Here is a 134,121-nt window from a genome sequence, read left to right as displayed (position 1 = left end):
CTGAACCCAGGATTCAAGGTGTATTGATTATTCTGCAGATAAATAGACCCCATTTATTTCTCTTGCTGTTCCTGGATGATAAGAGCTCTCTTGCCTGACTGTGGTGGTTACAAACAAGATTTCAAGAGCTTCAAATTAATTGCACAGCGAGTGAAATGACCCATTCAAAGAGCAAAGCTACTTGGGTTCTTTTCACATCTACTCTGCTCTTGCCAAAGATTGGTGTTGAATGTCAGCATTTTGTTAATTTTGAAAGCCAGTGCTTGCTCAAGGTTTTGCTTTAAATAAAGGACTTGGCTTGCTCCAAAGAAAATGGGAGAGCATTAGAGATGAGTGAAGGTGTTTCTGATGCCATTCAGAGCTACAGCTGCCTGACAGCACATCACAGCCCACACTAACTGAGCAGATAACAAGGAAAACCAGGATAACAAGGGCTTTTTTTCATTCCCAGCCCTCCTTTGTGTCCTTTAAAGCATCCCCTCCTTTGAAGTAGCATATAAAATACAAGAACCAGGATGCCACTCATTTTCTCCGCCTCTAGAAGAAGTGTAAGACAACAAACCTTCAAATGTCAATGGTCTCTTCTCCCCTGAGCAGGCACCCAGCAAATCCCCATGACTGGTGTAAGCTCACGCTGCCCACAGCTGTGCTCTGCAAACGTGGGCACTTCACCATGACCCCTCACCTGGGAAAGATGCTAAATATTTATAAACAGCTGGCAAAACATTTATAAACAGCTGACATCTTTGCTGGGTGTCTCGTGATGTGAAGCCTTGAGGATGCAGAAGTGCCAGTAGTGCTCTGGGGGTCTCCTTTCAGGGTGGTGACTGAATCAGCAGGAGCACGCGAGGTACTGGTCCTAAATATCCTGGAGCCAGAAGGCTCACAGACATGTTTTTCCTAAAACATTTGGCTTCCATGTCATGCTGGAAGGATTTCCACCCCATTTCTTCATCAGCAAGTTTGTTTTTTAAGGCTTCTTGGCTGAAATCCATAGGGTTTTCCAGCTGTTGGCTAAAAAGCTCACCCTAAACATGAGAGTAAAGCTTTGATGGATGAAGACTTTAATTCCTCTGTCTTTTCACATGATTTAAAAGAGATAAATTTGTGGACTACTCACTAGGTCCCTGAGGAAGTCACAAAAGCTGATGAAAGGCCTTGCTTGGATTTTTCTGTTCACCAGTCAGTTGGTCCTCTGTAGATGGATAAAACCACTTTGAAAGTGTGAGTGTTTCTACCTTCCAAAAATGACTTCATTATCCTTATTAAGTAGACCTGTACACTTTAAAAAAATAGAAATCTTGTTTATTTTTTCTCAAGTGAAGGAGAGTAAATGATTCTTGAGGAGGGTGATAGAGAGGATCAGAGGGATTAAACCAAACTGTATCTAAAAGAAGAAGCAACAGCTGCCCCGTGCCAAAGGAAGCTGGTCTTTCAAGCACAGGCTTAGGATTTCAGTGTGAGGTTACTGTTTTCCTTGGTCCAGGGGAGTGAGTGGTGCTTCTCTCCTAGGATGTATTTTTACTATGTGGAGGATGTATTCAAGAAGCAATGCAAGGAGGAAGGAAATGTTCTCTACACTAGAAGGCAAAGCATGACAATAGGACACAGCGTTTATCTGGATGATTATGATTAGATTTATTGCTAATACACTACCTTAATATTGCCAATGTAGTGTCTAAATAACTACTCTATGATCTATACAGTTTAGATTATAGATTATTTCATTTTATAGAGATTATTTTGGGTTATAGTAAAGTTGGGTTATGGTCCCTTCTGTTGAGTCACGAGCTTCAGTGAGATCCCTTTGCTGTCTGAACTTCTCAGAGAAGTCCAGGTGCAACTTGGCCACAGTCTCAGATTTGGTCAGCAGTCTGTGTCTAAAGGATTATAATATCAGCAGGTTTACTATCTCTGGCCCTTCAGAACTCACAATTACAAAGCAATGCGGTGCCTATGGAGCTATTTTAGGATCTTCCCTCTGTATTTGATAAGACTGTAGTGCTTTTTACTAACCATTAAAAAGGGAGCATTCCCTGTCTTGGAGCTTGACGTGCCCTGCAGGCATCCCTGCCAGGTGTGGGATCCACCCAGAAGCTGCCTGCAACATTATCACAACGGTTTTTCTGGCTGGCCCAGTCTCCAGCAGCATTTTATCCCATTTTTCACCAAAGTCAAGCACAAACAGTTCATCTTCCCCATTTCTGGAACTGCATTATTTATAGGAGCAGCCAGACAGCTCCTTCTGCAGTATTCACTTGCTGTTCATAGAATCATAAAACAGTTTGGGTTGGGTTAGGGTTGTTCCACCCTTCTGCCACAGACAGGGACAGCTTCCACTATCCCAGGGTGCTCCAAGCCCTGTCCAACCTGGCCTTGGACACTTCCAGGAATTTTCTCTAGGCAAGCTGTGCCAGGGCCTCACCACACTCACAGTGAAGAATTTGTTCCTAATACCTAATCTAAACTTAGTCATTTCTGTTTAAAGCCAAAATGTTCTTATCTTAGGACAAACCACCTTGGCCATCAGAGGGTGCGGAAAGGGAGAACAGGAGGTGTTTGTGTGGGTGTACACAAAGATGCAATTGTCATCACCATCACACAGGGCAGCCCTGGGCATTCAGTTAGACATTTATCAGCAGCTTTCCCACAGCTGTTCACAGCCCTCAGGGCTCGGGGCACACTGGGCTTCCCCCAGCCCTGCACCCTGTGACACGGCAGGTCAGAGGAGGCACAACACCTCCTTGGCCTCCTGGTGAGGAAATTCACACCTGCCTCTTCCCTTTAGTCTCCACTGACAAATCCCAGAGAGGAGTGGGGTGGGTAAGAGGTGGGGGAAGAAGGGAACCAGCACATCAGGGTTTGGTCCTTCAGGGACCTGCTGACAGCGGGATTTACTTGGCAATAGTGCAGGGCTGCCTGAGCCAGGTTTCCCAGGTAGCATGCAGAAACCAAATCAGGCAGGCCTGGGGTGTGATTCATCTCAGCCTAAGGCAGATGTCTAAATTAGAGCAGATGATTCATGGCCTTGAAATTCCTTCACTGAATATAAGCTTCTCTCACGACCAGGGAGCCTGCCACTGCTGCAGGGATTTGAAAGCAAAGGCTTCCCCTTCTTGGAAATGCCAATTCCCTTCAGGCAGGGAAACTGAGGCACCAGCACAGGGCAGGCTCATGACCAGGCTCTACTTTATGATCTGGACTTGGAAGACACCTGCCAGTCCCAGGGGTACCTCTCTGGTTCCCTCTCAGTGGGATGTGGGGACTGAAACACATCAGATTACAAGTAGCACTCACTACTCGAGCAGCTACCATTTCATTGCACGTGATTATTGGCAGGCAGGACCTACGGGGTTTGTTGAGGAGGAAGGATGAGGACAGGAGAGTGAGAGCACTGACCAGCAGCTGTTGTGTTAGAAAGGCCCTGGGAAGGCTGCTCTGTTACACAGCAGAGCTGTGCTGCCTTACACCAACCTCTGAGAGGTTGCTGTGCTGCTGACGTGCTGTTCAACCTTGGGCGTGTCATTCAGGCATTTCCAGCTGGGGTTTTGGGGGTTTATTTTTATGTTCTCCTGTAATGGGATTGTTGTTTTGGGAAAGAAAGTTGCAACCAGAGTGAAGAGAGTGGGACTCAGGGGATGAAAGGGTGATAGGTGCAGGGGCAGGTACTGAGGTCCTTGTAACATCCCCATTTCCTGCTCACCAGGGTAGGGCAAGGAGGGGTTTCTGGTTTGAGGGCATCAGTCATAATCCTTCCTTTTCCTTCCTGACAGAGGGGGAGGGAGTCACCAGCCCTGACTGCAGCTCTCCCCAGGAAAACAAACCCAAACAACTGACCCTTCGGGAACAAAAAGCCCTTTGCTTGTAGGACACAAAAGCAGATGGGTCACTCTGATCTGCCCAGGTTGAAATCAGTGCTGAGGCCACTTGTGCTTAAACCAGTTTTTCATTTAAAGCTCTTATCAGATGAATATGGTGGATGTGGAAGAAGCCACAGACACTGCAGTTGTTTTCATGGCAGCAGGAGGGGAAACCGTGGGCTTGGGCTGCACAACGAAGCTGTAGGAGATGTGGGCCAAAAAAAGAAAAGCTTGCCTTGCTAATCAGAAGCTCTAAAGCAATTAAACAAAAGCAGAGAGTTTGGAATAGCATAGAAAATTAGTTGTCATTTTGAACACTTTATTCTCTTGTATCACATTTTCCTTGCTGTGAGAGCTGTTTCCTAAATTAATAAAAACAATCTGCAGAGTAACAGCCTCATCTGGCACCTATCATATTTGCAAATCTCAGGAACAATCCTGGACTCACCTGAACAAATAACTGGGCTCCCTGCTGCCTTATCTCTCCACACTGAACTGTCCATCCCTCCTGCCTTGTGTGTACCCAGCACAACAACCCACCTCTCACCCTCAAGCCTCCTGACGTGATTAACTGTGGCATCTTTAATAAAACCTGAGGCAATAATTCCTTCTAAAGCAGAGTGAAGATTTCGTTTACCCGTCCTCCTTTATTTTGCCAAATTCCATTTTTCTTTCACTGAATAATTAATCAGGCACTGGAGCATATGACAGCTTGGCTTAAATTTAGTTCTCACTTCTCCTCTGCAGCCCTCTCGGATACAGAGTTGGGTTTGTCTGAAAAAGCAACACAGAAGGTGCCAATCCCGATCAGATCTTTACCCCATCAAGTCTAACATCTTGTCTCCAGTGGCAGCCAGCATCAGGCACTCAGGAGAGTGAGAGGTGCACCAGATTTTGGAGGAGAAATCAGCACCAACACGCAACCTGCCCAAAAGGGAAGGTGATCCCAACCCTGGGGGTTCTCTGCCATGAGAGGGAGGACACAAACACACACTCCTGCTGAAGCCTGGGTAGCTGCTGAGCTTTGTGCTCACTCTGACTGCCTGTGGGACAGTCCAAGACACTTGGAGCTAGCCCAGCCAGGTGAAAATAATGGTGTGTGCAAAGCCTGGCGGCTGCTCAAAGGCTCAGACCCTGCGAAAATGTGAGAGGGTAACACGGGACAGGTTATTTTCTGCAAAGTGCAGAACTCCAGGCACTGTAAGACAGAATGTGAGATCATTTCAGTCCTATACAGATCTCTACACCAGGGAAGTGCAGCACAGGGATTAATGCTGCACAGGGCTGTGGGATTTGTTTAATTTTTACCCACTCTCCATGGAGGGTTTCTTTTATCGTTTGATTCATTTCACCTTCCCACCAAACATCTGCAAGTTATAGGCACTTCTGCACTAAACTGCTAAATTGATACCCTTCCCAGCTCTGTGCAGGTCTGTTCCTCCAGGCTATTATTCCCAGAGCTGGATAAGCTGGACCTACATCTTGCCTTTTGGTGATGTGCTGTGAGGAATCATCTCCCAAAAGAGGGCAGGGCTTGGATATGCCATGCCAACACCTGGATGTTTCTTGAAATGACTGTCCATGTCAGGACATCAGGTCATGATGAGGTGGGTTGGGGATTTGGCAGGTTTGGGGATTGGAGTGTCTGAGAGGAAGGGGGATGAGGAAAGGAGGTTGGGGGTGTGATCGTGGTCTGGGGGCACACTGGGAAATAGTTCTCATTTAAATAATAGCAAACAACAGCAAATAGATAATAAATATTTGAGAAACAGAGAAAGAAATGGAGAAACAGAGAGAGGATGTGAACAAAACACATTCACATATATTCATACAAGTTGCCTAACTGTAAGGAGACTTTATTAGATCAAAAGTGAAGGACTACTTTTAAAAAAAAACCCAAACGCAAAAACCCCACAATATAACAAAGCAAATTGCCCAAAGTGTGAGGTTTTCTAAGCAGGACAACCAGGAAGAGCTTTCACTGGCATCTAGTGGTGCATTGCAGAGGCAGCTGATGGCACAGCTGCGCTTCCAATGTGGGTTTCCCTGGGATAGCAGAGACTGTTCAGGCCTGGGGGCTACCACTTCCAAACTGGGCTTAGGAAGAGGCATTTTTGGACACAGCCTAACTCTGCCCTGACAGCTTTGTCCACGAAGCCCTTTTGGGGATGAACATAAGGTGCTCTGAGTCTGGTTTTGACCACATGAGCAAAACCTTGGGATCATATCAGGGAATATTTTATCTCACTTTTCTTGGATTTTGGGGCTTGGCATGGGCCTGAGGGGACATCAGGCAGGTGTGGCTTGTTTGAAGGAGAGGACGAGCTGGGAAAATGCAGATGTCAAGGGAGAGAAACAGGAGCTCTGAGGGCACAAGTCAACTGCCCTGGTAGAGGTGCCCACTTTGGAGTAAGGTAAGTTGTGCCCAAGTGGATGAATGGACACTGACACAGATGGAGTGGTAGGATCCTGACCCCTCCTCCAGAACTTTCTGGCAGCAAAGGAGTCACACAAACATGCCCCTCTCAGCTGTTCCATGTCAGCCCCTCATCCGTGTCCTGTCCCAACCTCTCACCCTCCATGGAGCCACACATCCAGATGAGCTGGTTGATGGGGCTGCTGACTGGAATTGAGCAGGACTCTGGGAAGGTGTTATGGAAACAGGAAGGATGGAAAGCGGGGCATGTTGCCCTAAGGAGTCCTGAACATGACTTGGGGTCTGCTGTGGTCTCTCCTGCCTGCCAGGGACCTGCTGTGGCACTTGTGCCTCAAAGCTGACCACCTTCAGTAAGGCAAACTGAATGAGGCTTGTGTGTCTTCTCTGTGCATGTGCTGGTGTAAAGATGGTTGAATTTTCATGACTTCTTTCCTCTCTGGTCTGGGATACAAGCTGGAATGTAGGTGCACCTTCAAACTGGTGCTGCTGCCTCCTACTGCTGGTTTGTACTGGGGTAGGAAACACATCAGGAGACTTTAGCCCAGGCATGTACAGAGTGTAGAGTAAATCTGAACTCCAGGAAGCCAGACACCTCACCATCTCCTGCCTCAGTTTCCCTGAGTCAGAGAGGAGGAGAACAGCATGTTTGCAGCCTTGTGTCATATTTAGGACAGGACTGGAGGTGCTGGTGGATGCAGGAATGAGTGTTATTGTCCTTCCTCAGAGACATAGGACAGCACCTAGTGACTGCCCCAGGGAAGAGTCATGCTGCAGCAGCTTTTCATCATTCCCATGCTCCTAAAACCCTCACAGGGAACCATCCTGGGCTTAGAGCTTCCTGCTGATCCTCTGAGCCTCATTGTGCAGGGCAGATTCAGGAAGGTTTGGGTGCATCCCATGAGGTCCTGCTGAGGCTCAGCCTCTCCCAGGCTGTGCTCATCCCTCTGCTAAATCTACTCCACGTGCCTCAGCACCTACCCTTGTCAAACCCACTCACTCCTTCCGTGCTGTCACTGAGCATTTAAGGGATCCTTTTCTGGAAAATAGGAACAAGCCTCGATGACTGCCACCCCTCCAAGGGAGATTGCAAACTGCTACAGACACAGGAATACTCCCTGGAATGCATCTTTCCTCGCCTGACACTTCCTGGAGTAAGTCCCAGACAATGAGCCCGGGAGGGAAGAAGGATGCTTGCAGTGCCTCAGGATGTTTTCCTTCCCACGACAACAACAACAAAAAGGAACACTCTCATCTGGGGAAGAGGGAAATGTCCCGATGCTGACCCGGGGGCCAAAGCAGGGAGGGTGGGATGGGGACCAGAGATGTAGAGCGGGAACTACAATTCCCAGAAGGCAGCGCAAGCCGGGGACCCTTCCAGCTTCCCACCAACATAGCGGTGCAGAAGAAAGATTCATTAGGGAGAAATTCCCCTCCGCTCCCTCCCAGCGCTCCCGCCAGCACCTTGGCGGTGGCGTGGAAATCCCTCCGGGCGTTGCGAGCTGAGAGCATCTTCCCTGTCCCCCTCCATGCTCCGCCAACCTTTGCTCTTCGGCTTTGTTTGGCTTCACCCTTCCTCCGGTAGCTCTCTCTGCTCTGGCCACAGACTTCCTTTAAGCTCTGTTCTCCACACAGCTTCCAGTGCGGTCACACGGCTGTGCCGCCGAGGATGCTCCGGAGGAGGGAGGTGCCCGCCCGAACCTGAGGCACCGCTCAGGTAAGAGGCGTTCGTTCGTCCCTGTAGCCCCCAAAAGGAAAGCAAGCAGACAGGAGATTCTTCTTTTACCCTTTTTAAAGGATCTGTTGGGTTTTGCCAAAAATCCGGGCAGCTGAAACGCTGCTGGTGGCGAGAGGTGCCCGTAAAGGGGCCGGCGAGGGCATCCGTGGCGAGGACACCGCAGTGAGCCACCGGCATCTGCGGCCGACCGTGTTCGCCCCATCACCCACACCCCACCGGACGGTCCTTGGTGCCGGGAGGCCTCAATCCACCGCCCACTCAGGGGTTCGTGACCTTCCTTAATAAAAACACAGTGCTGAACTTTTCTGAGTCCTCTTTCCAGCCTGGCTGCTGCCGAGGCTTTGTCTGCGTTCAAATAAAACCTGTTGAATTGTCACACAGCTGCTCCCCCACCTATGGAGAAGTCCTGGCCCCTCCCCTCCAACAGCAAATGCTTAACCCCGTTCCTGCTCCAAGTGGGTGTGTTTTGTCTCTCCTGGCTCAGTATAACTTTTCAGGTAGTTGATTTTTTTGTTGGTTTTATTATTACTGTTATTATCATCATCATCATTATCGTTATTATCATCATCATCACCATCATAATTATCATCAATTTTGCTTTCCTGTGGTTCCTCTGTACCAACATGGAACACTCAACTCGGACAGGAGCACCCTTGTGTTCTGGTCATAGCTCCCCAGTGTCAGTGGGGATCCAGATGGATCAGCTGGAGGGGAAACGTGACTGAATCTGAAGTAATCTTCCCCATTATAATTGAAATCTTCATTGACTGCTCTGAGCCCTCTCCTCCGAGGGCCATGTAGCTGCAAACTCTGCACCACAGTTGTGCCTGGATGTTTATACTCCACATCTCCCACCACTTGCCCCCTGACCCATGGCATCCCCACTCCCCACCCCTGCACTTCAGTGACAAGCTCCCCAGCGACTCATCTTCTCAGCCACAGCATCCCAGACCTCCAGGGAGGAGGTGACATTGGCAGCATGTGTCCTTGCTGGCCTCCTGCCCCATAACTGGAGATTTTGGGAGCCTCACCTTCAGCCATCAGTACCATCAGTGAAATGCTGCCCAGCCACTCATGCTCTTGTTGACAGGCATCTCCAGCACCGCTGGTCTTCCTCCCCTCAGCCTTTCTGGCTCCTTTCCCTGCTAGCAGTTCACACTCCTGACAGGAGAGTTATTTTCTAATGGAAATACTTAGGAATAAGACCTTTCTGCCAGTTGAACCCCTTTGAGGAGGACAAAGGCCTTTCAACTTTCCATGTCTCCCTTCTCCAGCTGCCCACTGAGGACACCACTGACTAGTCCTCCCCTGTGCATGGAGATCTGCCTGCCCAAAGCAGGACACCCCAGTTTTGCAAGAGATGCCAAGTTTGGGTTTTCTTCTGAGTTCAGGGGATTTCAGTTGCTGCAGAGTCACTCCCCAAAAATGAGTTTAATTGAAATGCAAAGTACATTACTTAATTAACTTATTAACTTACATATCTCCTTGCTCAAAGGACAGAGGGCTGTTCTAAGAGTAAATCACTAGTGCAGCAATAGAAGACCCAAAACCTCTGTGTCATTATAGCAGTCAGTGCATCACAGGTTCCCCATTGCCAAGGGAAATCATCCTGTTCCTTCTCTCTCTGCTGCTGTCCAGCTGGGGCTGTGGCTTCACAGATCTCGGATGTCACCTGTTGTGTTGACACAGTGAACACAGGAGGTGGAGAAGAAATAATAACCTAATTATTTCCGCTTTATTTTTTCAGTCTGGCAATTCAAGTCTCCGGGAATACCAGAGATACCTTTCCAGGAATGCCAGAGAAGCCTGTCCAGATGAGAGGAGGCAGGAGATGGAGTTACAAACATTGAGTCTGCAAGGATGAGGAATGAGGAAGAAGACCACACAGTCCGTGTTGGCCCAGAGCTGGCATACAGCATGGCATACACCCTTATCCTACCGGGAATAAAGTGCATCCATTGAAGTACACTTTGATGTGTGTGTCCTGATGGTTTTTGTATCCCCACAGACGGTCCATGCCCATAACTCCGTGGCTCTGTTGTACCCACCAGCTGCTTGGCAGCCCCACGGGGTGCAGGGTACTGGGGCACCGCTGCCATGAAGGGCGTGGTTAAGCACAGGGTGCCAAGGACCCACCCGTGTCAGGAGTGTGGGAAATCCTTCAGCAAGAAGGGGAACCTGAAGAGACACCAGCGGATCCACGCGGCCGAGGAGCTCTTCACCACCCGGGGCCACCTCAGCGCCCACCAGAGCGTCCACACGGCAGAGAGACCCTTCTGCTGTGGGGAGTGTGGGCGCTGCTTCCAGCTGGAGGTGTGCCTGGCTGCCCACCAGAGGACACACGCCAAGGGGGGCCCCTTCCCCTGCGCCCGCTGCGGGAAGAGCCCGAGCACCAGGATCTACTTCAGCATCCACATGCGCACCCACAGGGAGAGGAGACCGTTCGCCTGCGCGGAGTGCGGGAAGGGCTTTGTGAAGAGGGCCACCCTCGCCACCCACAGGGAGATCCACAGGAGGGAGAAGCCCTTCAAATGCCCCGAGTGCGGCAGGTGCTTTGGGCAAAGGGCCACGCTGGTGGCTCACCAGAAGATCCACCTCCAGGGGGGACCTTTCATCTGCACGGAGTGCGGGAAGAGCTTGAGCACCAAGAGGTATTTCGATGTCCACCAGAGGAATCACGCTAAGCAGAAGGGGCACGTCAACAGTGTGTCTCTCCGGGTCATCCAGGTTAAAGAGGAGCCTGAGTTTGCTCTCAGGTCAGAGGAGAGTGTGTTGGAGAATATGGCCCGTGAGGGAGATGTAGCCCAGGGGTGTAGCATACCTAGAAACCCATCTAATCCAAAAACCCTTCCTTGGAAAATCCAGGTGAAGGAGGAGCCGGAACCACCCACTGATGACACAGCAAGCACTGCTGCAGTAGCCTGCCAGAAACTTTACATCAAGGAAGAGCCACCAGAAGACCCAGACTATGGAAAGCTCTTTCATCCAAAGATCCCACTACTGGCTTTACAGGGGAGACAGCCTAAAAAGGAAGAAGATGCTGATGGGCAGCATGAGTGGGAAGTCCCTATAACCAGTAACCATGTGCTCCATGTGAAGGAAGAACCAGAGGAAAGCACTGACTTTGGGATGCATTACGGACAGAAACCAAACCTCAGTGCTATCCAAAGGATCCAGATTAAAGAGGAACCTGTTGTGGAGGCCAACCACCAGGAGAGCCAGAGCCCAGAGAGGAAGCAGAAGGAATGCTGCCAGTCCGCCAAAGAGGGGATGCTGGAGGACCAGGAGAAATCCACGTCCAAGAAAGATCCCTCGGCAAAAGGAGCTCCCAGGGGTGAGCGGGCGTTTCCCTGCCCCGAGTGCGGGAAGAGTTTCAACCAGAAGTCGAACCTGACCAGGCACAGGAAGATCCACACGAGCGAGGGGCCCTACAAGTGCGGGCAGTGCGGGGAGAGCTTCCGCATGAGCCGCAAGCTGGCGCGGCACCAGCGCGCCCACCTGAGCGAGCCCTTCAAGTGCCCCGAGTGCGGGAAGAGCTTCACCCAGCGCTCCAACCTGGTGCGGCACCAGAGGATCCACACCAAGGAGGAGCCCTACCAGTGCCCCGAGTGCGGGAAGACCTTCAACCAGAAGGCCAACCTCTTCCGCCACCAGTCGATCCACGCCCGCATGGGGCCTTGCAAGTGCACCAAGTGCGGGAAGTGCTTCCCGCACAGGCGCCTCCTGATCAAACACCAGCTGCTCCACTCCCGAGGGGGAGCCTACAAGTGTGGGGCCTGCGGGAAGCGCTACCGGCTGAAGAAGTACCTGAGGAGGCACCAGAAAATCCACGCGCGAGAGGGAAACGCTCCCTGCTCGGATCTTGGGGAGACCGCAGGGACTGGGCCCCACCATGCTGAACCGTCCCCCTTGAAGAGCGAAGAGGAGAGCTGAGCAGTGGGATGCCTGCTCCTGTGGGAATGTCCTTTGGGAAAGGGAGGAGATGGAGACAAACTGCTCGCCTTATGGTTGTGTGTGGGGGGGGGGCAGGTCAACCTGAAGGTTCAGTGGGGTCAAGAGGCAGAGGACGGCTGGAAAACAGTCCCCTGGCACTTTTCTGAGGACAGCCCTCAGGGGTTCACAGCTGTGGGATGGGGCTGGGGACCCAAGCACGTGGAGGCTGAGGGATAAGAGCTTGGCATCCTTTGTAATGGGGTGTGTGTGTGCTGCTAAAGGCTGCCAAAGTTGTGCATGCCGAAATTACCTTGTGTGGACAACATGTAGCCAGGAGGAGCAGGCAGGATTTCTTTTTGTTACGTTACTGTGTTTCTGGGAAAGATGAAGGGAACCTCTCCCATCTAGGCAAGGGTTTAAAGCAAGGGCCAGGTCTCTCCCCTCATGTATCTCTGATCCAAACCTTAATTCTGCTGGGCTGATGGACCCTTGTTCACTGGGAGAAACATCTGCCAGCCAGACCAGGGTTCTAAGCCCTGAGTCCCTCCAAACCAGGCTCCCAGATTGGCTTAAGCCAGGTCACTGTACTGGGCATGATTTAGCGAGTTCAAACCAAGGAATAGCAGGAATAATTGAAAAAGTCTTCAGGCTTTATGGACTAGAGAACTGTAAATGATTTCCCTATTGGGATGTTTTCCCTTCCCTGTGTAAAGGAGACTGTGCAGCTGCTCAAAAGCATGGACAGTTCAGCAGTTGTTACCACTCACTGCTGATGGTTTGTTTGAGTGTTCCCTGGTCAGATGAATCTTTGTGTTTTGAAAGCCGCTGGTGAAGTGGAGGTGTGGATGAAATCCACAATTCCCTGAGCCACTCCCCGAGGTTTCTTTGCAGCACTTCTATGTGGCCACCTGGCAATGCCACATTTTGGGGTTCCTCATGTTGCTGTAGTACACAGAGTCCCAGAAGCAAGCCTACCTCAGTCCCCTGAACCTGTAAACTGCAGATAAACTGATTCCTATGAAGTTTCCCCTCAAATCCCTCTGATCTGGTGGAGATTCATTTTTGGGACAGAGAAGGCAGACATACAGGGGAAAACAACAAGTTTAGGATGTTCCAGGGGAGAACACCCTTGTTAGAAAAATGGATCTGGGTAGAAATCTCTTTGCAGGGCTGGGAAACCACGTTTTTGGGGACAATAGGGCTGAGCCGAACCAGCCAAACAAAACAGCCTCTTTTGGCTTGAGGAGGGGCAGGGGTACAGCAGAGAATGCCAGCGAAAGAAAATGCTCACCAGATGGATGGTATTTATTTCCTTTTCGTTAGCTGAGCGTAGTCAGGCTGTAGAGACTTTTACCAGGAAGAGGAACTGGTGTGAGAGGTTTGCCAGCTGAATTATTGTGTCCCTGCAATAAGTCAGTGCCAGTAGTTTTCCTAGACATCACCGGATCTTCCATCACTGTGGGTGTCCCAGCTTTTGGGGAAGATGAGAGCTGTTAGTTTGTAATGCCTTTTCAATAAACAAGTATTTAAAGAAAAAAAGGAACAAAGTGGGTGTGTTTTTTGTTGTTGATTTTGGGGTTTTTTTATAAACTATAAGTGACAGAACAGCACTATATATTCTCCATGCAGTGCAACAGGTGAGCAATGGCAGAGCCAGATGGCTACCAGTGGTAGCCAGATGGGTTTATCTGGGGATTGTCATAGAATCACAGAATGGTTTGGGTTGGAAGAGACCTTAAGGGTCATCGACTTCCATCCCCCCTGCCATGGGCAGGGACACCAGGACTGAACAAAGCCAAATCCTCACAGTAGCAAAGCAGCCTTCAACCTTTTCTCCCTAAACCCATTAAAAGGGCTCCAAGAAAATAATAATAATAAAATGCTTAAAATCTAAATAATTGCCTCATTTTTTACTGCATAGGTTTTATGCAGAAACCCACATGTGTCAGCATTCCCTGAGTGGTCTCTGTCACCAAGTGAAAAGGATGCCCACACGGTCTGCTTTTGCCCTGAAGTCTGTACAGTAAATTCAGGATCTCAGTGGAGTTAAGCCAATGTAAATGTTATATTAATGAAGAGAGATCCAAGCTCTGATGACTTTTTTAGAAAGAAATCTGGTCTTCCACCGTAGGTCAGGTAAGGCTTGTCTGGAGACAACTGCTGTCCTATTTCTAGCCATGCACTTTGTTTCCATGGATTTCAGGAGGAATTTGGCTGAGGATCGCCTCGTTGACTCTTGACTATCCGTGTGTATGACCTCAGTTCTGTCTCCAGCACTCAGCATGGCCTGTCTGGATGGAGATGGAGGCAGGCTGTGGTGGGGAGCACTTGAACAAGAGAGCACATTTCGTGCTTCCCTGGGACACCAAATGGTGCTTGCTGTGTTGTGGTGTGGTGGGAATGAGAGGGTCCCTGGCTCCAGAGCAATTGAAGTGCCCTGGGATGTTTACTTGTCCTTTGAGAACATGTCAGTTCCCATGAGAACTTCTTGGAGAATCCCAGGCTGCAGGGAGCTGGTGTCCCCACAGATGGGGAGGGAGGAAAGGAAAAACACCGGGGTGAAAACTGGGTGAGCAACAGGATACTCAGTATCCCATACTTCTACACATGTTTTACCTGTTCACTTTTGACTTTCAGCCTTAGTGGGGAAGGAGTATTTACTTACCTACCACCTCTTATCCCATCCAGAGCCAAAGGGATGCAGCCAGGGAGCACCACGTGGGACCAGGTTATCGAGCTGAACTGCCTGAAACCAAGGCACACTTGGTTCCTCTCCACAAAGGCCACTGCCTCCATCTCCTGACCCAAAGCACAGGCCCTCCCTTCAAAGGGATTTCTTGTGGTGGAACAGAGCAAAGGTGAGAGATCTCCATCAGAACACCAGAGCTTCAGACTGGTCACCACCTGAACAAAGCCATAGAAAAATCTGTGATCTCACTAAGCTTTAAGGTCCCTTCCAACCCAGACCATTGCTTGATTCTATGATATCATCCCCAAAAAATGTACCTGGTGCAACAGCACGAGGTCACAGATACCAGGGAATCTCACTACTCTTTTGCCCAAGGCTTCTCTTCAACTATACAGCTGTTTCAATATGCAGGTTTCACCTTACATCCTTATTTAAAAAAAACAAAACAAGAACAAAACAAAATAAAGAGCATGAAAACACCCCATTTTCTCCTGGGGTTTGTCCTTTATTTTGTAACTGGGGAAAGAGAACCAAAGAGAATGTCAATGTCATTCCTTTTTGTGGCCACTTGGCAAGTTCTTTCTGAGCCAGGAGTGTGACAGGGAACAATCCAGAGTGTACCTTCCTACCCAAAAAGGTCAAGAGAAACTGGAACTGTGTTTCCTAAGGTGTAGTAACATTTCTGTCTCCCGAGCACACTAAATTCCTGTAAAAGACAGGTATAATAGTTACAGTATTTCAGCCTAATTTTAGAGATGGGGAAACTGAGGCAAAATTTGGATCTGAACAAAATCCCACAAACAATGTCAGGTGCACATCCTCATCCTCCTGTTCCCCCATGTCATGCTTTGAAACAGTTATGGGCTCATTTAATCTGAATAAAGATGTCAGGAGAAATTTGTTCGACTTCTAAGTGACACGTATTTGAAATCAGAAACCACGAGGAGCACAAAATATGTAATGCCCAACAGAGACTAAACTCCTTTTTTACTGTTTGGTTCTTTTCTTTTCTTTTTTTTTTTTTAATCACTGTTTTCTTTTAAACCTCCTGAGAGTGTCCTCCCAACATTTAACCTTGGCTGCCAGAGCTGCTGTCTGCAAGGTGCTACTGATGAACAGCCAGGCAAAGTGGCTGTGTCTGTGTGAGTAATTCAACCAGGCCAAGGACACTTCTCCAGCCCTGAGGGCACCCAGCTGGCTTGCATCCATACAGCTAAACTTCATTCAGGGTGGCATCATCCAGCTCTGCCCTGGAACTCATCCTTGGCTCCAGCTCTGGCTCAGGCTAAAAGTTTCAGCATGAGAGTTGAGAAATTTGTGCTCCTCTGTGCAGGAACATCGTGGGGTTTTCTTCAGTGACATGGCTTGGGGTACCTTTTGTCCTGAATTAGCACATGTTCAGCCATCACCAAATGATCTAGAACTTGCTCTGTGACCCAGGCTGGCAGGGCCATGGATTTACTGTGGGCTTCTGAGGGCGCCAGCACTGCTTGTCATAGCCACAGACCAATCCAGGCAGGCTGTAACTGCTACAAATCACCCAGGAACAGGCTTCCCTGGGAGCTGGAGACTCACAAGGAGATTCAGATCACATGGAGGAAACAATTGTCTTGGATTCACTGGGTTGAGACCTCTTCCACCATGTCTGGTAGAGGATCAGACCTGGGCTCTCCCACAGTCTCATCAAACATCCTCTTCCAAGTCACCTCATTTTTGCAAAGTGTTTTGAGATCCACAGACAGAAAGGTCATGGAAGAGGAGAGCAGGATGGCTTATGATGTGATTCTTGGGGTTGTCCTGTGCAGGGCCAGGAGCTGGACTCGATGAGCCTTGTGGGTCCCTTCCAGCTCAGGAGATTCCATCATTCCATGATTCTTTCCTTGCTTGCACAGCTCTAAGTGGGGATCAGCCACGTGAACAGAGTGAAAGAATCCACACAGACAGCTTGGAGGTACCTACTGGAGATTTCTAATGCAAAGCAGTTCAGTCCAACTGCCTAAAAATAGCAATTGAAAAAATGAAAATTTTCTGTTGTAAATGAAAAGCTATTTCCAGCCTGCTGCAGTGTGAGCACTGCAATTTCCCTAAAACAGCACCTGGACACCAAACTTTGGCACCCTGCAAGCAGCATTCCCACCAAGGACTGCAGCTCCCAGGAACCTGCAGCCCTGGCAGGTGGGGACCAGGCACTGTGTAGCCAGGCAGGGAGGCTGGGGATCCCCCCACTCATGCCCAAGAGGGTTTGGGGCTGTTGTTTCCTACCCCCCAAGCCCCTTCTCTCCCTGTCCCAGCTCCTCTTCCTCTGTCTCTCCTCCCCTGGTGGTTTTTACACCACTGACACAGAATTCCCATGAGTCAGCACAAGCAGACATGAGTGAAGTAGCTGGAGGACAAAAAAGAGCTCAAAGTGGGGCAAAATAAGAAAATCTGGCCTATGACACTTGGATACATCCAGAGCTGTTGCTGCTGAGGGAGATGGGAGAAAGGTCAGTAAAAGGCTGAGCTGGGATGCTCAGGGCCAGGATGGGATGCTCAGGGCTGAACCCTCTGAGGTGTCTGCATGTGTCCCCCAGCACCCCAGGGCAGCAGTGGGACACCCCTGCAAGTTGGGGTCACCAGTGTGTAGCCAAAGTGTTTGTCAAGGTTGGCTGTGGTGGAGCAAACTGCCCTGGCTGGGGTTAATCACCTTGCTTGTCTTTCTCAGGATGAATCCTGTGTGAGACATCTCACTGCTGCCCTGCCTCTGTGTGTGTGTGTGAGCTGGTGTGGGTCTTCACAGAAAGTAGAAATCTTTATACACCATATTTATACGAAAACATGACTTTTCCCATTTTAAAATAACCTCATGCATAGGATAATCCATGGGCACATTATCTGTGGAGCTGAGGGTGTTCATTGCAGAGCCACAACTTCAGAGCAGAATTTGGGAGTTCACCAGACCTGTTTCTTGCACCACAAGCTCAGCTGCAGTGCCAAGACGTGTCTCTCAAACCTGAAGACCACTGGTCTGGGGCATGTAAAGCCACACTGAGGTAGGGAAAAATCCTCTACAGTGTCCTCAGCGTCACACATTTGCAGTGGCACCACAGTGTGTGTGCAATTGCTCTGCCAAGAAAGGATGTTGGGTTTCTCCTGGATGTGACAGCACAAGGGGTAATGGCTTTAAGCAGAAAGATGGTGTATTTAGGTTAGACATAGGGAAGGAATTCCTCCCTGTGAGGGTGGGGAGGCCCTGGCACAGGCTGCCCAGAGAAGCTGTGGCTGCCCCATCCCTGGAAGAGTCCAAAGCCAGGTTGGATGGGGCTTGGAGAAACCTGGGCTAGTGGGCCCAGGCAGGGGGTGGAACTGGATGATATTAAAGCTCCCTTCAACCCAAACCATTCTATGAGTCTCTGATCCTGCAGTGTTACTGCCAGATTCAATTCAGAAAGAGCAAGAAGGGGGTTCAACACTCTCTTCACAGAGCTGAGGGCTCCCCGTGGCCAGAGCAACACCCTCCACCCTCCCACTCCCTCTTTAGCTGCCAAATTTTGCCTTTGAGATTGCACAAAGGTGGTGAGACACAACACTAATTTTCAGTACCTTCCCGTGCCTTTGGAGCTCAAGCAGCACCAATCCCCAGTAAAATCACCTGGTGTGAAGTTATTCCATTCATTCCCCCCCAGTGCTTTCAGTAGCTGGATTCTGCTTGTGCCCTGTGCTCCATCCCCCCCTGCAGTCCCTGCTGCTCAACATCCTGTCCATTAAATTAGTATTTTGCCATTAACTACAGCAAAGAGCTCTGATGCCATGAAGGCAGGATTAATACACCACTATTACCTTGCAAAAACTCTGCCAGCTTGCACACGTGGTCACCAGATGAGCCAAATGGATAGTTACACAAAATTAAGGACCATTTCCATTTTATCCTTTCCTCCTCCCAAGTAGATCTGTGTGATTTTGAAAATTTCCTTCAGCGTTCCTGTTGTTTTAATCGACCCTTTTCTTCCCTGCATTTGTTTCCTGGCGGTAAATTCGTCAGCCCTAAACAGGCAGAACGATAACAGACAGTGATAACAGTGCAGGAAACTGTCGCATGAAAAGCAGGGAATTAACTCATTCACTGGAAAACAGGCCGTGGTGGAAGCCTGCTGCTTCCTGAAAGCTTTGTATCCTTTTAAGCTTGCTTTTTTCCTCTCACTGTGTGTGTGTGTGTGCAAGATGTTCTTGCTCCAGTAATCTTTGCACAGCTCTGCCCCATTTCTGCGAGCTACAGAGACAGCGTGTGGGCTCAGCCCTCACCTCGTCCCTTGTTCGGGGGATTTTTCTTTCAGGAATTACCTGACAGCGAGGAATAAATTATCCAGCACCCCTTTTCTAACTGGTTTCTTTAACTCACACTATGTCTTTGCTAATAATCCCCACTGCACATAAACAAGCCGGGGCTGGGGCGGTCAGGAGGCAGCTACGGACATCGTGTGGCACAACTCCTGCCCTGACGAGGTGACTGCTTTTCTAGCCAGGGGATTAGGAGAGATGAGTAACAGAGCGTGTCACTGGAGCATGGACACAAGAAGAAAAGGCTTTCCCAGAGCATCTTCCAAAATGAGACCCCAGAGGACAATTAACAGAGTGTGAGCTGGACACTGCTTTGGGGGAGAGAAGCAGCTCCGTGTTTATGAGCTGTGGTTGGGCAGCTTTCCATGGGCTTTCTAGAAAAGTTTGACAGTCTTGGGGTGAATGAAGACAAATTCTTATAACAAAGTCTCTCTCACCTGCAAATCTTCCCAATATCAAGTGAGGAAATAAAACGAATTTGGAATATATTTGGTTTTTTCTCTATCTCAGTGGCTGTGGGTCCACATGGTGAGATTTTTGGGGTTGCCCTGGGCAGGGCCAAGAGATGGCCTTGGTCATCCTTCCAACCACCCTTCCAACCCTTCCAACTCAGAATATTCCATGATTCTGTGGTTCTATACCCTGGGGCTGGCTTTGTCTCACCTGAATTCCTGTCTCTACAGCGCAGATGTAAACATCTGAGCTCATCACCCCCTGTTTAAAACAAGCAAAGAAACAAAAAAAAAAACACAAACAAACAAACAAACAAACAAACAAAAAAATAAAGAAAAAGAAGGAAATATATGGAGAAAGTAATTTTTCTGCTCTATTTAAATTACAACTCTGGGATTAGACTCCAGGACTGTTTCTGGCTACATCCCCACGAGCAGCAAAGGGGAGCCAGACTCGGAGCGAGACATCCCCATCAGCCCACGGTGTTTTTAGCCTACAGATCCAATCTATTTGGGAAGAGAGGAAGGGCTGCAGGGACACGGGCTGCACAGCCAGCAGTTATTGGACACAACTGGTGCATGGAGTCAGCACTGCAGATGCCTGTGATGGAAACACATCCCAGCCCTTCCCGGTGTGTTGGCTGTGCTGGGTTGTGCTGATGGAGCTCTGCCTGCAGACAGTCTCTGTCTGTGGCTCCCCAAGGGAAGCTGCTGGTGCAGATCAGTGGAAAGGCCATTGTAACCCACAATATTTCCCAGTTATATTTTTTATGACTTTGTTTTCGGTTTTTTTGGTAGGCAGAAGGTAGCTGGGCAGGACATGGAGCAACTAGCAGGAGATGTGAATACCCACTGAAATATTAATATATGATCCAGTGTTATTGGCTGATTTTGCCTGTATCTCTTTTTACAAAGCAAAATAAATTACATTTTGCAATTATCCTTTTTATCATTATCATATCCCAGCATAGTTTTGCTCAGTAGGATCTTCCAGCTATGAGATTCACTCTTTCCCTTAGATTTTGCCCTCTGATTTGCAGATAACTTGCCTCTGTTTTTCTAATAAAAAGCTGTACCAAAGAAAGCTGCGCTTCAGTGCTGTTGGATCCAAGTCATCCCAAATGGGATGGAAGTGGGGGAGGTGAAACCTTGGGATGGGAGCATCCACTTGGGATCAGGACACCAGCATCCTCATCTCAAATCAACCCTTCATCCCACGGCAAGTCTGAAGGGGGGATTGTGTGAGACTGAGGTTTTGCTGCAGGAATCACTGAGAAGGAACTTAACTTTCCAAGCCTCTCCATAAACATCTGGCAAAGTACAGGCAAGGTCCTCACTCACCTTGGTGTAAATCAGTCTGAAAAAATAAAAAATCTGTCATAAAGAGAGGCACCTGGGCTACACCCTTTGGGACCTCTCTGAGCCAGACCTGTGTCACAGGACACTTGGTGACACAATGGTCGAGAGAGCAGCCTTTTTCCTTCCCTCCCACGGAGGGACACTTGTTATTCAGAGCAAAATATTGCATTGCCGTGTTATTTAATCAAGTCAAAATTCATGGGCAGCATCTGTGCAGAAGATAAAGTGTTTTGGGACAGTTTAGTCCTTTTCTTATCTGAGTGATTACTGTTATGTAAAGTCTTTTCTCTCAAACACGGAGATGGAGTTTCATAAGCGAGGGACCAAAATAGTGCCAAGTAACCAACCATCTCCCCTTGATCACACAGGATTAGTACAATTAATCTGTAGGTATTAGTGACCAGCAGGCTTTTGCCTGCAGGATATAATTTATATTTATTATTTCATATCTGATTTTCCCCTCCCCCCAAGGACAGAAAATTCAATCAAGGGCTTTTCATTGTGTCGTTATATTTTTGCAAATGGCCTCGCAGGATTTGGAAAATTACTGAGGGGCTCCTTGCTCAGAGGCAAAGAAAGCTCAGAAACATTGAATTATAATGGGAGGTGATTCTCCCCCTCCACTCCACTCTCATGAGACCCCACCTGCAGTGCTGCCTCCACCTCTAGGGCCCCCAACATGAGGGACATGGAGCTGCTGGAGCGAGTCCAGAGGAGACCATGGAGATGCTCCAAGGGCTGGAGCTCTGGAGACAGGCTGGGAGAGCTGGGGGTGTTTAGGCTGGAAAAAAAGGACCTTATCACTCTCTGCAAGCCCCCCTGAAAGGAGGTTGTAGGCAGGTGGGGTTGGTCTTTTCTCCCAGGTAACAAGTTGAGAGGTTGAGAGGTCATGGCCTCAAGTTGCACCAGGGGAGATTTAGTTCAGATATTAGAAAAAAATTTCATCACCAAAAGGGCCATCAAGCATTGGAACAGGCTGCCCATGGAAGTGGTAGAAGCACCATCCCTGGAAGTGTTCAAGGGGTGTGTAGATGTGGTAGATGTGGTGTTTGGAGGCATGGTTTAGTGGTGGACTTGGCAGTGTTGCGGTCGGACTTGATGAGCTGTCATTTCCAACCTAACGGTTCTATGATAACTTAGAACAGACCAATGGGCTTGGCCAGCACTTTTCATTTTTTTTTGGCTTGATGAAATGAATGAGCAAACGTTCTCCCACCCCTTGCAGGGAGATGGCTGGAGATTACAGCAGAAAGGGGAGTGTTACACGATCAGCTTGGGCAGGAACATGGAAATGAGCATGGCAGAGCGATGAGGAGTTGGACTGAGGTTCAGCAGCCCCTGCTAATAAATACTAAGCTCTGCCTGTGTGGTGCAGAGGGTGAATTGCAGGTCACAGCAAAGATAAGGGATCAAAAAGGTTTAAGCTGAGTTTCCAAAGTACATCTGTTGGAGCTGTCTTTGTTAGGACAAGCCCGTCACCTTCAGCATTTATTTATCAGGGAGATTTTTGCAACACCCCAGCGAGGGAAGGTTCATGTCACCACCTTCAGACATTGGCTGTGCTCCCCTCCACAGCATCCCAGAGCAAAACCAGAGGTTTCATGACACTTGTTTGCAAAGCCCTCTTGAGATTGAGACAAACCACAGCCCAGACTGCTGATCACAGAAGCTGCACCAGAGGCTACAACCACCCACACTTTGGAGGGTTAAATGGGGCTCTGGGCAACCTGGATTAGTGGAAGGTGTCCCTGCCCATGGCTTGAGAGAGGTTGGAATGAGATGATCTTTAAGGCCCCTCCCAACCCAAATCATTCCATGATTCATTCTAGGCACCAGCCTGTGCAGCCCCTCTGAAGATGAACTATTATGAACTACATTTCTAAGACTATCATGGGCTCCTGGTCTCACCTGCATTAAAACCCAGCCTGCAACAGCATTTTCAGCCACTGAACTAACAAAGAGCATCAGAGCAGCACGGTGCTGGAGGTTCAGGGCTGCAGCACAACTGAAACACCCACTGGAGTTAAAAATAAAACAGTTTCAGAGCCTAAATACCTTTCCTCCACTTGCTATTTTCTGCCTGACAGCACCCTCTTCTGGGAAGAGGGAGGTGCTGGCTGAAGGGTGCACCCTGCTCAGCTCCCATCAGCTCCTCAGTGCCTGAGCACCAGGAACAAAGGGCAGAGCCCTCCCAGGGTGAGTTTAGGCAGAGTGGCATCGGAGAACCTGTTCTGAACTATTTTTTGCACTTATCTTTGAAGGAGTTTGAAGGTTGCTGCATGACTGAGTGCTGGTCAAAGGCACAGCACCCAGTTATTCTGTACCCACGAGCTGAGGGGTGCAGGTCCCAGCAGCCAGCACAGACACAGGTAAAAAGCCTGGAATGCTGCTGCTTTGGAGTGCTGGAGCAGCAGGCAAAATCTGCACTGGCCTAGGGAGGACTGCACTAAAACGTTTAATTATGTCCTCAGACATGGCCCAGCCTGTTCATTTGTTTGAAACACAGGTGAGCAATCGACTTTTTGGAAATTATTAGTGCAGATTAGAACATGTGTGTTCAGCTGGATACATCCCATATCAACATGGTATGGAGCAGCTCAGCTGCCCACGGATGGTGGGCAGGGCAGGGCTCCACCATCCAAAATCCTCCTCATCCCTTGCCCTCCACAACAGCAGGAGCACCTCACTTGTGGCCAGCGTTGGTCTGGTCTCCACTTGAACAAATTTAACATCATGCAGCTGGTTCCAGGGCTTGTTTTATATTTTAAATAACAAGGTTTTTAACTACAAACCCCTCGCAGGGCTTACCTGCATCCTGGGCTAACGCTCCTCTTTGAAGGCCGAGTGGTGAAGCCGATTCACAATTTGCTGTCTAATTAGTTCCCTGGTGATGGTTTCCCACTCACTGTGAACTTTCCCAGTCACTGCAAAGTTTTCTGTGTTCTTGCATGAAGGATATGGTACTGCTGCATCTGCTGGCAGTGTGGGAGTGTTTAAACCTGGGTTTTCAAGGGTTTTCAAGCCTGGACATCAGCAGGGGCTGAGAGATGGATGAAGAGGAGTTGACCTGACTCTCCAAAAAGGTGGGTAGCGGGAGCATCTGAGAGTGAGCAGGTCTGACACCTGCTTGGAGGCGGGAAGGTCCTTTGGTACAGCTCAAAACCCATATAATTTCAGGGACCCCTCAAAAGCAGGGACACCCCAAAGCACTGATGGATTTGGAAAGCCCTGTCTGCCCTTCCATGCTCCTCTCCCTGCCCTGAGCCACTGGCTGGGTTTGTGCACAGGCACTGTGGCTTGTCCAGTCTGTGCTTCACTCAAATTAATAACCAGGCCCGATTTATTACATTAGCTCTGTCCACCCTGGGGTATTTGCCAAGATCATGACCCTCACTCACCCCCAGCACAAGAGAAACTGGGGCTGCAAAAGGCCCTGGCAGGGATCCACAGGTGTTCCATCTCCATGGCTCACACACCACTGCTCCTTGGAGCAGCTCCAGGCTGAAGAAACACCCTGGTGCACTTGCCTTGCTGCAGGTCAGGCACCTCTTTGGAGCACAAGACAGACTCATAAAACAGCAGTTAATTCCAGGATGCAGTTTGAGGAGGAAAAGGATGACAGAAAGCAGTGACCACATGCCTGCTGTCACCACCTGGAGGAATTCATGCACCCAAGCCCAGCAAAACAAAACCAAACCAGCAGCACAGGGATTCAGGTGAACCCCCCATCCTCTGTGCCTCTGCCTGCCCCTCCCTCTCCAGTGACCCTGATCCATCAAGTTTGGCTAAAATTAAAGGAAATTACTCAGAAACAGTCACTAATTGCTGTTTGCCTGCCAGTCTGGAGAAGGCACCAGCCTCTAGCACAGAGAAAGCAGCTTCCAGTCACACAAATCCGTTGATGTTTTCAAGCACCCTCTTTTGTCTCCTTTTTTAAAGCCCTTCCTTTCTGAGCATCAAACTCACCTATTCAAGGGGCTAACACAGCTAATGCTTCCCAGAGGGGATGAATGCACCTGCAGCTGACAGAGCCAGAGGCCTGATTTACACCAGGGGTGAGGAAAGGTCGAGATCCATCCTCAGTTATCCGGGACCGACAGGTAAGGGCTGGCAGGTGAATTACAAAGCCTTAAGGATCCTGGGCTGCCTCAAAAGCAGCGTGGCCAGCAGGTCAAGGAAGGGGATTCTGCTCCTCTACTCTGCCCTTGTCAGGCCCCACCTGGAGTGCTGCACCCAGCACTGGAGCCCCTAACACAGGAGGGATGTGGAGCAGCTCCAGTGAGTCCAGAGGCCACCAAGATGCTCCGAGGGCTGCAGCCACCCTGCTCTGGAGACAGGCAGGGAGAGCTGGGGGTGTTCAGCCTGGAGAAGAGAAGGCTCTGGGAACACCTCAGAGCCCCTTCCAGTGCCTAAAAGGGCTCCAAGAGAGCCAGAAAGGGACTTTGGACAAGGACATGGACTGACAGGACAAGGGGGAATGGCTTCAAATTGAAGGAGAGTAGATTTAAATTAGATATTAGGAAGAAATTGTTTACTGTGAGGGTGCTGAGGCACTGGAACACATTGCCCAGAGAAGCTGGGGTTGCCCCATCCCTGGAAGTGTTCAAGACCGGGTTGGACAGGGCTTGGAGCAACCTGGGACAGTGGAAGGTGTCCCTGCCCATGGCAGGGGTGAAACTGGATGGTCTTTAAGGTCTCTTTCAACCCAAAACCATTCTAGCATTCACATTTTCTAATCTGTCTTTAAAGGAGTGTTTACACCCAAGCAAAAGCTTGCAGAACACTTCCCTGCCCTCTGAAGAAGCTTCTAGACCAGGGATAGAAATCCCTGTGGTGGCAGGACCAGCACCCTGCCCAAGGGCTGGAGGGCATCTGAGAAGGCTGAAATGACATGGAAGGAGAGAAGACCTTGTTTATCCACTTCTCAGTGGGATGAGAGCCTGAAAGATGTGAGGCCTCTCCTACCTGGTCCAGGCCAGGCAGGGTTTAGTGGTCCCCAAACACCAAGGTGCCATTTTTGGCTGCAGCAATCTGACAGCACACAGGTTTGAATTCCCCCAGTGCTCAGGGAAGTCAAAGGGTACCTGGCTCTCTTCCCACCCGCTCAGGGCAGTCTCTGGTTTCAGTCCTTGCTGCCAAAAGACATTTAATGAAAAAAATTACCTGGCCAGCTCCCTCAGCCAAACAAACCAACCGTGGCAAGCAGGAGCAAGAACCAGAAGAGGATTTTCCATCCCCTCTCCACTCTCCCACATACAAATGCTCCCAAATTCTGCAGAAACAGTTATCAAACACCTGCAGCCAAAAGAAAGCACTGAACCCAACCCTGAAGGTGGCTGCTTGAAGCACAGTGATGTGGTGAAAGAAGGACTGACACCAGATCAAACCCTTCACAGACACGAGGCCAAGCAACCGGTACCATCTTGCACAAGAGTCCGAAGTGATCTGAATCCAGATGAAACCCTGTGTGATCCTGGCTTCTTGAGGGGCTGTAATGAGCCTATAACAATCCCAGCCCTAAGCTGAAGGGCAAAAAAAGAGGAGGAAAAAAGTAATTTCTGAAGAAAGCACAAGGCTGCAGGAACACAGAGAAGCAGGCATAGATAATGGCGTTTTTATTCATAACACCTTCAACTCAGACTGCAATTATTTCAGTTTTTAAAGTTAAATCCGGGCAGCAATCGAGGAAAAGAAAAAGCCCAGACAGTCCCTGTGTGCACAAACAATGCAGCTTTGAATAATACACAGTAAGTTTATTTCATTATTAACATGAACAGTAAAAAGAGGACATTTGACAGGATTTTACTTCAGGTCCTTTTCTTTATTCCTCTATTGTGTCCTTTTTGCCAGTCTCTTGTCCCTCAAACTGTGGATACTTTGCCTCAACGTCAGCCCAGGTGAGATAACCATTGGCCAGGTCACGGATGACGGCAGGGAGTTCAGAGATCTGCAGGCAAAGCCACAAAGACACAGGAAACACAAAGTCAACAAAGTCAAGCTGCTCTGGTTGGGTATTTGGAGAACGTGGGTAGTTTTTACATCAGCGACAGAAGAGGTACAAGGCATCTGCTGGGGGATCATTTTTGGGGAGGAAACCATTAATTAAAACATCTTAAATGATGGTGTCATCTCAGTTATCAGGGTGATCCATGGATTTTTTTTTATTCCACCCAGAAATGCAACTGTCTCTGTGGTGGACCACAGCAAGGTTCATCCCTGGTAATGTTGTGCTACAGTTCTGGAAGGGAAAAAAAAAAGCCCATACACACAACCAGAAGTTGCTGTAAGCCAGGATTTATCCAAGCCTTATTTACTGTAAGACCAGCACAGAAGAAGCTGCCAATCTTTTCTTCGCTCCCCACAGCCCACTGTGCAAAGTATCGACCAGAAACTAGAAAATTTGCAGGAATTGAAGGAAAACAAAGTCTCATCTCTGGTGCTGGGCAGTGAGAGCTCACCCAGGTGGATACAGAGAGAGGTGGGTGCCCTGAGGAACCAGCACTGAGCCAAACCCCCTGCCAGCCCAGCAGCCCCAGGTGCTTCTATAGAGAGCAAAGCTACAGCTCAGCCTCACACGTGAGCACCATCTCCTCCTCCTCCAGGAACCAAACTGTTCCTGGGGCGGGGGCCAGGGAGAGAAGAAAAACACCAAAACCCTCAAGCCTGCCCACCCACAGCTCTGAGCAGTTCTGCTCACAGGCAGAGACCAGCACAGGGAGGTTTGCCATTCCAGCACTGTGGCCATACCAGCACAGCACACTTAGGGCAGGTGTGGCTTTTGGGGAATGGTTCATCAGCTTCTCTGATGCTGCACGGGCAACACCAGCAAGAAGGCAGTTGTAAGGCAAAAAGCAAGCAAAGATCTGCCTTGTGGTGCCTGTGGATTCAGAGGAGCCCTGCCTTTGAAAGCCAGACACAACCCAGCTAATGCTTTTACTCAGCAGCCTTCACTCATTAAGAGCCACCCTAAAGAGTAGTGCAATCAGCACAAGCACAGCTTTCAGGTAAGATCAACACTTCTGCATTCAAGAAAAACAAAAGCTTCTCCCCATTTCATCAGCAGGGCCTGTATCTTTCTGTCTGACCGGTATCTTTCCCCCGGGGATTTCTCAGAACAGCTAAATCGCCTGCTGAGCTGGAGGCAGCTCCCCCAGAGCACCACTGCAGGATCAGAAACAGCAGGGAATGCCCTTCCCCAAACCCATCAGGAACACAGCCGGCTCTGCCAGCAGCCAGACCTGCCCCCCTGCCCCTCACCTCGGCGCGGATCTGGCGCATGGAGTCGCGGTCGCGCAGGGTGGCCGTGTGAGGCGTCCGGTTCACGGTGTCGAAGTCGATGGTGATCCCGAAGGCCACTCCGATCTCGTCAGTCCTGGCGTAGCGCCGGCCGATGGAGCCCGAGGAGTCGTCCACCTTGTGAGAGATGCCGTTCCTGGTGAGGGCTTCAGCTGCAGGGAAGGCAAGGGGGATCACCAGGACTCGTTACATGCTCAGCAGGCAACACAACCCTACAAGGGGCCTCCTGTATCCTCACGGATACCTGAAGGGAGGGCTCCTCGTGTCTCGGTTCCAAACAGCACCACAGACCCTCAATTTTACTTTGATAGAATATCCAGTGTCTCAGTCTCTGTCAAGACTGCAGTCCCACAACTCTGCTTTAACTCCAAACCACACCAGCCTCATGTGTGCTGGGACAGATTCAATAAACTAGCTGGCCAGTAAAAGCAAAGAAAACCTTAATAACAAACCAACATTTAAAACCTCCCCCCGCACACTGCTCCAGACAGCTTCTCCCAAGCAGGGGGAAGGGTGTATTTTTGACATAGCAGGAAAAAAAACAAACATCTTTTACACTGCAAACCAACACAGGAAAAGTCATGGTGTTGAGTGTTTTGAGGGAAGATGAAGAGTTTGATGGATACCCAAAGCCATCTCAGCTGGTTGTAAACAACACTCCCTTTGCATGTGTAAGAGCTATGGGATCCCAATGCTATTTTCTCCCTGTATTTTCTCCCAATGCTATTTTCTCTCTCTCTTCCCATTGCACATCCCCATCAGACCCACAGTGCATAACACACTTACATAATTCCTTGACAAAAGGCATGAATTCCTGATTCTGGCTCAGAGGAAGAACGGAGCACTTGAACGGTGCTACAACAGCTGGGAAGCTGAAGTACTAAGGAAAAAAAAAAGAAAAAGCACAAATAAATACAAGTTCAGTGGTTAGGTCAGACTCTCAGGAGGTGAGAATAAGCTCTGACTTAGGCTGGAGGTAGGGTGACTGTTCCAGGGGAGTCACTGGCCTTCTCTTAGACATCAGCATTCAGGGCCCAGTAGCAGCACCTCACACCACTGAAGGACTGGTTTTCTCCAGCTGTCCTCCACCCCTCCTTATCTCCTGAAGCTAAATGTTACTTCCCACCAAAAGAGGTCTACCAGAGCCCTCCTGAAGAAATTTAACCTCATCTGAATTACAGAAAAATGAAGGGTCAAGGGGGTCTTTCCAGGAGATTTATTCTTAGGCACAGCCTAAACCAAACACCCTGTTTGAGAGACTCCACACACGTGAAGCATGTGCAGCTCAAATGCTTTTAGCACCCTACACAGACACCCTCAGAAAATAAAAATGTGCCAAAAGTGAGGGAAAATAATAAAACTTTTCCTGGCAATCAGCAAGGCCTAAAAGGGACAGAAGTTTTGCATGTGAGAGGTACCAGAATACAGAGCAGCCTACACTACACAGAAAGTAAAATGGGTACTAGAAGGGCAGTTAAGCCTAATTCATTTCATGAGCATTTTGGGATTGAAAGTCAACTGCGTCCCAGCTCTGGGCTCCTGAACCTTGTTTCCCCCACTCATAACTGTATCACATCCTGTAGCACCTGAAGGAGCACTGTTACAGTTCTTTACCACAGTCTAGGGGGCAGAAACAATGAAAAACAACCAGCGTGGAATTTCCAGCCAGCTTCCCATGAGCCACCAGCAAGGGCACAGAGCACCACATTTGGGCACTGGCTGGAAGAGGCTGGTGCTCTGGATGTAACACACACTGGCCCCTGCTACAGCAAAGCTTCAGGCCAAGGTTTTAGGGTTGCTCAGAATCACAGAAGGTTGAATTTCACAGGGGACTGAGGAAACAGTTAGTCCATTGTCCGTCCTGCTGCATGGAACAGCGATTCCAGGAAAAGCAGCAGAAAGAAAGGAAATTAAACACTGAAGAGATGCCTTTCTCTGAGCAATGGGACACTGCCAAGTGTGAATCCAGAAGGAGGAATTTCTCACCCCCTTGGCAGCAGCACAGCAGGAGCCTCAATGCACACCCGGCCCCAGAACGCTCTGAGGGCGCATGTAAAAATGACACGTACGCTGGCAAAAACAGCAGCCCTGCAGCCCACCTGGGCTCTCCCAGCTCCACTGGGTGTTGTGCCCTCTTATTTTAGCCCTTTCCTTGGACGCCAGGGAAAGGCAAGTGCTTGCAGGTGGTTTCAGCTGAGGCCCAGCCTCGGGAAAGCTCACCGTTCTCTGCTCGTCTCCTTCCCGGATGCGGAATGTGTGTTCAAACACTGTGTACATGATCCTTCCAATTCCAAACGAGGGTTCAATTACATTTGGGACGATTTCTTCCACTGGAACACAGAATAACACATGTCATCACTAAACATGGATTTATACACAGAAAAAGATGTGGTTACTGATGCTGTCTTCCTGCTCAGAAGTTCTGATTACATGTATCTGAGCATGGAAATAAAAGGTTAAACATTTCTGCTCTACATACAAATACCTGAAATAGAGATTTGGACTTAGTCCACGTATAGAATGTATTTAGGCTGTAAAAAAACAACTCAGGGCCCCATCTCTGGCCCCAAGGGCAAATAACACTGCACAACTTCCATCCATGCAGATAAACCTTCTTCCACTCCACAACAGCAAAGCCTCATCCAAACTGTTCACTGGGAATAGTCCCTGCTCCACACCAAGCCATAAACCACGTACAGGCATTGTCTGGGGGTGCTGTTTGGCATGGACATGTCACTGAGCAACGCTGGTGTGATTATCAGCTACCAGAGGAACTGACTGGACCTGTGAGCTGGCAGAGTCTGGTCAGGAGGGCAGCCTGGAGGGCTGGCAGATTCCAGGGGACCTGGTTCCAGGCAGCAGAGTGACAAAGAGGAGCTCTGAGCACAGAGGTCTGCAGGGAGCCCTTCCAGCAGCCTGTCACAACCCATCTGCTGCACTGCAATGGACACCGAGCTGAAAGCTCCCAAACCTTCCCAGCTCCTCCACCGCTGCAGCAGCTGGTTCCCAGCACCACACGGGACCTCACAAATCCTGGAATATGCAGCTGTGGCACTGTGACTGTAACACCTCACTCCAAGTCTACTAATGGGTGACCAGACCAGGCAACAAGCTGGCAAACTGGCCCACATCAATGGTCACTGAACTCCCACTGCTGTGTGAAAGCCTTCCAACTCAAACAACAGTCAAATTTCAAGGAAATTACACTTGGCATTTTTCCTGTGCTGTGATACAATATTAACAGGACAATCCCACTATTAAAGTGTATCACATTCAAAGTGTATCCTGATCTGCCTTCTTATTGTTGAGGAACAAACAACAAAGATACAAATTTACCATGTAATGTTTTCTGAAATCTCTTCACAGTAACCATGTCCTTTGTTAATTTAAAAGTTTTCCCTTCAGTTTCAACAGTGAATTCCCTGCAAAGGAAAAGAGAGATCACTTAAAAGCTACAACAATAAACAAACAAGTTGTATTTCCTTAATTGCATCAGTTGGTTGACTGTAAGAGTGGGATGACAGAAGCCAGGGCAAACCCTAGAGATGAAAGAAACATGTAGCACACCCATTAAAAGAAATTTGCATTAATAATAAAATTACTACATGTACATTAAAAGCAACCATTTTCATAATCACAGTGAACTTAGTTGTGGTTAACAGCCTGAAGCAAACTCAATTAGGAAATGGAAAACTCTCAGGATGAAGCACATACACTAAAGAGAAAAAGGAACACACAGCAGGCACTGGCTGCAGACTTTACTATCAATAAAACCAGGATACTGCTTGTAACTCATCTATTGAATCATTTCAGTGAGATTCTGGATGGACTAAATTCACTTTCTCCTGGGTTTGATGTGTGTACACCATATCCTGCAATCCTCTGCTACTTTTTCTACACTTCCACACTCACAGAGATGTAAATGAAATCAATCTTAGGGAAAAAAAGAAAAATGTAAATGTTACCATTCTGGAGTGCATTCATTAATCCTACACCCTGTACCTTTTCAGGCAGAAAATGAAGTTTATTTTGTTATTACTGCACCATGAGCTTTCTCATAACATATACAGCTGTTGACCTGCTTCAGCCAAATTTGAAAACTGTAGAGACCTCTTATATTTTCAGTTCTGCATGTGTTAGGAATGCAGGCAGCCAGGTCAAGGAAAAAGACACCAATTCCTGCCTCAGTAAGTCAAAGGTTGCAAGAGGTCCTAAAGCAGCTCAGTGAACACTGGAGCATACTCACACAAGTTCTGGTTCTCATTTAAGTATTTTCCATTAACTGTGTTCCACTAGTCACAGAATTATTTTATTAATTTTAAAATTTAAGTTTTAAACCATCCAGCAGTTCTGGTCAACCCTCAAACCAGAGCAGGGAAGCTGGTGAACACTTGCCATTTCACGGAATCTCTCTCTCTTCTGGGATGATCCTGCTAAAGCTCATTTCCACACAAACAAACAAATATTTGATTTATGGGCACACACCACGATATATGTTGATGGATGACCAGCAATGACTGGTGGAAGGGACAGCACCAAAACATTTCAGATGATGCACACAGCCTGCTCTCACGAGGAAGCTGTTTTCAGGTGGCTCAAATAAATCCAGCAGCACCAGAGGTGTCAGAGGAAGGCACCACTCACACACAGCCAGCTCACCCTTTCTCGTTGAGCAGCTGCTCCATCTCGGTGATGTAACACTCGTCACACATGGAAAGGTATTCCATCACCGCCTTTGCATCCTTCTTATAAGCTTTGCCAATGGCTCCCTTATTTGCCTCAAACTGAACAATGTTGACTGTTCTGTACAAGGCAGTTAAGGAGTTTGGGAGGACAGAAAGTAGGGCCTGGTTCTTTCATTATGTCAAAGCTAATTGCTGCACAACACAAACAAGTCTCCTCCACCTCTGGATTAAGGAATTTCCCTCCAAGAGAGGAAAGGAACGACAAGAAATATCCACAAGCTCAAATCTTTGCAGGTTACTTCCCAAAGTGATGCTGCTCTGTAGTTCTAGGTTTCCTTGCTAAAGTTACAGGCGTAACTTTAATTAGAGCTGTGCAGTTCCCCAAAACATCAAATCACTTCTCACTTCAGGAGGATTTGGTTTATTCTGAAAGGATATAGGTTCTTTGAGAGGCTTCTCAGCTATAAGAGGGACTTTGGTGGCGCGGGCATGGCAGGAAAGGTCATAGCAGGAGCGATCAGCACAGCCAACGATCTCAATCCAACCCTGGAAAAACAAAAGTGGAGGCTTTCACCAACTCATTCTTTTGCGCACTTAACCATCAAATATGTTTATTCACCCCTAAGCCCTCCCTGCTCCCATGACTGTTTTTTCTACATAATTAGCTCTGTTACAACAAGCAGCCCTCACTCACTAGCTGTCCCTTCATTTGAGTAATTCCATTTGTTTCCAGAGGAAACAATCAGTCATGTAACCAGTGCCTGTGTTCAGGGCCAGGTTTTCCACATGGTTTGGCTGAGCACAGCCCTGTGCCAACAGCTCGGGGCTGGGGCTAGAGCACACAGCCCTGTCACTCACATGCCACGGGCACACAGACATCATGGCCCCAGGGTGTTCACAGAACAGACAGCAGGAAACCAGCCACATCAGTGGCCAAATGCCTGGCTTTACAAGCTGGTAGGACACAGAGCACATGCAAGGGAAGCTCTTCTTTCAACATTTCAGCGTGTCTGGCAAGGAGGAAACTCATCACCGTTCACACAGAACTGATGAAGCTTTTTTAATAATTGCAGCAAATACGACCTCGCTCTGGATTTTATAAAAGACAATCCTGCATAAGAAAAGGCTCCTCAGCTGCTTCCCATTCACACTGTCACATCAGTGTGGACATACAGGCAGCCAGATGCTGTGTGGCTTTCCAGACTGCAGTGACATAGCAGGGTGTCGGGAAGGGTATGTGAACAAGAAGAAATCCCTGTGATTGAAAACCAGCATGTTCCAGAACATGCTGAGGAATTTTTACACAAATTAAACCACTAGGTTACTACAGGTACTTCTGAGAAAACACAAAATACAGGTTTATGTGGTTGTCCAGCCTGGAGAAGGGAAGAAGGCTCTGGGAGACCTTAGAATCCCTTCCACTGCCTAATGGGGCTACAAAAGAGCTGAAGAGGGACTTTTGACAGGGCCATGGAGTGATGGGACAAGGGGGAATGGCTTCAGACTGACAGAGGGCAGGGTTAGATCAGATATTAGGAAGAAACTCTTTCTTGTGAGGGTGGGGAGGCCCTGGCACAGGTTGCCCAGAGAAGCTGTGGCTGCCCCATCCCTGGAAGTGTTCAAGGCCAGGTCGGACAGGGCTTGGAGCAACCTGGGCTAGTGGAAGGTGTCCCTGCCCATGAAACAGGCATTGGATCTTTTAAGATCCTTTAACCCAAAAATTCAATGCAGAAACTTTATAGAATGAATTTTAAGCTACTCAGAGCAGTTCACTTCTTAATAGTGAGTAGCTGCAAGTTGGTATAAACATTTTTGGTAGAGTTAAGTGACAAACCAAAGTGGGGTCCACCTCATAAGGTGATTTTGTCATGCTCCTGGGATTGCTGTGCTCACTTCTGGGTTGGGACCCACTGCTCTGTGAGGGTTGTCCTGATCCATGACAAGGTTTGTAAAGTTTAATAATCTTATCTAAATGGTGTGGCCCACACATGTTCAGTTTTGGGCAGGCTGGGAAGAGAGCCTGTGAACTTAGAGCAGGTATGGACATTCAGAGGAAACAGGAACCTGTTTCTACAGGTCTTTTCCACATGAAGGAAAATCACCCATCTGAGATGCAGGAGGTTTTTTTCTAACCTTAAGTTTGGCAGAACTTCACTGGCTGCTATTCCTCTAAACAGCTGTAACAAAACATCCCTAGTAATAAGTCTAAATCCAACAAACAATACAAGAGAATAAGCACTCAACAAGGCCTGAACCAAAAAGCTCTTAATGACTCAGCAGGAAGATGATAAAAAAAATCTTTGGGAATTTTTCTCCCAGTACTAGCTGTCTGAACTGGCAGGATTCAACTCATTTCTCACAGTCTGGAAGAGGGAAAGGAAGAGCAAGCATTCAGGCAGGAAGAAATCTGCCCTGGAGTAATGCCTCCAGCAAAACAAATCCTTCCCCGCTGCTGCTACAGGGGTTTGAGTCTTTGGAAAGCACTAGGACTCTGTTTCTCTTAATTCCAGACGGATTTCAACCAGTGAAACGTCCCCAGGCTACTTCAGGCTCCAGCAAAGGAGTCTGGACCTACAAAAGCAGCATGAACAGTTCCTAAACTTAGTGCAAGTGCACTGCAGGGAGCCGACCAGCCCCCTTAGCCCCGGATTCAGAATATTTCCACTGCACTGAGTGTGCTCAGGCCAACGTGGGACTGATTTCTAAGAAGCAAGAAATAAACCAGATCTGACAGGGGGAGCCGTTTTCCCTTTGCCACTTACATAGGAGGTTTTGGACTCCGCATCCCAGCAGTCACAGGCGTAATGAGCCATCTCATTCTCCATGTGCTGCCGGAAGCGCAGCTTCTCCGGGGACACACCGACCTTTGTAAGGAAGAGGTAGATTCTGCCGATGAAGTAACCGAGAACGGAGTTGTTGATCACACCCTGGAGAGGGAAGAAGCGGGAAGAAAAGACTCACATTCATTCCCAAGGAAGCAGTGCCATGATTTGTTGTGCCTCTGCAGACGACCTGACACGTTACAGACAGAATTTCTTGCCCCTGCCTGTGGCGAAGTACTGTGTGTCCCCTGAAACTCTTACACCTTTTCAAGTTCACCTCGTGCCACTGGCACCATCTGAACAAATGGTAAGTTATTGTTCTTTTTTTGTTGTTTTGGGTTTGTTTAGGGGTTTGGGGGGCAGTGTTTCGGTGCATTTTTTATTTGGCTTTTTTTTTTTTTAATTGGGGTTTTGGGGAGCTGGGGCAGAGGGGTTGGAAAACCTACCCATTCATAATTGGATGAATCAGGCAGTGAAACCTCAATGTGCAAGCCAAGTACTGTTTGGGGTCAGCAGCTGAGTATTGAGATTCCTAGTTAGTGCTGGTATTAATATTCTTAGCCATAAGCTAAGAGTGGAGTTTAACCTCTAACCACTATCCCAGCACCACCTGCATCCTTTTTTTACTGGCTCCAAGGGCCAGGCTTGGATCTCAGTGACACTGATTCCCTGAAGAGAACCTGCTCTTAAATCTGGGAGCAAACCCCAGATGGCACCAACACAACAGCCTGTAACTTATGCTTGGGAGCAATATTCCAAAGCTCCAGGTGCTGGCAAGAGGAAGGTTACCTGTTGGACAGCATCTCCCAGCCGCATCACGTGGGCAGACTGCCCGCTGACCTGGGCCTTGGACGAGTACAGCAGGATGTTGAGATCTGCCACATTCTGAAACTTGGGGTGGTTTTTCTCACTGGGATCCACAAAGTGCTCAATTTCTGCCATGGTGAATTCCCTGTGAAAACAAACAAATGTGTAGTAAATATTTTAGCATTAGCCACAGCCCCTATATTAAGTTATTGTGCTTCAGCCTCTCACAAGCAAGTCAGTAGTGTAAAAGCTTACACAAACCCAGAGCCAAGACATTGTACGGACTGGAACATGAACCAGTCTCATCCCCCTGGATTTACTTTCATCTTCAAATTCCTAATAAAACTTTCTACAAATTCATTTAGATCTCTCTAGGCCGTGGTCAACACCAGGGTGAATCAGAGAAGGGAATACCACCTTGGGAAGTACTTCCAGAAGTTCTCTGGAGTCTTTTTCCTGACTGCTGTGATGCCCATAGTGCAAGTGTTTGTTCCCTACAAGGTCAATGAAGACTAATCCACTGATTAATTCAGCAGCCTTAACTCATGTCAGAGGTGCCAAAAATAACCAGGTGAGGTGATAATTTCTTGAAGGTAATGGAACTACTACACTCAGCAATGGTGTGCAATCTGTTTTAAGAACTTGTCTTTAACACATCTATACCCATAGATTGATTCTGAGCCTTCTTGCTTGAAATCACTTTCCATTGAATTAGTTCATTATCAAGAACCTTTAAAAAAGCTCTAGGTAATTATTAACTGTAAATCACAGCCATCAGGACGTAATTTGCTGTGATTGCATAATAACAGTCTCCAATAAATGTGCCACAAGAGTATAATTTATATTTGACTGAAAATGGTTTCAATGATAAAAGTTCTCATTTCCAGATGTGCAAAAGAGAACAGGAGGACTGAGAAAATTCCAAAGACTTCCCTTCGTGTTAACAATGCCACTGCCTCTCAGTGACATTTGTGGCACCACATTAATCAATCACCAGGTTTACAACACGTACTGCCTGTGCATGGGAGCTCTTGTTCCAAACTATATGGAAGGGATTTGCAATCAGAATAGTTCAGTTAAAACAGAGATATTGTCCTTAATGAAATGCAACAATCACTTTTATCCAGAGATAGAACTGAAAGGAATTCTCAATAACCCTGAGCCTTCCTGCTCCACTGACCCTGTGACACAAACACACGTCCTGATTCAGGTTATCTCACAAAAATGCAATAAAACTGCTCTCTGTAATAAACTGTAGAACTGTAGAATCTGCAGGACCGAGACAAGGAAATATTGCTGCAAGGTCAACCACGTTTTGATTTCAGTTCTAAAGTATATTGCATGAACATAACTAAACAAGCAAAGTCTTGCAGAGAAACACAGCTACCTTTAACATGACTCGTTCAGACTATGATGGAGGCCAAATTCTGTCACTCAAACTGAGTTTATTTCTAATACAACAACTATTTCAGATTTTACTTCTCACAAGCCATTGAGATAGAATTCTGTACTTAAAACCTTATCTAGGAGTTCCTCTGTGAACCCTGAGACTCACTAGGTACATAATTGGGATTCTTCTGGGAGAAAGCACTAAAGTGAAACAATCCTGTGCCAACACTGGAACAAAAGGGAGGTGCCACCTGCTCCCTGGTACCCTTCTTTTGCAAGAGGAAGATTGCAGTACCTCACTCTGATAAGGCCGGAGCGGGGTGAGATTTCGTTTCGGAAGGAATTTCCAATCTGGGCAGCAGCAAAAGGCAGTTTGCCTTGGTTAAACTCCAGGAGACGTTTGAAGTTGAGGAATATTCCCTGTGCAGTTTCGGGCCTCAGATAGCTGAAAGGAAATGGGGGAGAGGAAAAAATCAGGAAGGTAAAAGGGCGGGGAAAGCAGGGATTACAGAAATACACAGTTACTGCCAAACTTAAAGGTGGTAATTTTTCTCTTGAGTTGTAACTTCAGACATGAAACAATGGAGCAACAGACTGAAGGGGAAAAAAACAGCATCAGCTGTAGCCCAAACACTGCACTCCTCAGTTACTCTCAAAAGTAAACTGGATGACTTGGCTGGCTTTGAGATGCAACCATGGAATGGAAAAAGGGGCTTTGAATGAAATACAGTGGCCAGTGACATCAAGGAGGTCACAGGGAATGCAGCTTCCCTGCCTTTCCTATGTATGCCTCTGCTGCACCAGCCTTCTTATAAGCATAGATTTTGGAGGTAAACCATGAATACAGCACTGAGGGGCTTTAGTGTAAGGCCCCTACAACCCCTACAGTGATTTGTGACTTCCTCAGAGAATACAACCTACATGAACTATTTCTCATACTACACTGGAGAACACATAGAGAGCTTTTATCCCATTCCAGAGCATAGGCAGCAAGAATTATATTCTCTGCTCTTCAGTGAAGGTTTTGGTTTTAGTTTCAGAGATCCCAGCTCAGGACAACCACCCCTGCATTCTTACACGTGTAAATTATGCTACCCCTGGATCACCCTGCTGAGTAACCTCACCCTCAAACAGGTACCCTCCAGTAGGTTTTCTACACTGCCAGAGAAGGCTGGGGCCGAAAGGCAGGGGAAGGTTGCTCAAGAGACTTCATTTTTATTCCAAGTGATCTATAAAGCAGGGAGAGAATGATCAGAAGGAAATTAGTACCCACCCAGGCATGTTTCCTCCAGGCCCAATGGAGGTCTTGAACATCAGATTGAAAGAAACAGGAGGGGACAGGTCATTCCCAGTGACAGGTGACTTCACATTGTAGTTCACAAAGAGATCCGCGAGTTCTTGCTGGCCATAATTGTCCAACTAATAGCAAAACACAAGGCAATAATTTTAATTACTAGACAAGATAACAGGAATCAATAATGTCCCCTTCATCTTTTACTGTGCATGATCCACAGCTCTGAATCACCTGCTCAAAATATGCCCACTTAACATAAATTTTCAAGCAAGCTAAAGCTTGAGACAGTGATAGAAGAATACTTTGCACATTTGCAAACCCATTTTAGTAATAGAGGTCCAGGATTCAGTCAAAGCACAGGAAGTCTGAGCACAAGAGTGGGTGTAAAGCAGAAGAAAAGTCACTGGGACTGCACCACCACCCACCAGAAGCTTCTTTTGAACAGTTTCAGCTAAAACATGGGGAGCTCTGAGCTGGGAACAAAAAAATAGAGCAATGAGGGAGAAGAAAGCTAAAATTTCTGCAGGGTTTTGTTTGCATTCATTTCTCTTTCTTCTGCTGCGTGAAACACAATATTCAAGCTACGCATTAGATGCTCTTTTAGAGCTCCTCTGAATTTTAGCTAAATAGAGCTAGTCTGCAGCTCAAGGCTTCTTGGTGAGAGATTTTCCATCTGCTCTAAAAATAACTTTTTAATGACCACAAGTGGGATAACACCAGCCCCTTCAAGGAACCTACTTTCCCTTTTCTCTGGAAATCAAGCAGTAGTAGAACCATTGATCTAATTGCAACCTGACTGCACAAGAGTATGATTTCTGGCATTGTTTTGTGCATTTATGTACCAGCCTTTTGCATATGTATCTTTAAATGTAGTTCCAGTACTGTAAAGTGTCTATACTAAACAGTGCAGCAATAATTTAACATTCAAGTTTAAAATCAAATGAGCTCAAAAAAATTGTCATGATACTTCACGTATCAGAGAAACAGAATGTAAAAAGAGTTTATTAACAGAGAGATTTCCCTAAAGGATGGTCAAAGTTCAGCTTGTAGTATGGAAATCCTAATGGCAGCTGCTCAGTGATGCAAACCAGTGGCAAAAAAAGTTTCTCTTTCTGGAAGAAAACATTCATTCTGTGCATAGCTCTGGAAGCAATTCTCCTAGAAGTCATGAGAACAAACATTTAAAAGAAAGAAAGAAAAACAAATGGAAAAAAAGAAAGGCAAATGCCTGTACAGTTGCTCTGGAATGTCAGCCTGAGCACCAACTATTCTCATAGTAAACACAGGAAAGATCTGTGCAGGGTGACAGAGACAGAGGAACAAATCTCAAGGGCTTCAAAAGCTGAGACAACTTCAAAACACACCAATTCAGTGCTAAGCTGGTTCAGAAAACCCTGACAAAACTTCTCACCCATCTCTGTTGCTTTGTATAACAATCCAGCAGTGAGAGATTGACAAAGGTAAAGGCTTTTTGCCAGGGTGTGAAGTGGAACAGAGCAGGCCAGCTCCAAAGGCTGAGCTTCAGCCCTACCAATCCAACACTCAAAGACTAATATAATAGCAAAACTCTGCAAAACAGTGGGAAGGAGACGGGATTAACCAGCAAGCTCACAGTGTTCATTAACAAGTAATTGTTCAGGATTTGTGAGAATGTAAAGCCCAACATGTATCTCTGAGGTCAACACTTCCAAGCATCCTCAGGAACAGAAAAGGGACACTGTCTCTAGACTCGGAGCACTGCACTTCCCCTACCACACACACCTCCCTGAAGCACCCACCTCCCCGTGCTGGCACCTACCTGTGTTAGAACATTTTCCATTTCTGCTTTTTTCTCTGCTGTGCACTTCTTGTCAGACATCAGCTTTTGCAGGTGAGCTGTAACAAAAGCAGGTCGTGAGTTTATATTGAAACTCCACCACTGACCCCACTCTAAAGCCTGACAAATCAGGAGGATCCTCCAGCACAGGTGTATGCCCACCACTTCTCTTGACATTGTCCATCAGGGCAATTCCACTCATGTCATCAGGGCAATGGTGGTCCACAGTTCAACTGTATTGATGTACCAGAGGGAAAACAACAGGTCCTGATCTAGTTTCTTTCCAGTATTATTTCCTTAAACCCCAGCAATGGCTTTGCATCCCTTTCTCCTTGTTTCCTTTCCAATACAGACAGAAATGAAAGGCAATGTGTGATCCTGAGCCAGCAAGGCTAATTTCATCCCAATGCACAGAGGCACGTAGGGAGTTGGTGCAGCGGGGTCAGACTGTGTTCCACTGCACAGCACAACATCCTCTGGGAGACACAAAGGCAGGCAGTGATGCCAAGCCTTCCCACTCCCGTTTGAAAAAAGCAGTGTGACTTTTCAGTCAGCAACAGTTCAGTTTGGCAGTAACAGCAGGTGGCTGTTCAGCAGGGATGGGCTGCAGAACAGACAGGGACACGCTTGTTTATGAGGCTGTTCAGCAAAGGAGGCAGAGGTCTGATGGGTTCCTTTTGAGTTTTTTTTTAACTAAAAAAAAAAAATAAATTATAAATGAGTATTATGAAAACTGCTTTCATGCCAATACAGCTTGTTCCACATGCTTAACTTCCAAGGAAAAGGCTCAAAAACTAGAGAGCACAAACTACTTAAACAGAGAGCGGAACAATCCTTCCTTTCACAATGGAGCTGTACGTGAAAAAGTTTTCAAATAGGTTTCTTATTTCTAAGACTGGTGTCATTTTTTTGTTGGTTTTTTTTTTTTTTTTTTACATTTTCATCAATAATTAGAAAGAAGTGTTAGAGGAGTCTGCAGATCTGAGAAATGCCTGAAGTCCATTTCTAAGGTACACACATTAGTCAGCAACTGCCATGTAATTAACCTTTGCATGGGAAAAACATGCTCTGACTCCTTATGTCATCGTTTAATATAATTTCTGAGTACTGAATGAAAAGCAACTGAAACTCAAGAAAACCAGGACCAGAATACAGTAGAGAACAGTAATCGTGTTATACAGCTTGAGTAATCTTTTAGGGCCTGATGACATGGGATTTTATAAAAGGGACACAGCTATGTTTTCACTAGAGATCCTGGACCCTGTTTAAGACACTCACAGAACTTATGGGACCTTCAGCGTGGTATGATCATCTAACTACAAACACAAGTATGAAAGACTGGCTACACCAACAGGCCTTCCTTGAGGAGGATTCTCCTTCCCAGTGTTTGTACCACCAGAGGCCCAGCCTTGGAACAAAGTCAAACCTTTCAAGAGATGATCAGCACGAAAACATTCCCCATTTTTCACATCTTTCACCATGAAGTCAGCAAACTTGTCTACGTGGCCAGAAGTCCTAGAAGAGATGACACAGAAGGAAAAAAAAAAAGGAACATGACAGCTGCCACCAGACAGCACCAGGTACTGTGTGATCCCAGTGGAGAGACCATTATCCTTCAAACTACATGCTCAAACTGCAGGCTCACTCCTGCTTCAGATTAAAGAGTCACGTTAAACAGCCCCACCCTGCAGAAAATCTGACTTGTGAGAAGCATCAGTTCACCTAAATCTTAAATTTTAAGATGACACTTAGTGCCTTTAGGACATTGTGATCGAAACAAGACAGAGCTGCAGTTGTGAGGAGCAAGCAGTAATTCAGGTGGACAGATTCCCAGGATTTTAAACCAGGGATCCATGAAAGCTTCTGCCTGTTACACCACAACCCACACAAAGCAACACAATTGACTCAGGTCAGGTCTCAGTACTGCTGTTTCCCCTGATTTATAGAACAACAGCTTCTCACACTGCCCTGTGCACTGGGATCTAATTATTTTGCACTGCAGCAAGGTATGAAATTGGGTGACCCAGTCTCAAGATTCCTGTGGGTAATTTTACTGAAGTCTACATATTAAAAAGCAACTATGACCAGAAATGACGTGCTGCAACAAAAAAAAGACACGTATTTACTTCAGAACTGGCTCTGGTGTGAGCATGGTGCAGTCGATCTCCAGGATCTGCTCCTCCTGAATGAAGTGGTGTCTCCATGCTTGGATGATGTTGTTCTTCAAAGCACACCCAACAGGCCCAAAGTCATAGAGACCACTGACACCTGCAAAGAGAAAAAGGGAAAAAAAGGGTGGTTGGTGCAAGTCTGTATGAAGCACCCATAGACCACCCTGTACACAAACCAGCCCAGTTCAGCTGCAGAGCACTGGGGTGGCAGAAGCTGCAGCTGATAAATATCTGCAACCAACAACTCCAAAATCCACACTCCCTCCACCAGTGGATTACGTTTTGTGAAGAGTTTTGTGGGAGCAAGCTCTCTGAAGGAGGAATCTGAATACAGAAGAAGTGATCATGCACAAGCCAAAGCAATATGTTATTGCCAGTAATAACACATATCTGCCAATCAGCAGTTTAGTCATGAAAGGGGAAAAAAAAGCCAATAAAACAACCCAGAGTGTTTATTTTAGTATCTTAGGTGAAAGAGCAATAACCATACAGTCGTTGTGCTGCCTCCTGAGATGCTCCTATCAGCCATCTGAAGAGATTTAACAGCCACAATTGTTCACCTGTGCCATAAAGTTCATTGACAAAGTTCACTAGGGTAACAGGTTCTAAAGTTCACAGTGGATTTGAGCATTATTGATCCCCGTGTGGGCCATTTAGAGCTTGATGAGCCTTGTGGGTCCCTTCCAACTCAGGATATTCTGAGAATCTGTGATTATCTTGCCAGGAAAAGCTCAAACAGAGATGAATGTTTGAGGAAATAAGCTGGCTGCCCCCTTAAATGCCAAAACACCCTATCCCTCTGCAAAGATATCACCTTCTACAATGAAATGCTCAGAACATGCATCCTGAAATCCGCTCATTTACATTCAGAAAGGAAAAGACAAAATTTCAGCTCAAAGACTTCAGAAAGGGGGAACTTTTGAAAGGCTTACAGACTCAAACAAGAAAGTTAAAAGCAAACTCTAAAAAAAAAAAATTCTTTTATGTTGCATTAATACAACATTTCAGGGGTACAGCATTTCACCCAGCCAGAAAGACCAGAACATCGGCCTAGAGGGAATAAAATGTAAAATTCTTCAAACTCATACCTCCATAAATAGAAAAGGCTTGATCATAGAAAAACCTCCTTTTCAGAGTGTCTTCCATCTTAACTCTGTCCACGATGTCATCTTTGGGCTGTAAGGCCAGTTCCTGTAAGTCAAGCGAACCAAAATCGGTGAATAGCTCCTGTTTCTGGCAGGACAAACTCTCTGGAAATCCTCTCCACCATCCACTGTGAGTCAAAAGTCTGCAAAGACCATTTTGAAGCGAAGGTATCCTGCCAACACGCTCATTTTTCCAAGGAGGAATGGTCCCACTGGGATTCAAGTGCTCAGTTATGAACATCATTGTCTGAATGCAGCACTTCAGACACTGGAGGTGGACTCATGACCTAACTTTCAGACAACTAACCCCGGGCTAGTTATCCTCAGCTTTCTTCACAGTCACTGCAAAGAAATGCCAATTTCCAAAGCAATTCTTCTGACCTATTTCCCGCTCCTGCCTATAAGAAGAGCTTTAAGTGACCAGCTCAGGCTACACACATCTAACTCTTGGTATATATGAACCTTTTAATGAAGTGCTCCTCACATGAAAGAATTTTGACTGTGAAGATTACAAGCACCATCATCGTTGTGCTCTGACAAAGGGGTGTATTTAGGTACCTGTACAGGGAATATCTATTTGCAAAATGTAAATATATTTCATAAATACACCCCCCCCCCCGCACTCAGAAAATTTAGTTACAGAGTGCTTTAAAGCCCTAACTAGATACTCTGAAAATGTTTTACAGCAAACCCTCTGTTTTATCTGGAAAACCATGATTTTTGCCAATTTATGAGTGAGGTCAACAAACCTGAAAGATTTTCTTCAAGAAAGATGTTTTGAGAATTAAAGCAGAGTTAAGCCAAGAAGTTGAATAAATTCAGATCACCTTAAGTGTCTCACAACATCATTTTGAACAGCTCTTTGGTAACTAAAGGTATTGTATGCTCATTTATTTCAAGCTTTTCCTTTTTTTACCATCTTTAAAGACAAATAAGCGTGGTCTAATTTTAAAAGCACTGTACCTCTGCTGCTCCCGTGGATTAGCAGAAACCAAGGAACAACTTTGCATAAGAGACAGAAAGAGTCAGAGACAAGACAGAGAACACACATGACAACAGCAAGTACCAGAACAGGACTTGGATGGGAATCCACCTGGCAGGCTCTGCCTAAAAACAGAGAATGCCATTTGGGTGACCAGGGTTTCCTAACACACAGGATGGCTTTTGCCCAGAGAGGGACAGGAGGAGAGCAGCAGTGGCACAGCCCAGTTCTGAAATGCCAGGGAGGAATGGTAGCAGCACAGCAGGAACTGCAGCAGGTATGGAGTTTTGCAGACTCCCTCTACTACCTAGAGAGAACAGTTCCTGAACTGTGCAGATGTCAGAGAGGCAGATGTTTATAAACACAAATGTATTTATAAATAGAAGGCAGAAGTGCCTGTGTTAGCCTTCAAGGGGAAGAAAGACCCTGTAAAGGAGCGGAATCATCTACTGACTTATGGTTTGAGGACATAAACCAAGGAATTTTAAACACTCAACTGCCCCGCCCTGCTCAAAGAGTCAGATTCAGAGCTGTTCTGCTGTCTTTAAGTAGGAATCACAGGGGCTGAAAACCACCAGTAGCTGCTAAAGCAAACCCTCACATTGCTGCCTGCCCCAAAAGGTGCAAGTGACTGTGCTGCCTTGCTGGGAATGCCACCAGGAGGGACGCACTCCCATCCTGGAGCGCGGCACTCACAAGGGCAGATGCTGCCTTTGCAAGGTCACTCCTGCACTGCCAGCCCACACAGGTTGTGTAAGTGCTGAGCACACCTCCACACTGCATCCTACAGGCCCTCTCCCAGCACAAAGGTGGGGCTCTCAGGGATCCCAGGACTCCTAACCTGCCTGGCTGCATCTCTCCAGGTTCTGAGGGTTGGGAAACAAAACTGGGAAAACACTTCGATGCTGTTCACTCCAGGATGACCTGGACGTCAGCGCAATGGCTTCAGAGCACAGCTCTACGATGAACACTAAGTAAAAATGACATTAACTTAGCTTAAATGTGTGCAAACAGGCAGCCACAAGCCCAGACCTGGCAGAGAGCAGCACCTGTTCCTCTCACATGACCCTGTAGGGCAAACAGGGCCAAAGGGTTTCACTTCAGGTGCACTCACGAGCTCACAGTGAGGCAGCTGCAAGCAGCGGTGCATTGATTCATTAATTCATTCATTTTTAGGAGTGCCACCAAAGCACAGTTACAATCATTTTGATACGAAATACGAATCAGAAAGAACCTCACAGTTTACCAGGTGAATCCGCACACCTGATTGTTTTGCAGCTTCAAGAGTTTCTTTTTGTTGTTTTAGTCTGGAAAGAGAAGGAAAGCTCACAGGATAAAGAAGTGTATTTTACTTCTTTCTCAAGAAGGGGACACAATTTCAACCCATCCCTCTTTTTAAGGCTGAGGAAAGACATAGGCTATTTGAAATGCCTCCAAAAACTTTGTTTAAACTGCAGCAAAGGAAATTATTTCTAAATAAACATGTTCCACGCCAGTCTGGGAATTTCAGTGCTGCACTAAGAATCTGAAGAGGAAACTCTTCAGAGTGAGAGCATGTGCTCTCACTGTGCACAAAAAAAAGATCTATACATTAAACAAAGATTAGTGACATATACACTCAAGTTCAGCTTTAATTACAGACCACCTCAATTTGAACTCATATTTGTTTGCACACTGATTTAATGCTGAAAGAAATTAGTGTAACACATACAGAATGAAATTGCCACAAAGTGGGAAACCTGCAAACTACTTCAGAAGTGATTTAAACAGTCTACCCTGCTGTGACTGCTTAGCCCAAACCAATACTGCAAAAAAAAAACTAAGTAGAGATTTCAAGGGTTTTCAGGCAAGGCTGGGGGACTCAAAATTTCATTTCCAGACTCACCTTTGCTTCTAGAACCCTCTTCCGAGCTTTGAGCTCCGCTACAGCTCTGTCTATATCCACCTGGGGAGCTTTCTCTTCCTTCAGCTTCCTTACCAGCTCTCCCTAGAAAGAGACAAAGGACAATGTACAGATTCATTCTTTGAGGACCTCTCCTTCTTCCAGCTCCCCTGGTAATCCAAAAGGAGGGTTTTGTCCGGCCTCCCCGCTCTCCACACAGGTCTCCAGAGGCTGCAAGTGAGAAACACTTATGCATTTGAGAGTTAGCAGAAGTAAACATCATTAGAGAAATTCAACCACCCCACACTATTGTGAAACCCCAGACCTGCTATTAAACCTCAGAGTGTAAATCTAGTCCTCTGTGTACAGCCGATTTCCACAAATTCCTGGTTTATGTCTTTGAGGATGCACTAAGTGGATTCTCAGACGGTGTGCACAGACTTTGTGCTCTCCCACTCAGTAACGAGGCATCTCTTCCTTCTACCCCTTCCTTTTCCTTCAAAACTTATGACTATTTCAGACTTCTTTTTCTCTGTCCCGTCTGATGGAAACGGAGCAGTAAGGACACAAATTTTCAGAGGAAGGTCTCCCAGAAGACAGACACTCTTTGCCTACTGTCTGAGCATGATCTGTAAAAACTGTTATTATTTTTAAAACTCGTTCAGTAACTTTAAGAAAAAACGAAGTCAACAAAAAGTAAAAACACCTTTGGAAAAAAAAAAAAAAAAGAAAAGAAAACCTAAATATTTCAGAGCAGCAAATCCCCGCAGGGGGCTTACACCAAGATCTTGACCTGAGTCAAACCACCATCACCTTGTTACAGTTCCACAAAGGTCTCTCTGCCCTGTGGGGATGATTCTCCCCTTTCATCCCAGGGAAGTGCTCAACCCCTACACACCCAACACCATTCTTTTCTGAGCATGATCCTCAGCAGTCATGCCCAGTTTGTCACTGAACCACGAGATAAATGAATTAAAAGTGTTCCTTTGAGTCCACTCTTCGTCACCAAAACCAAGATCTATCTTGAGTTACTGGGAAGGACAAAGGAGCTGGAGGAAAAGAGGAAAAGAGATGTCAAGTGGGATGTTCTAAAAATGGGATGCTCCAAGTTCAGCATTTTTCTTGCATTTTGCACTTCTCCATTGAACAAAAAGGAAAAAGGGAAAAAAACAACCCCACTATCCATAGTGATTACATTATTCCCATAACACCAGCTTCTTCCTAAATTCTGAGCTTTCCTGACATTGATATTACAGGTAACTTACTTAGAAAGCAGAGAGAAGAGAATACACTAATTGCCATTCTGTAATCAGATTAGAGAAACTAAAAGTACTTCAGAGACCGAGGGGTTCGAAGGCTAATTTTATTAATAAAAGAAGGAAGTCTCCAAGCACTGCATTAAAACAAACACACTCGAAGAGAAGGAAAAATAAGAATCCTGTCAGGCTCCTTAACCCCGTGGGCTACAAGAACAGAACAAATCTGCTGTTTCCTTCCTGTTAACTGCTTATACCCAAACGTGAAAGTTTCACTTTGGGGTTTAGAACTCCAACTGCCATTCCTGGGTAACGTGGCAGAGGGAGGGATCTGATCTGGGGTTTTGGTTTGGTGTTTTGTGTTGGTTTTTTTTTTTTCCTTTTAAAGTAGTAAGTCCAAATTGCCTTTGTCGAGCCAGGGGGTCGGCAGCAGGAAAACATCAAGGCAGCAGCAAAGCAGCTACTGCTGAGTCAACAGAGCCCTCACACCCTGCTCACTGCTGAGCATCCAAAAGCAGCACACAGCAACTCTTTGTCCTGACCTATAAGTAAGACACACTCAGACATACGCAAGGAGGAGGGGAAGAAAAAAAAAAAAAACACAACTGAGGCAAATAATTACGTTTGCTGACAGGACTCGGTCTAATTAAAGCTCCGATCCCGAGCCCAGCCCAGAGGAGGAGTGCACAGCAGCACTCGATGTGGCAAATTTTGCTGCAGCTTTGTCCCACAGACCAGCAAGGCAGAGAAGGGATCCACCCCTGGATCACGGCAGCTTATTGCATCAGGCACTGCTGCAGGAAGATACGCTGCTCACTCTCCATAGGCTGAGAGTCCCTCAGGTTTAATCAAACTCCTTCTCCTGGAGCTGACAGACACAGCCTCCCGCATGGAGAGGTATCAACTACCCCAATCTTTGTTACTCCCCCTCCCTTCCCTCTTGGGCAAACATCTCCGGGAATTACTACAGTCACTTGTACAACACGATATGGGCAGCCCCAGCTACACAAATTCACCCACAAGCCTTCCCTTGGCACCCCACACTCCAGTTTCAATCCCAGAGAAGAAGGGGTGCCTTGATACTTTAAAAGGCAAACGACAGCACCCAGGATTTTAAACTAAATAAATTGGCTGGTTCTAGAGATCATTGCTTTATTTACAAGCAGCTCCCTTGCCAAGGCATTATGCTGTACAATGATTCATAATAAAAACTCACTGAAGTGCTGGCATAATTAGAGGGCCATAAATCCACTCATTTAATGGGAAAACACACGCACAAATCCACGGATACAAGGGACACACACGCAGCTATGCGTGCAGCTAAGGAGAATAATATGGATTGAGCCACTTAAAGGAGGCACATGGGGAACACCCGGGCACAGGTAAAGAACGGGGGAAGGGGAACTCCACAAGCTCCACTGCCATTCGTGTCACAGCAAGGGTACCAAGATTTACTCAGGAAATTAAAAGACGACCAAATCCTTCACAGGTAAGAAGGATGCTAAAGATGGGAGACGGGAAGAGGACGTGATGCAGCCCCAGCTAAAAGGAGACAGCACCTACCTAGACAAACGAGAATGATGAAATGGAAAATATGCAAAGGAATTAACCTCCCTTACTGCATCGGGCAGACACGCAACTCTAAAGAACGTCATTTACCTCCGAAAACCCGGCGGAAACTCAGCTCTAAGGGGAGGGACACCGCCGTGTGACCCCCAAGGGGATGCGGACACATCGACAGAGAGAAGGGCTGCAAACCAGGGCACGGCGAGCGCTGCTGGCTCGGGCACAGCCAGCCCGGGAGGGGACACCCAGGTGGGCTGGGCACAGACCCAGCTCAGCCAGGCGGACCCAGCGCTGCGGGGACGGGAAAGGACCGGCCCGGGAGGGCGACCCAAACACGACACCCCCGACCCCTAGGGCTGAGCGGGGACCCCTCACCCACGACAGAGACCCTGGGGACACCCCCTGGACAGAGAGCCCGCGAACACCCCTGGGGACCGCCCATGGCCCCGCAGTGCCCGGTGTGTGTGTCTGTGTCTGGGGGGGGGGGGAGCTCAGGGATGCGCCGCGACCCCTGGGCAAGGTGGGCAAACCCCGGGGTGCGGGGGGACACACGGGGGCACCTCCCACGGCCCCGCCCGGCCCCGCTCGGCCGGGCCGCCTTACCTGCTGCCGCACCGCGGTCCGGAGCGGCGCCAGCAGCGCCTCGGCCTGCGGGCCGTCCATGGCGGGGGCGGCGGAGCGGAGCGAGCGGGCGAGGCGGCGCAGCAGGGCGGGCAGGACGCTACGGGGAAGCGGCATGAGCGGGAGGAGGGGGCGGGGGAGGAGGAGGAGGAGGAGGAGACGGGGCGGCGGCGCCCGCCCCCCGCATGATGAAATCGGGGCCGGGGTAAAGCGAGGCCGGGCTCCCGCCGCGGCACTTTCCGCACGGGCCGCGCCCGCAGATTCGGCACGGGAAGGGAAAGGGTGGGAAGGAAGGGAAGGAAGGAAGGAAGGAAGGGAGGGCGGCAGGGGGAGCGCGCACACGGCGGAGCGGGGGCGCGCACACCGAGGGGCGGGAGCGCGCACGGGAGCCCCCGGGAGCGCTGCGCCCCCGCGCGGCGGGAGCGGGGAACGGCGGGAGCTGCTCCATCCTCACCCCCCTCTCCCCTCAGGGGGGCAACGCGGCACCCCCAAAAAGTGTGGCTGTACCCGAGGGAGGGGGGAAGCACCCCGTTGTCCCACGGTGAGCATTCCCCCCGACCGACACAAGGATTCGTGCGTGGGGCAGGGCGGTGCCTGTCATCCCTCCCCCCCCCCAGGTGACATATGGCACCCCCACACGTGTCACTGTACCCGAGGTGAGGGACACCCCACTGCCCCGAGCACCCTCCCCAGCCCACAGATGGGTTTGGGTGTGATGGGGAGCACTGCACATCCCCGAGCCTTGCGTGGGGCAGGGCGGTACCTGTCCCCTCCCCTCCTTCAGGTGGCACCCCCAGGAGTGTGGCTGTCCCTGGGGGACAACACCCTATTGCACCTGAGCACCCCTGCCAAGTGCCACCAGCCTCCCCCCGGCCACCTGGGCACGGTGTCCCCTTGTCCCAGAGCCAGGTCCCCAGCACATGCCCCCAGCCCTGGGGCAGGCACATGCTGGGCGCCGAGGGGATAAACGAGGCGCTGAGAGGGGGGATGTGTGGTTTTTCAATCAGCTGCAGCGTTTGAGCTCCAAAGGCTTTGTAGCTTTTGGGCTCGGCCGTGTTTTGCTTTTGGCTGATCCGCGGTCTTCCCTCGCTGCCCGGGGGGCTGTGCCGGGTGGGCATCACCCGCTGCCGGACCCTCTGGGAGGCTTTAGGGCAGCAGGCAGGAGGCCAAGTCCTGCTTTCCCCCCGTGTGGTGGTTCTTCCCCGGGAGCCAGCCCAATCCCATGTGCCACGGGGGAGCTTCCCATCCCTGGGGAGTTAAAGCCCTCCGCGGGGGAGAATCCAAACGCCGGTTACATAAAACAAAATTTAAGACCAGTTTTTAAAAAATACGTTCCCCACTGCTTCCCTCCTCCTCCTCCTCCTCCCCATCTCCCCTTCACCGCCTCCTGGAGCCGGGAGCGTCGGCACTGATGTGAGGTTGGCGTAATTGGAGTATTCCAGCTGCTATTTTGTACCTGTCTGTTTATTTGAGAGACAGCCTCAACCTCCTAATGAACGCGCCTGAATATTTATCTGCTGCTGCTGAATGGTGCATTTGTGTTTCAAATGCTTAACTGTTATTTTTATTTAGCTGCAAATTGCTGTTTTTATTTCGCTGGCAGTACCTGCTTGGAAATTGCTCTAGAGCGAGGTTAATGCCAGGCTTTTTTCTATTCCTGATTATTTTTTTTTTGTTAATTAATCCAGTGCTGATAAAAATGTAGGGACTCTGCAGCCCCCTTCTAGCTTGTCACAGAGATAAGAGGTGAAGATTGTGGAATCAGCCTCAGAAGAAACCGGCTCATGTGGAGGAATGAGGAATCCCAAGCAGCTGGGATGGGCAAGGAAACACAGGCAGAATCCTCAGAGATGAGAAATCCCAGTGACCAGGAGCAGCTCCATTCTACTGTGCTGTACCTGGAGTTGTACTAGGTAGCAGCACTTTTCCAAAATCTCTTTTTTTTCCCCACTCCTAGAAGATATCCTCAGTGGCAGAGAACAACTGGTCCCCAGGGCAGCACCTGCAGCCCTCCACCAGGAGGATGGAGATGGGCTGGACTGGTGCCTTGAGCCTTTTTCCCTGCATAAAATCCTGCCTTGCACACTCTGCTGGCTCCAGCATTGTCTCTCCTTGAAAACAAAATGTGCCTGGGATCAGTTCCCAGTGGTATCACTTATTGGTATGGGACACCCTCAACACAAGGGCCCAAAAGACCTTCTCCCTGCCCATTCCCAACTAACTGTGGGTACAGCTCCTCTCCCAAAGGACTTTAAAAAGCATCTGGTCTGGGCTTCCACAAAGGACCTGACTGCACAGAAAACTTGAACTTTAAAGTTTTGCTGTTTCTTTTTTAGGTAAGGGAACAAAGCAACAAAAGAAGAAAAAGTGGAAGAAAAAGCAGGATGGGCACATTTCTGGAACAAGGTGGGTGGGTAGGGAGTGCACAAGGAAACCCTGACTGTCCCTTTGCAATGGCGCTGCTGAAGACTGGGAGCATGATTTGGAATCCTCAGACCCAGGGCACACTGCTGGATCCTTGTGAGGTTGTGCAGGATGGGAGGAAAATTAGGCAGGATTTTGCACCAAAATGAGAGACTGTGGGCAAACTGGGCCCCCAGAACTGGGTCACATCTGGGCTTGGCTGGACCCCATCTCCAAGCCAGTTTCAATGGGAAGGGCTAAATATTTCTGGGATTCATCAAGAGGCCAGTATCAGAGCTGAAAAAAAAAGCTGTACATCAAAATGGGGCTGTGTGGAAGGACTCTGTACATCCTCTGCTGATGGAGGGTCTTTGGGCTGGGGCACAGACCCATAAGGTGCGTGTACCACCTCCCTCATCCCCTTGGGCCCCAGGGTGCTGCCAAACTGCCTCAACCCTCTCCAGCACAGAGGATTTTAGTTGACCTGATGCTGCAGAGAGCCCCTGTGCCTGGTGCTGGTTTGCAAGGAGGACCCAGCACTGGCATCATTTTTACACCCCCTGTGTGCTGGTGAACCACCAGAGCTCTCGGGCACACCATCACCCCTGGTTAACATCTCACAGCTGCCCAGAGCCCAGATTTTCCCCTCCTTTTAAATCTGATTCCAGCTCCGTGCCTCTTTGCACTTGATAAGCATCTCTGGGAGCTGTTTGTTGGTTCTCTGCTCTGGAGCCCCCCCTCAAAAGCACCCCAAGGGGCAAGATGGGATTGTAGGGAGCATGTTACTCCATCCTCTTCTGGGGTGGCCTTTGAAAAGCTGTCTCCATTTTCCTTCCCTGGATATGAGGTTGTGCTGTGGGGATGAAATGGGACATGTCACCCCCACGGTAAAGGGGAGCTCCCAGCACAACAGGGGAGATTTATAAGGGAATTTGTAAGAGATTGTGTAAGTGAATTTGCAGGAAGACACAAAGCAAGATGGGGTTTAAGCATCCCCCTGTCTTCAGCTTATGGGTGCAGAAACAGGGGTATCAGCACCCCTGAAAGATCTGGGGGGGGAAGGGGAGTGTTAAAACGATACAAGAAGGGAGAGAAGAAATTTGGCTGTGTGTCCTTCCTGCTCCTTCTCTCCGAGTCCCCGTGGGGGGCAGTGGCAGGAGAGGGAGCAGCGAGGCCACAAAATGGGAGGGAAGAGGGATCTGCAGTGGAGGAGAAGGCACGGAGAGGACTGGAGAGCCCTGCTCCTGCCACGAGGGATTTCTGTTAAGGGAGGGAGAGGAGGAAAAACCCTCCGCAGAGGTGTAAGGAAGGGGAAAGGTCCACAGGCAGGAGTACACGGCTCCTCCGTTCACAAATACATTCACGCTCCACCGCACGTTCGTCTCAGCGCATTTTCCTGGCAGGTGCTCAAGCCCCCGCTGGCAGAAACCGCTCGGAAACCCCCAACCCCGAACCCATGAATAGCGTGAATAGGGATGGTGGGGAGGAAGGGGTGTCGGAGGGGTCTGGGTTGTGTTTTGGCGGGGTTTTCTAAGCCGGGGCTGGCAGGGGACTGTGTCCCAGTGCCACTAGATGGCAGCGGCCCCGCGCCGCTCGCCCCACGGCCCCGCTGCATCCCGGCCCCGGCGCGGGGCCTCCCGGCTCCACAGCATCCCCGCTGCGCTCTGGGAGGAGCGGCCTGGGACAGGCTTGCCGTGCCGGGATGCCTTGCAAAACCGAGGGGCACCCGAGCCCAAGCTAAAGGTTCTTTCGCAATGCGGGGCGACGGCGGGGACGGTCCTCGGAGGCTCCGACGCCTCCCCGAGACAAAATCTTCCCTTTTCCTTCCCTCCTGCTTCTGATTTCTTTCTGGTTTTCTTTCCTTTTTTTTTTTTTTTTTTTTTTCCTCCCTCTCCCTCTCCAAAGTGCCTGCTTTTCCCTAGCTCGTTTCAATCTTCAGCGTCGCAAAATCAAGCAGATGCACCCCCCACAAAACACAAGCCGAGATGCGGCAATGTGCATACACGGTCCAAGCTGATTTCCCAGCACCGGGGGATTTTTAGGCTGGCAGTAAACCAAACAGGGCCTGAGGCAAGCTAATAAATACCTTAACCTGGCTTTCCTCTATAGGACTGCATTTTTTTAGCCTTCGAAACAGGCTGCATCCAGCCTGCTCCTAGGGCACAGCCCCCAGCTCCTGGTTTGCCCCAAGGCAAAATGAGGGGAGAAATACCTGGCCCTCATGCAGACCCATGGCACAGGGCATGCATATAACCATGGGATACATTCCCAGCCCCCGTCTCTGGGGGTAAAGAGATGCAACTCTCTTTAGCTGCAACAACCACCTCTGCTCCTTTTGGCATATCCCTCCTCCTTTGAACCATTCCAAGGCTGATGCTGCTCTGTCCCTGGATGCCACCCTGCAGGGAGGGATGTTCTGAGGGTCCATCTGCTCGCGGAGCTTCCACTTGTTTTACTGTCATCACCCTTCTTCTGGACACAAAGTGTTGGGCTATCTGGATGTTACTGAAACTCACCCCCTCCTGGGACAGGGCTTTTTTTAGACTGAAATAGGAAGCACAAACCTCACCCTGAGCTTCCTCTAGGGTTTGGTTCTTCCTAGAGGTTTCTCCTTACTGGAAATTTCTTTTCTGCACCTCTGGCCCTGATCCAGCCCAATGCTGAAGCACACGATTAGCTTCAAACCATCCGTTCCCCACATTCCCACAGCGCTTTCTGGGATGGGTCCCCTCATCCCTTCTCACCTTGGGAATGCTCCTGCCTCTCCCTGCTCCTGCTGTGAGATGACGGCTCTTCTCGCTGCCGGCAGCAGGAGGCAGGAGTATCGGCTTGCTTTGCTCTGCTCCAGCCACAAGACTAACCCCGTAGCTATGCAGGGAGTTTATCAAATCTATTTTGTGTGCTGTGAGGGCGTGTGAATGCTGCATGTGAAGATCTGGGGTCCCCAGGCATGAGCACCTGCAGCCCTGAGAGCTCATGTCTACATCTCAGCCCATCCTCATCCTCTCTGCTCTCTCCCAGGGGATGGTCAGGTAATGCTTAAATTGCCAGAAGTGCCTGTGGGTGTTTGACACTGATTGAGATGGCCAAGCAAAATCCCTGTTGCTGTCACCAACAGGGACTCTAAAAACTTACCCCCATGTCAGTGATGTGCCGCAATACCCATTTTCCTGAGAGAAGAGCCACCAATTCATTTTGGCACACGCCACCAAAATAGTCTGATGCATTTGGTCACACCCTCCCAACAGCTTGGATCCCGATGATGATCACCCAGGCTTGGTTGTGCAAGAGCTCTGATGGAAATTCATGACGATTTCCCAACCCTACCCCTGCTGTGAATTTAAAATACTAAAACCCTAATGCAAGGAATTGAAATGCATATTGATTAAGGGCCTTCTATGGATGAGTTGCAGAGCATATTAATAATTATTTAAAACTTGTGTTCCAGTTTAATGACTCCTGTCAGCAGCACTTTGCAGTGATTCAGTCTTGACTTTTAATTGAAATGCTTTAGTTAAGACAAATTGCTTCAGCCAGAGAAGGTGAAGTGCTCCTCCAGGTGTGTGCCATGGTGGGGGGGATTTCAGCCTCAAGGTTCCCAAATTCCCAGGTGGCTGTGAGACTCTGGAGAGGAGTCTCTGTCCTTCAAGTGAGTGTGTGTGGGTGGCTTGTCTTGGGAGAAGCCACTTCTTTGGACTTCCCCTCTGAGCACTGCAGAACAAGTGTTTTGCTGCTCTGACACTCAAGGCAAGGCCATGGGAAAGATTTAATAACCTCTCCCAACAGGGCAGCCACTGCTCCCATGTGCAGACATGAGCCAGACAAATCTGAGCCAACTCCTGCTGTCACCAGGTTGAACACCTCGTGCCTCCTTAGGCATGCTTTCTTCTTCCTCCACCTGTGATCCCAAGTAGCTTCTTCCCAGCCTTGAAGCTCATTCTGAAAGGGCACCTGGGCTTGGAAACATCCCTGGGTATTTTGTAGAAGCAAGAAATGGCACCTTGAGGCTGCCAGGATGAAGGTGGTCCAGCTTGATGGAGTCAGGAAATCATTTAATATTTGCTGGCCAACATAGCAGACAGGGGTCTGCATTGTGGTGTGGTGGAGAAGACAAGATCTTGCATGTTGTGCCAGCCTTTTTTCAGTGTTATCTTCCTGTTCAATGACTGGAGACCTGAAAATGGGATAGGAGGGGGTTTGTCTTTGCATTCCCTTTGCCTCTCCAAGGAGACATAAGCCCACAATAAGAGCATCTGTGAATCTGCCTCCTCTGAAAGGAAATCAATATTTTGCCATCCACCTTCTGGTGGGACAGGATGTTGAAGAGCAATCAGTGCCTTCACTTCCATGCATGGGCCTGGAGCCAGCGGAATTCCAAGACCACAGGGATGTCCAGGTCACACTGCATGAGCAGAGGATAGGAGAGTCCCCCCCCTGGATCAGAGGGGACCTCTGACCGTGAGAACAGAGATTAGTACCTCCCATGGCATGTTACAGTTCTGGTTTAAAAACCCCTGACTCCATCTGCTGATGGTGTGCTAAATGTTTGTTTGATTTTTTTTTATGGCTGCCTGTAAAACATGAAGCTGGGATTCAAAGTGCTCCTCTCCACCACGAGTGGCTTTCCTATAAGTCACTGGGCATTTCCCCAGGGACTGAGTTGTCTTTCCAGGCCATCACATGTGCAGTACAGCTGTGCTTCTCGTATATGAGGGAGCTGGAACTGGATGTTCTTTATGGTCCCTGCCAGCCCAAACCATTCTGTGACTCTGTGATTTACATCCTGAGAGGAGTCACAACCACCAGGGCAATTCAGGTGATGAGTAACCATTACCCCCTGGAAGGATACAAAGCGAAAATATTTTGCCAGATGCTGCGTTTTTTCCTTTAAATTTTCATTTTGTTCCTTCTCTGTTTTTGGCTTCTTGGTCCCTTCCTTTTCATACCCATCACAAAGACAGCCCTTCATCCTGTCAACTAAAAATCAGTTCCTTTACAATAGCTGGAGGAGTGCCCACCTTCACTGTCTTGCTTCCCACAGGGGCTCTCCTGGGGTGATACAAACCCATTGCTCCCTTGATGGACCCAACCTGACTTAGCAAAGAAACCCTACAAAGGAAGTGTTTGGCCCTGTGATGTCGAGGAGCTAAAAATCATGAGCTAAACCTCCAAATCCCAAGCTGAGGCATCCTCCAGATCCAGTGTCCACATATTGGCCTAATTTGCTCACATTTATAACCAACAGTAAGAGCTGTTGGGGAGGCAAGAGGGCATTCACCTCTGCCTTGACTACTTAAGAAGTGTGTGTGGTGCTGAAATGTGGGTGTATGAATAGGGCTCTTGCCAAAGGTCACCCAGACTCCCCAAATTGTGGTGCTTTCTGTGCATGGATAGGCCTAAATGTAGCCCTCGTGAAAGAGTCCCTCCAATAACCAACACATCCCATCCTCTTCTCCTCCCCAGTCTCCAGTACCCACAGATGACAATGGCACTACCGTGGGACTTCCAGAGGGCAGGAATTTATTATTAAAATGGTGGTTATTTATAATAAAATGAGCCTTCACATGGAAAAGCCCAGGGAATTCCCCTAGCTGTGCCTGGCTGTGTGCTTAGGGATACCCTCCCCTCGCTGTGGGACCACAGCACTGCACATCATCTTCCAGAGTGGCTTCAAAATGCAGTGACTTCAGTTTGCTTTTGCCTGGAGTCAGGAGTTCAAGAGTTTTGTTGTTCAAGGAGAAAGCAAGATTCTGTCCTCCTCCCACCCACCCACCCACCCCTTTCTTTTTTTTTTTTCATGTGATGTTGGAGTTTCTTTTCTTCAAACAAAATGAGGACGCTGCTGGTAACCTCTGCAGAGAAGGTACAGGTTATGTCCTGCCTGTCTGTGCCCTCATGCCTCTCCCAGTTCAGAAACACACACCCACAGGCTGGGATGCTGCTCTCCTTATCCCTCAGATTCTCAGCATCAGAAGGTGGTAGGTGGGATGGAAAAGACCTGCAGGTGAAGGAAGAGCTGGAGGATCCCATGGCTAAAGCTTAAGAACACCCACACAACAACATGTGATTCTTTCATCCCAGTGACTCTGAGATTGATTTTTTGGGTTTTTTTTACAAAGTCTGGTGAGTTTCCTGAGTGGAGATAGAGCTGCACTGCTGTAATATCAGGCTTCTTCAGAACTGAGATCTACACACAGGTCCACGTTTGCTGAAGGGTCTCGCCTTCCCAATGACCCACGTGGAAGTACTCGACCCAGACACTCCTCACCACTCAGGGCAACTCAGAAGCAAGAAGAAAAGTGTCATAGCTTGAGCTCATCTTTAATTATCTGAGATTTTTTCACACTAAATCAGAGTGAAATGTCCTACCAGCATGGTCCATAATTCACGACTGTGTTGATTTCTCTCCCAGGCTGCAGTGACATCAGTAAATAACAAAAGACTGGATCCTGTCAAAGAAATCAAGGAGGAGATATCAGAGGTACTGGGTGAATGCTTTCCAAGGGATGTAAAAACCACAGCAGCCTGTGAAAAACACATGACATTTAACTCATTAAAAATGTGAATTTAATGCAGATTTGTGTTTCTATATTGCAGCATCTGGAGTTTCCAATGAGTGTGACCACATCCTCCTTGAATTCAGCAAGTCTTTAAAAGAGAACCACAAAGGAAGCACAGAAATTACTTATTTAGAGAGAAAGAAAAGCTTTTGTCTTCTGTTATTTCACCATTCTGACACAACCCTGCTTCTTCTGGGACCTGTGTTATGGAAGCAGATCCTCCTTGTCCCAAAGGACATATCCCAGTCTTCCATCTCTAAGACACATCCCACTCTCCTGCCTTTAAGACAAGGTAATAATATTTTCCTAGCACAACAATATTGCATTATTATACTTCTAGAGCATCTAAATAACGTGCCAGAGTAAGGAAACCAAATCTCACCTGCTTTTTTCTCTTCAAGCTAGTGACAGACCATGTCAGGGCATCCTTGATTTTCCATCTCTCAGCCTCCAGCAGCACCTGTCAGCAGCCCATCTGTTGGAGAGAAAATCCATTTGGCTCTGCTCTGTAGTTATTTAAGGACAGGGACAACAAATGCTTACATCATCCAGGAGTCTGGGACCCGTGGGAAGCCATCAGGTTTTGATTGTTAACACACACCAAACTTGAGAATGGCCTGGTGGGACAAAGCTGGTGGGATATAAATGTGTTCCCATGATCCCAGGGCCATGGGTTTTTTGACAAAGCACACACTGCAGTATCCATGGTGACTGGCAGCCTGTCCATCCCACCAGACAGCACAGCCACATTCCCAGGCACACCAGGACACGTGAGTGCTCGTGCCTCGTGGAGAGGTTTGTAGAAGGCACTGCTTTGAGGATGTGCAGATGTTCCTGGGTTGCTAACTTAGCAAAAACCTCTCAAAACCCAAGAGACAGGATGCAATTGCATTGCCAGGGCATAACACAGCACCATTTCCACTTCCCAGATGCCACCTTCATCAGTGCCATGTAGGAACAGTGAACACCCAGACGTGGCCTTTCCCCTGGAGATGGGGTGGTGCAGATGAACACCAAGCCTTTGTGCTGGGGCTGGCTGTCAGGAACAGCAGATGGTGCAAGAGGAAGCATGGCCAGCAGGATCAGCCAGCTTTTTTCCTAGAGGATGATGAATCAAAGCCAGCAAGCTCCTGGCTCCTGCCCTGCGTGGTGTCCAGTCCAGGAGAAGAGAGGGAACTGGTGGCGGATGGGTTGGGCCATGAATGTGGGAAGATCTCTGAAGGAGGGAGAGTCCTGAAAGCAGGAAAGTGAAGCTCAAAGGGTTGTGCTGAACTCGCTCTAGACTGGGTGGGGCAGAAGACCAAAACATGAATCAGCTACTGAGCACTGACATGAGGCTGGTCTTGGCCATTTGGAGTTGGCTGCCACTGCCTCTCCTCATCCCCAGTCAGTTCAGCACAGGCTGGACAGGATACACCTGGCAAAGGGCCTGCTGAAGTGGATGAAATCACCATGTTATTGCAGCCTGAAACTTCCTACAGCCCTTTCTGGAGTGGTAGCACCACTGATTGTTTCCCAGGTATGCCTTCTCGTCTCCCAGGTATCTACCCTCCTGGGAAGTGCTGGGCAGCTGAAGGGGGTGCTTGGTTAGTGTGAATGAACACAAACCATTATATTGGTTGTTGCTTCTGTACTGGAACCACTTCTGTTCTTCCCTGAAGGATATAAGAGCAAGAAGGGCCGGAGCAATGAACCACAGCTGAGGAGAACCAAAACCACCAAGGGCTTCTGTGGCTCTCTCCCTGCTCCATGGGAACCAGAAAGGATGAATCATGAGGCATGACAATCCTCTTGGTCATGGGACTGTGAGATAGCAGATGGCCCTGAATAAAGCAGTGTTCCAGGGAATCCCTGGCTATCCTCTGGAACAATACATCTAGCCTAACGTCATGCTCCAGAGACCTCTCTGTGGTAGGGACAGGGCATCCCACTGGTGCCACCATGACTCCCAGTGCCCTTGGCCTTCAGACCTGGCTATATATTCCCCCAAATCTCTAGGTCTGCCCTGGAATACATGGGTAGAGGTGGAGCAGCAGCCTCTTGTTTCTAGTCTCACCAGAGACCAGGGGAGAGGTGGCCAAGAGGGACAGACAGCTGAATTCATGCAAGCCAGGTAGCTCTGCCTGCTCCTAATGGGAACTTGGAGAACACCAAGGAACAAGATCTCCCTGCAAGTCCTGTCCTATTTCTCCACAGGGGCTGACCTGGGCCCCTCACTCAGACTTGCCAGCTCTACCTCATTTTTCTTTGTGTAGGTGAGTTGAGTTGCTCAGAAGTCCAAGTGTGTGGGATGCTCTTCCAGTGAGTTTCATAGGAAGGAGCAGCAGTCCTGCCCTGAACATGAGTAGAGAACTTTATCATGGCTGGTGGTTACAAGGAGTGGGGAAATATGGCAGTAGGTCAGGAAAGATTGGGTGAATATCCAGCAGAAAGGGGCAAACCCCAGCCAGTTTGCATGCAATGACAGTTATCTAGAGATTTTGGGGTACAGGGAGCTGAAAGGTAGGTGGAGGGCTTGGGGGAGATGAGCCTGGATGAGCTGCAGGGTGTCCCAGCAGGGAGCTGAGCAGAGCAGCTGAGAGATCTTATGGTAGAAAATCTTTCAAACAATGCAAAATCTTTAGAAACAATAAAACAGTCACTTTATATCAGGTTAAATATCTGGTTCTTGTAGCCCTGGTGTTTATATCTGGCCCTAAAACTCAAATTACTCCTCTGTTTAATGATGATGGTTTTCAGTGTCTTGAAAATCTCCCGTATATGCTCCAGTATAATTGGTCTAAAACAAGTTTACCTTGTTTTTCTGGTGCCAACATCAGTCAGAGCTCTTAGGTTTTGTAGCCTGCTTGTTTACATTGCTTCAAGCAAATCGGAGTCAGGCCCCTGGATGTTGTGGTGCCTTTCACCACATTCTTCCTTCTGCCTTTTTTTTCCCGCCTTTTCCACCCCATCCCTGACAGGGGAAGCACTGTTCTTTCCGTGCTCCTTGGTTCTGTTTGAGGCAGTCATAGAAAAAGTGACAATTAGGAAATAAAGAACCCACAGTATCTGCTTTGGCAGGCACAGCACATCCCACTGCTGTGCTGCTCCGAGTCAAACCAGCAGCTGCCTGCCTGGGTCACACGGAGATATTGCTGCCTTACATTCTGGGATCTGCCTGAGATATCCTGGGGCACTGCCACGCTGCAGAGGGAGGGATAACCCATCATTAAAGTCAAGCAATACACATTTGTAGCAGTCCTGAGAAAAGCAGGACTTGATGATCTTTATTATTATTTTTCACTGTGAGGGTGGTGAAACCCCGGCACAGAACCCAGAGAAGCTGTGGATGCCCCATCCCTGGAAGTGTTGAAGGACATGTTGGATGGGGCTTGGAGCAACCTGGGATAGTGGAAGGTGTCCCTGCTTATAGCAGGGGGTTTTTGGAATGGGATGATCCCTAAGGCCCCTTCCAACCCAAACCATTCTGTGATCCCTCTGGATCCCTTCTAACTTGAGATATTCTGTGATTTCAGGATGCTCGATTCCAGTTCAGAAAATAATGGTGATTAGAAGCAAATGACAAGGTCAGATAACTTATTATTTGGGAGATCAAGTAACTACCTGGGGCAGGGTAAGAGGACATAGACTTCAGCCTTCCCAGACTATTGTGCTCCACCAAAATGATTAAAGGTTGCTAAGCAATGTAAGTGTATTCCCCCCAGACTGGAGGAGCGTAACAGAAGCGAATGAGTTCACTGCAGTTGAACCGAACTTATATCAAGTCTAAATATGTATAATTATTGCTAATGATGAATTCTGATCCTTAAAGCATTCCAGGCAGCTGAAAGATCTAATGAAAGCCAAGATCCTTATTTCATGTCATTCATAGTGCAGAAGCCTTCTGGATCAGCCAAGGTGGATGCAATCCCTTTTCTGGGTCTTGTCTAGCCCTGATTTTTTGTCCAGGGCTGTTACTAAATGCTGCCTGAAGACCCCTTTTCCTTCCTTTCCAAATCCAGGGAAAACGAAACCAAATCTCCACACTAAATGATAAAACAGAAAATCTTATCAAAGCACAACTTTATGAAAGGCAAGGAAGATGAAGAGAGAGGGAAGAAAGAGAATAACATCTTCAACCATTAAATAAACCTCATTTTCCCAAGGATCCCACACCATAACTTCTCCCTCCTTATTTTCACGAGGCAGCAACCAGCCCTTTCCTGTCAACACATCACCTTTGCCTTTTGAGGGACCCTCCATCCCCTTGCCCATGGGAGGGTGCTGGGTCTGAGGGTCCCCCTGGAGCTCTCTGCTAGTCCCTTCTGTCCCTGCTGGTCACCTCTCTCATCTCCACAGGACGCTCTCTGGTGCCTCCATAGCACCACAAGTCTAGAGAGGACCCAAGATCAGCATTTGCCATGAAAGGGAGAATTTCCCAGACAGATTTTTGGGACTACGGTAGAGTGCCCAAAGAAGTCTGGAACGGCTCATGAAGGTGACATAACAAACAGGAAGAGGAGAAGTTGGAGGATAAGAGATGAGGAGCTGAAATTGTCCCCTGTCACATCTCACAGGGACACAAAAAGGAGACTGAGGTGGACAGCAGAAAACTGCCAGGAGCACAGGAACCAGCAGGGTTTGCTGGAGGTTCACCTGCCTCCACCAGGGGAGGAGCAGCCAGCACTGGAGGCACTGAATAACACAGGGCTGCTGCAGCCAGCTCTGTGCAGTTCATCCCTCCAGATTTCCCAGTATTTGTTCTCCTGCTCTGGGAAGAGCTGAGAGCTGCAAGAGGCCCAGCTCACGGGGATGTTTAGAGAAAGGAAAGTCCATTGTGTGAAAGACTTTGGTATTTCAGGGTTTGTTTTCTTTTTTTTTCCTGACACAGAACAAAACACCACCATGTCAAAACCCTGGGTAAGGCAAAACAGAGGAAAAAAAAAACCACAAACCAAACAACAAACAATCAAAAAAACCCACAACAAACAGTGGTGTTCAGTTTGCACATGGTCTATGGAAGCATTTTCTCTTCACTTTTGGGCTTTTCAGTCTAAAATCTGAAGATACGTTCTATTGTAGCTAATTCAGGAAAAGAAAAAAAAAAAAGGGAAAAAAAAAAAAAGAAAAAAAAAAAAAAAAAAAAAAAAGGCAGCAAAATCCACACCAGAGCAGAAAGGGGGAGCCTTTCCCTGCGCCAGGGTCTGACCCTGCTGCAGTGGGTTTTCTCTGCAGTGGCACCAGGATCAAAGCGGCTCCCCTCCTCCTACCCTAGATGGGATGAGTAGCTGCAAAGGAGCCTTCGAGTTTTAAGCCGGACAACCAGGGAAAGTGCAGCGCAGCAACCTCGTACTACACCAGCAGAGCTGCTTTGCACCAGCTTTGCTCGAGCAGAGGGACTCGGGCAAAGCAGCCCAGAAATTTTAGAAAGATTGGACGTAAGGGTTTGGCTCCCAGCAATGAAACTGGGGGGAAAGTCACTGCTCTGGGCGGTGTTTTTTGGGTCAGACCCTGCGAACTGCTTCCACATCCCAGCCCGGCTCTCCCTGGCCGGGCTCGTGTCCCTCCTCAAGCTTCCAGCCCCTGGGAGCCTGGTGGGTGCTGGTGCTCGGAGGAGTTTTCCCCGCGGGGCAATCCCGGGTGCCGATGCCTTCACGGGCGGCAGGGAGCAGCTCCGCACCAGTTCTCCCTCGGTGAGCACTCTCCGAGCGCTTGGCATCGAGCCCGGCCGCCTTTCACTGTACGCCTTTTCATTCGCCTTTAATTCACTGCGTTTCCTTTCTTGCTCCTTGCGGGGAACAGAGGGGGAGCTTGTTCCAGCAGACGGGCCCCATCCGCTCCACCCGGCTCTCGCTGGAGCGAGGGCTGGAAAAGCGGGATGGAGGCGAAGGGGGTATCTCCCACCCCTCCGGGGCCCCGCGCGCCGCCTGCGCGCTGCTTCCCGGCAAATACGGTAAGCGCTCGGCCTAAAAATGTGAGTCTGATCTCATGACACAGGGTGGCCCTGCATTCCTCACCTCTGACATAACCCGCTGGGAGTGCGCTCCGCGGAAAAACACAAACAAGATGTACTGGCGGGCCGGCGGCGCGGGGGCCGGGCAGCTGGCAGATGTTCCGCAGAGCCCCCGCGCAGCCCCCCGGGTGCCACGGCGCTGCTCCAGCACGGCCTGTACCCTCCCGGGGAGGGAGGGAGGGAGGGCAGAGCCGTCCCTGGCCTCCTCCGTGGGTGGATGGGCGGGTGAGTGGGTGCCCCAGCCTCCCCCAGCCCTGTGCCCCGGGAAGGTGACGTGCCGTGGTTCAGCATCACCCAGGGAGGCAGCTGGATTTGTTCCAGCATCTCCCCTGGGATTTTTTGCCCGGCGAATGCCTGAGGGCACTTTGCGGTGCTTTTGCAGGCGGTTGGTGGTTGTTTTGTTTGTGGTTTTTGTTTGTTTTTGTTTGGTTTTTTTCCTTGTTTTTTGTTTCTTTCCGCATCTGAGTCCTCCTGGGATTGGCTCTGCCCTGGCTCTGCCATGGCCATGGCTGGTGTGGCTGCTCCAGCACCAGCTCCTCATTCCCATGAGCCTCCCACTCCTAAGCAGCTCCACGGCGATCCCAAGGCCACGTTTGCTCCGAGTGCCTCATGCCCAGGTGCAAGCTGTGCCCCCACAGAGCTTGGCACCCAAAGCCTTGGGTGTCATGGGGAGGCGATTCCTCCCTCCCAGAGCGCTGGGATTAAATGATTTGTCAGGGATCACGTGGAGAATCCGAGTCCCGCTGTCGTAAACACGAGGCTGACTTTCCTCCCAGCCAAACCCTCCTGCAAGCACAGCCTTGTCTTTGAGCAGGGGCAGATCCTGCTCGGTGCAGAGCTGCTCTCCCATCTTGGCCACGCCGGGCCACTTGTTTACTTTCTTCTGCAGATGCCCTAAACCTTGACAACGACCTATTTTCCCTTCTGTTACGCAAAGCTCCTTTCCTAGAAAGAGGCTTTGTAATGCTCGGTCCAACCAGCCCAGCTCTCCTCCATGTGTGTAAAAGCAAACTGCAAGTGCCTGGCAGGTTCAGTTCAGCTCCAGCACATCCAAAACCCACACGCAGATGAGTCAGGAGGCTCAGCAGACGCCACCTGAAACCATCCTGCAAGACAGCTGGCCCGGTTTGCAGAGGAATCAGATAAGCAATAAGTCAGCCTTCGAGTCCACTCCTCAAACTTTCTTTTCATTAGTGCTTTTCATCCGTCTCCTCCTTCTCCAGTATTCAACAAAGCTGGGAGACAGCTTTTCTCCAGGCATTTCTCCTCTGTTTCTGTCCATACCTTTCCCCGGCAGTGAAAACATCTGATTATTTTTTTTTTTAATTTTCACATTTTGAAAAAGGAAATTTTAAGCAAGTAATTCTCCTCCTTCTTCCACAATACTTCCCAGTTTTCAAGGTTGCTACTCGTCTGGCAGAGGATGGTTTGCAAGAGAAAACAAGACAAACAATGGTAATGAGAAACAACAGTAACAAGAGAGGGAAAAAAAAAATGTTTCAAATTTGCTTCTTCAGAGCACACAACGTTTGATCCCAGAGCAGAAGGAGAGAGACTTTGCTCATGGGTCCAAGCCTTCTTTCAGCCACCCCTTCACCCTGGGGCTCTCCATCCTTTCCTTTTTCTCAGGGAGGTGCCCTGGGCCACCAGCTCAAGCTGTTGGCAGCACAGAGTTATCTCCTCCTCCCCACACTGGTGGTCACACACAGCTCCTTCCACAGTTTGTCCTCCATCTCTAATCCACAGCCCAGGTTTTTAAGCCAACACAAAGTCAGTGATGGTTTATTTTAACATGCCAGGCTGTAACCTGAAGCTAGAGAGACAAATTCAGCCTAACAAGTTTCCCTTGGCCAGCTAAGACCACAGGTTAGAGATTAATCCAACAGCAGCAGATGGCCTGGGCTGGACCCTTGCTGCTTCCCATGGCTGCTCCTTCCCGTCCCCTGGGTACCTGCAGCCTGGTTTGGCATCTATCCGTGCTCTTGCCTGGACAGACAAGCTGCTCTACAGAAAAACAAATGCAGGATTTGATGCCTGATGTGCTGGGGACAGGGTCTGGTTGTGAATGGCTCGTGCTCCCACCAACACCTACCTGTGCACACACACACGTTTGCCATCAGTTGGAATTGTCAGACTTCAGATCACTACCTGTGGCTCCTTATGTCTCTGTTGTCTTATCCATGCAGGGCAAGGATGATGGTGAGGACTCACTTTAATCCAGAGAGGTTCTTCTGTGGGTTTTATCCCCAGTTCAAACCAGCTTGAGATGATACAGCGAGTGCAGATACTGGGGCAGGTAACAGACCCCTTTGCTCTTTGGGAAGCCATAGGACTGGTGTTTAGAGGAGGGAGTGATCCCATAAATGACCTGGCTCTTCCCTGGATGTAAGACTTCAGGTTGAACCCTTGGATGGGTGTGGACCTGGAGAAGATTTAATATCCTCTTGCCTGGCTGAGCAGAGCTGCTCCTGTCCCCCAACCCCTCACCAAGGCAGGGGGTCTCACACATGACTGCAGGAGATTTAATATCCTTGGAGGAGGGAGCAGCCTAGAAAATGGGTTTGTAGGAATTTTTTCACCTATTCCAGCTGACTCATTTGGGGTGGGATGGACTGTACCCCAAAAGGGCCATCCCTGGCTGTAAAGGAAGCACAGGGAGACTAACCCTGGCACTGCAGTTGTGACCTGATGAGGCATCAGACAGCACATGGCAGCACCCCTGAGCATCAGCCACTTCTGCAAGCTTCAAAGAGCTGACAGAGTCAGCATCCACCATTTTTCCTACCTGAAATTCTCTCCTGAAAAATAACATGGTCCCTGTGTCAACTGCATATGCCCTGCCTGGAAAGCCCATGGAATAAAGGTCTCCTGACTGGAGCTGTTCTTTGAGCTTTGGTGTCCCTGCAAATAATTTTTCCAGGTTTTCAGGCAGGTTCTGAATGTGGCATAAGGCTGGGATGATCTGAAATGCAAGTGGTCTTCAAGAGAGCGTTATCTAGTCATGGTATTGTATTTTTAGCCTGCTGCTAAATGCACACTGGATGCAAACAAGTAGGGAGCTGGCTGGTGGGCTGATGTCTGTGCTTGCTTATACAGGGATTATTGGGCACCTGGGATTTTCAGTGGCACTGCATTGTTAGGGGTAACAGATACTGAGTGTCTTCGGGGATCTTGGCTGTGAGCAGAATCAAGCCCCTGATCCCCAGGCATGGACTTGCTTCAGTGTTCCCATCACATGCTGAAACAAAGCACCTCCACAGCCAGCCAGCTGTGCCTCAGCAGGCTCTGTTTTCTGTAGCTGGTGTGCTGAGTTCGGTACTTTGGCCCATAACGATGAATAGTCAGTCCCAGCATCCTCTCTGCAGAGGCAGAAGATGAAGGTTGGACGCTCTGAACAGAGCAAGGCTGGGATGTTGGCAGGTACCTTCACCACGGAGGCAGCACTGATATATTTCCAGCTTCATTAGTTTTCCTCCATTTTAAAACTGACACCCTTGGAATCAGCAACTAGGGGAACTCCAATGTCAGAATTTAAAATAAAATTCACACAAACCAAACAAAAGACAAGAAAAAAGCTGCTTTAGAGCACCCAGAAGGCACAGCAACCATGGAAAAATAAACTGTGTCCCAGAGTTATTACCTGGCTGTAATTCCGTGCACAGCTACAGGATAAATAGCCTATTCCTGGAAGTGCTCTTTCCATGGTTGCAACTGTGGGCTTAGATTTAATGTCAGATTACCTGATTTAGCAAACTGAAGACTGTCAGCTGGTCCACAGTAACCACCCAAGTTCATGCAGGAGTGGTGCTGTGCCTCCCAACCTTCCCTGTCAGTGTCTGAAACCATCTCCCCTAAACCAGTAATTCCCAAACCCCAGTGTCTGGGCTGTGATTCAGCAAGGTAAGGAGCATCCCCAAAAGACAGCCCCTAAAATATTCAGGCATAAGCTAAAAGCTATGCTTGGTGTCCACACATGAAAATTCCTTTTTCAAGGCTTTCAAAATTTCAGCACTTGAAATTTCCTTTCACATTCACTTCTGACTAAAGGGTGGAAGGAAGAAAACACAGCCCTGTCTGTAGTCACTGCTGGGCAGAAAAGTCCCACTACTGTCTCCTCCTTCAGACAGGAAGGACCTTCAGAGTGATGTTGGAAGGTCACATATTTCATTGCTATCTTGTTTTCCATGGAACTGCAGGCTGCTGCTTCCCAAGGCGGAGGACCCAGCCCCTCTGGGCTCACTTAAGAAATGTCACTGACTTGCTGCCATCCTCCAGTTTCTCAGATGAGGAGAAGTCCATTGCCAAGATGCTGGTCCTCAATTCCACTGGTGTGTTTGGGAATCTGTTCAGCTTTCCTCTAGATCCAGCAGGGCTTCATGAGCCCTAGGAGGAAAATACTGGCACAGCAAAAGTCTGCCATTTTTAATTCTTCACTCTGATTTCCTCTTTCTAAACCCAAATGTGCCCACAATTGGGTTTTCTTTTCCCTGTTTTTCTTCTCCCCGAGTTTCTCGGAGCCGTAGGCATACAGCAGTGCGTGTGGGATTTAATGAGGTCTGTGCTGTTAGTTGATCCAGGAAAGGGCTGATGTGGATAGCAAAGCAATTTCCAAGATCTGCAGGAAGAATTGTATGGCCCAGTATCATTGTGTTCAAATAGTAATTTGGTTTCTAATACCTTTACAGAGTGCTAAAACACTGCCCCAGCCATTGGAAGAACAGGGGTTTTGTGACGTGGAGGAGGAAACCTGGAGCCAGTAACACCAAGATCCTCGGCTGGATTGTGCTAGATGTGACACAGGAGGCTGGAAAACCTCAGGCAAGCACTTGGACCACATTCAACCAACTTCCAGTGGAATCTGATAAAGCCTTAAACACCAGTGGGGCTGGGAACGGGTGTGAGCGCTGTCATCCAGAACAGCGACGGACTCTGGGGTGCTCTGCAGCCGGTGGGGAGCTGCAGGACCCCCTCAAACCACCCTTAGATGGTGCTTTTATTTATTCCCACTGATGAGGTACAGAACTAGGGGTCTGGCAGCCCTGGAACTGCAAAACTCCTGACGTGACCGTGGTTTTCATGATAACAGCAGGTGCCGAGCCTGTAACAAGCTCCATCGATCGCCAGTCTGGGGAGAGCCCTTGGTTTTACTGTGCTGTGTCTGGTGGGCAAACTTCTCCCAGCCCTACATGGTGACCTGTTCTCCCTGATGTTTTCAGCTGCAAAACTGTGAGGTAAAAGAGCCCCACGGGGCAGCATCTTAACCCATTTACTACAAAACAAGACAATTAAGGACAGAAACACTTCGTAACAAAGTGCTACAGAGACATGATGGTGCTGTTTGTTCTCTCTGGACCTGAGCCCAGGGCCTGTGACCAGACCTGTCATATCCCCACACCTTCAAAGCCAGAGCCTGGACTGTGTTCTTGCTCTCCTATTGCAGGGTGAGAGCTTTCCTGGAGCCTCCAAAAGAGCCCAAACACTTTATTCTGTAATCTGTCATGCCTGTCAGGATGCCAAGAGACACGCCAGACCTGGACCCTGGGCCAGAACAACTATGTAGACATGCCCAGAAAGGAGAGCTGGCACAAGGTGTTGTATAAAGTGAGATATGTGGAGCTGCAGGCAAATAGTTTGGTAATTGCTTGGGTAGGTTAGGCTTGGCACAGGGCAGAGCATGTCTGCTCAACAAGAAAGGAAGAGGCAAAACAGCTTGGAAAAGGTGTGGATCCTGTCTGAGTGGGAGCTCAGGAGAGCTTCAAGGGGTTAAAAAATAATAACTGACCGAGAAAGGCTGAGGTGAAGCACTCAGTAATATCTCAGTGAGGCCACAAACACCCTTTCAAGAGGGTTTTCCCAGGGAAAAAAAAAAAAAAAAAGATCACATTCCTGATAATTAATCCAATTTCATGATACGGTTCATGAGAGACAGGAGGGAGGAGTGTGCACCTTGCTCAGTGTTTGTGCAGGGGGATATATTCCCTAAGGGCCTGTTACTGGTGCTCAAGGCCATCCAGTCCCCTGATGAGCATTTTTGATCAAAGTCTTCCCAAGCTGATCTATTTTCAGCCCAACCCACTCAATACCTTGATTGCCACACAGCTCTTTTAGCTGCTCTTAGGTAAACAGGCTGTCTCTCCTTGGCATTTTGCCTCGCTAAGCCCAAAAATACAAGTGGCACAGAAAATGAGAGAAGCTGCTCTCCTTCGCCAGGAAAAACGATGCTATTTCTGAAATAAGCTGGTTTTAATACACCTCACTGGCCATGCATGGATGTATTTATTTATAAATATACTTGAACTGGAGGTCCAGCTGCTGGATGCCTGTATGGAGGCAGGATCAGAGAGAGAATTATGTACATATAAACCCTGACATGCCTTCAGTCCAGTAGCTGTCTGAATGTAGCATCTTGGTTATGCTGAGGTATCAGGGTCTGACTGCCATTAAAGAGGGTTCACGTGAGCTGGTCCAAGCTCAGACCAGTGGGTTATGGTCTGTTCTGGAGAGCTGCTACTGCTGTGCTGTGCTTAGGGAGGGCAACAACCAAGGTTCCCATGCTGGGAATTGCTTTGCACCCCATGGTGGAGCTGGAAGTCAGACCAGGCACTCTGGGGACCCCTCCGAGCTCAGCCCCACAGCTGGTGGCTGTGCACAGCAGATCAGTGCTGTCTGTCTGCTCACATCCTCGGTTCTCTGTGGGCTGAGGTGGCCCCACATGAGATGCAGCACTGCACAGGACACAGTTCACAAGCCCTCCCTCAGTCAGCACCCCTGGGGCTGAGCCACAGCCTTGAGCCCATCCAAATCAGAGCTTAGTCCACAGCAGATCTTATTTTTGAGGAATGACAGTGACACTGGCCAGAGCTTGAAGTCATGTTTTCAGTTTTCCCCTTAGAAAGTAAACACAGAGAAGTCAACAACAGATGGAGCATCACATGGAGTTACACAGGTCAGCACAGACTGCAGAGAACCCCTGAGTCTGAAGAAGAAATAATTTGGAGGGGGGAGCAGCTGGGAGATAATTCTGAGGGATTGAGAAAGAAAGCAAAAAATACTGGCGTGAGCCTCCTCTGTGACAGAGCAGCTGAAAGCCTTGGTTGTCAAAGCAATGTGACAGAGAAGGAGAGATTTTCAGTAGTTCAGAGAGTACTGTGGGGAGTCTGGGGTGAGAAATGAGGGATTCAGGTGAGTGGAGTGCTGCAATAATGGGCTGCAGTGTGGAGGAAGATGGAAGGGAGGACAGGGAGCAGAGGACACCTATTAATAAAAAAATACACATTTCACGTAAGATTTATTGATACCTCAGAGCCAGAGAGCCTTCCATGCCTTTGCATCTTCGAGCTGACATTACCCAAGAGTGGGCAGTGTCAGGGATCTGTTATGAGCCGTTGGGCTGAAGTGGAGAAGAGCTCTGGACATTAATTTGCAGAAATTAGGAGACTTTGGTTAATGGAGATCTCAGCCTGAGAGGCCCATGCTGCAATAGCAGAATAGCATTAGCGTTTCTGGAAACACAGCTGGTCATTGCTGAACATGCACTATCACGCATCAAAAATGCAATCACTCAGCTGGGGACCCCAGGATGGTGGCTGTGGATTAATTGAGCCCTGGACAAAAAAAATTGATGGTGGCCTTGGGACCAGTGTTTACTACCCAGTGACATTCAAAGAAAGGACAGCCCCATCTGGTCGTGGGGAGAGCAGTGATGGTGCAGAAAGATGAAGTGGTCACTGTGGACAAAGAGCAGGCCATGAACTCACCCCAGAGGAGGGTCGGGAGGGACTGGTTTTGTCGTGGAGGTGAAGGGCTGAGTCAATATGGGAAGGGATGTGAGGGTGAAGTTGCTTCCACGCAGGGTGTTAATGAAACAGGTACTGAGAAGTTCCCGTTAGAAACAATGCTGGGAAGTTGGGGACGGTGAGTCACCAAAATAATGTGATAATAAATGTCATAATAAATATTTAGCGCAGGGAGAGGGCTAACAAACAAAAGCTAAAATTGGGAGTGGACTTCATTACAGCTGAGGATTGCTTCCGAGGGGAGAGGATACAGGATGCAGGGCTGCCTGATCTGTGGGAGAAAAACAGCAGTGAGTGGAGAGCAGGTCCAAGTGAATTTGTATTCCAAAGGAGGCACCTTTTTAACATTGATGCTGACAAATTATCAGGATACACTCAAAGGGCAGCAGTATATATTCCCCCACACCAAACCTTGTGTGCAGCCAGCAGACACCCTGGCAGGCCATGAAGGGAAAGAGGCACCTTGGAGGCACTGTAACTCGTTTGGTCCATTTGGGATTTCTTCTGGAAAATGGGACAAGTGGTTCCTGGTCCCCATCAGCTGCTCCATCAGGATTTCAACAGATTTAAGCAGATGAACAGAGCACCTGATACTTTCAAATCAATGCTGCTCACGTGGCAAATGGAGCTTTAAGCCAGAAGATGGGCTCCCAGAGGGTGAACCGGTATCTTTAATAGCCTGTGAATGGTCAGAGGTTGGGATTTTCCCGGCTCCAGCCCGCGCATCCCAGCTCACGCCGTGTGAGACGCGCCGGAGGTAACGCCACGCAATTTACCTATCGGCTGCTTTTCCTGCTGAGCAAATATTTGCCTTACCATGGCTTTAACGTGCCCATCTCGGTGACAGCTAAATGTCAACCACAAAATAAAGCGGTGCCACGGGGGAAGAGACCCCGCGCTCGGCAGCGCGGCTTTATCTGGCTCCGGGTTTTATCGGCGCATCGGGCGAAGCAACAAGAAGAAACCCTCTATTCCCAAAGGCGGCATTTGATGGGAACGTGGGGACACCCTGGCCTATTGAGGTCGTTTTTGAAGTCCATGGAGCCTCAGCGTTGGGTCTGCTGATGAATCACGACCTCCGAGAGCGAGCCCCTCTCCCTCCCGCTCCCGGGGCTCGGTTGTCTCTGACACCGATTTGCTCTGGGGTGTTTGCAGCCAAGTTTCTCGTCCGGTGACGGCGTGTTCCCCCTCCGGAAGGGGCTGCGGGGAGCCGCGGCTCCACAGGCCGCTGTGACATTTGGAGTGACCGGGAGGTCACTCGGACGGAAGAAAACAAAAGCAGCGGCCGCGCTCGGCGGGCACGGAGCGGCCCCGCAGAGGGGAAAGCACCAACAGGGTATTTGAGACCAGCGTTTTGCTTCACAACACATTCATTCTGCTTTCTATAAAATAATTTTTTTTAAATCACGGCAAATCTCTTTTCTCTTTGTTCCTTTCCCTTCCCTTCCCAAACCTTCCCAAACCTTCCCAAACCTTCCCTTCCCAAACCTTCCCTTCCCTTTCCTTTCCTTTTCCATCCCCTTCCCCATTTCTCCAGTATTTGTGTCTCATCTGGGAGAGGAAGGAAGGAGAATCCATGGAGGTGGTCTGGGACATCCCCAGAATAAAGCCAGATTCTGCTGGGAAAGTCTGTAAGAAGCCAGTTCTGTAAAGGATGCAGATCCTGCTGTAGCATCCTCAGGGTTATCTGTGTGCTGAGCTGAAGCATGTCCAGAGAAAGGAAACAGAGCTGGGAAAGGGTCTGGAGCACAAGTCAGATGAGGAGCAGCTGAGGGAGCTGGGGGGGCTCACCCTGGAGAAAAGGAAGCTCAGAGAACACCATATCACTTTCTACAACTCTCCAAAAAGAGGTTGTGGGGGTCAGTCTCTTCTCCTAGGTAACAAGCCATAGGACCAGAGGAAATGGGCTCAAGCAGTGCCAGAGGAGGTGTAGATTGGATATTAGGAACTATTGCTTCACAGAAAGAATTTTCAAGCCCTGGAACAGGCTGCCCAAGGAAGTGGTGGAGTCACTGTCCCTAGAGATATTTAAAAGACATGTAGATGTGGCACCTGGGGACACAGTTTAATGGTAGACTTGGCTGAACTGGCTTGATGGCTGGACTCGATGGTCTTAAAGGTCTTTTCCGACCTAAGTAGTTCCATGATATTCAAGTCTGGGGAAAGATATTCAGCATGGACTGAATTCATTCTGTTCTTCACTTGCCACATTCTCTTCATCATCCTTAATGCAATATGTATGAGGACCCTGGTGAGCTCATTGACTCGTGCTCGTAGGACCAGGAATAAATGAGGTTGGAAGGGACCTCAGGAGGTCACCAAGCCAAATCTTCTGCCAAGAGCAGAAATCAGGAATAACTAGGCACTCGCTGTTAGGCTTCCCCTCTCAGCTGGCAAGAACCACTGCATAAACATTCCCTTTATTAACGATTTGAATCTGCTATTTCAGGCTGTACCTACAGCTGCACAGGCAGATTCTGGCCCTGACACCTTCCAGGCTGCTGTGCTTGGACGACTTCAAGAAAGGACTGTATCATCACCCCACTTGTATTAGGGATTTGCCACATCCCACACCAGCATGCTCAATTTGGTGGCTTCCCCATCCTCACTGCCTCTGCTCCTGCCCTCTTCATGCTGCCCCCAAGCTCCCTCTCAGGGCTGAGGATCATTCACTCTCCCTGAACTCCTAATTCAAGCTCCACGTCTTCCTCCTCCTGCCATTGGCGAACTCCTCCTCAGCTTCTGCTTTGGTTTAGAAATGGTTTTAAAATATTTCCGAGTATATACAATGTGTTTGCAACATCCTTTGAGTCAGAATATTGTTTGTTCTCGCAGCCTTTGTCCACGTCATCTTCCTTTGCCTCCTCTTAGGCTTTCTTCCTTTACCTTGGAAAGGGCTCTTCTTTGCACCTGCTCAAAGCAAGGAGAGGGGAAAACAGCTTTGGTGGGTTTTTACTTTTGTTTTTTTTCCTCCAAAGTATTTGGAAATGTTTGTGGTGGTTGTTTTTCAAAACTTTAATGGCAAATTTCGGTACTGAAGCTTTCCATCCTGTTAATGGGGCTTTTACCAGAAAACAAAAGAAAGGGGAGGGAAGCCTGAAGGAGCAGTTAAATTTAGTTTTCCAACTCCATTACATAAAGAAACCCAGGCAGCTTTTACCAAGATTTGCTCTTGCAGGAAGACAATTTGTTAGTGATTTGCAGGGTCTGTTTTTGCTTTAGATGAAGGGGAACAAAAGCAAAGTTTTTGCTACACCACAGAGTGTTTATCCTTTCCACTCCAGGCCGAAGGACACGCTCCAACCCAGAGGACAAGGAGCCACATGCTCCTTAGCAGTGAAGCAAGGTATTGCTTTAGCACCTGCAGTGCTCTGGATTCAAGTGCAGACTCCACATGTTCCTTTGCTGAGTCCAAGGAAGAGGACAGGCTGCCAGGAAGAGAACAGACCCACAACAGTGGAGAGAGAAAACAGAGTTTAAGACTCAGAGCTCCAAACTTGTCAACCCAGCACCTCACTCCTGGTTCTTGGGCTTGTGTGAGGATGTTCTTCACAATTTCTGATCCATCCCTGGGCTGTACATCAAAAGACTCTGGATTAGCTCTATAGCACCCTGCAAAACCACCCAGGACAGACTTGCTGTTGCTGAGCCCCTGCCAGGAGCAGATGATGATTATGGACGTTTGCCCTGAGGGACATGAAGTTCACTATTTCAGCTCTTGAAATTTTAACTGTGCTCTTTCTGGGACGTTACTTGGGCTGTGGTTTCACAGGAATCTCATGGAATCACAGAAAACAGGGTGTGTAAAGAGATACCCAGAAGTAGCTGTAGCCCCACCTCTCTCTGAGGGCAGTGAAACATTGGAGTGAGCAAAGGGAGGATCATGGATCTCCATCACTAGAGGTTTTGCAGGATAAGGAGGAGCAATATGTCCATCAGGAGTGACACAGGCTGAGTCCATCCTGCACAAGGACAGAAACTGAGTCCTGCCCAGTGCTGCCTCTGCAGACTCCAAAGGGCTGTATGTGAGCTCTGACCATGATGGTCACTGGGGACCTTGGCAGTATCCAGGGCCCCACACATGGGAATTAAGGTCTTTTGGAGGTGACATCAGGGACCCTGCTCTGACTCTACAATGTATGTCCCCCCTGGCCTCAGGGGACACTTGTCTCAGCCCAACAGGGTGACCCAGTCAGCACCTGGGTGTCAGGAGCTGTGGAGGAGCTTCCTGACCTGTGGCTCCCAGAGAGATAATCTGGACAAGATAACACAACCCAACAGCTCCTGTCCAGAGGGAGATGGGAAACAGAAGGTGGCAGAGGAGGAGCCCAGGAGGAAAGCCCACCCAAGAACCACCAGCGAGGGCACCCATAATAAACATAATAAACCCATAATAAACAGGGGGGGGAGCTGGAGAAGCAGCATCCTTGGATATGTCAGTCCAGCTGTGTGTCATCTCCAACAGCATCCTGCAACCCACACGTGGCCTGACCCAAAGCCCTTTGGTGCAAATAAGGAAGAGCCTTGCTTCCAGGAACAACCTGGATGGGGTGCAAGCAGGGAGAAGGGCGAGAAGGGTTGTGCAACCCTTTACCAGGCATTTCTCTGGGAGAAAATAAATGCCAAGTGCCACTTGTTCCCTCCCCTGTTCCCATCCCCTCCTTCAGGGAGATGTGCCCCAAAGGGAAAATCTGAACAGTTTTGTGTTCTGGGTGGAGGTTGGACCCAGGGCTGTGCTGGGGACACAGCACGTGACAAGGTTCAATTAAAACATTTCACAGGCACAAGGCTGACCTATTCACAGACAAATTGGTCTTATAAATAAAACGAATGTGTGCAGGACAAACAGTGAGCCTGTCGACCCAGCAAGCCCTGCCTGGAGAGCTGGGAAATATTTTATTGGGATATAAAGTCTCAAATGCCATTCTCCATGCATGGATGGGGGCTGTGTGGCTCTTCATCAGTGAGCCCCACTGCCTGCTCCTGCATTTTGATTCATGGCTGAGTGGGAACCTTCAATTCCCTTTGGTGGCTTTGCAGAGCGTGATTGACACCCCGCAGGTCAGAGTCTGACTTCAGCTCCCCGGTGCCCAGAAACACAGAGAGCAGAGCTCAGGGCCATGGGGACATCACTGAGAGGAGTCCTGTTCTCTCCAGGCCAGGTTGAAAGTACTCTGGTACTTCCCACACCCCCATCACACCATCTCCACTCCACTGATGCCATTAGCATGGGGGCAGAGGGGACAAACCCTTCCCAGTCACATTTCTTTCCAGCTCCATCCTTATATCCCTCCTTCCTTGGCCAGAATCAGGGGAAAAAAAAAAAATCCCAAAAAACAAACAGGACAACAAACTGAATTTCCATCTTTTTCCCCTTGAGTCAATTCACCCTGCCAAGGGCCCTTTCTGAGGAGGTGGGCACTGGGGGTGTTCAGCAGAGTCAGCCCCAACCTCCTGAAACCCCAACATAGACCACGTGGGTGTAAAAGCAGCTCTGCTGACGCCTCCAACCCCTGTAGACATTTAATGGCACTTGTACCAGTGCTAATTACATCTTAACATTTTCCCTCTGTATTTTGGTATTTATTTTGGAAAAGCTCCTCCCTGGACTCATTTTCTTGCTCAGCTTTAAAAACAATAACACCACCACGCTTGCTTTTCCCTTGGCTGTTTCCCTCATTATTTTAACTCTGCCATTCTGCTCCTGTACAGTCAGCAGAGGAGTTCAATCAGGCTGATGAGTAAAAGTGCATAATTTTATGGCTGCATATCAACTGCCTGTTATTAAACTAATCAATCAGCTTCAGTGCAGCTACCAGCACAGCGCGGGAGAGGACAAGGCAGGGGAAAATGCTATGCCGTTATTTTTCCAAAAGGAAAAAGAAATAATAATACAATCTGGCCAACCACATTCTTCAGCTTGTCCTTCTCTGCAGGGAGAAATGACTCCAGTGAGTTATGGAGTAGGTGACCTGCAGGAAGGTAGTGAGGAGTTTGCAGTGTCCTTCTGCTCACCCGCAGTGCCAAGCCAGAACGCTCAGCAATTCCCATGCTCCAAAGCCCAGGAAAGCCATCAGCTGCTCTCCCATCCCATCTTGCAGTGTCCCACTGCAGGTGCCTCCCACCTCCTCCAGCAAAGCATTTGGGCGTATGTTAAGTTAATCCCATTGAAGGCAGCCAGATCATTACCTGTGACCATTCTTTTTGGCCTTAGAGGGGTCACAGTCATGGAAGAAGTTAGGGAGCTGATTTTCAGTGGTCTTACTCCCAGTAGTTGTCTCCCTGATGGCCCTAGTGAGACTTACGGGTGGCAGAAGGAAGGAAAAGATGCATGAACCTCCTTTTCCATAAATAATTAGACTCCTTCACACGTTCACTACCACAAAATGTAGAAATTACTTCCTCATCCATCTTGGGGCACAGAACACAGGCCAAGATCTGCTCCTGGAAGGCTGCTGAGGGCACCAAGGGACAGTCCATGTCCATGAGGGGCAGGACAACAAAGGGACAAGCTACATTGCAGCAAGGGAAATTTGGAGAGCTCATCAGGCAAAGCTTCCTGCTGGAGCAGGCTGAGCAGACCCAGGGACACATTCCCAGGAGGTTGTGGAGATCTCCCAGAGCAAGCCCTAGATGTTGCTACTTCTACAGCAACATCTGTTTGGGCTGGACCTGGTGAGGTTCTGCTTGAAGCCACAGATGGGCATGATGGTCCTGGGGGTCCCTTGTAGCTCTGAGTCCATGGGAAAGACCAACCCACCTTCCCTTGATTTCCAAGAGAAGGAGGAGATGATGTAATGGGGCTTTGAATCTCAGAGCAAGTCAGCAGGATCTTCTGTTTTGATAAGCAAGAGTAAAGAGGGAGGGAGGAAGGGAGGGCGTGAGGAGGAAAGAAGGAAGAAAGGAAGGACAAAGACATGCAGATCACTTGCCAGTTTGTCCCTCTCCCAGCTGCAGTTGGCACACCTTGTGCTTCCCTCTCTCAGCCACGTTCCCTCCATCAAGAGTCAAGTGGCACAAAACAGAGCAGGCAAAGCTCTCTGTGCTGTACCCTCTGAATTCTGTGAATCTTTAGCCTGGACGTGCATCCCCAGACCCACAGAAGAAAAGGAAAGGGGAAGGAAAAAGGAAAAGGGAAGGGGAAGGAAAAGGGAAGGGGGAGGAAAAGGGAAAGAGAAAGGGGAAAGGAAAGGGAAAGGGAAAAGGAAAGATGTCCTCAGCTAGCCTGAGCATCCTTCCCCAGTTAATTGTATTCACTTTTACAGATTAAATTGCGCTGTCTCCTTCTTGGGTCGTTATTTATCACCGGTTTTTACTGTCGCATCCACAGGTGCAGCCGCTCAGTGCCGGGCACTGCGGAGCGCACAAATAAACACGGTCCCTGCGCTGGAACTCGCCGCCCCGGCTGACCGGGAGTTAACTCGGCATGGACCCGACCCAAAGGCTCTTCCCGGGCAGGGAAAGCAGCCCTGTGAGCCCCCACGCCGTCCCGCTGGCCGGGGCTTGGCAGCGGGGGCTGCGGGCTGACAGCTGACGTCCTCCCCAGCCCATTTCCTCCCGCTGCTGCCAAGCCACTCGCGGAGCACTTCTCGAAATGAATTTTCTGGAAAACAAATTAAAGGAAAGTGGGGGTGGGGTGGGGAGGGGGGTTTACATCACGCAGCAGACAGCTCAGCCGGCACCGGGCTGCGCTGACAGACCCTGCCTGTGTTTTTTTGGGCTGCGCCACACTGCTCGCAGCTGCTGCCGGAATCTGCAGCTCGCCATCGAAATCTGCTGTAACAACGAGGTGATCAAAGCGGCCCGATGTTGTTGTCTGCTCTCTGAGGGACAGTGCGGGGCAGGGTCTCCCGGAAACCTCCGGTTAATTCGTTTTGTTTTTTTTCCCTGTGCAAAAACCACAGACAAACAAAATCGGGGAGGGGTGCAGGGAGCGGGAAAGCAAAGGAGACTCCAGTGGGTGTTACGGCAGCACAGTCGAGGTCTCGGGAGTCGGGAAATTCCAGTCCCTGCAGCCCGCTGGTCGGAGAGCAGGGGTAAGCAGAGGGGGAAAGAATACGCTGCCTGCTGGGAAATCATCCTGAGCTAGGCTGGGATTTCTGTGACCTGGGCTCCTTCCCCAGCACCGCCACATCCTCGTCGCGCAGCCTCGGGCGTATCACCTTGAGTTGTTTTAGCACCCTCCATCAGGTGTGCCCGTCCATCTAGAGCTTCCCTGGGAAACCCAGGGTGCCCCCAAACCCTTCCTCTGTGTGATACTTGTAAATAAAGCGAGCGGTGATGAGTTCCCTGAGCCAGAGCCGCAGCACAGCCGTGTGAGGGCACCACAGTGGCCAGACCAGCACCAGGCTGGAGATGGGCTCTCTGCTCTAGCAGCGCCCATCAAAATCCCCGTGCAGAAGGGACAATGCCAGCTCACACCTTTGCTTGTGCAAAAAACCTTCAGCCATCAATTCTTCCCTGTAAATCTTTATTCAGGTGAGCTCATCGGGCGCTGCCATGGAAAACAAGCACTGCTGCAAACGAGGAGTCATGAATAATCATGCTGGCTATTTTGAAAGGCTTTTTATGCTTTGCATAAGAGATCCAGAGAAGACCTGCTTTTAAATAGAAGAATAGTCCTCTGAAATGTTTGGTTCAGTCTCCAGTCAAGAGATGATCTGTAGCATCTCACCCCAGTGACGGCGAGTCCCCTGCCGTGCACTGCTGCAGGGTCAGGCAGGGAAGGAGGGAGGATGGGGCAGCAGTGACAGCACCAGCTTCTGATCATCCATCTCCTTGCCATCGGCTGTCTGTGGGATGTGGGGCTGAACCTGCCCTGCCTCAGCTCTGCAACTGCAAAATGGGGAAAAGTGCCATGTGCGTTTTACAACCATTAAAAGACTATGAACTTTTATCCTAGACAGGCTGAGAGGGTTGGGATTGTTCAGCCTGGAGAAGAGAAGGCTCCAGGGAGGCCTTAGAGTCCCTTCCAGTGCCTAAAGGAGGCTTGCAAGAGGGCTGGAGAGGGACTTCTCACAAGGGCATGTTGTTAGAGGACAAGGGGGAATGGCTTTAAGCTGAAGAAAGTCAGCTTTAGATTAGATATTAATAAGAAATTATTTACTATAAGAGTGTTGATGCCCTGGCACAGGTTGCCCAGAGAAGCTGTGTCTGCCCTATCCCTGGAGGTGTCCAAGGTCAGGTTGGACAGGGCTTGGAGCAACCTGTGCTAGGGGAAGGTGTCCCTGCCCATGGCAGGGGGTTGGAGTGAGATGATCTTTAAGGTCTTTTCCAACCCAAACCATTCTATGGTTCCATGATTCTATCCTCTAGCGAGGAAGCTCTCTAAATGGCTGAAATGAAGGAATACAAATAGCTGTTGAATAAAAAAAATCCTAACCCCCAGCCTCTGGTTGTACATTTAACATGGCTGCAGTGAGATGTTTCTTGTTACCTGTTTCCATTTTAAGCTGGGTACATACCACCCATTATTTACAGAGATAATTTATTTCCTTCGCCCTCCACCAGTTCTTTCTCTCAGTGCCCAATACACTCCAACCATAAATTAAGGATACAAATGCAAAATCTCCACTTGTTCTTTAATTTCTCTCCTGTGAGCCCTCAGTCCAGCTCTCCAGCCAGCTCTGTCCAACCTGGGAAAGCCAAAAAAAAAAAAAAAGGAGAGAAAAATGACAGTGGAGAAAGTGCTTGCCTTGCTTTAGTTAAGCCTGTAGCAAAATATTTCTTTTGCTACCTATTTATTAGTATTCTGGTACAACAGGGAAAGGGTTATCAAAACAGTTACTGGACCATGGGAAACCTCTTTTTTTTGCTGAGAATGAGGGATTTTTGGAGAGCCACCTCTGGTAGCTTTATGCACTTCTGCTTTCCTGATGAATATTTTCATATTCTCAGTTTCAATGCAGGATGGCTGTCGTGCTGGGCCACACAGTGCACATCTGGTCTGTGCAGAGCAGAGACAGGGAGGGCATGTTCTCAGTGTGATCCTCTTTCATTACACCTCCCCTTGAACCCAAACATCTGCCATCGTGCCCAGTGACTTGAGCCAAACAAACCACCTACAGGAAATAAAAGCAGACCCAACTGGTGTTAGCACAATGGATTAAAAGCATGGAAGGGGAAATGTAAGCTGAGGGAAAGTGGGAGGAAGAAAATTGCAAAGAGCAAATGTCTGGAGAATGATCCGATAACCACAGAGCAGCAGCCCCTTAGCTGTGAATGGCAAAAAAAAACCCAAAACAACCAACCCAGAGAGCTGGTAAAATTTGCAGAGAGTACGAAAACAAGATTGGTGGTAAATAGCCACGGGCACAGGCTGGTTGTGCAGGCAGGTGCTGATGGCTGAAGTGGGAACCCCGAAACAACTCGTTTCAATGCGGCCACGGGAAGAGGCAGATGTTTTTGGAGCAAGGGACGTGGGTCACACCTAGGACATTGGGGGATGCATCCCGGAAATCAGTGACTCAGAACCAAACCGAGTGGTCCTGGTAGACAATTGCTTGAGCATGAACTCCCAGCAAAGTCTTAGCCAAGAAGGTTGGAGTAATCCTTGGCGGCGCAGCCGGCAAATGTGAAGTGGGAGTGCTGAAGTGATATTATCTCTGTAAACAGCATTAGTGAGGCCATTTCTGAAAAGTTATGTCTAGTCCTGATGTTCACATGTCCAAAAAAAGATCTTAAGGAAACGGCAAAGATTCCTGCCAGGGAGATTTCAGGCACTGAAAACCTGCTTTAAAGAGAAAAAACGTATCCAAGAGGAAAAAACAAAGTGACTTTACTCCCATTTACCGACGTCTGCACAGGTGTAAATGCTGGAAAGAACACCAAGAAAAGTTGTAATGAGATGGAAACTGAGAAATTTGTATTAAATACAAGTGAGAGATCTCAACCAGTTGTGCAGGGGTCAGGTTTACCCCACCCAGTCCAGCTGACCATGCCCTATCCAACAAGGCTAAAGGTTGGCAGGTTTCTCACGCCAACTGCTCATCAAGGTGGCCAAGATCATGTCTGACTGCCTTTGGCTCGTTAGTTTTCTGACCTCTTGTTTAGAGGAGGAAATAGGACTGGCTTTTGGTGCAGAACTTGAGGCTCCACTACTGCTACAATCCAGGAATTTGGATGGACCTACTGCTACTGCTGTAGGTCATCGTTCTGGGGAGATGCGGTGGGACTGGGTGAATCTCAGCACACAAAGTCACTTTATGTGTTGAACAGAAGGCTGGCTCAGGGAGACTTTTCTTAGATTACTCAGCCAAAAAGGTAGCAACCAAGGTAATTGGGCACGAAAGCCCTTTTTTTGCTAACTGTTAAAAAACATGGAGTAAAACAGATGGATCAAAGGCTTGTTGACATTGATGGGGATCTTTCCAAGCGACTTCAGTGGGTTTTTGGCTTAGGTACATATGCTCTTGGATATCAGTAGGCTGATCTCAACAGCAAATGAAATGGCCCCTGGATGTCACTGCTGTGCTGCAGTAGAGCAGCGGAAGAGTCTCATTCTATGGGATGTAAAGAAGATGGAGTTAAGACCCAGAGGAAAGGCCTGGATAACTGGAAGCGTTGGCTCAGGCCTTTGGTCTGCCTCCAGCACAGATTGCAAATGACTGCAAGTTATCATCTGACAGATGCTCTGTCGTGGCTCCAGTCCATTTCCTACTGCACAAGTCTATACATCACCACCAGCACTGTCGTCAACCCTGCGTGGTCAAACCAGCCTTGGCTGCTGGGGTTTTTTTTGCAAGTTCTCCTCTTTCCTTTTTTCAAACTCCTCCCTTCTCCAGGAAAAATTAAAAAAAAAAAAAAAATAAAAGCCCCACACAAAAAACCCCCCAACAAAACCCAGTCCACTATCCACCATAAATTTAATTTATTTCAGTAGGAAGTCTGAGCCTTATGGTCTCATGGAAGATGTAGGAAGCCAATTCATTGATGTCTCCTTCAGGTTGCAAATCTTAGCGTGAGAGATGCTGCTATTCTCAGCAGGTTGATAACAATGAAACCTAATGATGACATTTAAACACATTATTTCTATCAACAGCTTGCCCGGGGTTTAATTTGATGACATTTAAACATATCATTTTATCAACATTTTGCCTGGGGTTCAGTTTGATGGAAGACCTTCAGATGAGTTGTTTGCTCCCGGGAAGGCAAAGAGCTGGATTGTTTGGGGTGGTGGAGAGATAAGAACCCAAATTCCTCCCATTCCCCCCCACAATAATTCTCACGAGGGAAATCTGTGTAGTCAGCACAAAAACTTGTGGGAAGTGCAAACTGCCGTGGTGGAATACAATAGTTTGAATTTAATCTGAGAATAAGCAATACTGGGAAGAGTGGGCCGATTGCATCACTCATTTCCCTGTTGGCTGCACTAAAAACCTTTAATTCAGCTCTGAAATTTCTGCTGAATTCCTGTCCACTGCACTAAAGTAAGGCAGCCTTGCTTCAAAATTGACTTTGACTTTGCAAACAAGTCTGCAGGAATTTCTACCCTACTGACTGCTGTCATTTATTTAAGCAGCTCAATACAGGATTAAGTAGCCCTGGGACAGCCTTTTATCTTGAGAAGTGACTGTTCCAGGTAAGAAAGAGAGATGGAGCAGTAGGAGATGTGGGATTTCTCTCACCTGACTTCATATATCCACAATGCAGACATTTCCAGCAGAGCTGGTCACCCCAGGCTCCCTTTGTAGTCAGCAGAAACAGGCACTTTTAGGGCATGATTCATCTGCCCTATTTTCAACGTCTGTGTCGAGGCTGTGATAAATTACAACCAGGACTCCAGAGCCTGCACAATTAAGGGCCTCATCCAACTGTCCCCAGATATGCTGTGCTTGGGGTTGTCCTGCATCCCCCCTCTCCACCAGATTCTCTTCCCATGTGGCTCCTCCCCAGACCCACTGGAGGGACATCTCTGGCTCCCTGTGTGGTCTGAGGGGGCACGAGATGCCTGAGAGCCTGCATGGCTTCTCCCTTTTGCCTTATTAAAGCTCTGACCCCTAAAACCTGAGAGATTTGTCGTCTAATACTGGTTGTGGATTCTCCAAGGTGGTAAAGATTCAGCTCAGGGTTGACAGAGAGGGGTATTTGGCTGTTTGGGACCCTCTTTAGGTCAAGGGGAGGATGGTGTTTGAGTGCCTTGGGGCTTTGTTCTGTACTGAGACCCCGGGAAAAGTTTAGGAATATGAGGGACACTTTCAGGTTGACACTCAGCTCATTTGGCAGAGAGGAAGATGCATTGTTGCAGTACTTTGTGGGAGGATCCATACATGATTATTTGGCTCCAAATGGGCCATGAAGCCAAACTCATCCACAAGAAGTTCTGTGGGAATTAGTAATTACAAATCCATTTCATGGTTTATGAGTCTTGCTCAGCAGGTACCATTGTTTTTTCAGGCGTGAATACCTATTCCCTAAGGAATCTGAAGTGTGCCTGGCCCATCTCTGATGGGTTTTCAGTCACCTCCACATATATGTTCTATCAGCAACCTGATCTAGTTGAAGATATCCCTGCTTATGGCAGGGGGTTTGGACTAGATGGCCTTTACAGGTCCCTTCCAACCCAAACCATCCTATGATTCCATTATATTCCTGCCCTAATTCTTTAGTTTTCCAGCCACACTGAAACTCAGTGAAAAGGAGAACCCACACACACCCACACCCACTGTTTCTGGGCCTTTCCACCCTAAATATGGACTGCCTGCCTCATAACACTCCCTGGACCTTCACCACTGGCTGGAACAGCTGGTGTGGGGTCTGATCTACACCAGGACATCTTCATCTATTGCTTTTTACAACCCTCTCCTGGGAGACCTTCCCTGACTTCAGGACTTCTGCTGCAGCAGTGGGTTCACGGGTGCTTCCAGCATCGCTGGTGCAGCCTCCTGGTGCCGCTCAGGCACCTCTGAAAACCCCACCATGCACCCTCCACCTTGGGGTTTGGTTCGTCCATCCAGTTGCTGCTTTCCCCTCCCCCTGCTCCTCCACCTGGGAATGCACACTGGAGGAGACCCAGAGGTTGGCCAGGAGCTTTCCAAAGGGCCACCTCGGTGGGCGGCAGCGCCGTAATTGCAGCGCGGTTACGCTGCAGTTGCTATGCAAACAGCCGCTCGTTTCGCTTTTCAGTGCGTAATTATCGCTAAATCATCGAGGTGGAGGTTTAACTACCTAATTTTCGTTTACTTTCCCTGCCCCTCGGCGCTCTCACTGCATCAGCTGTGGGGGGCTGGTCCTCCCAGAGGAGGCTGTTTGGGGGTGCAGCCCCAGGTCTGTGAGGATCCAGGTGCCGGAGGAGATAACCGCAGCCAAATGTTGGTTGCACCAACTCAGAGCGACCAGGGCTCAAAATTAAAATCGCTGCTGTTCAAAAACCCAGCCTATTTTTTCCCCCCTTTTCCCCCCTCAGTCCTCCTGCTAACAAAGCAGGGAGGCAGCGTTTCGTCCTGAGAAGGGGCTGAGCAAGCGGTCAGTGACCCGCAGCGGCCATGGGATGGACAATGGAAGGTCGGATTCCCCCGGGGCTGCATTTGCTGTAGGAAAATGCTCCTCCAGAGGAGACAGGGTCATCCATCACCTGCACGTAACTGCTCCCATCTGGGCTCTCCGTGGTGCTTGGACCTGCAGCCCCCACAGGCCGTGCACATCAATGGCGATGCCCCCTACCCTGGGGGGAAGGCAGGGGAGATAAATAATTAACTCTGCTGTGAGCCGGGTGGTGGACAATGACACAGATCCCCTTAACCAAGGCCTTTTAAGCCTTGAATCTTCTCAGTCCGGGAAGGCTTCAGGTTTGCCTGAGTATAAAACCACATCCAAAGCTTCCACAGCAGCATTCCTCTGCTCCCCGGGGTTTGGGAGGCCATCACCTCGTGTCCTGTGCACGTGTCCTCTGTCCTTCAGCGCCGTGTCTACCACGACAGCTATTCCTGTGGCACAGGCACACGTTGAGCTGGCATCAAACCACCGGCTCGGAGCTGAGCGAGCTCCAGAGCCATTAAAAACCTCTGGAACCATGCAGCCTCCCTGCTGGCTGCCTTTTACGGCCCCTTAAATTGCCAGCTAACAAGATGGTGGGGACGTGGGTTTAATGATCATTAGCAAGACCCAATTAGCAGGGAAGCGTAATGAATCCTCAAATGCAAGCTTGCTAATTTAAATACAGATAATTCATGGCACCGGTTGAGTGCTTAAACAAAGATTTTCAAAGGCCTCTCAGTGTGTCAATAATATGGACACAAGCCTGATCGATCTTCATGAATGACAATGGATTGGACTCTTTGGCGTGTTTGTGAGAAATTTAACACAATTTGTCTGCAGCAGCAAATGCTTCAATAAAGCTCCAGTTAAGAAACAGTCAGGCTTCCACAACCATTTATCAGATTATCACACAAGAGGAAGGGGGGGGGGAAGGAGAGAGAGAGAGAAAGAGAGAGGGATCTAAGTACAGCTGCAAAATTTATTATCTTTTTATTTTTTTACCCTGAAACTGTATTTCTTCCTATTATGCATGTGACTAGGTCATTTTACCAGCTAATTCCTGCATCTCAGAAGCACTCAGTATCACAAGGCAATGGGACTTGGAGTCCAGGCTGTCAGCTGAACTCGGGAAGTTAATGGGCCAGGCAGCATGCGTTGGCGGGAAGCATTCCCGGAGAAAACATCTTGATAAAAGAAAAAACATCCAAAGGGTGACAAATGGCCATATGAGGCCAGAGAGGGAGCAAAAACAAGACAGTGGAAAGAATATGGCACTGGGAGGAAAATAAGAGGCACATAAAAATATGTATTTATACATACATATATATGTGCCTAATAGAAAGCACTCAATAAAAAGCACTCGGTAAAAACAGGCAACCCTGGGCATGAGGGAGGCAGAAGCAGCTGTGGGTTTAGGCAGATTTATCACAGAGTGGGGTTGGGTAGTTTGAAACTTGCAGGGGGAAAAAAAGAGGGGAAGAGGTTTGATTTGATGAAATAATTACGAGCGGGAAAATGTGATGGGGAAGGGAAGAGAAGAGAAGGCTTTACAGCTGGCAGGCAAATGAAAAGGCTGAGCAGAACCTCCCAAAAAGGATGGAGGGTTTAGCTCCCTTTCGTCATCTCTTCACATCTCTCTCATGGCCTGAGTGCTGCGAGGGGCTTTGCCCCCAAGATCAGAGTTCTCCAGACCTGGGGAGAACAGCTGCTGTGCCAGACACGCATGTTGGGTAAGTCAGAGCTCATTTATCTCCAAGTTCAACCCCATCTGCTTTCCAGCACTGCCCTGGATGCCACGTGCTCCCCCCCCCCAATCAAGCTGCCCTCCCAGCTGAGGTTGCACACGCACTGAGGACCTCCCCAAATTTCCCCTGGAGAGCACAGGAGGGTGAGGATGCAGCTCTTGAAGTGTGGGATGACAGCATTTGGGATGAAATGCCCATGGTCTGTGGGACACCAGCACCATTTGGCTCACAGGACCCCACCGAGGCCAGTGCTGAGCTCTTCATTTCCCTTCTCACGTCTGACTGTCGAGGAAAGCCAGGGGTGTCCTTCACTGCTCACACACAGTGAATTATGGATCAAAGAGGAAAGATCCAGAGATTCATTAGTTGTTCATTCTCAGTCTTGGGAGGCTGGATGGGCACAGCAAGACACAGGACAGAGGATTGTCCCTGTTAGCTGCAGGCAGCACATCAAGAACAGATTGACCTGGCACAGGAATAGGATTCAGTGCTTAACACAAACAATGCCTTTGAGAACCTCCAGATTATTCAGGACAGGGGCCTGACAAGTCTGGCACAGGACTTGCAGAAGACCTGAGCCATTCTGGCCCAGTTGGAGGTGGGACATTGGGACATCCTGGGCTGCCTCAAATGGCACCAGAAAGATAGGGGAGGGTTTTGACCCTGTCTCACACACAAGCATTTCTGTCCCAGACACACAGCTCCAGGATAAGTGAACCACCTCACATCTCCTGATGTGCCAGAGCACTCCACAGGGAGGTTAAAAATTAACTTTCCTGGGCAGCTTTGCTGACCTTGAGCAGACAAAATTCAAGGGCCAGTCCCCAGCGAGGGCCAGTCTTCAGTCTGAGATATTAAATCAGTAATTGTGATTTCTTCTTTGTATCTATGCTTTCATATCTAAAAGTCACACTTAGAGGCTTTTTTCTGAAAATGGAAACCTGTGATTCTCACATCCTTATAGGACCCCCGTGACTGGAGTTTTGTAACAACTTAAAAGGAAAAAAATGGGATCTTCATGAAAGTCAATGGTAAAATTCCCATTGCCTTCCATGGTCCTTTTGTTGTCTTCCCACCCACAGAAGCCTAAGACTCTCGACAAAACCATGAGAAATGCAATAGTTAAGCTGCAGCATCTTATCTAGCCTTGACCCAGAGCTGAGCCTGAAAGCTCTCCCTTTAGGAGTCTCAGAGATGAAGAAATTTCCTTATTTTCTCCTTCCAGATAAGGTCACCCTGGCTTAGTTTTTACTGGCTTTCTTAGAATCATAATATCATTAAGTTTGGAAAAGACCTCTAAGATCACTGAGTCCAACTGTGTTGGCACTTTCTTGGTCCTGCTGGCAGATCAAGGGTTCTCAGGGTTGGATTTATTTTGTGCAGTAGCAGAAGCCTGTGAAAAGTGTTTTCAGACTTCTGCAGGATCGAGTGAGTCGCTCCCAGAAGCCAAGGTCTCTCATTTTCTCTGGAGACATGTGTATTCTTGCCCATTTGGAAAGCTTTTAGTTGGTCAGAGGAGCAGTAAATAAGGTTTTACTGACAACACCAGTCCTGTGAGCAATGATGGATTGTCACCACAAGAGCGTAACTTCTCAGTGAAATAAACTACTGTTTAGTGAAGAAATGCTTCAAAGAGTGGCAATCCATGGCTGACCCCAAGCCATGGGTTATCCCTCTGGAAAGGTTGGTCAAGTGACAGAGCTGAACATGTATCTTTATACATATATATGAGATTTTGAAAACACTTGACAATCTAATCAAAATTAAACTCTCTGCTTTTGAGTAATCATTCAGGCTTGTTGGTCTGAAAGCAGAAGGCAGAAATTTCATATCCTGGCATGTGATTTATTGGTAGAGGTGCTCAAATATGGAAACTGGGACTTTGATCTTTTCATGAGAAATAGTTTTCCCATCTGTAATCCAGGGCCATTTCTATCAGCTACTTTATAACTACGTAATAGCTGTAAAATATGAAATGAGTCTGAATAACTATTAAGGAGGTGGGATTTTCCTCTAATCAATTAACTTTTGAAAGCACTCATCCTCCCGCAGCTCTTTTAGCACCAGTCCACAAATGGGATTGCTCAGCCAAAAAAAAAAAAAAAAAAAGAATTCATGAGATTTTTCCACAAGCCTTGATGTTGTGATGGATCTTTCTTTTCAATTAATTAAAAAGAAAAAAATCCTCATGTATTTATGTGTATGTGGTTGGCATCACTGGGACTAAGGACATTCCAATATTTTTCCCTCTCATGTGCTGTGTTAATGTGCTGCTCTGCTGTCCCCCCTGATGTCCTCGGGCCCTTGCAGAGGGAGCCAAGTCCCACAGTGGCACCTGGGACTGGGTTTGTGTCCCTGGGTGCTGGGCTGTGTGGGGAGCAGGAGGAAGGAGGAGTTCTTGCCAACACTTTATCTTGCCAGCTGGCCCTGCCTCCTCCTCTCCTGTCCTCGCTGCCTCCTGCACGGAGCAGCGGCCTTGGCCACAGAGTAATGGGAGAGGGAGGGAACCCCAGAGGAATTGAAGAGAGCAGGCTGCAGAGGTTAAAAAGGACGGCACAAGCCTCTGAGAGCTTCAGCACCCCTGGGGAGGGGGATTCTGCACAGTGCTGGGGGTTACAGGGATGGATGGATGGATGGATGGATGGATGGATGGATGGATGGATGGATGGATGGATGGGGAAGGGATGGGTGTCACAGCACCTATTCAGGTGTAACACCCCAAAATGACCATCCCCTAGAAGCCACAATGCCCTGTCCATTGGCACCTCACAGCTGCATATTTGCCCCCTCCCAACAGCCTTTTCCCCCGTGCCCAGCACTGCCCCTCCATTCCCAGGGTGGTCCTGCAGCCAAAGCTCCTCACGTCAGCAGCATCTCTTTGAAAGCTGAACGTGCCTGTGAGAGTGATCAGAGATGCTCTTTGAAGAGTCGGCAGAATTTTTCATTACAGATCCCCAGCTGCATTTTCCTGCTAGCCTTGCATTCCTGAGAGTGCAAAGTGAGACGGGGACGCATGTATGGAGAACATGTTACCCATCGCACAGGCTGCTCCCACAGCCAGGAAAATGTGTCCTGCGAGTTTCCTCCCTTCAGAACGCCAAAAATCAATTCAGTTTTTCCCCCTGAATTTTCCAAACACTCTCTGGGCTGTTCCTGACTGCGTAGAGAGCTCACATTTCATCCCACAGCCCACAAAGGGTCCAGCGTGAACATCTATCACAATAACATCGGCATCATCTTCCCTACTGCAGCCACTCATTATTTAATTCTTATTTATGGGCTTCAGTTCAGAGAGGAGCAGCTTGCATTAGCACACACACAGAGCTGTAAGTGACTGGTGACAACCAGCAAATTAAAAGTCTCTGGCAAGACTCACCACTCCTGAATTTGGGAGAAGAGATTGGCATCTTTTTTGGTTACTGCAGTGCCCAACTCAAGGTGCACAGCAATGGATAAGGGTGGTTTTCTGAGTACTTGTTGTAATGTTTCTCTAACCTATGCTGGGGGGAGAACAGGAGATGTGGTTTCGGGGATGGGGTGGGGGTGGAGCAAAGGGAGTCAGCCCCCAGGAGAAGGTACAGGAAACTTGGAATATTCCAGCCCCCTTGTTCCTAAGCTGTGATACCACCTCCTGCTCCCAGCAGGTGCTCTACCCAAAACAGAGCTCTCACAAGCCCACAGTCCTTGAAGGTGATGCTGAGGCAGGGAAGGCAAAGAAAGGCTGGATGTGGTGTCAGGAAGGTTTCCCTGGGAAGGTGCCCCAACCCTTCTCAGGGACAGCCAGGACTGATCAGTGCCTATGCCCATTCCCAGAGCATATTCCTAATCTCAGTGATGCCAGCACTGTTCCTGCCTCTCCAAATACAACCCATTGTTAATTAATGTTCATTAGCAGTCGTATTATCACAACTACGATTGTATGGACATATATAATTAATTATTCACTTTCTTAATTAAATACTTAACGATGTTAATGGTTTAAATCAGGTCATCAAAGTACTTACAGCTTATATGAAACTCTGCCAGCACTGAAATTCATCCTCATCCCCACCAAGGCCTGGCCATTTGCTTCTGGCCTGATCCTGCCTCTTGACTTGTACCAGCCCAGGCATTTGTGTGGCCACACCAGCAACAAAATCAGAAAAATTATTTGGGTTAAAACCAGTGTGTTAGACTCACCACAAAATCATCTCATCACTCTGTCCTGTGTGAAGCCATGTGTCCATGTGTGAAGCCATGCAAATGGGGAAAAAAAAAAAAAGAAGAAGGTGAGATAGACAAATATGTTATGAGAGAGATGTTCAGGGTGCACAGCTGGAGATATTGCAGCATCCTCCCAGCCTGTGTGCATCCAGTGGGGAGTGGGCACGCTCAGGATACTGCACAGACAGTGCTTCCACGAGGTTATGGTGAACAAAGGAATTCACTCCATCACCAAACTGACCCCGTGGCCTGGAACACACTCCTTTAGCCTCACACCTGGCTAAGCCAGGATATGCCCTAAGTTAGGCAGAAGAGCCAAAGCCACCAGCAGTCACCAAAGATGTGAGATCAAATCCTGCTGGCTTTGTCTTCAGCCCCTGTGAAAATCCTGTTCCCAGATCTGGGGCCTTGAATTTGTTGCTTACGCTCAGTGGTGCTGTTGAGATGATGCCACCAGGGATCTGCAATATCCACGTCAGCATGATGAACACAAGAGCTACAGGACATCTCCAGCATCCTGGAATTGTGGTGAGAGGCCAGGATAGATACTCCAGGGCATCACAGCAAAAAGAGATCTGTGTGTTTGTGTGCACAAGCCACTGTCCCCCCGCACAATCCCAACTCTGGAGCTGAAACCTGACTTGAACCCACTGTAACTAACATGCAAAAGGGACTAGAAGCAGGTGGGAAAGTATCCAGCCTCTTTGTCACAGAGTCACAGAGTCATGGAGTGGTTTGGATTGGAATGGAACTTAAAGATCATCTTGTTCCAACCCCCCTGAAAGGGCAGGGTACACCTTCTTCTAGACCAGGCTGCTCAGAGCCCCATCCAGTCTGGCCTTGAGCACTTCCAGGGATGTGGTACCAACAATTTCTCTGGGAAACCTGTTCCAGTGGCTCACCAGGTCACTGTCCTCTTCACATTGCATGGGAACTCAGTTCACTCAGGACAGAAGTGAATCATCCAGCTCCTGCCGAAAAATGAGAGCTGACTCCCTGACCCTCTTTGTACCTCTTCAGCACCGGATTTCCCCACTGCCAGCATAAATCTGGGGTCACACCATACACATTCTTGAGTGCTTGTGCTTTCTCCTGGGTCCCTGCCTTCCTGAGCTGCTCGGTGTTGGTTTCTGTACTCACTGATCTCTGCAGCAATTCCTGCTCAGTGTTTTTCAGTGAGATGGAATGACCTGCTTGCTACCCTGTGCTGACAGACGTAACTCTCCAGCCTACACTGACCTCAGCTCCCACATTCAATAAAATGCCTTAATATCTTCTGCCCTGCCACTCCTGCTGCCTCTGTCAGATGGCAGCACATTTTTATCACGGAGGGAACGCGAGCAGTTCACGCAGGTTGAAAACAGCGCTCGGCGAATCCGTGGCAGAGAAATTCCTGAAGGGCTGTTCAACGTTGAGAACAGCACTTCTGGAAGTCTAAGAGCCACAAAATGAGACTGGTGTTCAAGGCAACACCACTGGATGTTTGCCCTGCTCTCAAATCTCTTCTCCAAGCTCTTGATCCTTTGATCCCAGTTCCTGGGCTCTTGGTCCCTTGGTGGAGACAGGACCGGAGTGAGACGGGCCATGAGACCAATGTGGATGTTCTTCACTCTCACCTCAAGGCACAACTGACCTCCTCTTTCGTGGTTCTGTGCTATCTGTACTGCACAGACCACAGTGTGGTGGAGACTGGGAAATGCACCAAGACAGAGAGTGCCACTGTGTATGGGTCGGTGTCAATTAACTCCAGGAACGGTCTGAATAAATTAAATTACGCCACAATCTGAAACTGAACTGATTCTTAATTAAAAGATAAGATTTTTTTTTTTTAATCCTCAGATGATTTAAACAAAAAAAACCAAATTAAAATGTGGGAATCACAGTCACCTTTCTCAGTGGCTGAGCAGTTTCAGAGTTGAGGGCCTGAGCAATGCAGTGTAATTTCTGAGTTGACCATTGCTACAGCCCTGGTTTGAGCAGTGGGCTGGACAAGATGACCCTCAGAGATCTCCTCCAACCCAAATCAAGGACATGTAGTGATAAGACAACAGGTAATGGCTTTAAACTGAGAGGGCAGGTTTGGACTAGATATTAGGAAGAAATTCTTCACTTAGAGGGTGGTGAGACACTGGAAGGGGTTGCCCAGAGAAGTTGTGGCTGCTTCATCCCTGGAAGTGTCCAAGGCCAGGTTGGATGAAGCTCTGAGTTGTCCCTGCCCATGGAAGGGGGGTTGGAATGAGATGGCTGATGAATTTTAAGGTCTCTTCCACCACAAACTACTCTGTGATTCTGTGACTCTACATTACTCCTCGTATTGTGAACTCAGCTGTTGGATGCTGAAGGAGCAGGATCCGGTTTGGAAACCTCAGTGATGAACAAGTGCAACGATCAAATGTGAAGAAAACCCAGAATATTTCCTTTTTCATTGACAAGGCTCATTCTGGAAAACAGTAAGTAGGTTACTCTGGTGCCTGGAGAGTGGCCTCTGTGTACAGAGGAGTCCTTGTTCCCAGGACCAGGAGTTTCTGTTCCTGTTTCCAACTGAGCATCAGGACTTGGAAATCCGCCCTTTACCAGCCCCTAGTAAATTTTGGGAAATACAGAAAAAACCCTCATTCCAGTCACTACAGACAAAAGAGGTTTCTACACCTCTTAAGTTCCTGCTTCGTCTCGTTGCTTACCAGGGGATGTGCTACGGCACAAAGGTATAACTTATGGCTAAATAATGCACTGCAAGGGAACATAAATCACCACAAAAAAGCCAAGAAGGAGAGTCTTATACAGGCACAATCTGGCCCGTGGGAAGCAGGAGGTTTTGAGGCTGGGAGGAATGAAATCTCAGGCCTGATACTTTCTCACAATGATTTAGTCCCACTATCACCTGAGCAACTCCCCCTTTATTTCAGCTGTGAGAGTGAAGAATAAGTCTGAATAGTCATTTTTCCTTAGTCCCAGTACAGCCTGTCTCTTTCTTGACTCAAACTCGGATCTTTTCTCCCCATTTATTGAAATGATTCCCTTCATTCAAGGCCTTTTATAGGATGTTCTGCTGCAGTACAATAAAGCACGTGTTTTGAAACATTCCCACAGAGCCGAGAGCACCGCCACGGTCTGTGGCTGGGTCTGATCCTTTGCTTCTGGAGGAAGCCTTAACATCCTGGAGGTAACAGAGCTGCTCCTGATTTATGTTGGTGCAAACAAAGAAAGAAGCCTGCCTGCCCTCTTTATGGCTCATCACCTTGAGCACCAGCAGGTTTTGTTCCCTCCACATGAGAATTTAGGCTTCTGTGGGGTGTTGACTTGGACTTTTGCCTCAGCTGAGGTCCTAAAACAGTCTGTCTCCATAAAAATGCTATAACAAACTGCCCCATCGTGTTTCACATCTCCCTCTTTGCTGGAAGTGGCTGCCTCTGCTCCTGCAATGAGACACATCGTATTTCACAGGGCTGAGTTCCCATCTCCGAAAACCTGAGGATAGCAATTTTAAGGCAGCTTCCCTTGCAAACAGCGAACTTTTATGTTTTTCCTAATGGCTGTCCTGTTATATCTTAAAGCCATAATTATTTCTCAATTTTTTTTCCCCCTCTCAAATCCATAATCTGTTCTGATAAACAAAATTCAGTGATTGAAGAGGCTGTACTCTTTCCTTCACTGAGAAATTTTTTTCAGCATTTTTATTTAAAGGCCTATCCTTCCCCAGCTGTAAGGATTTTATGGGTGTACTCAGAGAGAGAATCAGGATAGATATGCAAAGTTAAAGCTTTATCAGCTCACATGGAAGCTTTTATTTTCCCACTTCTACTCTGGAAATTGAAAGTCATGCCATCTTCTCGCAGATATAGTTAAAAAAATTCCTTTTCCTTTAACAGTGTCAGAAATTCCAAAAGGAAAATTACAAAGCTAGCCCAAAAAGTCATAAGGAACCTATTTTATATACAGCTCTCCTCCCAGGAATGCTGTAGATTTAGGGTAATTGCTTGTTCTTGCAGTTCTGTGGGTTAAAATAAACGATCACTGTAGTTTGTTTGTCTTATAGCCCAATGTTAAGGTCTTTGCATATTTGATTTTAACTGGAGTTGGGCCTTAGAAAGGGCTGAAGGATTAAGAGTTTAACATAATTTAATCTCTTCAAATCTTTTAGTGGGAGCCTGTGTGGTTTGCAGATGGTTTGGGTTGGTGTTTTTTTGGTTTCGGTTTCATGGTGCAAGCCTGGGGCTGGAAGCTGGAGCTGGGAGCCCAGATTGCAGTGCCATGTATTTCCTGGGTGGTCTTGAGGGAAACTGTCTTGAATTTCTTGTCTTGATGAGTGGATGCTCCCCTCCTGAATGTTCCCACCCCACGGGGCACTGAGCGGAGAAGCTGAATGGGTGGGAGCAGCCTGTGGGTCTGGGCAGCTCCGGGTCTGGAGTCACAGGATCAGAGAATCAGAAAACCATAGAATAGTTTGGGTTGGAAGGGACCTTTAAAGGTCATCTAGTCCAACCCCTCTGCAATGAGCAGGGACATCTTCTATGAGATCAGTCCTACCCGAATTTGAATGTTTCCAGGGTTGGGGCATCCACCACCTCTCTGGGGAGCCTGTGCCACTGGCTCACCACCCTCATTCTGAAAAACTTCTTCATTATATCTAATCTAAATTGAACCTCCTTCAGTTTAAAACCCTTACCCCTTCTCCTATGGAATGTTATATGGTGAGGCACTGGCACAGGTTTTCCAGAGAAGCTGTGGATGCCCCATCCCTGGAAGTGTTCAAGGCCAGGTTGGATGGGGCTTGGAGCAACCTGGGATAGTGGAAGGTGCCCCTGCCCATGGCAGGGGGTTGGAATTAAATGATCTCTAAGGTCCCTTCCAACACAAACCATTCTGTGATCCTATGATTTTGTGACCCACTCAGATGCACAGTGTGGGCTAATTGGGAGGGTAAAGCTGGCACTTCCATCTGGGAAGGAGTTTATTACCAGCTAGGAATGGGCTGGATGATGCAGACACAGACTCTCTCCTGTCACTGCTGAATTATGAGCATGCCCACTGCCTCAGCATCTGCCTAGTGCAGGAGGACTGATCTTAGAAAGAGTATTTAAGAGGCCACGTGCATGATATGGTCTTTCTGCTGCCTGGAAGAGTCATCAAAAACCCCCAGGTAGGGACACACCGAGCTTTGTGACACCCAGAGCTTCCCATCTTGGTGCTGCCTGGAGAAATGGCCTCACCCTTGTGCAAGTACAGCAAAACCCCAGTGCTTTTTTCCTCTGCTGGGAAAGCTCTAATGGCCTGTGGAAGAGCTGAATGAGGATGTGGCCCCTGCCACAGGGAGAGAAAGACTCGTAAGAGAAGAGACAGGTAGGACAAAACTTGACCTTAAATGGAAAAAACAAGGCTAGAATCCTCATTCCTGGACATCAGGGCAGCCTCAGGAGAAGACAAAGGGGCCAATAGCACAACCACCATGTGCATGGCCTGGCTGACTCAGGTGGAAAGAGCTGCAAAACCCATCCTTCCCCTCCCATGGGGCCGTGTCCTCTGCCCTCCCCTCACAGCCACAGCCTGAGAGGGCACTAATTAATACACCCTCCTAAGGAGTGATTTGCAAGCATATGCAGATTTACAAATCCCACCAACCTATCGAAGTGCTGGTGATTTATTATTCATGGATTCATCATAGAATCACCAAGTGGTTTGCACTGAACCTCAAAGATCACATAGTTTCAACCCCCCTGCCACGGGCAGGGACATTTTCCATAGACCATGTTGCTCCAAGCCTGCTCCAACCTGGCCTTGAACACTTCCAGGAAAGGGGCAGCCACATCTTCTCTGGGTAACCTGCTCTGGTGTCTCACCACTGTCAGTTTGACACTGGGCAGTGTCACTCCTTTGCTGGTTGTGGTACTGCCACAATTATGTCCACTGCTGACTGGCTCCCATTGCTTTTGCAGAGGTGCAAAAGCCCCTCTGAGCACAGAGGTACCCCAAGGGTGACTTTGCAGGTTGTTGGAGCCATCCCATGTTATGGAGGATGGTCCCTGGCAATGACAGCACCATCCCTGGGGAATGCTGGGGTTATGGCTGCAGGAGCCAGGGAACCAGGAGAGTCTGGGAGAGCCTTGCAAGCCTGTCATGATGCCTTCCCTTCCCCTCGCCTCCCCAGGCATTTATATCCCTCAAGCTCTTCCTCCTCTAAGATAATTAAGGGCAAAGGAGAAATTAAGCTAATTCTGTTGGGGCTGCTGCATCTCTCTTATCATCAGTTCTTACTCCCCTCCTTACTACACATGTGTAATTAAAGCAGGTTTTTCTGCTGCAAGATAAAACATCTTGTTCTTCCAGACCAGTTTTGGTTGCACTGGTGCTTGGCCTGAACTTTCAGTCCCTCTCCCGGAAACTCCTCCAAACCTCATCCAAAATCCTGGACTCCCTGTGGATGTGGGCAGAGGTGAATCCCCCTCCCCAGTCACCCCCCCAGGAGGATCCTGCAGCAAAGGGCTGTCAGTCTGTGAGGGGTCACACTGGTTCACTGACCGACCTCCCCTTCAACCCCTGCCCAGCTGGCATTAAATAACAGCCCGTGCCATTTTTAAATGCTGCCATCCCAGTCACCACAGCAACCTTGAAACAGGCCCCCCGTGCCAAGCCCCAGAGCTGTCACAGCCACCCTGAGCCCTGGGGACAGATTTAGCAGGGGCATAAAGCAAAACAGCACCAGAGGGCACAAGGACAGCACAAGGCCATTCCTTCCTCTGCAAGAGAGAGAGGGATGAGCCTCGTGAGATCCCCTGTGTCTCCGTGCAAGAGCTTTGATACTGCAGGAAAAGGGAAAAGAGGGGGAGGGAAAGAAAGAGGGGGAGGGAAAGCTCCCTGCCTCCTCTGCCTGCAGGAAGCCAGAAAACAAGAGGCAGATCTGGCAGGGAGCAGGGAAATGGGCTGGCCACCAGCAAACAGTCGATATGGCCACTGCTCTGAGAAGCAAAAATGTTGGGTCACCAGCCCGAAGAGCAGGAGGGACCTCGTCTGGGTGAAGGTTTGTTGCAGGTCATAGAACTGCACCTGCCAACTCATCCACCAGACCCTGCCCTCCAGAAGGTCACTGAGCTCTGATGTCCACCCTGCAAGTGACAGTAACCCATCCGAGGGCTGTGATTGCCTGCTCCACCTCTCAGAATCACAGAATTGTGGAATGGTTTGGGTTGGAAGGGACCGTAAAGGTCATCTGGTTCCAAACCCCCTCCCACGGGCAGGGACACCTTCCACTAAACCAGGTTGTTCTGAGCCCTGTCCATCCTGTCCTTGAACACTTCCAGGGATGGGGCAGCCACAGCTTCTCCTGGCAACCCATTCCAGTGCCCTCAAAGAGAAGAATTTCTTTCTAACATCTAACCTAAACCTGCCCTCTGTCAAGTTGAGGCAATTCCCCCTTGTCTTGTCCCTCCAGGCCCTTGTCCAGAGTCCCTCTCCAGCTCTCTTAGAGCCACTTTAAGCCCCCTAAGCACTGGAAGGGGCTCTGAAGTCTCCCCAGAGCCTTCTCTTCTCCAGGCTGAACACTCCCAGCTCTCCCAGCCTGTCTCCAGAGCAGAGGTGCTCCAGCCCTTTGATCACCTCCTCTGGATCCTTGTGGGTCCCTTCTGACCCCTAATATTCTGTGATCCAACAGCCCCACATCCTCACTGTGCTGTTGTGCTGGGGGCCCCAGAGCTGGACACAGCACTGCAGGTGGGGTCTGACAAGGGCAGAGTAGAGGAGGACAATCACCTCACACTCAGTCCTTGCTGGATTTGCAAGACTCCAAACAGGCAGTGCTCTCTGAAATCCAGGTTTGGATCAGTGCCACCCTCCCTTCCATTTCACAGCTGTTGTCTCAGGTTCAAGGATACAATTACCACGGTGTGAAGAGCTGCAGAGTGCCAGCTGAGCCATGGTTACTCTCTTTTGCAGTGCTAAGTGTTCCTCACAAATGCAAGGTAACATGTTCACCTAATTTTTTTTTTTTCATTACAGCTACAGGTGCCCATCCTTTTATCTCTTTAAGGCCAAGGCTAAGGGTCACATGAAAGGGGACCTGTCAGCATAAGGTGCTGGACTGGGGTCCAGAGAAATAAAAGTTGCAGTGATGTCGTTGACAGTGAATCCCAAACTTGTGCTAAGCCCAGGATCACCCAATTGCCCCATAAATCAGCAGCCTGGAGGGGGAAAAGTGTTCTCCTAAGTGGGTTTTTATTGCCTGAGAATTCAGGTTCAGCAGGAGTGTGTGCCTCTCTCAAAGACAGTGTGTCACATTGGGCCAGGTCTGAATCTGTTCCTGCAGTTGGCTTTTGTGACCAGGCTCCCATAAATGTGAGGTGAGCAACAATTGCAGGGTATATTGTGGCTGCCTCTGCCAGCACATTGGGGTTTTACTACAAGGTGGTTATTGATCCCAGTAGATAACATCCTTAGGAACATCCTGAAGAAACCAAGAGTATCTCCCACACTTGATTAGGCTGTAAATTAATGGTGATTAATTTAATAACTTTGGAGTTGGCTCTAGTTTGTTGTCTTTTTTTTCTTTTTTTTTTTTCCTTAGGAGAGAAATATTCATGGTTTATTTTCATAAGAATGCTCTTCAGGCTTATTGATGGGAGTGAATTTCAGGGCTCATTTAAACGAAACACATCCTCAGAGCCTTTGCTGAATCAAAGCTTAGATCTCTCTCGGCAAATCGTGCTTTTCTTTTTTTTTTTTTCTTTTTTCCCTCCCTTCACCTTTTAGTTACAAGATCCTGAGGGCAAGAGATGGCCTGATAGGAGTCTCAGCTGTGAGGCTGCGGGTGCTGTGGTGCCAGCAGGATACACCCCGTGATAAGGCACAGCTCCCTGGGATGTGAGAGGTGCTGCCGGTGTTGGGTGCGTTTGATCCTGAACCAGGGGGAACAAGGGGAACTTTGCATTCCTTTGCCTTCCATTCACGGATTTCACCACAAGGGCTGTTCTGGGGCCACTCTGCAGTGGGTGTGAAAGATTAACATCTGCAGCAGCAGAGCCAAATCCTGACTGGAGATAATTATGCAGAAGGTATCTCATCCTCCCCGGGGTCACTCTGCTACCAAGTGTTTTTACATGACCTGCCAGGGTTTTTTTTTGGGGGGGGGGGGACATAAACTCGCTTGAACATGTCTCCTGAGCTGCAGAGCTGTTAATATTGGATAGAGCTGGCTGCTCATTTCCTCTTCTACCTGTTCTCTTTTGTGCTTTTGACAATGAAGAGAAATGCTTTGTGCTTCTAAAGCTGCAGTGAGGATGTTCCCATTGATTCAGAACCTGAAAGCACCACTGCAAGGAGAAGCTCAGCCATTAAAGCTTGGTCTGGAACGCAAAGACATGCCCAATACAGCCTCTCCTGTCTCCAGTATTTGTCAGTTGACTATGAGATTGAGGGAGTAATGATTATAGAATCACAGAATGGTTTGGGTTGGAAGGGAGCTTGCAGACCATCTAGTTCCAAACCACCTTCCAGGGCAGGGACACCTTCCACTATCCCAGGTTACTCCAAGCCCTGTCCAACCTGGCCTTGGACACTTCCACAGATGGGGCATCCAAAACTTCTCTGGGCAACCTGTGCCAAGGCCTCACCACAGGAAAGAATTTCTTCCACATATGTAATCTAAACCCACCCTCTCTCAGTTTGAAGCCACTGTCCCTTGTCCTACCACCTCATGCTCTTGTCAAAAGCCTCTATCCCCACTGTAGCCTCCTTTAATGATAAAGCCTAATGGCCTCTTCTTTGGGCTTGCCCCCTTCACACAGTCCACACAGGGAACTAAAGTACATATTCAGATCCCTCCAACTGATCCCTCTCATCCAGTATTTTCACAGTATTTGTCTACAGCTACGCCCAGCTCCCCTTAGAGGCAGTGGTGAGAGAAAGGCAATCCCTGAGGGGAATTTGTCTGACCTATTTTAAATGTCAGTTTTAAGATGAAGTTAATCGTGTTCCAGCAGTTTTCCCGCTGCTCTCCACTTTTGTAAAGCAGAGTTTTGAGCATCCCAGAGGCAGAAACCACCCCACCAGCGCTTCCTTTGGGTGTCGTGGTCCCCTCTCTCAGTGAGATGTAGGCTGTGTTCACGTGGAGGCTTCTGGCATGTGAGGTGCAAGAGGTGAAGGGATTAGGCTGGGAAAAAGAAAGGATATTTTCTTTTTCCCCTCACTGCTACTGAAGAACAAGGAAGGCAGCTGAGATCATCTGTTCCTCTGAGGATTTCTGACTTTGTCTTTTAACTGCTGTGTTTATTAATTGATCAAATAGTCTTGGGATGTGTGGCTCTGATATCCCAGCTGGTGAAATGAGCAGACTCAAAGCAGAAAATTAGCCCTGCTCCTGCAAAGGACCCTCTTAAGACTGTCTAAAGCTGCATGGACCGATCATTTTGTTTAAGATGATTGGGCACAATTTGCTCTGTTGCCTCTTTTATGGAGAAGAGCAGCCTTCCCCCAGAATCTGGGCTGAAAACCACCAGCATTTTCTACAAGTGGGCAATGAAAAAAGAACATGGAAGTAGAAAAACAACCATTTTAAAGTGAGGTGATTTTTTTTTTTAATAGCAGATGAAAGATATATCACCCAACTTTTGGGGAAACTCGCATAAACCTTGACACGCTCCAGCCACCAGAGGTGAAAATGGAAATGCAGAAGCTGTGGTGTGAAATTGGAGGACCCTCTTCATTCTGCAGCCCTCGCCTGGAGAGTGTCTGGGTGAGTATCTGAAGAGCCGATTTAGCACAGAATCCTGGGAGAGCACATTTCAGTTACTGCGTTTCATTCATTTTTATGCCTTTCTAATGCAGATGCAGCTGAACTATACCATTGATTCATGCACACACCTCTTTTCCATATAGATGATGACTGCATCAAAGCAGCCAGCGCTCTGAAATAGCACACAGTGAAATACCACAGCAATTCTCATTTGAAGCCTATAGTGGGAGAGCAATTTCCAAAAATGAAGGGCAAGGTTCCTAATCCATAGCAGCTTTTTTTGCCAGAGAGATGTGGGAGAGAAGAAACAGGATGCATCCTGCATGACTCATCACTGTAACCACCCTGGATTTATTAACTGAAATTATGAGAAACACCAAAAATGATTAAAACCTCAAATGTCTGGTGAAAGGCGTCGCCTCGAGGACTGGGTATTGTGAGATAGTGCCGTAGCCTTCCTGTTGATTTTAAAGAATTGAGGGCTAAAAGGTCAAGCTTTCAAGACTGAATAATTCATTTGTAAAAATTATGGGACAGCCACATCAGCACCCGTAACAGAGAGAGGCAGAGATATGCCCAAATCCTGGGAAGCTTGTCTCTCTTTTCAAAACAGGGTGACTACAACCACCTCTCTTCCTTTACACTCACCCAGTGTGTATTTCCACAATTGCTGCCTCCTACTCCCACTTTGGAGACCCCAAATCCACCCCACTTGGCCATCACCTGTAGATTCACCCTCACCGAGGTGTTGAACCACATCCTCTGTATAAGATGGAGAATGTCCAGGTGTGAGGACCAGGTCTTGGCACAGCAGTGACAATGTCTCCTTGGGGTTCTTCCTCCACGTGCTGCTTTCTGAACCCATCCCCAGCTGCCTGGCCAGAGGGAAAGGGGCACAGGCCACAACCCCCATGCTGGAAGTGGCTCTGCTGTGTCCCACACCGACCCCAGTCCTGCATGTAGCCATCTGCTGAGCTGGTGCCTTTGACCTTCCCCCAGAAACAATCCCTGAGATCCCAGAATCTGGGAACTCTGCAGACTGGAAGGGTGTGAGGGACCCATGTTTCTGGGAGTTGATCAGTGGAAGGAGCAAAACTTTTCTTGCCTGTCAAGGCACAACACTTCCAGTGTGCTCACTCCGTATTTTACAGACTTATTTGTGCATTCAAATTCTGCTCAGTTGTGTCCTGGCTCTCATGGATTCCAAACCAAAATTCCTGCTCTAGCCAGTCCAAGGGTTGTCCTTGGCATTGGGCTCTTGCAGCTCCTGGAGGGAAGCTGTCCTTGGCTGATGCTTTCCTTTGCTGATTATCTGCTGCAGACCCCCTGCTCCTACAGTTCCCTGCTCAGGATTCCCCTTTCCCCATCCTTGGACATCTTCAGTGTCCATGGTTCAGCCCCACAGTCTCCCTTTGGGGATAACAGAGTGCAGGAGTTGTGTTGCCCTCCCTTTGCCGTGTCCTGACCTGAGTTTCTGCCCTCTCTCAGCCTTGTCCAAATCTCCCAGCAGGGAGAGATTTGTGCTTCATGGTCCTCAACAGAGAAGGCATCACTGTGGTGCCCCTGGGTGAGAAACCCTGGGGAATGGGAGTCCAGAGCATCTCCTGAGTGCAGGAAACTACCCTGGAACAAGCTGGAAGAAAAGCTTCACCAGGTAACATCAAAGACACGCATCAAGGACTCGCTGTGAAGCTGAGGTGTAAGTTTGGGGTGTACAGCTCTCATCTCTCTCTGTGCTCACTCAGCAGCTGAGTCTTTTCCCACGCCATTCCTTGCCCACTGTCCTTGCTGCTGGAGGACAGAAGCAGAGATGAAAATATTCCTGCCAGAGGGGTCTGTTTCTTCTTGGGCAGCCGTCGGTATCTGGAGATAACAATATGTTTCCTCCACGTTTTAGAGAGGCCAAGAGAGGCTCAGGCAGGGAAGCTCAAGACTAAATTACCAGCCAGGTCACTTCCACTTCACGCTGTCAGAGCTCAAGCAGAGGGAGGAGAAGGGCTGTTTGTTGGTTTTTCCTTTCCCAGCTCAAGAGGCCCGCTGACACCACGGCATCCTGGAAAACGCGGCAGATGCACGCTGCTCTATCTGGGAGCAAAACAGCCTAAATTGTAGGACCAAAAACAGAGGCACACTCTCAGCTGCATCAAACCAGCCAAGGGATGCAAAGGCTGGAAGTCACGGGCATGAATTTACCAGGGAGAAGAAAAGAGACTGGTCCAGGAGGTCCTGGAAACAAGGACTGGAAAGGATGTTGAGAGACCAGGTGTCCTCTCCACCGTCTGCGTGGTTCAGCTCTGGGCTCTGCTCCATTGCAGGCTCTCCCCACATTTCAGGGGTGTTTGTCTGGGGAGGCTGGATACCCACTCCTTGCTATTTTTAAAGATGAATGTTAATATGTTTAATTGCCAGAACTCCAGGAAGGGAGCCAGGGCTAAAAAGTATCTACCAAGAAACTGCCAAGAAACACTGTTAAACAGGATCTAGGAAAAAAGCCAGGCACAAAAATTTATGATCTTTATCTCTGCAATAATAATTTCTCAGTGGTCAACCGAGGAGCAGAACAAAGGTCATCAGTTTCGTATCAGCTGGAGTTTGTGAAATCCTTTGTTTCCTCCACTGTGAGCTTACCCTGCAGGTCTCGTTGCAGCAGACCCTGCAAAGGAGCACAAAACCCTGGCAGTCCAGACTGATACATTTACCCCCATTCTTTGCTCAAGATCCAAGAACTGTGCAATTCCAACTCAGAGACCTCCCCAGCACTGGATGAAGCCCAGTCTGGATCCCCATCCAGGGAAGGAGCATGTTTCCCCTTGTTTATTAAATAAGTTATCCATAGGAATGGGCCACTGTGAACTTCTGTGTTACTGAAGGCACCTCACATCAGCAGTCCTGTTGATTCTATCTCAGAATTTTGCATTTGCACAGATGCAAGAGCCAACCTCATCTTGGGTTTCCTTCCTTCCAGCATGGTGGGGGACAAGCAAGGGACCCGTGAAGACCTCTGAAAGTAAATCAAAGGAGAAGAGTCTCCTTTTTTATTATTATTTCCTGGTTATATAGTAGAAACAATTCTAGGCAAAATATACACAGTTTGCTTCTTGACATGGCTGCCAAGATTCCCAGCTTTACAACGAGGATCGGGTTTCAGAGTGTTTCCAAACCAGCCCCCACAAAATTAATTGACTATCCAAGAAACCCTTGGCTTCGGGTGTTATTTATTTTTGAGGTAAAGTTCTGATCCCAGTGACTGCAGAGAAGAACCCTGAAAAACATGATCTCTGTGAGCCCTGCCGACTCAGGGAGTGGGGCTGAGATGCCTACACACGGGAGCCTGGTGCCATCTGAGATGCCCTCGTACATCTGAGACATCCCACGGCGCTGGCAGAGCGACACGGAGCCGAGGGAAGACAAGCAGCCCTCAGAAGCAAGAGCTGGAGTCTGGGCCTGGATACCCTGGAGATTCCAACTTGGCTCTGGGAAGCGATGTTTAGACAGCCAAATCCAGCCCTAACGCACACACAGAAAATATATATAATCAAATCAATCAGCCACTCAATCAATCACAGGAGATACTTCCAAATCTTCAGATTTCATGTCAGTTCTGGAGGCAATTTAAGCAGTATTTCAACACTCAGGACTGTGTTAGAAACACACTATTCGCTTCACTGACACTTCCAAGCATACTGAAGCGTTCAGCTGGCCCAGGCTCTCTGCTCCCACCCTTGCTGCAAGCGTCCTTTCCTCCATCCTCTGTTCCTTCTGCATCTTCCATGGCAGATGTAACTCCCTGCCTGATCTCCAGATTGCAAGAGAAAGAGCAGAGGAATTTTTTTCTTTTTCTTTTTTTATTTTTTTTTCTTCCCCCCAAAGGAGAGGTATGCAAAATGCAGGAGGCAAAGACTTTCCACAGAGTGAAAGGGAAAGAGCTGTGACAAGGTGTATGGAGCCCTGAGGGGTAAGAGAAGGGGCTGGCACATGAACCACCAGCAGCTCTGGGGCAGCATTACCTCAGAAAGTCAGCGCCCTCATGGAAAAGCAGGATATTTTTAGTTTACCCAGTGTATTTAAATCATCATGGAGCACATTAAAATTACAGTAATTATCCCACCTTCTCACGTGGGATTCTGGGAGGTGATGGATTGGTGGATTGTGCGCTCAGTGGAGTCATCTTCGGTGAAGTCCCTTCTGCAAAACAGAATTGTTTTGTTTTCCCCACTTTCCAGCTGCAGCATTCCTGGCCCATTAATACTTGTCAGTTGAATACTGGGATCTGTTGACAAACCACCCTCCCCTCTCCAGCACCCTGGAGCTGAGACAACCCCTGTGACACCAAGACTCCTTCAGAACAAGAATGCATTTCCACACTCCTGGAGTTGTGAGCTTCCACGTGCAGGCGAGGCTTGATGTTCTCTTCACGGCAAGATTCAACCTTCTGAATCATTTCTGCTTTCCCCTGCTGTGGGAAATGCAGGGAAACCCAACATCCCCCAGCCCTTGCCCTTGTCTTGCTGCCCCACCAGTGCAGGCAAGAGAAGAGGGTTTATTTCACTGCTGCAGCACCTTTGAAAAGGAGCTGTTAAAAATACAACTTTTTTGCACAGAAAAAAAAAGAAAAATGAAAAAAAAAAAAAGAGACACATTCTTTTCCAGATCACAAGCTTTATGTTTCTGATTGCAAAATAAAAACAGGGGGGAGTCGAGCAGAACAATCTTGACAATGAAACCATTTCCCTTACAAATTGCCATCGCCAAATTCTGGGTTATCTCCATTTTAAACCTCCCTTTTGAAAGATAGTGCTGCTGATATCAAGATAAGGTCCCTTCTCCTCTCTTTGTTTCTTTTCAGGAAAATAAGAATTCTATCAACATCTTGAAAACTGGTTCCTGATTCCTCTTGATGTACCAAAGGCTGGGGTAAAAGTCCCCAGTATCTCTCCTGGTGGAGTGACATTTCTGCCAAACCTTCACAGCTGTTCCCCAGCCTAGAGTGGCCTTGGAGGTTCCCCCAGCTCAGCCTGACCTTGGAGGTCCCCCCAACCCTGTGTGACTTTGGAGGCCCCAAACAGCTCTGACAGAAGGTTCTTTGGAGCCCTCCACAAGAAGCCAAATGCTTGTAAAAGAAGAAATCAGCAGGCATCCTTTGATGGAGGCAAGTGATTCCCATCCTGGCTGTCTGTGCTGGGAGCATCATAGCAATCCTCCTGGGAGGGGATGTGGGCTATCACCTTGTCCCAGGACGGGATCCACACAACAGACAGGCTGCAAACACCACCCCCTCCTCTCCTCCAGCTCGGATGGAGAAGTCCTTGTCACCCTCCTCTGCACGTAGGAAACCTCACCAGAGCCTGGCCCTTCCTCACACCCGTGTTCTCTGACCCCTTCCCAGCTCTTCAGCAGCGTGTTCCTGATTATTTACTCTCTCTAAATGCTGCAGAAAAATGCTGCTTCTCCTGAATACTAAGCAGTGAAGGAAAAAAAAAATAGCCCATTCCCTTGCTGGACTGTGTTTGTTCTCTGGTTTCAAGTTTGCTGTTGCTGCTGAAAGCTTTTTTGACCCTTGTAGGTATTTGATCCAAGTGACCTCTGATGTTTGGGACACTGATACAGTCCCACACCGAGCCCGTTCTGGCACAGATCTTAAACATCTCTCCATCCATCTATCCATACATATAGCCATCTTCCTCTCTCTCTCATTCCACTGCTATCTGATCAGATCTTGGCTTTCCTCACACTTCTTTCATCGAATTAATATCTTTCCCCCGAGGATGTTTTCTCCCTCTCCCGGATTTTCTCTCTTTACACCCTGTCATTTCCCTCTCCCATCTTCCCTTCTCCCGACCCGCTCCCCTCCTCTCCGTGCTGCCAGTCTGCAGTCGCGTTATGGATTCAGCATAACATATATATATTTAAATGGGACGATTTCCACTAACATAAACAGTCTGGCCCATTAATTTCAATAGTGGAGCTGACAGCCCCGGGCCTGGAGTCTCATTGCCTGGTGACACATGAGTACAGCTGCTTGGACTTGACGGGTAACTGTTTCCAGCGCTCAGCTGCACATCTGCAGCAGGAAGGAAATTCTTTCTGCAGCGCTGGAAAAAAAAGTAAAGCTGCCTAGATTTCCCTCCCCACCACCCCCAGATGATGATATTCATCATTCAAGCGTTTCAGCTGAGTGGGTGTTTAATTCAGAGTTCGGAGGGGGGACGCTGGTTGATCCTTTGTTCCAGCCGCTGTGGTGTTGCTTTTACCAAGGGCTTCTCCTGAACCTCTCGGAGCACTGACATATATCCAGCCACACTGGGTACCCTGATGCCTCCAGAAGCAGCTGCTGAATTAAAGCAGAGAATGTGCCTCTCCTCAGAGAGGTTGTTATGTTGATAAATTGGAGCAGGGGGCATCAAGCAGTGGGATTTCTTTGAGGTGGCTCCAGCAGGACCTTGAACAGATGATTCCCAAGCACGGATCAAGTCATGGCCTGAGACATCATTAAGGGCTTAAGGGCTTCAAAGATGATGAAAGGCCTAGAGGGGAAGCCATACGAGGAGCAGCTGAGGTTACTTGGTTTGTTCAGCCTGGAGGAGACTGAGATCAGACCTCATTGTGGTCTTCAACATCTTCATGAGGGGCAAGTACCGATCTCTTTACTCTGGTGACCGTGACAGGTCCCAAGGCCATGGCATGAAGCTGAGTCAGGTGAGGTTTAGGTTGGATATTAGGAAAAGGTTCTTCCCCCAGAGGGTGGTTGGGCACTGGAACAGGCTCCCCAGGGCAGTGGTCACGGCACCAAACCTGCCAGAGCTCAAGGAGAGTTTGGGCAGAGCTCTCAGGCACATGGTGTGACTCTTGGGCTGTCCTGTGCAGGGCCAGGAGTTGGGCTTGATATTCCTTTTGGGTCCCTTCCAACTCAGGAGATTCTCTGATCCTGCAACTCCTTGACTCTGTGACCAGCTTGCTGATGGGACCCAGAAGACCAAGTTAGCAAATCTTCAGGAATTGTCTCAAAATTTACAGGCTTTCCCTTCCAGCTGCAGCCAGAAAAACACGTGATTAACACCATGAACCTCTCCAGCTTTGCTTCCTCGGAGCAAGTCAAGTATTCTCACCCACCACATCAGCAGCCAGTGGGAAGGACAGAGGTCCCTGCAGGAAAGATTTTGTGCTGCAGTCTTTGTATAACTCCTCTGGGTAACAAGGGCTGCTGCTTTCAGTAGGACAGCAAGAGAAACCAAGTCTATTGGATGGACACTTCTGTCCCCCAGAGTGTAAACCAATGTTTCCATCCTCTAATGTTGTTTTTCCCTCTTTCTGAGCAAAAATCAGGTGCTGAGAATATCGACCTGTCACTATTTATGTACTTCTTGCCACAGCATGCACCAGCTTTGTCTGGAAATGGGGAATGAACACAGGTCTGAACATGTCACAAAGTGTCAGAAAGTGCATTAACTCTGAGCAAGTTGAGGTGAATACTGAGAGCTTTGGGCTGGTTTTGGAGGGGAATCAGCTATTTTAACACAGACATAAAGGAAATAGATGAAAAACCACTGAAGTCAGAGTTGTGGGGCTGGAATTCAGATGATACTTAGAGTACTAGTAAGGGAGTATATAGGGAAAAGTCACCCAGTCTGCTGCACTGCCAAGATCTTCCTAGAAAAGGTCTTGGAAAGCAGAATTTTTACACAGTTCCTGCTAAAGCAGAGCAGGCTCACTCACAGACCTTATTTCTGAACACAGGCTGAAGAAGTGTAAAGATATGAGCAACTGTTGAAGTTGGCCCTGCTTCGAGCAGGGGGATGGGTTGGATTATGGCCAAAGGTCCCTTCCAACCAAGTTTTTTCTATAATTATCTGATTCTATGATATAATCTGCTGTATCTAGAGTGGAAGCTGGATTCTGGAGCTGGTAAAAGACAGTGGGCTACAGAGTTTTGACCATTGGGTCAGAGATCCTGTGAGATGCCTCATCAATCCTCTGTCCTGCCAGGCTCTGGTCCCCTCTCCTCGATGAAGGAGGGAATTCATACAAAATAGGTTTGGCAGTGCCACGTACCACAGATACCATGGGCTTGTTTTTTCCTTTTTCCCAAAAAAAGAGACAAATCTGGTCTAAATTAAAAGTCAAGATCTTCTTTCTGAAGTCTGTTGAAAAGGCAACAGCAAGCAATATTGCTCTGTAACTGAATAACCAAACTCAAAGAGCCAGTCAACTGATCCAGAGCACATATTTGCATTCAATAATATGGTCACTTATTGCACCTTGTGACCTGCTGAAACATGAACAGGGCTTTTCCCTTCCCTGTATTTCACAGAGTTTCCTCTCAACACTGTAGTTGTCTCCTAGCCCAGAAGTTTGACATGATGAGCCTGGAGTTTTCAGAGAAAACTCCTGCCTATTTTGTGGCTTTCGTTCTGTATCCTTTCTAGAGCAGCAAGTGTCCTAGTCCAGGTGATAAGTCTGGTGGGAGGAAAAGGGCATTGTTTTCCTTACTATAGTCAAGAAAAGCTTAGGTTTTGTGATGTTGAGACACCCTGGGAAGGTGATGGGCAATTTTAGATGAATATCAAGGCTGAGCCAAACTCTGCACTAACAGCTTCAAGGGTGTGTGTCCACGCATCCCTTTCTTCTTGATTTGGTTCAGAGCAGGTGATTAGGTGGTTTTTTTGTATGTCATCAGATCTCATGATTGGTTTGGGGCTCAAATGATGTGACACCAGCTTGTAGTAGTGATGAACTGAATCCCCACTGGGGACTCTGTTGACTAATCTAAATGGGGATCACAGCATGCAGCTGATTGAACCCCAGTCTAATCCTGGGAGGAGGAGACCAAGTGATCCTACAAAGGCCTTCTCAGCCATGTTTTCAGGTTGCATCTCCATTCCCACAACCCTTATTAAAAGCATCTTTGAAGACCCTGCTTTCTCCAGTTGGCCTCTTGCACAAATCTAGCACTACCTGGACGTGCTGAAATATAATGCCCTTGAATTTGCGGTTCCCAGGAACCCACTCCTGTGATTTTGGAGCCATCTGACAACAAGCAGAAGCCTGTCCTCTCCTCTGAACTTCTTGTCTCAGCCCACAAGAACTGCCAGTCCATGTCCCTGCTGCAGCTTCTCCCAGAAGTCAGAGGGTGATGCTTATCTGACTGTCTCAGTTCAGACAAGATCAGATGACTCACAGCGTAGAAATGTCCCATCCTCTCCATAAAGGGAGCCTTCCACGATCAGTCCTTTAGGAGACACCCATGCTGTGGACATCTGAAAGCTGGTGAAATGAACCCTAGTCCAAGAAACACAGAGAGATTCCTCCAAGGACCTAGGAGAAGAGAATGGCCACATTCTTTCCCATCCTTGCTCTCATATAATTTGAGCTTGTTTTCTTATTGCAGAGCAATAAAATAAATGCTCCCTTGCCTGTCTCAGACTTTGAATAGGGCTCTGAAAGACGCAGCAGGAACGGATTTGGGCTGCCTTAAAACATGGATCACATGGTAAATTATTTATTTGCCTGTTTATACCCTGTAATAAAAGAATACACAAACAAAACCTTCCTTCTTCCCCTCTTAAATGTCTCAATTTATGTGTGTAGATGGTTTATTCAACCCCCAGTTAAGTTTGTTTAGACCATACTCGGCATCTGAACAGTTTCCAAGCGCTTGGAGAGCTTCAGGGGCACAGACAAGTGCTGGTGCCCCTGATCCTGCAGAGAGGGAGCTGAGGCACGTTTGGATCCAACTCCTTGCTGAGGTCACAGGCAGAGCAGGATTTCAGGTCACAGGCAGAGCAGGATTTCAGGTTCAGAGGAGCAAATGTGGGAAGATCTTCAGAGGATTTGAAGTTTGCAGGACCAAAGTCCAGGGGCCATGTCCTGCCTTGCATCTTGTTTTTTCACTCTGGCTTGTTTTTTACTCCTTTTCTCTAAACAGAGAGTTCCTTGGGTCAGGAGAAGTTTCTCTACGAATTTGCACCCAGTACAGGATAAGGGGATCTTTCTCTTGAGTAACAGTCCTCTTACAACTCCCTGACCTGAATGCTGAAGAAAATGTGGTCACAGGTTCCCTGATTTTGGCACTAACGAGAAATGTGAAATGAGATCTCCCAGGATGCAGATTTTGCAGTGATGTGTAGGGTGAGATGATCCCTCCAGGCCAGAGAGGGTGCTGAAAATGGGAATTGCCCACGAGTCACACAGGGCAGAATTTGTCCCAGAATTAATAGACCTCATAGATACCACCTTGCTCAGGGTATCCAGCTGAGACTGGGAGCTGAGCTTCACGTGAGGAAGGACAGAATCAGCTTTCCAGGCTGAAAGGAAGATAAAACAGTGTTTTGGTGAGAGATCACGTTTAAAAGCAGGTCAGAGAGAACAGTCAGCCTGTTGACAGTCAATCAGCTCATCGTGCTCTGAGCGCTTTCCAGAGCACCTGACAGGACATGTTTGCCCTCACAGCTCACTGTGGGGTTGTCTCAGTCAAGGAGAAGGGCACAGTGACTGTTTCCCTCAGGTCTGCCCTTACCTGTGTATCCCCAGGTCAAACCTGACCTTTTCTTCCCTTTATGTCGGTGATCTCTATAGATCTGCTGAGTGATGGAGGGGGACAGGATGCTGATTTGGGCAGTGCTGGTCCAGAATTACCAGCTCCACCATTTAAAATGATGATTCCAGTCCCATGCACCCTCAAGAAAGCTTGTGGGTGTTCACCCTGGTAAAAGAGGGTGCTTCTAAATCTTCAGTGCTGACCCTTTTCTTCTTCATCACAGGAGCCTGAAACATATTTTCCCCCAAGAAATGGAAACTTTAAAGGTCTGGTAATTGCCTGACTCCAGGGAAATGGAAAAAGAGCAACAGATTTCATGGGTCTACCAAGGAGATCGGGGAGGTGTGTTTTCTTTTGTCTCTGTTCAATGGTACCTAAAATGCCACATCCACTAGAGACATGCAACTCTTGAGGAAACCTGAAGGAGAACTGACCTGAGGGTTGAATGTGCTGACCTTTCCTTATTCTGTTTAACTGTGCTTCTGCCTGAGTAAAAAGAACTCGCTGATGATTTTCAGCAATGCATTTCTTCTGCTTCCCATGTACTGCTCCTGTAGAGGCTTTTTTTTGTTGACTTTAGTCACTACAAACACAAGAACATGATTACTACCCTGATATTTGAGCTTCTGTGTCCTTGCTCTGCACTGATGTCCACAATGTTGGGATTCAGCTCTTAGACACTGAGTCCTTTAAAACCGTGTTAACATTGAAAGCCGCAGCAGTGTCAATGTCTGCTGTTAAAGCTTTGCCAAAGCTCCAAAAACAAGCACAGCAATAAATTCAGATCTGGCATGACGCTCTGGAAGTTTCCCTAAGGCCACCACATCCCTTGCCAGACTTGGGCACTTGTGTGGTTTTTGTCTTGACTGCCTTTTGTTCAGCAGGTCATTCCAGGAGGGAGTTTTTCTTGGACAGACTAAGGGGAAGGCACAAGTAACCAGTGTGGCTGCACCCGGGAGCAGAGCTCACACCTTTGCCATGGGACAGTTGTTCCAAAACACCTTCCTGGGGCTGAGAGGAGCCACCAAAGGGCAGGGCAGTTTGTTCTTTCTGAGGAGCATTGTGGCTTTGCCTGAGTCCTCACCAGGGCTGAAATTCAGCCTGTGGACTCAGTGTCACAAGGGAGCAATTTGGTCACCCAAATATAGATGGGTCGTGCCATTTGGGATGTCCCAGGGTATCCAATTCATGCCCATGAACCTGGCAGGGGAGAACTCATAGCCATCCTCATGAGGGGAAGTGGAAGAGCAGGCACTGATCTCTTCCCTCTGGTGACCAGTGACAGGACCCAAGGGAATGGCCTGAGGTCCCTTCCATCCCAAACCTTTCTGTGCTCTGTGATAACATCAACAATGCCATTAACTTTTATGTTAGGCAACCTGTGTCACACCCAACCTGCAAACTCTCAGCTTCATCTCCGCTGACTGTCACAGCTGCTGAGGTCACAGCTCCTGCTCACGTGGAGGAATCCACACACAAGCACCTAAATTCAGGTGTTTATTTCTGTCACTGCACTGCAAGCGTGGGGCTCCACGTGCAGTTATCTCTCAATCTGCAGAGGGGGTGACTGTACCCAGGGAATTCTGGGGCTTGCTGTTAATATTATTCATGGGAATCTCTGCTGAGAACAGTCAAGTCCTCTGGTCCAAAGCAGCCCTTGCCAATCTCCAGCTGCAGGAAGCATTTTTCACATGTCTGTGCTAGAAAGCATCTCATTTGCTTTATCTCCCTTGCAGATGTTTACCTCTAAGCTTTTCAACCTGAACCTTTTTCTTTTTTTTTTTTTTTTTTTTTTTTTACAATTCAGATCTGTCTAACCAGTCTGGGCAATTGAGACTAGCACACAATTCATCCTGGAGCTGGCATCTAAACCAGAGCAGATGAATCATGTCTTAGAAGTGCCCATTTCAGTCCACTGATTGAAGGAGGGACCTGTGGCAATGAGTTCAGAGACCGACATTGGAGCTGAAGCCATCTAAAGAGAGGTGAGCAGGATGCAATCTCTGATTTCTGAACCCTTACCCATGCAAATGAATAGGGCAGACTGCAAGCACAGCTTGGGAGGGAATCCCTCCGTGGTCACACCGGTGGGCACTGGTGACCGGAGGACCTGCTGCGGGTGGGAGCAAACCCATCTGAACAGCTTGCTGCCACCTGGAAGCCAGGCTGAGAACAAGAACCAGATGGTAAGATGTGAGGCCTTGATTAATAATAATTTGAATGCCTGCTCTGTACAGAAGGCTTCTCATCAGCAGATCTCATGTGGCCCTCAGTGTTTGAGGAGTTACCCGTGATCGCTTCGCAGCCAAACAAGCCTCTGGAGACCCGAGTCCAAACTGGCACCACGTGTGTCTCCTGAGTAGATCAGGCTCCAAACAGCCCTCAAATGCATAATTTTGGAGTCAGATCTGGAGGTTGTCTGGATGCAAATCCAGAGGCAGGTCTGGGATCAGACTGGGGCATGGCTGTTCACACAGGGACGGCCCGAGGCGCAGGAGACACGCCAGCGACAGCTTCATTTCTCTCCCATGCCAAGCTCCTGGCCCTTTCTGCCAGGCCTTTCTGCCTCCTGTGGCAGGAGTTTCCATCTCTCTGCCTGTTCTCCACCCTTCTGTCACTGAAGTGCTTGTTGCATGACTGGGGGCTCATGTTGGAGGGAAGATGTTTCTCTTGGAGCATGGGCTCTCCTTGGGCTGGTCAGCGGTTTCTGAACTTCTTTGCCTTCTCACAGTGAGAGGCATAAAATTTTAGCACATCAGATGAAAAGCCTGACCTGGGGGCCTCCATGTATTCCAAAGCCCCATCTGCCTTGACACACGTGTTTTTCCCTGGTAGCCCAGCATTCCAGACACATTTCCAACGCGGAAGCGGCCGTGACTGCATCGGCAGATCCGAAGTGCGTTGCACAACTCCTGCAGCCGCAGGGGCTTCCGTGGCCAAGTGCACGTGCACAGGTCCTGTTGCACACCCAGAGTGCAACTGTGGGAAGCACAGGCAGCCCAGTGACGCAGCCCAGTGAGCCACCCAAGCCTGTGGAAAACCTGGCGAGGTGGGTGCAATACGGTAAAATGCCTTTCTTCATCTGCCCCTTCGTGCTTATCGATCGGAATATTAATAAAAACTTGTTCAAAGCTCCGAGATTACTTGGGAATAGTCCAAGCTTCAGCCCCAGCCATGCTTGTAATGAGGGGGCTCGGGGATCAAAAGCATTTTGAAATGGCCTTGCTAATCAATCATCAGCAATTGGGTAAATTAAGCCCTGCAGTCTTTCCTTTGCAAGCAAGGGATCTGCTGGACGTGTCTTTAATGAGCAGATTCCTATCCCTCTAATATTCCTTAATACCTTTCTAGAGGAAATGAACCACAGGGAGACTTTGTTGGTGGAATGAGAGGAATGCAGATAACTGTGGGCCTCTGCTTTCTCACACGTAGGGGCTGAGAAACCCCGGCTGCACAAGGGATGTTGGGCATGGCAGGCCAGTTTCCTTCCAAAGATCCTGATAACGCTCCTGATTAACTCCTTTGGCCAGTGCCACTGCCAAAAGCAAGTGCTTGTTTTCCTCCTTATTGCCAAGCTAAGCCCTGTCCTTACTCATCTCCTCCAAGGCTCATGTCCATCTGTGGTGAGGGCTTATTTCCTAAACCCATCAGAAAGGTAATGGCCCTAGAAGCAGATTCCTGTTAATTATTGACACGCAAGAGGCAATGCAAGTATCACAGGAAGGCAGAGGAGTGTGACTCATCCTGGGGCCTTACTGGGACTGCTGGCATTTGTCATCTTTTTTTTAGTGGTATGAGGCCTTTAACGAGTCCCTTTGGGACCCAAATTGTGCCGAGGGAGGTTTGGATCAGACACAAGGAACAATTTCTTCACTGAAAGGGTGGTCAGGCATTGGAACAGTCTGCCAGGGGATGTTTTCACCATCACCAGAAGTGTTCAAAAAGCGTGTGCATGTGGCACTTGGGGATGTGGTTTAGTGGTGAGCATGGTGTTGCTGGACTAATGGTTGGACTCCATGGCCTTGGAGGTCTTTTCCAACCTCAGTGATTCTGTGACTTTGTGACCTGGGGCAGAGGACACATCCCCTGTGTCTTCCTCTCTTTCTGTGGCACAGCTGTACTTGTGGTCTTTTATTGCTGGTCTTTGCTGTGTTAAGAGGGGATTCGGAACAGTTTTGGGGCCCGCAGTAGGTCCTGGCTATGGGATAATGGCTTCTGTAAGCCTTCTGTGCTCACAGGCATCTATCACAACACTGAACCCCACCCTAAAAATCAAAACACCAGCTCTTCTTGTCAGGTTTCAGAAAATGGGGAACTTCCAAGCATGGAGATTGTACAAATGGTACCTCGTGTGGAGAGGGACGGGGCTCACAGGAAGGCGTGACTGCAGCTCGGATAAATCCAGGTGGCTGCAGGCATGAATAATTGGTATTATCTGGACACTCACCAGAGGATCACCAAATTATGTGTAGGGAAACTGTGTTGTTCCGACACATTAGGATACGCTGGTGTAAACACAGGAGAAAACTCAGACACGGTGGTGCATTACAGAGACGTTTTCCAGCCGGCTGGTGCGCACAGTGTAGGCAGAGGATTTCGAGGGGATTTAATTTCTCCGAAGGGAGCCCAGCTTGACAGTGCTTTACCTCTTAAGTGCGATGGCACAGCAATTAGCACATCCAGCATTTAGCACCCTGCTTTCCCCCCGGGAGCGGGGGCGGGAAGGAGGAGCGAATCCCAGCTGAAATGCGGAGTCCGGGCACTGCTTGGGATCACCGCGGCGGAGTGGGGGACCCTCTGCTCTCGCCTTCCTCGGAGCATCCATGGCACACGCCCCTCCTGCGCAGACACTTTAGATAAAAGGGATTTATGAGATCTTGTCCACGGGCAGCGAAAGCCGCTATCGATTACTGCAAGGCTCTTAAACGAGAGTAATTCACAGCCCTCTTCAGTTTGGAAGGCAAGCTCTAATTTAATATCATTATGTCTTCATGCCCCCACACATTCCACTGTCTCATTCACTGAGCTTTTATTGGGCTCTGGATAAATTATGGCTAGATATGCTGCCTTTTATCTGACCTATTTTTAGCTACTCTTGCTTTTTACATATTTTTTTCCCCCTGCCATCACAACTGGCAATTAAAGTAAAAAGATTTAAAAAAAAAATACGATAAAATTCCGCCCAGCTTTAACCTTTATTTCTTCTCTTTTGTGTGCTGGAGGATGCCTTTGTTATTGCTACAGCATTTAGAAGACAGGAGTTAACAATCAAAACTATTCCCCCAGATTTTATTTCTTTCCTTTCCATTTCAACAAAGTGCAAAGTGACTCTGACCCAGCTGCTGAGTACTCCCAGCTCATTCCACTTTCCCTCAGTAATTGAGGTCCAGAAACTTTCAGAGACTTTTCCTGCAGGACTTCAAGCATCCTCAGTCCTCAAGAGCTTCAAAGGAGGTTGGTGATGGACACCCCTAAGGCTGGATCCCAAAGTTTTCAAAGCTCTTTGGTGCAGAAAGAAAAACATGGACAGCTTGTACCTGGGGAGGGGGGTGGGTTTTGTTTTGTTTTTAATAAAGAATGTTTGGTTTCTGATAATATAAATATAAAATATTTTGGGTTTAAACCTTAATTCTATAGTAATTAAATATATACTGCACATAGTTTTATTAATAATTGAAGTGTTATTATTTAAATTTTGGATATTTTAACGTTTCAAACATTGGAATTATTTATCTGAAACAGCTGGAGAAATTAAAGAAAGATTTCAGACCTTGAAGGCTGAAGATGTCCTTGTGCCCCTGAACCTTTGTTCACTTTTTCCAGTAATAGCAGTTTGATCTGCCTTGAAAAAAAAAAACAACCCAGACTACTCCAGATATCTATTTTTCATGCTGTTTGGATTAGAAGTAAGGCCACATGATGGTGTAAATCACTCCCACTGACTTCAAAGCTCTTATTTCCTAAACTTTTTCCACTAAAAATTTTGGTCCATGAAACCTCTCCCAAGGGAAAGGGTTTGGCCTTTTGCTTCCCGACTGCGGGGCTTGGGCACTGCATCCCATGAGTTCTCCTCTGCTCTCCAGGAACAAACCAGGGCTTTCTTGGGCTGGGATGCCCAGCCAGCAGCTGGCAGGGTTGGTAAATGGAGAGGAGAGTGGTGGCATTGCTGTGGATTTGGGGGGGACAGTGGGATCTCCAAAGGGTGGATACACAAAGATCATTTTGGTGTCAGCTCGGGGCACCATCTGACCATGGCAGTGAGAGACTTCCACACCACCCATCCACTGGAGATGGATGTTGTCTGCAAACACAATATTCACCACAAGTCAGGGAGATTTTGCCAGGGTCCAAGTCACCTTGGCAATTTTAGCAGAACTCATCCACGAGAAACTTTCCAGCCTCCTGCCTCGATGCAGCTCTGGGCACTCAGAAACATCTCCTTTGGTTGAGGAATTCAAGACAGGCTCTTCACTGCTCCTTTATTCATCTTTTCTGGTCACTCCCCACCTCTGAAAACCGAGGCAAACCCACAAATTCTGCAATGTCTCATTTCAGGCCTCCAACATTTACTTGCAAATAGTACTGATGTTTTTCTGCTATTTTTAAGAAAAATGTCATTATGTTGATATTTCCTCCATACAACAATTCCAGTTCCTGGATGTATTTTTAGGTATATTTTCTTCATAACTATTAGATCACTGTCATGTTTGGTTTTTTTCCCCCTCTGCGTTTCTGGTAGATTAAGAATTACCTTGTTCTATTTATAAAAGCATACATAGCATGGTGTAACACTATAAATATTGCTTGTAATTAACTCTGATATTGATATAATTATCATAGATGAATAGAAGAGTGTTAATTAGACACATTGAACAGCTTCCCAAGTGCCAAAAAATCCATCCTTTAACTATCCCCAAACATCTGGTTTGACTCCACCAGAGGCAGCTGCCCCGTGCCATGGCCTGATCCCCCTGGATGTGCCAAGCGTCCCGTGGGGATTCCTGGACCACCCCAGCCCTGTGGAGGAAAAGGATGGATGCTGGATTGGTGTCTGGTGTGAGAGCTGCACAGATTCCCCCCAAGCAGCCACGTTCCCACACGTAACAATCGTGACAGTGCCGCTAACGAGAACCAAGGATCACGAGGCAGAGTTCCCTCTCTCCACAGCCAACACAAAAAAATCATGAGACTGGATTTGGGAAAAAAAAAAAAAAAACAACAAACCACGGGGTTTTAAAAACCATGCCTGTTAGTTGTTTTCACAGATGAGCTTCTTTCAAGCGGTTTTCTCCAGTCACGAGGGAGATGAGTTTTTTTCCCTCTCCCCCTCCTCCCCCCCCTCAATTTAAGAAGGAAAAAAGTTCTTAAACTGATAAATAATCACCAGGTTCCAGGAGCTGGAGATTTTGAGTAGGCACTCCACGAGGACATGGGTAGAAGGTAAGTTTTGAAGGATATATTATGTGATCGAGCCACGTTGCAGCTTCCTAATCACTGTACATGGAGAAGGAAATAACCGAAGACAAATCTAACATAAACACTCTAATCCCACAACACTGAAATACGAAGAGGAAAATACGTGGTGAGGGTTTGCTCTTGTGTGTCTGCTTATTGTGTTTGCCTGGTTGTGAGACTCTGTGCAGAGTATTGTATTGACCCTCAGGCAAAATCTTTCCTAGCTGGAAAACGCAGCAAAAACACCATAAATAAATAATGTGGGGAGTTTTTTTGTTTTGTTTTGATTTTTTTTTTAATAAGACCTTAAGCCATCTGATACCATTTGATTAGAACATCCAAGTGCTGTATTTAAAAAAAAAGGGGAAAAAAAACCTTCAAGTGGTTTGTCACTAAAGTAATGTGGAGCTAATTTGGAGATCTCTTTCGATAGAGAAGCTCCCCAACACCAGTGGTTGCTGCGATCTGTGCTCTGCAGAAAACTCATGGACACAGAAAAGGGAGTGGAAAAGTGGTGTGTGTACCTCAAGTTACCTCAGAAAGGCTCTTCCAGGTTATGCTTTCCTGTTAGGTTATATGGGGGTTTTTTTAGGATATATGGTGCTCTCCTGGTAGGTTGTACAGGCTCTTTTAGGATGCAAGGTTCTTGGCCACTGGGTTATATGGGCTTCTTAAGGATATGTGGTGCTTGCCTGATAGGCTGTAGGGAGGTGCAGGGGTGAGCAGAGCTCTTGCCCTGCAGCATCACCCAGACATGGTGGCACCCAGAGCAGTGACATTACAGCCACACCAGGCCCGTGCCTCCCAGCTGCCCCAAAAGCAGACATTTGGGTGCTCCAGGTGCAGGGCAGGCTGGTGGGGGGTGCTGGGGTGGGGAAAATGGAGTGGTTTGGGTTCGCAGAGTCATGGAATCATCAAGGCTGGAAGAGACCTCTGAGATCATCGAGTTCAACCATTAACTCAGCTCTACCAAGTCCGCCACCAAACCATGGCCCCAAGCACCACATCTATACGTTTTTTGAGCACTTCCAGGAATGGTGACTCCACCACTTCCCTGGGCAGCCTGTTCTGATGCCTCACCACCCTTCTGGTGAAGAAATTTTCCCTAATATCCAGTCTAAACCTGCCCTGGCACAATTTGAGGCCATTTCCTTTTGTCTTATAGTTTGTGACTTGGGAGAAGAGACCAACCCCCACCCAGCTACAGCCTCCTTTCATGTAGCTGTAGAGAGGGATAAGGTCCTCCCCAGACCTCCTTTTCTCCAGGCTGAGCTTTCCCCCCCAGTTCATTTCACGTGCAGGATTTGGGCTCTCCTGCCACACACAGCCAGCCTGGGAGGCACATGAGCAGTTTTTCCTGGAAATCCAGACAACATCAGGGGCAGGAGGAGGGTTAGGCTGTGCTCACCACTGTGATAACTGCACATGCAGGCAGAGGAAATCTCCTCCTTGCACCCAGTGCCAGCCTCTCGCAGTGGGGTCCGCCCATAAATTAACTGGCTCTTTTATCACTTTTTAATTAACGATGCACTTGTAAACAATGTACTTGGATGCCTCTGAAGCAGGATAAATAATACATGCAAATAGCAGCAGTTCTTCAGTGCAGCAGGGTTTGGCTGGGTCACTATCGATCCCTCTTTACAGCTACATTTTCTTACAGGCAAAGGATAATATATTTCTTACTCATGGAGGGGCTAATTACTGCCTGAAATAAATCGATATTAACTGGCCGAGCAATCTTACCCATTAGTTGTGTTTAAAATGAATCAGTCAATGTGGTTTTCTCAGAAACCGATTTTGGGGGTGGGGGGTAGTTATTTACATTTCCAGGTGTTAGGAATTTGCGTCAGAGAAATCTCTGGCACTGATAACAGGCACTTCGTTAACTAATTAAGCTGATAAAGCAGCTCAGTGGCCGGTATAGTTCACTGAGAGTTCAGATTTAAGCTGACCAGAAATGCAATTCTCTGAAAAATTTTGAAGAGAATCAATCAATTAATAAGGTAAAAAAAAACCCACAAACTTGCTGAAGAAAGCATTTGTTTTAGCTGGAAACTTCGGGAGTTTATTTGACTTTGAGAGATTTTTGAACACTTGTAAAAGGTAGAACTAAAAGAAAGCACCAAAACCAAGGAGTTACCAATTGTAACTGAAATGTTTTTCTTGAATTTGTAGTCTTGAAACAAAACCCTCAGATTTTATTGAACATAATTTCTACATGAGTTTAAATTATTATTGTTATTGTTATTATTGTTGTTACTGTTGTTGTTGTTGTTGTTGTTATTATTATTATTATTATTATTTTGGGCAATTCAGCAAAAGGTGACCCAAACCTGCACAGTGTTTGTGGATAGCTGGATGCCTTTTATTCCTGAAAAAGGTTCGGTGCAGAAAACTAGCACTGCAATTTAGCTGTGTGTGAATAAGAGAGAGGAGAACCCCATGTTCCTTCCTCCTAAAGTCACCCTGTGCTTTATTCCTAGGATATTATTAGGACATTGCTGTCTTACAGGAAAAAAATCCCAAAGTGAGCTCAGGGCCTTGCTGAGCGCCTTTGCTACGGAAAACTTTCTTCATAGCACCTTTAAAGCTCAGAGAAAGGGTTGAATTGAGGGGGTGGAGAGGGCAAAACCCTCCTGGCACAGAAAAGATGCACCTCACTTAACATCAGGTACCCCCTCAAGTTGCTGTGTGACTTGGATCTGTCCCCCCCCAGGCTCCCTTTATGACTGGTGAAGAAAAACAGACACTTTTAGGATGAGGTTTTTCTGCTGTAAATCGGGTGATAGATTTAGAAGGAACCCATGCTGGGCTCGTGGACTGGTTGAGGCAGCCCAGGGTGACCAGTTTTGGTGGAGACACCAGCACCTGAATGGATGATCCCCACTTGTAGCACTAATCACAGAATCCCAGAATATCCTGAGCTGGAAGGGACCCACAAGGATCACCAAAGTCCAACTCCTGGCCCTGCACAGGACACCCCAACAATCCCACCACCTGCCTGAGAGTGTTGTCCAAACACTCCTTGAGCTCTGTCAGCCTTGGTGCTGTGCCCAGTGCCCTGGGGAGCCTGTTCAGTGCCCAACCACCCTCTGGGTGAAGAACCTTTTCCTGAGATCCAACCTAAAGCTCCCCTGAGGTTTAATATCTTCAGCCCTGTCCAAGTTTGCTGCTGAATAGAAACTCCCATGCTTGGCTTTACCAGAGCAGCTCCTCGCACTGAGCTCAGTGGGGATCACGCCTGGGAATGACTTATACAACTTGGGATGTCCATGGGAGTGAGATATGGTGCTCAACCCCTTCAGAGCCACCACTTCTGCAGGCCAGGTAGTGCAGGCAGGCAGCACTCTGCCTAATCTTCCCTGGAAATTCATGCTACTGCAGCATAAGAGCCCATTTCTACTGTCCTTCGAGATGCAAGGGATGACTGCGTAGAAAAACCACAAACCAGGCCCTGGTCTTCCAGAAATATTTGGTTATTTCACTCAGGTGACACACGGAACCCTGGGTAGGAGGAAAGGGATGGCCATTCATCACCTCCTGTCAGCAGCAGGGAGGAATCTGGGCACAGAAGAGGAAGAACACAGCCAAACTGCAGGTGAGGTTATGGAATCCAGTCTGCTCTGCTCCATGTTTAACACCAGGAGTAGCAGACAGAGCTGCTGCTTCAATCCTACCCCCTCTGCCTGCTCGAGCCTTTTCCCTGGGAATGCCTTCAAGAGGCTCATCAGCTCTGTATGAGTTACAGTTTATCAGCTAGAAAAGCATCCAGACATGATTTAAAGGCTTCACACACTGGTTGTAGGGCAGCACTTTCAGCGGTTAATCCCTCGTGCTGGTAAAGATTGTGCCTTATTCCTGCTTCCAATTTTTCTGGCCCTACTTTTCACCCTCTGGTCACTGCCCAGCAAGGTTACAGGGCTACCTGTTCTCAAAAATCTGTTCCCTACACAGTTCCTGGCAGACATATAAATATTAACATATTCAAGGCCTTTTCATTTTCTGCTGGATAAGCCAAGTGGACCAAACTACTTAATTCCTTACTCCTAATATGGAGCAGATGGCTGCTCCCAAACAGCCTCAGAGGCTTGGGTTTGGTCCTCTCCCATGGGCTAGAGGCACATTTAGCACTGTCACAGGCTGCCAAAAGGCTGGAGTCCTCGGGTCCTTTGTATCAATAAACATCTTGAACCTTGAGTAAGATGAGGGACATTTGCCTTTGTTTTCATAGCCAACCAGAAGCTTCAGGTTTTTCATTTGTAAGACCAGCAAATGGAGCAGAAGATCCCAGGTTAGGAGCCATTTTCCAGCTTGTCCATCTTAACTGGAAAATCCCATATACAGCAGCCTTTGAGACCTGCTGCAATTTATGTTCTTCTTCAGGTTTCACCCTGCAACCTCAGGACTAGACCATCCAGAAACCTCTTCTGTGGCACCAAGACAACCTGCTGATCTAGCACTGCCTTGGTGATACATCCCAGGAAGGCCCAGAAATGTGAGACAGTCTTTTCCATGAAAAGGGAACACAAGATGGTTGGTTTGCAACCACAGACAACGCTCACGATGTGATTTGAAGGCAAGAACTGACTTGTGAAAGCCAGCATGGAGTGAAACATATTGAAAATCCTGGTTTATCCCAACCCACCACAGAGGCAGCTGCAGTTCTGTGCTGCACTGCACTGAACTCTGTAGCAGATGGTTGGGAAGGCACTGACTGCCCTTGCTTTGAACAACCTCCCAAAGTGTTTTCCTCTGTCCTTCCCTGAACGGCTGCACAATCAGTGCTGCCCTAGCAGGTGGTGGGCAGGTAAACAGAGCACTTGGACGTTACCTAGTGATGCCCTGGCACATGCTCCAGAGTCCTGCTCTTTGTACAAATACCTTGTTTTTCTCTGATTTTAGAGAGCAAAGAAATACTTCAGCCTCTGCTCTGCAACAGTGGCCAAAGGGACACTCAGACCCTTCGGTCCATTGTTGCTTCTCTGGGTCTTGTGCCCCTGCACAGTCACTGGTAGTGTCAAGGCAACAAATTTCAGTGCTCTGGTAAATTAACTCTTGAAGGATGTGAGATAACGAGTGTCTTTGTTAGCAGGAATCCCAGACACTCCTCAAACATTTGTCCTGGGACAGAAGGGTCGATGTGGAGCCCAGGTGGGAGGGAATCTCCCCTCTGCACCGGAGGGAAAGGGAAACCAAGGGAAGGAATAGGAGCAAATCAGTGGTGAGGATCCACCTGAACATCCCTTCCTCAGCAGAGGTGGGGCTGACCCCACGTGCCTGGTGGCATTTGAGAAGCAGCATCTCTGACCTGGCCTAAAAGGGATCAAATGCATGAATTAGAGACTGGCCCCATCTGCACAGTCCTGGGACAGGCTCCCATCCAAACTCATCCCTTCCCAGCCTGGGATGCGGGCTGAGGTGCAGGGTTCTGGTTTGAGCTGCTCTCAAGCAAAGACGTCAGGCACGCTGGCTAAAGGCTTTCATTTTTTACTGCAATGCCGCCGCCTGCCAAATCAGCTGAGCTGGGAAAACAATCCATAATTGACTACAGAGGCATGAGGTTATAATGATTTACTCCTTTTCTGAAGCATGCACGTAACCTCTGCCGATTTAGCCAAAAGTTAGAAGGATTTTTTTTAATGACAAAACACCCAGAGGAGGAGGCACTTGGGTGGGGCGGGGGGAGTTGTGACTGGGAATTGCCAGAGCCTGAGTTGCAAGTCATAGGAGGTTGAGGACTAATGATGAAAAGAGAAGGAGCAGTGCATAGATTTGCTCACAGATAAGCATGAAGCAGACAGCTTCCCAGTTGGAAATGGGAGGCAGCCTGGCACAGACTGGAGCTGGTGAGTGGGGTTTTCCTGCTGGGTTGGAGGCGTGGTGCCGCATCCCTCACTCCCTACCATCACCCAGCACACTGTGGTTCATGGCAGGCAGAGGCAGAGTTAGTGATGGGCATCTGCCTTCTCCCATGGTTATTCCCATGGGAAATCCCATGGCTGAGACTTGGGACAGTGTCAGGGCGAGCTCCACACTGGGATGAGACCAGCTGGCCCCAAGGAGCAGTGCCAGCACAGCAGCAGCCATGTGGAGCTTCTCATTGATGGAAGAAGAGAATAACTCTTCTTCACACAAGCTGAAGAGGTGGAGTAGCCCAGAGTGAGTATTCCCGTATTGGACACAGGAAATTACTTGCAAGTGCTGATAACCCACATGCCATCACCTGGGACTCAGGGAGGATGAAAAGGTCTTGCCTCCCCTTCCAACCCTCCTTCTCTCCTCTCCCTTACTCCCAGCTCTGCTGTCCTACCTCTTCCCTTGTGGCTGCTGAACCCCACTGTGAGCAGCTTCAGAGAGAAAACAAACTTTGCCAGGAAAAGACACAAGATCTTTTTTTTTTTTTTTTCCAATTTCATGAGTTGAACTGGCTCAGCCAAACCTCGAAGAGTGGCCAGGTCACGAAGAGAAGATCTGGGCTGCCCAGTGTGAGCAGTGGCAGGTGATCAAATGCCCACAATACCTCATGGAGACTTGCTGTTGGCATGGTTTCAGGGGCAGGGAGGGAAGAGGCCGGGTGTATGTCAGAGAGCCTGTGGGTCCATCTTGTTGGAGTTTGGTTTAGACTTCTTCAGAGAATCAGAGGATTGTTTGGGTTAGAAGGGACCTCAAACATCATCTAATTCCAACCCCCCTGCTATGCTCCCTTGGATACTATTCCTAAAGAAGACCTGAAAAAAAGCATCTGTGGACCTTTGCTGAGAAGATCCAAACAGATCCCTGAGCCACTTTGTGCAGTAAGTGTGAGAGAGAACCTCTCCAGCACCGCTCAGATCCCCCTCTGCTGAACAGCCCTGAAATCAATGGTCTTAGCTGGGTATTGATTGGGCCCAATGGGTGTAAATCTGACCTTGACCCTCTTTAATCTTGATGGATTATCCACAACTTCATCAGCACAGAGCACAGGCTCCGAGGGCGGACTTTGGGAGCCTGGGTTTGACAGCATGTGCCGCATTCTCGGCCTTTCGGATCCGCCTGCACTGAAAAACATAAATCACAGCTTTGCACTTCTCATGTCCACGGGCTGCATCTGTGTGTATGTACGTAATAAGTGAAATGTATAACAAATATTGCCGTGTTCTCAGGCTGGGGTGAATAAAAAGGGAGCGATTCCAGCTTCTGGCCCTTCCACATTAAAAAAGCCGCAGAAGAGGGATAGATTAAATACAGGTGCAGGATCCTGACAGCGTGCAAACTTGTGAGGGGAGTTTTGTGTCTTTGCTGAACGCACCACACTCCCCACTTGGCCATGGCAGCCATTGCTGCCTCTGGCAGAGCTGATGGAGACTTACAGAGCTGAAGCACCGTGCAGAGGAAGGGGAAACATCTGATGGCTTGTTCAGCTCATGCAGTCAGTCCAAGCTTAAAAACAAAAAAAAAAAACCCAAGCAAGCTACTCTGCTCAACAGAGGAAGCCCCCTGTTTCAGCTCTCTTGGCTCTGCATGTATTTCACTCCACCTCTCCTGTTTACTATCATGTTGGGCACAAACATATTTGTTGCTAGGAGGAGTCCTGGGCAAGATTAGCTATCTAGAGAGCCAGAGCACAGCAGGATCCATGTAGAGACTATTTCAAATTTCAACTAGAAATTTAGGGCTGATGGGAGTGAGGACTGAGCACCAGATCCCCGTGGAGGAGTCAGTCTCTGAGCAGCAACCCCAAAAGTGCAGCGTCAGTGAAGTCTGCACCCATGTTCCTGCAGAGCCACGTGAACCACAGCAAAACTTGGTCCCCTGATGCCAGTCACTGCAGAATTCAGATAGGCAGTGAGGAGAATTCCAAGTTAGCCATGAGGGAACAGTCATGCAACAGGCTTGGGGAACTTTTCAGAGGCCACTTCTACAGAGCAGAGAAATGTCTAGTCCGTGTTGAACAGCCTTGCTCCATGGGTGGCATCAGCAGCAGAGGAGCTGCCACAGCTGGCGTCCCTCGGGTCTCCACACACCCAGCTCAGTTCTCTCGGTGCTGCCCTCCAGGCTCTCTCAAGGGTCTCTGCGTGGCGTGATGCCATCAGTCCTGCCATGTGTCAGGGACATCTGGCTGTAAAGGCAGCCTGCCAGGGAACTGGGACTGCACAGCTCTGGCTTTCATGGGAGCACAGGGGGATTTGAATGCCCTGTTTCACACCAGCCTCTTTGACCACTGGGCAAATGCTTTAGGGGCAATGTCTGTGTAATGACAGCCAGATCCTATCTGTGCTGATGTGGGAAGGATTTAGGTGGACAGAAATAATACCCTTGACAGTAGGTTCAAGGAAAAGCACAGGGAAGGGAAGTAGGCAGCGTGTTGCCTCTTCATTATTTCATTAATCAGAATTTATGTCATACCCCAGAGGGGGCTAAAGCCCTTATGGAACACATTTGCTGGAGTTTGGGTGGGCTTCTGGCTATATACAGAGGAATCTGGGCTCATGGGGAGTTGTAACCCAGCTCTGGCACAACAGCTTGGCCTTGGCTCTCACAGGTGCCTGGCTGAACGGTGTGAGGTGCTCCTCGCCTGGTCTTGTGCTCCCCAGCTGCAAAAACTCCTCTGAATTTCAAAGGCTACAGAAATTCCAGTCTCTGTTCCAGCCGTGTTTGTTTTCTTTGGGTCCCTCTCCCTAACTAATTAGCCGTTGTGTTTATTGGAAATAGGAGACACATTCTTGACGAAGGTGGAAGCGCTGTGTTTAATGGAGCCCTTCGAGAAGGCTGGAGCAGGAGCACTTCTTCAACAAACAAGGCTCACGCTGCACCATAATCTCCAGACTGAAACGCACTGCGGGCTCTGGATAGCGGTGGGGACTGTGACATGTGCAATTTGCATCAGACCTTCACTAAACAATCGTTCAGAGCCCGATGAATATAAAACAGGCTCGGCTCTCATCAGCTTTGATCGCAGAAGCGCTCACAGGAAAAAAAAATATTAAGCGTCTACATGAGCAAAACTCTTTGTCTTCTTCAGTTCAATTGCTACTTTCATTTGTCTTTAATAACATGGTATTTGCTCACTCTTAGACAGCCGTTTGCAAGGTTGTTCACATCCAAGGCTAATTTGCTCAGGCGCTTGGCTCTCCCCGAACGATTGCTGGAACTCCTGGTACACACAGTACTTTTCTTGAATGTTAAAGCATTTAAAGCTTTTTTTGTTTTTTTTTCTTCCCCCTTGTCCGTGCCTTGAGTAAGTATTTACACCTAGTCAGAGACAGCATATAAACAAGTTAATGTTTCGACTGGGGAATGTTTTACACCTCGTTATGCAGGTGGAAATGGGACGTGGGTAGAGCGAGGGCCAGGTTATTTCCAGTAGGTCGTTTTCTTGTTCTGGTCAGCCCTTATTTTAGGCCAGCCCTGCCCCGCAGAGGTATGTGCAACCACACCACTGCTTCTTGCCTATTTCTGGGGGCTGCTTCGGAGTTTGCATCACACAAAGCCCAGAGCTATTTTTACCTCAGCTTTGGCCACAGAGCAAAAGCAAGGTCTCTCCATGCACAGGAGCACCAGCTTGGAAGTCCCACCAGCAAGAAATGTCACAGGTGGGTCAAGGGCCTGTCTGACCCGAAATCACCCACGGTACAACCATGAGTCATCCAGATATTTGCAGTGTCTCAACACACAAAGGAGAAAACCATCCAGTGCCACATCCCACCACATTTAACTCCCTGGACATCAGCCCTTTGAGCATCAGGGGATGCTCTGCAGCTGCAGATGAGACCTTGGGTTGTTTTTTTTTGGCCAGAGGATACAAGGCTGCTTCTGAGTGGTAAATCTGTGGTGTGGGTTGTGGCTGCCCAAACAACAGGTCTTCTTCTTCCTGACTTGCTGTGAATGACAAGAAAGCCTCAAGCCAGAAGGGATCATTGCATTTTTTCCTCTAAGCTCCAGGATGCAGCAGATCACATCTGTTTGAGGTACAGCACCCAGGAACTGATGGCATCATCAGAAAATGCTCTGCCTCGATCCCGGGAAATGGAACATGGTCCCCTTCCTGGAGTGGTTTATTACCTTCATGGTTAGGGAGAAAACACAAATCCTTTTTCCTGGCTGGAGTTTGTCAGGCCTTGCCCTCCAGCACCAGTTCTTGCTATGCCTTCTCTTGATAGATTAAAGACACATTTCATACCTGGGGCTTTTTTGTTTTTGTTCAAGGGAAGGTACTTATGAGCTGCAGCGTCCTCTCAATCTTCTTTCCGATAAGCTAAACAGCTCGAGCTGTGTAAGTCTCTCATAAGCCATTTCTTCCAGCCCTTGTATCATTTTCTGTGGCTGTTTTTGGCACTTTTCTCAATTTTTCAACTTCCCTCTGAAAACGTGGGCACCAGAACAGTACTCGGTGTTCCAGCAGCGGGCTCGGCAGCTCAGACGCTGTCTAATCAGCAGGACCATTTCCAGTGTCAGTGCCTGGGAGGAGGGAGAGGGGGAGGGAGGAGGAATCCTTGGCAGCAAACCGAGCTTCATCGAGGGCCCTCTGCTTTGGGATTCACACTCTTTTCCCAGCTACAGGAACCAGCCTCTGTCAGAGCACATCTGCTTTCACAAGCTGTCTCCTCGAACTGCAAGAAGACCTGGTCCTGTACCCTCTGGGACTCCTGGCTGGGCTGCCCTGGGCCTCAGCTGGTCTCCTGTTTGCTTCTGCATCGTGCATTATGTATATGGAAGGCCTGACAGCCGCATTTCACAAGCCTTAAAAATCAACATTCTGGCCTAATCCAGGTCTCCTCTCCCTGCTGGCTCTGTAAGAGGTAAGCCTGAACAATCCTGAGTCTCAGCGCTCCGGCCCCAGGCAAATTTCTGCCCATCTGAACAGAGGCTGCACAGCTCACAACCCATGTCCCATGTCCTCAGCAGCTCTTTCTTTCGAGGATGGTGTCACCGTTGCTTTAGTGCCCCTGTAACCACGCCAGGGCTGAGCTCTCACACCAGTTTCAAGCAGTGCAGGCAGCACAGGAACAGATGACTGTGTGGTTGTTGGCATCCCCGTGCCCATCAGCGAGGCAGGGAGAGCAAAGGTGCCAGTGCAAGCCATCTGCAGCGACAGCCTCTCCGTTCCTTGCTGCTCAAGCAGGGTTTCTCGTTGCAGATGGACAAAATCACAAGGTCCTGTGCTTTGCTTTTGGCCTCACTGCACTTCTCCAAACCTTCATATTCACACTCAGAAGCTAATCCCTCCACTGGGGCTCTGGGTGAAATAGGTGTCATTGATAAATGCTCTTCTTATTCCCTGGACCTAAGGCTTCCAGGCTGCCACGCAGAAAATCAGGCTCTCCACAGTGCTGCATATTTAATCAGTGCATGAAAAGGCAACTCATCCAGAAGGGCGAGCAGAGAGGTTCCTCCCAACACTGTGCTCGTGGCTGCATCCACAGGCAAGACCGTACAAGGCAATGGATCACACCAGTAGAGCATGTGAAGTAATGCCCCATTGCAAGAGCCAGACCTTTCCAGTGCTTTCCTAGAATGGAAAACCCTTTCAAACTTTTAGTTTCCTGAACACCACCCCATTCATTAGTAAAGTCATGGATCACCTTCTGCCGCCCACCATCAGGAGGCCACTTTTCCGTAAAAGCCTTTTTCTTTTTTCACAGTGGTCTTATTCTTTCAGTGTAGAAGTAAGACCTAAAATAGCATGTTTTGGAATAAGTTCCCTCCCCAGTTACGTGAATGTAAGCCTCAAGTTTCTGCCCCTTG

The 134,121-nt window shown here is 48.4% G+C and overlaps 2 protein-coding genes and 2 long non-coding RNA genes across 4 annotated transcripts; 3 read left to right on the top strand and 1 right to left on the bottom strand.

The window, feature by feature from the left end:
- The first annotated feature begins 7,686 nt into the window (after nucleotides 1-7,686).
- Nucleotides 7,687-12,052, top strand: LOC126642835 (zinc finger protein 260-like). Its single transcript, XM_050320798.1, has 2 exons — nucleotides 7,687-8,011; nucleotides 9,780-12,052. The coding sequence occupies exon 2, from the start codon at nucleotides 10,130-10,132 to the stop codon at nucleotides 11,963-11,965; it is 1,836 nt and encodes a 611-aa protein (XP_050176755.1). The 5' UTR covers nucleotides 7,687-8,011; nucleotides 9,780-10,129; the 3' UTR covers nucleotides 11,966-12,052.
- A 14,330-nt stretch (nucleotides 12,053-26,382) lies between these two features.
- Nucleotides 26,383-50,661, bottom strand: GARS1 (glycyl-tRNA synthetase 1). Its single transcript, XM_050320785.1, has 17 exons — nucleotides 50,497-50,661; nucleotides 47,075-47,176; nucleotides 44,151-44,253; nucleotides 43,018-43,159; nucleotides 42,318-42,406; nucleotides 40,874-40,950; nucleotides 39,055-39,200; nucleotides 38,077-38,226; nucleotides 36,375-36,537; nucleotides 35,526-35,690; nucleotides 33,197-33,309; nucleotides 32,738-32,878; nucleotides 31,415-31,500; nucleotides 30,299-30,408; nucleotides 28,865-28,958; nucleotides 28,040-28,230; nucleotides 26,383-26,729 (listed from the first exon to the last, which is right to left on the bottom strand). Exons 1-17 carry the CDS (start codon nucleotides 50,629-50,631, stop codon nucleotides 26,604-26,606), a joined length of 2,133 nt encoding a protein of 710 aa, XP_050176742.1. The 5' UTR covers nucleotides 50,632-50,661; the 3' UTR covers nucleotides 26,383-26,603.
- A 342-nt stretch (nucleotides 50,662-51,003) lies between these two features.
- Nucleotides 51,004-59,383, top strand: LOC126642877 (uncharacterized). The gene is made up of 3 exons (XR_007629620.1): nucleotides 51,004-51,055; nucleotides 52,851-52,920; nucleotides 59,330-59,383. It is a non-coding gene; the product is annotated as an uncharacterized LOC126642877 (long non-coding RNA).
- Nucleotides 59,384-65,270: 5,887 nt separating this feature from the next.
- LOC126642866 (uncharacterized) lies at nucleotides 65,271-80,864 on the top strand. The gene is made up of 3 exons (XR_007629618.1): nucleotides 65,271-65,409; nucleotides 70,155-74,601; nucleotides 80,596-80,864. It is a non-coding gene; the product is annotated as an uncharacterized LOC126642866 (long non-coding RNA).
- Nucleotides 80,865-134,121: the final 53,257 nt, after the last annotated feature.

This window comes from Myiozetetes cayanensis, unplaced genomic scaffold (assembly GCF_022539395.1).
Source record: "Myiozetetes cayanensis isolate MyiCay16 unplaced genomic scaffold, myiCay2020 scf1, whole genome shotgun sequence".
NCBI classification, from domain to species: domain Eukaryota; kingdom Metazoa; phylum Chordata; class Aves; order Passeriformes; family Tyrannidae; genus Myiozetetes; species Myiozetetes cayanensis.
The sequence above is the reverse complement of the archived record's forward strand: the minus strand, read 5'-3'. Positions and strand labels throughout refer to the sequence as shown.

Excerpts from the sequence above, each read along its gene's own strand:
- LOC126642835 (XM_050320798.1), top strand. The coding sequence starts at position 10,130 with ATGAAGGGCGTGGTTAAGCACAGGGTGCCAAGGACCCACCCGTGTCAG.
- GARS1 (XM_050320785.1), bottom strand. The coding sequence starts at position 50,631 with ATGCCGCTTCCCCGTAGCGTCCTGCCCGCCCTGCTGCGCCGCCTCGCC. Across the intron at positions 43,160-44,150 it reads AGCCTTTTCTATTTATGGAG|GTGTCAGTGGTCTCTATGAC; the intron begins GTATGAGTTTGA and ends TTCTCTTTGCAG. Across the intron at positions 35,691-36,374 it reads TGGGAGATGCTGTCCAACAG|GGTGTGATCAACAACTCCGT; the intron begins GTAACCTTCCTC and ends TTCCCTCTCCAG.